At 35.6% G+C, this 142,280-nt stretch overlaps 12 protein-coding genes and 1 pseudogene across 21 annotated transcripts in view; 6 read left to right on the plus strand and 7 right to left on the minus strand.

The window, feature by feature from the left end:
- Positions 1 to 7,111: 7,111 nt before the first annotated feature.
- Positions 7,112 to 14,225, plus strand: LOC141387615 (cytochrome P450 6a9-like). Its single transcript, XM_073957529.1, has 2 exons — positions 7,112 to 8,364; positions 13,691 to 14,225. The coding sequence occupies exons 1-2, from the start codon at positions 7,263 to 7,265 to the stop codon at positions 14,107 to 14,109; spliced, it is 1,521 nt and encodes a 506-aa protein (XP_073813630.1). The 5' UTR covers positions 7,112 to 7,262; the 3' UTR covers positions 14,110 to 14,225.
- A 5,251-nt stretch (positions 14,226 to 19,476) lies between these two features.
- Positions 19,477 to 42,708, plus strand: LOC141386905 (uncharacterized). The gene is made up of 4 exons (XM_073955807.1): positions 19,477 to 20,642; positions 20,705 to 21,115; positions 41,033 to 42,190; positions 42,254 to 42,708. Exons 1-4 carry the CDS (start codon positions 19,538 to 19,540, stop codon positions 42,661 to 42,663), a joined length of 3,084 nt encoding a protein of 1,027 aa, XP_073811908.1. The 5' UTR covers positions 19,477 to 19,537; the 3' UTR covers positions 42,664 to 42,708.
- On the minus strand, positions 23,734 to 25,605 carry LOC141387616 (probable cytochrome P450 6a21). Its single transcript, XM_073957530.1, has 2 exons — positions 24,267 to 25,605; positions 23,734 to 24,198 (listed from the first exon to the last, which is right to left on the minus strand). The coding sequence occupies exons 1-2, from the start codon at positions 25,348 to 25,350 to the stop codon at positions 23,783 to 23,785; spliced, it is 1,500 nt and encodes a 499-aa protein (XP_073813631.1). The 5' UTR covers positions 25,351 to 25,605; the 3' UTR covers positions 23,734 to 23,782.
- On the minus strand, positions 30,086 to 32,790 carry LOC141387613 (probable cytochrome P450 6a13). The gene is made up of 2 exons (XM_073957527.1): positions 31,588 to 32,790; positions 30,086 to 31,520 (listed from the first exon to the last, which is right to left on the minus strand). Exons 1-2 carry the CDS (start codon positions 32,699 to 32,701, stop codon positions 31,105 to 31,107), a joined length of 1,530 nt encoding a protein of 509 aa, XP_073813628.1. The 5' UTR covers positions 32,702 to 32,790; the 3' UTR covers positions 30,086 to 31,104.
- A 3,429-nt stretch (positions 42,709 to 46,137) lies between the features above and the next one.
- Positions 46,138 to 47,717, minus strand: LOC141404756 (probable cytochrome P450 6a14). The gene is made up of 2 exons (XM_073988462.1): positions 46,610 to 47,717; positions 46,138 to 46,553 (listed from the first exon to the last, which is right to left on the minus strand). The coding sequence occupies exons 1-2, from the start codon at positions 47,715 to 47,717 to the stop codon at positions 46,138 to 46,140; spliced, it is 1,524 nt and encodes a 507-aa protein (XP_073844563.1).
- A 9,758-nt stretch (positions 47,718 to 57,475) lies between these two features.
- LOC141386906 (uncharacterized) lies at positions 57,476 to 65,010 on the plus strand. Its single transcript, XM_073955808.1, has 4 exons — positions 57,476 to 58,639; positions 58,698 to 59,109; positions 63,226 to 64,421; positions 64,476 to 65,010. The coding sequence occupies exons 1-4, from the start codon at positions 57,532 to 57,534 to the stop codon at positions 64,889 to 64,891; spliced, it is 3,132 nt and encodes a 1,043-aa protein (XP_073811909.1). The 5' UTR covers positions 57,476 to 57,531; the 3' UTR covers positions 64,892 to 65,010.
- Positions 65,011 to 68,864: 3,854 nt separating this feature from the next.
- Positions 68,865 to 70,482, plus strand: LOC141387618 (probable cytochrome P450 6a18). Its single transcript, XM_073957532.1, has 2 exons — positions 68,865 to 69,963; positions 70,015 to 70,482. The coding sequence occupies exons 1-2, from the start codon at positions 68,892 to 68,894 to the stop codon at positions 70,428 to 70,430; spliced, it is 1,488 nt and encodes a 495-aa protein (XP_073813633.1). The 5' UTR covers positions 68,865 to 68,891; the 3' UTR covers positions 70,431 to 70,482.
- Positions 70,483 to 74,808: 4,326 nt separating this feature from the next.
- Positions 74,809 to 76,428, plus strand: LOC141387619 (cytochrome P450 6a22-like). Its single transcript, XM_073957534.1, has 2 exons — positions 74,809 to 75,879; positions 75,936 to 76,428. Exons 1-2 carry the CDS (start codon positions 74,811 to 74,813, stop codon positions 76,349 to 76,351), a joined length of 1,485 nt encoding a protein of 494 aa, XP_073813635.1. The 5' UTR covers positions 74,809 to 74,810; the 3' UTR covers positions 76,352 to 76,428.
- Positions 76,429 to 80,705: 4,277 nt separating this feature from the next.
- Positions 80,706 to 95,426, minus strand: LOC141387611 (cytochrome P450 6a8-like). 5 transcript variants are annotated; one of them, XM_073957522.1, is made up of 3 exons: positions 95,021 to 95,426; positions 81,224 to 82,355; positions 80,706 to 81,170 (listed from the first exon to the last, which is right to left on the minus strand). In XM_073957522.1, exons 1-3 carry the CDS (start codon positions 95,099 to 95,101, stop codon positions 80,743 to 80,745), a joined length of 1,641 nt encoding a protein of 546 aa, XP_073813623.1. In that variant the 5' UTR covers positions 95,102 to 95,426; the 3' UTR covers positions 80,706 to 80,742. The 5 variants fall into 5 exon arrangements, 4 of the variants coding, with proteins under 4 accessions (XP_073813623.1, XP_073813622.1, XP_073813625.1 ...); XM_073957521.1 differs by having other exon boundaries at positions 94,986 to 95,426; XM_073957524.1 differs by having other exon boundaries at positions 94,901 to 95,426.
- Positions 87,027 to 88,701, minus strand: LOC141387617 (cytochrome P450 6a8-like). Its single transcript, XM_073957531.1, has 2 exons — positions 87,540 to 88,701; positions 87,027 to 87,477 (listed from the first exon to the last, which is right to left on the minus strand). The coding sequence occupies exons 1-2, from the start codon at positions 88,603 to 88,605 to the stop codon at positions 87,056 to 87,058; spliced, it is 1,488 nt and encodes a 495-aa protein (XP_073813632.1). The 5' UTR covers positions 88,606 to 88,701; the 3' UTR covers positions 87,027 to 87,055.
- Positions 90,945 to 93,878, minus strand: LOC141406058 (cytochrome P450 6a8-like; annotated as a pseudogene).
- Positions 94,068 to 108,014, plus strand: Cyp317a1 (Cytochrome P450 317a1). Its single transcript, XM_073957525.1, has 3 exons — positions 94,068 to 94,314; positions 102,300 to 104,006; positions 107,345 to 108,014. Exons 2-3 carry the CDS (start codon positions 102,845 to 102,847, stop codon positions 107,785 to 107,787), a joined length of 1,605 nt encoding a protein of 534 aa, XP_073813626.1. The 5' UTR covers positions 94,068 to 94,314; positions 102,300 to 102,844; the 3' UTR covers positions 107,788 to 108,014.
- Positions 108,015 to 120,026: 12,012 nt separating this feature from the next.
- The window catches only part of Kank (KN motif and ankyrin repeat domain-containing protein 2 kank), a 190,253-nt gene continuing 167,999 nt past the window's right edge, over positions 120,027 to 142,280 (minus strand). For all 6 annotated transcript variants that reach the window (XM_073957540.1, XM_073957538.1, XM_073957539.1 and 3 more), the window contains 7 exons: positions 139,893 to 140,425; positions 133,486 to 134,975; positions 127,259 to 127,873; positions 126,953 to 127,199; positions 120,662 to 120,874; positions 120,395 to 120,595; positions 120,027 to 120,326 (listed from right to left, as the gene is read on the minus strand). In XM_073957540.1, the coding sequence (XP_073813641.1) occupies positions 120,144 to 120,326; positions 120,395 to 120,595; positions 120,662 to 120,874; positions 126,953 to 127,199; positions 127,259 to 127,873; positions 133,486 to 134,975; positions 139,893 to 140,425 (3,482 nt within the window). In that variant the 3' untranslated portion in view covers positions 120,027 to 120,143. The remainder of the gene's footprint in view (positions 120,327 to 120,394; positions 120,596 to 120,661; positions 120,875 to 126,952; positions 127,200 to 127,258; positions 127,874 to 133,485; positions 134,976 to 139,892; positions 140,426 to 142,280) is intronic.

Below are 142,280 nucleotides of genomic sequence, written 5' to 3' on the forward strand. Positions count from 1 at the left end.
ACTGATTTTCAAAGTAAATTTGGATAATTTCGTAGCGTTGTTCAAGCGTGAGTCTATTCATGATGATTTGTCAGAGTATACTGAAACAAATAAAAAAAAAAAATTTCATCAACAATTTTTGTGTTATTTTTACAATTTAAAGTTCTATCTAGCTTAAAAAAAAACACCCTTTACAAATACACTATTCAACACTGAAAATGCAAACAACTTCTAGTATGCATTTTTCGAAAGTACATATTTAGATTATAAAATCCCTAGTGGGGTTTTGTCCCGTCAGATCCCGTTCGGATTTTATGGCCTCATCTAAACCGGGCTAAATCTACACTTTATGCATTTATCAGGCCTTTACCTCAGAAACGTATAGAAATTTGGCCTTGCTCTCTTTAGCAATATTGTATCCCTAAACTGGTAGAACTTGTCTTTTAAAAAATTTATAGAAAATTTTACATAATTGCTGAAATTCTGCTCCGTATCCGCTAAACTATTGGGAGTTGAACCAAGTAACCTTTTACAAAAATCTTCCAAGGAAAGTTCTCATTAATTCCTTAGAACATTCTGAAACTCTAAAATGCTTACTTCATGTTTTTTCAGCGGTATTTTGCATCATATCTTTTACAACAAGTATTTTAAACACAGTTCACACCAACAGTTTATTCTCGCATTTCGGATTTCACTACTTTATTGACATTTTTATTAATTCGTCGTTGGAAATATTCAGGAAATATTCAGAAAAAATTAACGGTTTTGGAGATACGGTGCGAAATGTATAAAAATTGTGGCATTTTTGCATATGTTTTGAAATTTGAGACAATAAATGTAGTTTTTCGAGTTCATTATTTCTCCAAATATTTTATTCTTGTCCTAACCTACAAATTTGCTTCAGAGGTAGAGCTGGCAAACCATCGATATTCCCAACATTAGATATTTTCGATATAATAGTTTAAAATATCGATTACTATCGATATTATCGGTAAGCTGTCAACACCATTAATTTGGAGATGAAAATGGCGGAAATGTCAATGCTTTTCTTGACATTTTGCACAAGTAGTTCACAGAAATGCAAAGGAGAATAAAAAATTGCTTTCATCTTATAAAAATATTAAAAAAAATACATTTTGCCTTTCCGAAAAATATGTACGTGTGACTACGGGCTTATTTTCTCACACACACAAAACCGAAAAGCAGCGAAATTTCTATTTATTTTAATGACTTTTGGGTTGGGGTTTTTGTTCCGATAATATCGATAGGCAAAACTATCTATCGATATTTAATTTTTAAAAAACAATCGATTTTATCGATAGTGCCATCGATTTTTTTCCAGCTCTATTCAGAGGTCAGAAGAAGAGTCGCATTGGTTTCAGAGATATAGCCCCGAATTCCTTTAAAAACTCAATATTTAACCATGTTTAGATGGTGCCATAAAATCCGAACTGGATCTGACACAACAAAACCCAACTAGGGTTTCTTGTCGTTTGGGTCTGTACTTTCAAAAAATCCTCAGTTCGAATTGTTTGCACAAGATCACCTTAAAAATGTTGCACAGTGATATTAGAGCATACCCTCAGCCTTTAGGATAAAGGGAATATATACAAAATACCACCAAAGATGTACCTCATCGAAATAATGGTTTTAGACCCCAAGTATGGTTGGACAAAATTCGTTTCAGACAATTTGAAGTCGATTTAGCCCTGTCCGTTCATCTGTCTCTCTTACTGACAAATATCAGAGATATGGCAAATTGCATTGTATATATCGTCACCAAAAATGCCCGATGTCGAAACCCACACGCAAATCGACTATCGTTTTTTTGATAGGATCTGATACATAAAGTTTAAAAATACATGTTCTGGCAAAATTTCAAGCTTCTACGTTCAAAAACAACGATCCTATTCAAGTAATGGCATTTCGGAAAATGGGATAATATTGCAGATTTTATTGTAATGACGAATACCAAAACCAAGCGTTTCCACTGTTTTGGTTTCATTTATTACTCCCATTCGTATAGGATTGATAATATCCCGAATACTCGCCCTCATAAGAATTATATTCCATAAAACAGTTTTTCATTTTATAACGTTTTTTGCTTCTCCTGTAAACTTTTGATTTTGTGGGTTACGTCTTCGGGCATTTATGGTGACGATATATTTATTTATATTAAGTATAGTTGTTGGCGTTTTTTATTGTTGGACTGCAGAATTTTACATCTTTGTGTTTATTTCAGCTTTAGTCCATATTTTGTTGTATTCAAGTATTTGAATAACAACAAAATGTTTTACAGTGGATATGAAATTGATTAGTTGCGGGCGGAGGGTCGGGAATACTATAGTTTCAGTTGTCACCAAACAACTTCATCAGTTCCCTTTTCCGCCGACTCTGTATCGATAAACAGGTCAATAAGCCCATCCAGCAAATTAAACAAAATGAGAAATTTGCTATATGGCCCTAAAACTGATTACCCTACAATTTGAGTCGAACTAAAGAAAATACAGAGTCGGCGGAAAAGGGAACTGATGAAGTTGTTTGGTGACAACTGAAACTATAGTATTCCCGACCCTCCGCCCGCAACTAATCAATTTCATATCCACTGTAAAACATTTTGTTGTTATTCAAATACTTGAATACAACAAAATATGGACTAAAGCTGAAATAAACACAAAGATGTATATTAAGTATATTCCAAAAAGGAACCAGATATTTAAAGACAATTTAAAGATATAGCAGGAGTTTCTAATAAAAGTGAATTTTCCAATTTTGGCATATGTTTTAGAAATGTATAATTTATATAATTGTTCCACAAACATCCCAGTAATGACAATGGGGGCTTCTCTTATATCAATGGATTTATATTAGATCATTGATATGTGACCTAGTTTTTATTGCCGAATCCGAAAGGCGTGCCCTAAGTTGCCACTTGTAGAGAAGTTTTTCATGGCTGAAATACTCAGGAAATATCGCCAACATCACAAAGGGGTATTTCGCAACCGTTGAAAATTGTATGTGGCCAGGCCTGGGAATCGAAACCGGGCATTCAGCGTGCAAGGCGTTTGCACATAGCTAATTCCTAGTGGTTGTGGTGTAGGGTATCACATGGTCCGCCCCGTCCGACTATAGCCTTTACTTACTTGTTTTAATTATATATAACAAAAAATGTTATATATAGAGTTTTATAAAAATTTGTACCACATACATATTGTCATATTTTCTACTAAAGTTCTCAAATTTTAATTTTAAGTACATAGATATAAAATGCTCATCTTAATTTGTATTTATTAATTTTTACTTATCCCAAAAGCCATCAAATATTTAATTTTCCTCACAAATCATAATAAACAGATGATTACCTAAACGTCGAACAGTACAATTTTTACTGCTCCATTGTCCAAAAACCAGTCAGATGTTTTTCACATTTCCTACTAATTTTTATTTCTTAATTTGTATTTATTAAAAAAAAAAAAACATAAAATATTAAACTTTCCTCACGAATCATAATAAACCCATGTATGGTACATTACCTTATTGTTTTGCACGTGGTACACTACGATTTTTAGTTTTAGGCAGTCGGAACACTACGATTTTTAATGCTCCGGCAGTCGAACACTACGATTATTAGTGCTTCATTGTCCAAAAACCAAATCAGATGTTTTTCACATTTTCTTTTAATTTTTATTTATTGAAAAATATATATAATATATTTAATTTCCTTAGAAATCATAATAAATGCATGTATGGTGCATTACCGACAGTCGAAACACGACAAGAACTAACCAGTAAGGAAAGGATCAAAGTCGGGCGGGGCCGACTATATGATACCTTACACCACTGTGAATATGTAAAATATTTATGGGAGCTATATCCAAATCTTAACCGATTTCGATATTAATTGGCACATTTATTTCCAGACCGAATTCAGTCACACATTCCAAATATCATTGAAATCGGACTTATGTAGCGTGTTTGGTGCAGCAAATACGCGAAATCGGCCGAAAATATATATGGGAGCAATATCCAAATCTGAACCGATTTCGATATAATTTGGCACATAATTTGGAACGAATTCAGTCACACATTCCACATTTCATTGAAATCGGACATATATAGCGTGTTTGGTATATAAAATACGTGAAATCGGCCGAAAATATATATGGGAGCTATATACAAATCGGGACCGATTTCGATATTATTTGGTACACTTATTTCTAGAGCGAATTCAGTCACACATTCCAAATGTCATTGAAATCGGAAATATATAGCGTGTTTGGTACAGAAAATACGTGAAATCGGCCGAAAATATATATGGGAGCTATATACTAATCTGAACCGATTTTCACCAAAATCAATAGCGTTCTTTCTATGGCTAAAAAAATGTAGTCCCCAATTTTCAGCTGAATCGGACAAAAAATGCGACCTGTACGTTGCGAACAAAAATACATGGACAGACGGACGGACGGACAGGCATAAATCGACTCAGAAAATTATTATATGTATATCCCCAATAGGCTAACCACAGTGTGGTGTAGGGTATAAATATGGCTTCTTTCATATTTCTGACCAAATTTCGCAACGTGTCCGGCATGCGGTACACTACGATTATCGTTGTGTTCCGGTACAGTATCACTAAAATATTTTTTAGTGTTTGTGTTCCGGAGCGGTACACTATCGAGTGTATCTATCCACCTTTGTACGGTACGATACAATAGTGTTTTTTTCGAACCCTATTTTTTTAGACTTTTTTTAGCCCTCTATGAGCTTCTAAGTCTTCTTTAGATTCTAATTGGGCCTCCTATGGGCTCTTAAGACTTCTTTAGAATTTTTTAAAGCCCTCCAGAATTTTGGAGCCCCCTATGAGCTTTAAAGATTTATTTAGAATTTGTTTGGAGCCTTTTATAAGCTCTCAATATTTTTTTAGAGTTTTTTTTTAGCTCTTTACCTCCAATATAGATTTCTTTAGCATTTTTTGGACCTCTCTATGGGCTCTAAAGATTTCTTCAGTATTGTTTGGGCCCTCTATGAGCCCGAAAGGTTTCTTTAGATTTTTTGAAGCTCTCCATTGACTTCCAAAGAATTGTTTGAGTCTTATGGCTCTAAATATTTCTTTATAATTTTCTGAAGTCCTCTATGCGCTCTTAAGACTTTTTAAGATATTTTGTTAAATTTCTTTAGAATTTTTTGGACCCTTCTATGGGCTCTTAAGACTTCTTTAGAAATATTTTGAGCCTTCCATGGGCTCTAAATATTTCTTTTGGATTTTTTGGAACCCTTTATGGCCTTTAAAAATGTATTTAAAATTTTGGAAGTTCTCTTTGGGTTCTTTCGTTAGAATTTTTAAAGCCCTCTTAGAGCTCTAAAAATTTCTTAAGACTTTTTTGGAGCCCGAAGTGGGCTCTAAATGTCGCTTTAGCATTTTTTGGAGCCTTCTATGGGCTTTCAAGATTTTTTTGGAACTTTTTGTATCCCTCTAGAGGCTTTGAAGATTTCTTTAGAATTGTTGGTGTTTCTGGAGCCATCTATGAGCTCTAAAGATCTCTTTAGAATTTCTTCGAGCCCGCTGTGGGTCATACAAATTTCTTTAGAATTTTTTCGGAACTTTCAACGAGCTCTTAAAATTTCTTTAGAATTATTGTAGCCCTTTATGGTCTCTAAATATTTTATTGAGCCATCTATGGACTCTAAAGATTTCTAAAGAAATTTTTTTGTGCCATGTATAGCCTCTAAGGATTCCTGTAGACCCACTATGGGGTCTAAAAATTTCTGTAGAAACTTTTTGAGACCTCAATGGGCATTTAAGATTTCTGCAGATAGTTTTGAGCCCTACTTTGGCTCTTACAATATCTATAGAAATTTCTACAGACTTTGTTTGAGTCTTCTAGGGGCTCTAAAGATTTCTATAGAGAATTGTTTAGTCTTCTATGTACTCTAAAGATTTCCATAAAAATTTTATGAGCCCTGTATAGGCTCTAATATTTTCTATAGAATTTGTTTTCTAGGGGTCTCTGTGGAGTTTTAAGATTCCTACAGAAAATGTTTGAGCCTTCGTTTGGGTCTGAAGATTTCTAAAGTTCTCTATAAAATTGTTTGAGCCCTCTAAGGGCTCTTATTATTTCTAAAGATTTTTTTAAGCTCTCTAAGGGTCTCAAGATTTTTATAGAATTTTATTCGGCCCGCTGAGCCTTTCAAGATTTCTTTAGAAATGTCATGAGCCTTCTATGAGCCCTCTTTTGGCCTCTAACGACTTCCATAGGAATTTGTTAAGACCTTCGTGGTCTCTTAAGATTTCTATAGAAATTTGTAGAGCACTCAATAGGCTCTACGGATTTCTATAGACATGTTTGAGCTTTACTATAGAACTTTTTTAGCCAACCAAGGGCTCTCAATGTGTCTATATTCATTTTTTGAGCCCTCTATGAAGTCTCAAGATTCCAATAGCAATTTGTTGTTTTCTTTGGGCTATATAGATTTGTATAAAAAATGTTTGTGTCCTTTATGGCTTTAAAGATTTGTATACACATTTTTGTGAGCCCTCTATGGGCTCTAAAAAGTCTATAGAAATGTTTGAGCCCTTTGTGGGATCCACCGATTTCAAGAGGAATTTCAAAGTTTCTATAGAAAAAATTTTGGGCCCTCCATGGGCTCCCAAGATTTCTATAGAAATTTGTTGAATACTCTATGGGCTCCAAATATGTCTATAGACATTTTTGGGGTTCTATGGGTTCCAAAGATTCCCATAGAAATTGTACAAGACCCCTACAGGCCTTACAAATTTCTATAAAAATTATTTTAGCCCTCTATAGGCTCAAACATTTTCTATAGATTTTTTTGGGACTTCTATGGCTTCCAACATTTTTTTTGAAATGTTAAAAGTCCTCTATCGGCTATAAATGTAAACATACATTTATATGAATTTTTTGTGAACCCAAAGATTTCTACAGGTCTATTGTGTCCTCTATGGGCTCCTAGGTTCCCATAGAAAATGTTTGAGTCCTGTATTTCTACAGGAATTTGTCTCTTTAGTTCGCCAAAGTATGTCAAAAATATTCCAGTTTCTGACAATACCAACACTGTCACTGAACCACAATTAGCGAAATAAGTTTTCATAGTTACTCTCAACATTTGTGTGTTCCGGTAAGCTTTAGCATGTCTGAGAGCTGATAGTTTGACTAACAAAGATCCATATCACCATTACAGATCAGTCGGGCGGTGAGTGTTGTCGTGAATCTTTGCTGAACGGTTGTCGCTATCTTCGTCGTTGTCGCTAAAACAACGCAATGTCTTTGTCGTTTATTTTATTTACGATCGTGTGTGGCCTACTGGCCTATCTGTTCAGTGTTTTAAATAAGAAACGTTCCTATTGGCAATCATTGGATATCCCTTGTGAGGAGCCACATTTCCTATTCGGTAGTTTGTGGGGTTTGCAAACAAAGCGAGGCTTTTGGGAAATTTGGGAACAATATTACAACCGCTTCAAGGGTTCTGGACCCTTTGCTGGATTCTACTGGTTCTTTAGGCCTGCGGTGTTTGCACTGGACCCGGAATTGATAAAAAATATCCTAATTAAAGATTTTACCAAATTCACGGATCGCGGTTTTTATCACAACGAAAAAGACGACCCCTTGTCGGGGCAATTGTTTCTACTCGATGGTACGAAATGGAAAAATATGCGCAGCAAACTGTCGCCCACATTCACTTCGGGAAAAATGAAATTTATGTTTCCCACTGTCACCAAAGTGGGCAATGAGTTCATAGAAGTTCTGGACAAAATGGTGGAAAAGGATGGTAGCGTGCTGGAGGTTAAAGATCTCTTGGCCCGCTTCACCACAGATGTCATTGGAACCTGTGCATTTGGCATTGAGTGCAGTAGCCTGAAAGATCCCAATGTCGAATTCCGTGTGATGGGTAAGAAGTCATTGGTACAACAACGGCACAATCGTTTGGTGATTGCCTTTATGGCCAGTTTTGTCGACTTGGCAAGGAAATTACATTTGAAGCAGACCCCCGATGACATTGAGGCTTTCTTTATGCGTATTGTCAGAGAAACGGTGGAATATCGTGAAAAGAATAACATCAGACGTAACGATTTCATGGACATGTTAATCGATTTGAAAAATAAGAAGTTGATGAAATCGGAACATGGTGATGAGTTGAGAAATTTATCGCTAGAAGAAATTGCAGCTCAGGCTGTTGTTTTCTTTAATGCTGGCTTTGAAACGTCATCGACCACCTTGGGATTTACTCTGTATGAATTGGCTCAAAATCAAGAGATACAAGACAGAGCCAGGAAAGAGGTGTTGGAGAAATTGGAGAAATATCAAGGGGAACTAAGCTATGAGTGTATGAAAGAGATGAGCTATTTGGAGCAAATATTGTCGGGTAAGATATTGAATACATGTTTTCCACTGCAAAGAGTGTTGACAGTTCCAAAAGAATTTCTCTGGATCCCTCATATCCTAGAATCTTTGAGGCAGAATATGGACTCTAATGACTTAGATTTTTGTTGAAACTAAATTCAAAGATTTTTTAGAATTTTGATTCAGCCTTCTATGGACTCTCAAGATTTCTTTAGATTTTTTAAGCTCTCTATGGGCTCCAAATTTTTTAGAATTTTTAAGAGCCCTCTATGAACTCTTAAGATTTTTTTTAGAATTTATTTATGGACTCTAAAGATTTTTTTAGAATTCCTTGGAGCCCTCTCTAAAGATATTTTAAGAATTTCTTGAAGCCATCTATGGGATCTTAAGATTTATTTCTTTAGAATTTTTGGGATTTCTCTACGGGCTACAAAAATGTTTTCAGATTTTTTTGGAACCTTCTTTGGGCTCTAAAGATTTCATTTGATTTCTTTAGAATATTTTGGAGCTCACTAAAGGCTCTAAATATTTATTTAGACATTTTAAACCCTTTATGAGCTCTAAAAATTTACTTAGATTTTTTAAGCCCTGAATGAGCTTAAAGGATTTCTTTAGAATTTTTTTACGATTTCTTTAGATTTTGTTTTGTGAAGCTCTCCTTTGACTCTAAAGACTTCTTTATAATTTTTTGGAGCCTTCTAGGGGCCCTTATGATTTCTTTAAAATTTTTTATGGACTCTAAAGATTTCTTTAGAGTTTGTGGAACCCTCTATGGGCTCAAAAGATTTTTTAGACATTTTTGGAGCCCTCTATGAGCTTTTAAGATTTCTTTAGAATTTGTTTGGAGCCTTTTATGAGCTCTCAATATTTCTTTCGAATTTTTGTAGCTCTCTACTGCCAATTAAAGATTTCTTTAGAATTTTTTAAAGCTCTCTATGGGCTCTAAGGATTTGGTAAGAATTTCTTGGAGCCCTCTTAAGATTTATTTAAAATTTTTTAAAGACTCTTTACCCTAAACAACTTTCGAATTTTTAGAGCATTCAATAGTTTGTTTGGAATATTCTCAGGGCTCTTAAGATTATTTTAGAATTTTTTATGGCCCTGTATGGGGCTTAGATTTTTTAGCATTTTTTGGAGCCCTCTATTGGCTCTTAAGAATTGAACCATATGGGCTCTAAATATTTCTTTAGAATTTGTTTGAGCCTGCTATGGGCACTAAAGGTTTTTTCGAATATTTTGGAGCCCTCAATGGCCTCTTAATCTTAACACTTCTTTAGAATTATTTGAGCCTTCAATGGGCTCTACAGATGTTTTAGAATTTTTTGGAGCCATTTATGGTATTTAAGATATATTTGGAATTTTTGGAAGTTCTCTCTGGGTTTTACAGATTTCGTTAGATTTTTTATTTTTAAGTAAGCCCAGCTTGAACACAGATTTGTTGTTTTCAAATTTTAAAAATTTTTTAAAGTGGGTATAGTTAAAATTGATTTATTTTAGGGAAGTAGAATATTTTAAATCGCTCTTAGAGCTCTAAAAATGCCTTTAGATTTTTTGGAACCAGACGTGGGCAATAAATATTGCTTAAGAATTTTTTTGGGGTCCTATATGTGTTCTTAAGACTTCTTTAGAATTTCCGTAAAATTGATTTATTTTAGGGAAGTGGAATATTTTAATGTCCTCTTAGAATTCTAAAAAAGTCCTTTAGATTTTTTTGGAACCCGACCTGGGCTATAAATATAGCTTTAGAATTTTTTTGGGGTCCTATATGTGTTCTTAAGACTTCTTTAGAATTTCTGTAGAATTTCTTTAAAATTTTTTGGATCCCTCTATGGGCTCTTAAGACTTCTTTAGAATTATTTTGAGCCTTCCATGGGCTCTAAATATTTCTTTTGAGTTTTTTGGAGCCCTTTATGGCCTTTAAAAATTTATTTGTAATTTTGGGTTCTAAAGGTTTCGTTAGAATTTTTAAAGCCCCCTTAGAGCTCTAAAAATGTCTTAAGACTTTTTTGGAGCCCGAAGTGTGCTCTAAATATCGCTTAAGCATTTTTGGGAGCCTTCTATGGACTTTTAAGATTTTTTTTTGAATTGTTTGGAGCCCTCTATAGGCTTTGAAGATTTCTTTAGAATTTTTGGAGCCCTTTGGATTCCACACAGATTTCTTTTTAGAATTTTTCGGAATCTTCTATAGGCTCTAAATATTTCTTTAGAATTTTTGGTGTTTCTGGAGCCATCTACGAGCTCTAAAGATCTATTTAGAATTTCTTCGAGCCCGCTGTGGGCCATAAAATGTCTTAGATTTTTTTCGGAACTTTCTACGAGCTCTTAAAATTTCTTTAGAATTACTGTAGCCCTCTATGGTCTCTAAAGATTTCTTTAGAATTTTTTGAAGCCCTTTATGGGATCTAAAGATATCTTTAGAACTGTTTTAGAGTTTTTTGGAGCCTTCTATGGGCTTTTAAGATTTTTTTTCTGGAATTTTTTTGAGCCCTCTGTAGGCTTTGAAGATTTCATTAGAATTTTTGGTGCCCTTTTCGGGATCTAAAGATATCTTTAGAATTGTTTTAGAGTTTTTTTGGAGCCCTCAATGGCCTCTTAACAATTCTTCAGAATCTGTTGAGCCTTCTATGGCCTCTTAAGATTTTTTAGAATTTCTTGGAGGCCTTTAATATGTATTTGGAATTTTTGGAAGTTTTCTCTGGGTTCTAAAGATTACGTTAGAATATTTTAAAGTCCTCTTAGAGCTCAAAAAATGTCTTTAGATTTTTTGGAGCCGACATGGGCTCTAAATATTGCTTTAGTCATTTTTGGAGCCTTCTATGGGCTTTTAAGATTTCTTTGGAATTTTTTGGAACCCTCTATAGGCTCTAAAAATTTCGTTAGAATCTTTGGAGCCCTCTATGGCCTCAAAAGATTTATTTTGAATATTTGGAAGTTATATTTGGGTTCTAAAGATTTCTTTAGAATTGTTTAAGCCCTCTATAGATTCCTCTAGAAGTTTTGGAGCCCTCTATGGGCTCGTAATATTGTTTTGGATTTTCGGAGCTCTCTATGGACTCTAAAATGTTTAAAGATTTCTTTAATTTTGATGGAGGCCTATATTGGCTCTAAAAATTTCTTTGTACTCTTAACACTTCTTTAGAATTTGTTTGAGCCTTCTATGGGCTCTAAAGATTTCTTTAAAATTTTTGAGCTAATGTTTTTTTCGAATATTTTTGAGCTTTCTATGGACTCTTAAAACTTCTGTAGAATTGTTTGGGGGCCTCTATGGACTCTTAAAACTTCTGCAAAAATTTTTGGGGCCCTCTATGCGCTCTTAAAATTTCATTTTTTAGAGCCTTCAATGGGTTACCAACATTTCTTTAAAGATTTTTTAGAGTTTTTTTTTGGAGTTTTTTTCGAGATTTGTGTAGACATGTTTTTAAGCTTTTCATGGACTCTAAATATTTCTATAGAAATGTTATGAGCCCTCTATGGACTCACAATATTTTTTTGAATTTTTGTGGGAGGCCTCTATGACTCTAAAGACTCACACGATTTCCATCGAAATTTGTTTAGTCCTCTATGGGCTCAAAAGATTTAGTTTGAATATTTGGAAGTTATATTTGGGTTCTAGGGATTTCTTTATAATTTTTAAAACCCTCTATACACTCCAAAAATTTCGCTTCTATGGGCTTTTAATATTTTTTTGAATTTTCGGAACCCATTATGGACTCCAAAATTTCTTAAGAAGTTTCTGAAGGCCTCTAAGGGCTCCAAAGATTTTTTTAGTTTTTATAGAGGCCTCTATGGGCTCTAAAGATGTCATAAGAATTTTTTGGAGACCTCTATGGGACTTCAAAAACTCTAAAGATTTTTTTAGAATATTTTTGAGCCTTCTATGGGCTCTAAAGTTTTCTTTAAAATTTTTTGAAGCTCTCTATGGATTCTTAAAACTTCTGTAAATTTTTTGGGGCCCTTTATGGGCTCTTAAAACTTCTGAATAATTTTTTAAAGCCTTCAATGGGTTAAAAGAATTTGTTTAAAGATATTTTAGAGTTTTTTTTTTGAGATTTTTTGAGACCTATGGGATCCAAAGATTTGTGTAGACTTGTTTTTAAACTTTCCATGGACTCTTAAATATATCTAAAGAAATTTCATGAGCCCTTTATGGACTCACAATATTTTTTTGAATTTTTATGAGAGGCCTCTATGGCTCTAAAAACTCACACGATTTCCATAGAATTTTTTTAGTGCTCTATGGGCTCACATGATTTCTAAAGAAATTTTTGAGCCCTCTATAAAAGTAAAAAATGGGTTCACAAGATCTCAATATAAATTTTTTGAGTCCCCATGGTCTCAATAGACTTTTTCAGAATTTTTGGAGCCCTTTTTGGGCTATAAAAATTTCTTTAGAATTTTCCAATTTTTGTGAATTTTTTTTCTTTGTGCGACCTCCATAGGCTCCAAAAATTTCTTTAGAATTGTTGAAGCCCCCTTGAGCTCTGAATATTTCTTAAGTATTTTTGAAATGTTCCTCTTTTGGAGAAATACGTTGAGCCCACTATGGGATCAAATATTTCTAAAGGGATAGATTGACCCCTCTATCGACTCTAAAGATTTCTGGGCTATCTGGATTTCCATAGAATTTGTTTGTGCCTTCTTGGGTTCTAAACATATCTTATGAATTGTTGTTGATCCTTCCGTGGGCTCTGCAGATTTCTATAGAAGAGCTCTTTGCCTTCTATGGGCTTAATAAATTTAAATAGAATTTTTTGAGCCTCTTTGAGGCTATACACATTTCTATAAAATATTGTTGACAACGCCATAGGCTATATAGATTTCTATACAATTGTTTTGAGCCCTCTATAGGCCCTAATATTCCGTTAAAAAATTTATTGATTTGTTGATTACTCTATGTGCTCCAAGGATTACCACAGAAACTTGTTGGACCTTCTATGTGCCCTATAGATTTCCAAAGATTTTTACAGAATATTTTAGAACATCTATAAGGTCTAAAATGTCTATAAAACTGACTGAGCCGTTTATGGGTTGTAACGATTTTTTTAGAAATTGTTTGAGTCCTCTATCGGCTTTATATATTCTCAAAATTTTTAGACCTCTATGGGCTCTTAGGATTTGTACAGAAAATGCCTTATTCCTATATGGGCTATAAATATTTCTATAGATTTTTTTTTTGAGTCCTCTCTCTAGAAATGTCTATAAAGATTATTTGTGCACCTTATGGTCACTGTAGATTTCTTTAGAACATTTTTTATATTTCTACTAGCTCAAGGGATTCCACACACATTTCTTAACCGTTTACATGTTCTGGCCCTTTGATATTTTATTATTTTTTATTTTCCTTTCAGAAACCCTCCGCTTGTACACAGTCCTGCCCATCCTAAATCGCATGGCCCTGGAAGATTATGTTGTGCCTGGCAATCCGAAATATGTAATCAAAAAAGGTATGCAAATTTTAATTCCCGCTGGAGCCATACATCGCGATGAACGTTACTATCCCAATCCCAATACCTTCAATCCGGATAACTTTTCCCATGATAAAGTTGCCGAACGTGATTCCATATTGTTTTTACCCTTCGGTGAAGGACCACGCAATTGTATTGGCTTGCGTTTTGGTAAAATGCAAGCAATGGTGGGCTTGGCATTACTTCTGAAGAATTTCCGTTTCTCTGTTTGCAAGGAAACCCAAATACCTCTCACCTATAGTAAACAATCGTTTCTAATAAGCACCGATAAGGGTATTTATCTAAAGGTGGAAAAAATATAAAACGTAATTCAAAATAAATATGTATTTACGAAGAAATAATAACAAAAACAAATAAATAAAATGTAATTATATTGTGAAATAAAAAATTCAATACAAAACAAAAATTTGCCTTGTAATGTAGTGATCGTTTTATTTAACGCTTGATAGATAGCTATTAGAAATTTAAGTGGTTTTATTTAATAATTACTCACTAATTTTTGTTGGGTAGATAAAGTTGTCAAGGGTAGTGGTTTGGGTTTGTGAGGGGTTTATGATATGTGTATAAAGAAAATTAGTTTGGTTAATAATAAAAAGACTCCTTGTGATCTTTCTGAAGGACATTCTTAATGAAACATTTAAAATAAGTTAAAAGTCATTTGATGGCGAACCTACTGTTGGTAGGAAAGGTCCTATGTGAAAATAGCTATACGAATTTTGCTGTTAGTTGGAATAGCCCAAAACATAAACTGTCAAAATAAAGATAAACAATAATTAATCGAAATTACTTAGAGTTACTAAAAAATGTTTGTATATACATTCATATGTATGTATGTATAAAATATAATGACAATAGAATTTGCTTTCAGAATTTTATTTTGTGATTAGATAGCAACGTTTAGTGAATTTTAAACACTGTAGAAATATCGTTAATTGATATATGGAAACAACGATTTGTTATGTATTGCAACGCTAAACGAAAACATATATATATATGTGTGTATCTATATATATGTGTATATATTTGAATGTATTACTAACTATTAACAAATAGGAGAGTTCATATAGATTTCTCATACATGACCTACACCATAGAATTTATGCACACTCATCATCTAAGAATCAGTCGGTCTTGCCGACAGCTAAATACCAAGAGCCAAAAAATTCTAAGAAATCTTCAGGCCCATATAAGGACATTAGAGGGCTCAACACATTTCCTTAGGAAGGTTTAAAATGCCCAAGGAGGGTTCAAGAAATTTCTATAGAAATCTTTAGAGCCCAGGGAGGGCTCAAAAAATTTCTATAGAAATCTTTAGAGCCCAGGGTGGGCTCAACAAATTTCTATAGCAATCTTTAGAGCCCAGGGAGCTCTCAAAAAATTTCTATAGAAATCTTTAGAGCCCAGAGAGGGCTCAAAAATTTTTTATAGAGATCTTTAGAGACCTGGCAGGGCTCAAAAATTTCTATAGAAATCTTTAGAGCCAGGGAGGGCCCAAAAAATGTCTATAGAAATCTTTAGAGCCCAGGGAGGGCTCAAAACATGCCTCAACAAATTTGTATAATATCTTTCGAGCCAAGGTAGGGCTAAAAAATTTGTATAGAAATCTTTAGAGCCCACAAAGTGCTCAAAAAATTTCTATGGACCATCTACTTTACAGTAGACGACCCTGTGGGCCACCTACTCTACAGTAGCGACCCTGTGAACCAATTTACTGTGCAGTATACGACACAGTGGGCCATTTACTGTGCAGTATACGACACAGTGGGCCATCTACTCTACAGTAGAAGACCCTGTGATCCATCTACTCTACAGTAGGCGACCCTGTGGGTCATCTGCTCTACAGTAGACGACATTGTGGGCCATCTACTCTACAGTAGACGACCTTGTGGGCCATCTAATATACAGTAGACGACCCTGTGGGCCATCTACTATACAGTAGACGACCCTGTGGGCCATCTACTATACAGTAGACGACCCTGTGGGCCATCTAATATACAGTAGACGACCCTGTGGGCCATCTACTATACAGTAGACGACCCTGTGGGCCATCTACTATACAGTAGACGACCCTGTGGGCCATCTACTATACAGTAGACGACCCTGTGGGCCATCTACTATACAGTAGACGACCCTGTGGGCCATCTACTATACAGTAGACGACCCTGTGGGCCATCTACTATACAGTAGACGACCCTGTGGGCCATCTACTCCACAGTAGACGACCCTATGAGCCATCTACTCTACAGTAGACGACCCTGTGGGCCATCAACTTTAAAGTAGACGACCCTGTGGGCCATCTACTCTACAGTAGACGACCCTGTGGCCATCTACGCTACAGTAGACGACCCTGTGGACCATCAACTTTAAAGTAGACGACCCTGTGGGCCATCTACCCTACAGTAGAGGACCCTGTGGGCCATCTACCCTACAGTAGACGACCCTGTGGGCCATCTACCTTACAGTAGACGACCCTGTCGGTCATCTACTCCACAGTAGACGACCCTGTTGGCCATCTACTCTACTGTAGACGAGTCTGTGGGCCATCGACTCTTCAGTAGACGACCCTGTGGGCCATCTACTCTTCTGTAGACGACCCTGTGAGCCATCTACTCTACAGTAGACGACCCTGTCTCTACAGTAGACGACCCTGTGGGCCATCTACTCTACAGTACACGACCATGTGGGCCGTCTAAAGTAGACGACCCTGTGGGCCATCTACTATACAGCAGACGACCCTGTGGGCCATCTACTCTACAGTAGACGACCCTGTGGGTCATCTACTCTAAAGTAGACGACCCTGTGGGTTATCTACTCTAAAGTAGACGACCCTGTGGGTTATCTACTCTACGGTAGACGACCCTGTGGGTTATCTACTATAAAGTAGACGACCCTGTGGGTTATCTACTCTACGGTAGACGACCCTGTGGGTTATCTACTCTAAAGTAGACGACCCTGTGGACCATCAACTTTAAAGAAGACGACCCTGTGGGCCATCTACTTTACAGTAGACGACCCTGTGGACCATCAACTTTAAAGTAGACGACCCTGCGGGCCATCTAACCTACAGTAGACATCCCTGTGGGCCATCTACTCTAGAGTAGACGAGCCTGTGGGCCATCTAAAGTAGACGACTCTGTGGGCCATCTACTATACAGTAGACGACCCTGTGACCATCTACTATACAGTAGACGACCCTGTGGGTTATCTACTCTAAAGTAGACGACCCTGTGGACCATCAACTCTAAGGTAGACGACCCTGTGGACCATCTACTCTATAGTAGGCGACACTGTGGGCCATCTACCCTACAGTAGACGACCCTGTGGGCCATCTACTATACAGTAGACGACCCTGTGGGTCATCTACTCCACAGTAGACGACCCTATGGGCCATCTACTATACAGTAGACGACCCTGTGGGTCATCTACTATACAGTAGACGACCCTGTGGGTCATCTACTCCACAGTAGACGACCCTATGGGCCATCTACTCTACAATAGGCGACCCTGTGGGCCATCTACTCTACAGTAGACGACCCTGTGGGCCATCTACTCTACAGTAGACGACCCTGTGGGCCATCTACTCTACAGTACACGACCCTGTGGACCATCTACTCTACAGTACACGACCATGTGGGCCGTCTAAAGTAGACGACCCTGTGGACCATCTACTATACAGTAGACGACCCTGTGGGTTATCTACTCTAAAGTAGAGGACCCTGTGGGTTATCTACTCTAAAGTAGACGACCCTGTGTGTTATCTACTCTAAAGTAGACGACCCTGTGGACCACCAACTCTAAAGTAGACGACCCTGTGGACAATCTACTCTATAGTAGGCGACCCTGTGGGCCATCTACACTACAGTAGACGACCCTGTGGGCCATCTACTATACCGTAGACGACCCTGTGGGCCATCTACTATACCGTAGACGACCCTGTGGGCCATCTACTATACCGTAGACGACCCTGTGGGCCATCTACTATACAGTAGACGACCCTGTGGGCCATCTACTATACAGTAGACGACCCTATGGGCCTACAGTAGACGACCCTGTGGGCCATCAACTTTAAAGTAGACGACACTGTGGGCCATCTACTATACAGCAGACGACCCTGTGGACCATCAACTTTAAAGTAGACGACCCTGTGGGCCATCTACCCTGCAGTAGACGACCCTGTGGGCCATCTACTCTACAGTAGACGACCCTGTGGGCCATCTACTATCTAGACACCCTGTGGGCCATCTACTATACAGTAGACGACCCTGTGGGCCATCTACTATACAGTAGACGACCCTGTGGGTTATCTACTCTGAAGTAGACGACCCTGTGGACCATCAACTCTAAAGTAAACGACCCTGTGGACCATCTACTATATAGTAGGCGACCCTGTGGGCCATCTACCCTACAGTAGACGACCCTGTGGGCCATCTACTATACAGTAGACGACCCTGTGGGTCATCGACTCTTCTGTAGACGACCCTGTGGGCCATCTACTCTTCTGCATACGACCCTGTGAGCCATCTACTCCACAGTAGACGACCCTGTGGGCCATCTACTCTTCTGTATACGACCCTGTGAGCCATCTACTCCACAGTAGACGACCCTGTGGGCCATCTACTCTACAGTAGACGAGCCTGTGGGCCATCGACTCTTCTGTAGACGACCCTGTGGGCCATCTACTCTCCTGTAGACGACCCTGTGAGCCATCTACTCTACAGTAGACGACCCTGTGGGCCATCTACTATACAGTAGACGACCCTGTGGGCCATCTACTATACAGAAGACGACCCTGTGGGCCATTTACTATACAGTAGACGACTCTGTGGGCCATCTACTATACAGTAGACGACCCTGTGGGCCATCTACTATACAGTAGACGACCCTGTGGGCCATCTACTATACAGTAGACGACCCTGTGGGCCATCTACTATACAGTAGACGACCCTGTGGGCCATCTACTATACAGTAGACGACCCTGTGGGTTATCTACTCTGAAGTAGACGACCCTGTGGACCATCAACTCTAAAGTAAACGACCCTGTGGACCATCTACTATATAGTAGGCGACCCTGTGGGCCATCTACCCTACAGTAGACGACCCTGTGGGCCATCTACTCCACAGTAGACGACCCTATGGGCCATCTACTCTACAGTTGACGACACTGTGGGCCATCTACTCTACAGTAGACGACCCTGTGGGCCATCTTCTCTGCCATGTGTGTCATCTACTCTACAGTAGTCGACCCTGTGGGCCATCTACTCTTCAGTAAATGAGCCTGTGGGCCATCTAATCTTTAGTAGACGAGCCTGTGGGCCATCTACTCTACAGTAGACGACCGTGTGGGGCAAAATGTCTATAGAGATCATCATATAAAGGGCCCAGCAAAATTCTATAGAAATCTTTGGAACATGTGCAGTTCTAAAAAATGCCTATAATAATCCTTAGACTCCATAGAGTGTTTACGAAATTTCTACAGAAACCTTTGACTCAAAAAACCGCAACAGAGACAGACGTTTTCTATAGAAATCTTTAGTGCAGGTTAAAAAGTTCGACCAGGCCAAACGCAGTATTTTTTTGTTTTCTCTCAGTATTTCTCTCCACCAATGCTCTCCACGGAAAGCTCACTTATTTTGCATTAAAATATTTATTATACAAAAAAAACTTGCATTTTCAGTGTATAACTATAGCTCTTGGGGATAAGATCGCTGTCGCCTCCATGGCAAAGACAACATGTTGGTGTTCGGCATTCTGTTGGGCGTCATTGTCTGCCTGGTAAGCTATTTGATTTTGTTCATGCAGAAACGCCTCAACTACTGGCATTTTCGTGGCGTTGCGTGCGAAAAACCTAACTGGCTTCAGGGAAATTTCCAAGGGATGAGAACAACATACTCCTTTCCCGAAATATGGATGAATTACTATAAGAAATTTAAAGGTACTGGACCATTTGCTGGATTTTTTTGGTTCTCGCATCCAGCCGTGTTTGTTATGGATTTAGAACTTATTAAAAATATTCTCATTCGAGATTTTAATAAATTTACGGATCGTGGGTTCTTCCACAACGAGGAAAATGACCCATTGACGGGACACTTATTTTTCTTGGATGGTTTGAAGTGGAAATCGTTGAGACAGAAGTTGACGCCTACCTTTAGTTCGGGGAAAATTGCCAAAATGTTTTCCATGGTGAACAACCTAAGCGGACGTTTGATACAGACCATGGAAAAGAAGCTGGCTGAGGAGGATTCTGACAATGTTTTGGAAATGAAAGATTTATTAGCACGATTTGGCACCGATGTTATTGGTTGTTGTGCCTTTGGCATTGACTGCAATAGCCTGTCCGATCCGGAGGCCAAATTCCACATAATGGGTCAACGTTTGTTTAGTGAACCACGCAATGGTCAGCTGGGTAATGCCTTGGCCTTTAATTTCCCGGAATTGGTGAAAAAGTTACACATGAAAGTTATACCTGATGAAATCAGTGAATTTTTCATGGATTTGGTCACCAAGACCATTGAAGCTAGAGAAGCAAATCCCACCAACAGGGAGGATTTTCTGGCCTTGCTTATGCAACTAAAAGAGAGCAAGGAAAAAACTGAAGATGGGCAGAATAGAACATCCTTGACTTTGGAAGAAATTGCCGCCCAAATTGTGTTATTTTTCTTGGCTGGTTATGAGACCTCTTCAACAACGGTGGGCTTTGCTCTCTACGAACTGGCCAGACATCAGGATATACAAAATCGTGTGCGTCAAGAGGTCATGGAGAAATGGGAAAAATATGGCCAGGAATTTACTTATGAAAGTGTAAAGGAAATGTCCTATCTGCATCAGGTTATACAGGGTAAGTAGTACAACAATTTTCTTACAAATAAAACCATTCAATTCCCAAATATTTTCCCTTAGAAACCCTTCGCCTCTACATACCCGTACCCGTTTTAAATCGCAAATGTTTGGAAGACTATCAGGTACCAGGATATGATGAAAAATATCTCATCAAAAAAGGCATGAATGTTCTCATACCCGTTTTGGCCTTACACAGAGATGAAGAATACTTCCCCCAACCAAATGAATTTAATCCCGATAATTTCCTACCCTCCAAGTGCAAGGAACGTGATGCAGTGGTTTACATGCCTTTCGGAGAGGGGCCACGCAATTGCATTGGCAAACGATTTGGAGAAATGCAAACCTCTTTGGCCCTCGCCAACCTGGTGAAACATTTCAAATTCTCCACATGCCCCCAAACACAAATACCAATCATTTTCAATAAAGAAACTTATTTCTTGGGCGCTGGACATGGCATTAATTTGAGGGTGGAGAAGATTTGAAAAACAAACTGTGAATTTTATTTTTATTTATTGTGTAAACGTATGTGTGAATGTATGTATGTTTATGTTTGAAAATTTCCATGTGCCTAAAGACGAACTAAATACAAACGAGATGAGATCATAAATGTACAACAAAAATCTTTCAATACTTATATTGAAGTGTGGTAAGCCTCAAAAAAAAAAAAAAAATACTGTACTCTACAGTGGGTGACCCATCTACTACACTCTAAACGACCAAAAAGGGCATTTACACGACCCCGAGGGCAATCACTTTACAGTAGACGACCCAATGGGCCATCAACTCTACAGTAGACGACCCAATGGGCCATCTAGTCTGCAATAGACGACCCAAGGGGCCATCTACTCTACGGTAGAAGGGGCATATACTCGACAGTAGTGCACCCAAAGGGCCGTCTACTCAACTGTATAATATATGGCCCCTTGGGTCGTCTACTGTAAAGTAGATGACCCCTTGGGTCGTCTATGGTAGAGTAGATGGCCCCTTGGGTCGTCTACCGTAGAGTAGATGGCCCCTTGGGTCGTCTACTGTAGAGTATATGGCTCCTTTGGTCGTCCACTGTAGAGTATATGGCCCCTTGGGTCGTCTATTGTAGAGTAGATGACCCCTTGGGTCGTCTACTGTAGAGTAAATGGCCCTATGGGTCGTCTATTGTAGAAAAGATGGCCCCTTGTGTCATCTACTGTAGAGTAGATGGCCCCTGGGGTCGTCTACTGTAGAGTAGATGACCCCTTGGGTCGTATACTGTAGAATAAATGGCCCATTGGGTGGTCTACTGAAGAGTAGAAGCCCATTGGGTCATCTACTGTAGAGAAGATGGTCCATTGGGTCTTCTACTGTAGAGTAGATGACCTCTTGGGTCGTCTACTGTAGAGTAGATGGCCCCTTGGGTCGTCTACTGTAGAGTAGATGGCCTCTTGGGCCGTCTACAGTAGAGTAGATGGCCCCATGGGTCGTCTACTGTATAGTACACGGCCCCTTGGGTCGTCTACTGTAGAATAGATGGGACCTTGGGTCGTCTGGTGTAGAGTAGATGACCCCTTGGGTAGTCTACTGTAGAGTAAATGGCTCCATGGGTCGTCTATTGTAGAGCAGATGGCCCCTTAGGTCGTCTACTGTAGAGTAGATGGCCCCTTGGGTCGTCTACTGTAGAGTAGATGACCCCTTGGGTCGTATACTGTAGGATAAATGACCCATTGGGTGGTCTACTGAAGAGTAGATGCCCATTGGGTCATCTACTGTAGAGTAGATGGTCCATTGGGTCTTCTACTGTAGAGTAGATGGCCTATTGGGTCTTCTACTGTAGTGCAGATGGCTCCTTGGGTCGTCTAATTTAGAATAGATGGCCCCTTGGGTCGCCTAACGTAGAGTAGATGGCCCCTTGGGTCGTCTACTGTAGAGTAGATGGCCCCTTGGGTCGTCTACTGTAGAGTAGATGGCCCCTTGGGTCGTCTTCTGTAGAATAGATGGCCCCTTGTATCGTCTACTGTAGAGTAGATAGCCCCTTGTGTCGTCTACTGTAGAGTAGAAGGCCCCTTGGGTCGTCTACTGTAGAGTAGATGACGCCTTGGTTCGTCTACTGTAGAGTAGATGGCCCCTTGGGTCGTCTACTGTAGAGTAGATGACCCTTTGGGTCGTCTACTGTATAGTAGATGACCTCTTGGGTCGTCTACTGTAGAGTAGATGGCCCCTTGGGTCGTCTACTGTAGAGTAGATGGCCCCTTGGGTCGTCTACTGTAGAGTAGATGGCCCATTGGGTCGTCTACTGTAGAGTAGAAGGCACCTTGGGTCGTCCTCTACAGAGTAGGTGGCCCCTTAGGTCGTCTACTGTAGAATAGATGGCCCCTTGTGTCGTCTACTGTAGAGTAGATGGCCCCTTGGGTCGTCTACTGTAGACTAAATGACCCCTTGGGTCGTCTACTGTAGAGTAGATGGCCCCTTGGGTCGTCTACTGTAGAATAGATGGCCCCTTGTGTCGTCTACTGTACAGTAGATGACCCCTTGGGTCGTCTACTGTAGAGTAGATGACCCCTTGGGTCGTCTACTGTAGAGTAGATGACCCCTTGGGTCGTCTACTATAGAGTAGATGACCCCTTGGGTCGTCTACTATAGAGAAGATGGCCCCTTGGGTCGTCTACTATAGAGTACATGGCCCCTTGGGTCGTCTACTATAGAGTAGATGGCCCCTTGTGTCGTCTACTGTACAGTAGATGGTCCCTTGAGTCGTAGATGTAGTAGATGACCCCTTGGGTCGTCTACTGTAGAGTAGATGACCCCTTGGGTCGTCTACTGTAGAGTAGATGACCCCTTGGGTCGTCTACTGTAGAGTAGATGATGTCCATCGGGGTCGTCTACTGTAGAGTAGATGGCCCCTTGGGTCGTCTACTGCAGAGTAGATGGCCCCTTGTGTCGTCTAGTGTAGAGTAGATGGCGCCTTGGGTCGTCTACTGCAGAGTAGATGGCGCCTTGGGTCGTCTACTGTAGAGTAGATGGCCCCTTGGGTCGTCTACTGTAGAGTAGATGGCCCCGATCGGTGGGAAAATCTTCAAAGTTGATTTCCTACAATTAAAAACCACAACAAGAAATAAAACTTAATTTTTCTTTCTACAATTTAATAAATACAACAACAGACTTCCTCTAACACTTTTCAACATTAAGAACAACTTCTTTTTCGGGTGTAATCAGAGGCAGGATAACATTGATGCCCAATGGAACTGGAGTGTTCTTGGTCAAGGTAAAACGATAATCTCTCAATAGGGAAATTAACAAAACACGAACTTGCATTTTGCCAAAACGCATGCCAATGCAGTTGCGTGGCCCATCACCAAACGGGATCCAGGCCATGGAATGGCGTTTTTGTACTTCCTCAGGGTCATAACGTTCGGGTATGAATTTTTCAGGTTCAGGATATATTTCAGGATCATTTTGTATGGCATCAACTGGTATATATACCATGGTACCCTTGGGTATGACATAGCCGGGGACATCGGTGGGATAATCGACAGCAGCCTTGCGCTGCAATTGGGGCAAGACGGAGTATTTACGCAGAGTTTCTGAAAGGAGAGAGAATTTGTATTTTTTGTGGTTCCAATTATTTTCTTGTTCTTCTTTTTGTTCTTACCCATTATAACCTGTTCCAAGTATCTCATTTCCTGTGTACATTCATAGGTAATTTCCCCATCATATTTTTCCAAGGTTTCGCGGATTTCCTTCCTCAACTTCTCTTGAACCTTTTGATTTCTGGCCAATTCATAGAGAGCAAAAGCCAGCGTGGTGGAAGATGTTTCAAAACCAGCAACAAAGAAGAGGAAAGCATTTGCCGTTATTTCTTTCATATTCAAACGTTCGCTATCATTTTTCGAATTCTTCATTTCAATCATCATGTTCATGAAATCATTGCGCTTCACATTGTTCTTTTCACGATATTCCACAGTTTCCCGGACAATACGGAAATAGAATTTATTGGTTTCATCCAGCATTTCCTGCATACGCAAACGTTTGGCTAGCTTGGGGAAGGAATGCATAAAGGCATGGACTAATTTGGGGTGGCGGAATTTGGTGAACATTTGCTTGTTCATAACTCGAAATTCAGCCTCGGGATCCTTGAGGCTATTGCACTCCAAACCAAAGGCGCAGGAACCAATAACATCGGTGGTGTAACGGGCCAGCAATTCCTTGACATCCACTTCCTTAGACTGCTTTAGCATATCCTGCAATACCTCACGACAATCATTCGACACCTTTACCACCAACGGAAACATTTGTTTCATTTTACCCGAGGTGAAGGTGGGCGATAGTTTGGTACGTAAATTCTTCCACACCGAATCTTCCAAATTGAAAAGATTGCCACTCAAAGGATCATCGACTGGATTGTGGAAAACACCACGATTTTCAAAATTCTGAAAATCTTTAATTAAAATATTTTTAGCCAAATCCAAATCCAACACCAAGGCCACCGGTTGTACTAGCATATAGAAGCCACAAAATGGGCCAGAACCCTTGAATTTTTCATACACCTGACGTAATGGTTCATAGAAATGCTTCTTCTCGCCCACATCTTTGAGATTACCCACCAGAAATTCAGGTTCTTCATAGGGTATGCCGCGACGACGCCAAAACAGCATGCGGGATTTCATCCAGCCATAAATTAAAGTACACAAGCCAATTACGGCATACAACACAGCAGCTACCTCCAGTTCCCCCATACTTTCCACAACCAATCAGCAACACCTCCAAACGACAACTGAGAGTTAACACCGTGATCTTTCCTAACGTGTTAAGTAATTCTCTAAGAACAACAACTCTGGTAGAATCGAAAAGCTTCTTAAAGCTTTTTGTTACTATTTTTAACTTAACAGCTGACAACAGATCGGCAAAAACAAGAAATTGTTGTGGGTTTGAATCTCGCTATTGATAATACCAAATATCGGAGTATGAGTAACGCACGCCATGACTGGACAAATAACTTGAAAAAAGAACAAAAGTCTCACTAGGTTATAATCTTTATTTACTTATTGATAAAAGAATTTGGTTGGCATGGTCTAGTTTTATGTTGACTTCCAATTAATGGGTCTTTTTATCAAACAACACGATTTGTTATGTCAAACAAATCAAATGTAGACACACCTGGAACGCAACACTCCAGAGTATCTAAAAAAATAATCCAATAATTATTTTCCTTGAAATTGTGAAAAATTTTATAAATATATAAGATTCTATAGGAAATTTGTCATCAATTGGTTATAAATTTCATCTACGCCCCTGTGGGCCATCTGCTCTACAGTAGACGACCCTAAGGGCCATCTACTCTACAGTAGACGACCCTAAGGGCCATCTACTCTACAGTAGACGACCCTAAGGGCCATCTACTCTACAGTAGACGACCCTAAGGGCCATCTACTCTACAGTAGACGACCCTAAGGGCCATCTACTCTACAGTAGACGACCCTAAGGGCCATCTACTCTACAGTAGACAACCCTAAGGGCCATCTACTCTACAGTAGACGACCCTAAGGGCCATCTACTCTACAGTAGACGACCCTAAGGGCCATCTACTCTACAGTAGACGACCCTAAGGGCCATCTACTCTACAGTAGACGTCCCTAAGGGCCATCTACTCTACAGTAGACGACCCTAAGGGCCATCTACTCTACAGTAGACGACCCTAAGGGCCATCTACTCTACAGTAGACGACCCTAAGGGCCATCTACTCTACAGTAGACGACCCTAAGGGCCATCTATTCTACAGTAGACGACCCTAAGGGCCATCTACTCTACAGTAGACGACCCTAAGGGCCATATACTCTACAATAGACGACCCTAAGGGCCATCTACTCTACAGTAGACGACCCTAAGGGCCATCCACTCTACAGTAGACGACCCTAAGGGCCATCTAATCTACAGTAGACGACCCTAAGGGCCATCTAATCTACAGTAGACGACCCTAAGGGCCATCTACTCTACAGTAGACAACCCTAAGGGCCATCTACTCTACAGTTGACGACACTAAAGGCCATCTACTCTACAGTTGACGACACTAAAGGCCATCTACTCTACAGTAGACGACCCTAAAGGCCATCTACTCTACAGTTGACGACACTAAAGGCCATCTACTCTACAGTAGACGACCCTAAAGGCCATCTACTCTACAGTAGACGACACTAAAGGCCATCTACTCTACAGTAGATGACCCTAAGGGCCATCGACTCTACAGTAGACGACCCTAAGGGCCTTTAGACGACCCTAAAGGCCATCTACTCTACAGTAGACGACCCTAAGGGCCATCTATTCTACAGTAGACGACCCTTAGGGCCATCTATTCTACAGTAGACGACCCTTAGGGCCATCTACTCTACAGTAGACGACCCTAAGGGCCATCTACTCTACAGTGGACGACCCTAAGGGCCATCTACTCTACAGTAGACGACCCTAAGGGCCATCTACACTACAGTTGACGACCCTAAGGGCCATCTACTCCATAGTTGACGACCCTAAGGGCCATCTTCTCTACAGTAGACCTCCCTAAGAGTCATCTACTCTACAGTTGACGACCCTAAGGGCCACCTACTCTACAGTAGACGACCCTAAGGGCCATCTACTCTACAGTAGACGACCCTAAGGGCCATCTACTCTACAGTAGACGACCCTAAGGGCCATCGACTCTACAGTAGACGATCCTAAGGGCCTTTAGACGACCCTAAAGGCCATCTACTCTACAGTAGACGATCCTAAGGGCCATCTATTCTACAGTAGACAACCCTTAGGGCCATCTACTCTACAGTAGACGAACCTAAGGGCCATCTACTCTACAGTGGACGACCCTAAGGGCCATCTACTCTACAGTAGACGACCCTAAGGGCCATCTACTCTACAGTTGACGACCCTAAGGGCCACCTACTCTACAGTAGACGACCCTAAAGGCCATCTACTCTACAGTAGACGACCCTAAGGGCAATATACTCTAAATTAGACGACCCTAAGGGCCATCTACTCTACAGTAGACGACCCTAAGGGCTATATACTCTACAGTAGACGACCCTAAGGGCCATCTACTCAAGAGTAGACGACCCTAAGGGCCATCTACTCAAGAGTAGACGACCCTAAGGGCCATCTACTCAATAGTAGACGACCCTAAAGGCCATCTGCTCTGCAGTAGACAACCCTAAGGGCCATCTACTCTGCAGTAGACGACCCTAAAGGCCATATACTCTACAGTTGACGACACTAATGGCCATCTACTCTACAGTAGACGACCCTAAGGGCCATCTACTCTACAGTTGACGACCCTAATGGCCATCGACTCTACAGTAGACGACCCTAAGGGCCATCTACTCTACAGTAGACGACCCTAAGGGCCATCGACGCTACAGTAGACGACCCTAAGAGCCATCTATTCTACAGTAGACGACCCTAAGGGCCACCTACTCTACAGTAGACGACCCTAAGGGCCATCTACTCAATAGTAGACGACCCTAAAGGCCATGCACTCTACAGTTGACGACCCTAAGGGCCATCTACTCTACAGTAGACGACCGTAAGGGCCATCTACTCTACAGTAGACGACCCTAAGGGCCATCTACTCTACAATAGACGACACTAAGGGCCATCTACTCTACAGTAGACGACCGTAAGGGCCATCTACTCTACAGTAGACGATCGTAAGGGCCATCAACTCTACAGTTGAGTACCCTAAGGGCCATTTACTCTACAGTAGACGACCGTAAGGGCCATCTACTCTACAGTAGACGACCCTAAGGGCCATCTACTCTACAGTAGCCGACCCTAAGGGCCATCTACTCCACAGTAGACGGCCCTAAGGGCCATCTACTCTACAGTAGACGACCCTAAGGGCCATCTACTCTACAGTAGACGACCGTAAGGGCCATCTACTCTACAGTAGACGACCCTAAGGGCCATCTACTCTACAGTAGCCGACCCTAAGGGCCATCTACTCTACAGTAGACGACCCTAAGGGCCATCTACTCTACAGTAGACGACCCTAAGGGCCATCTACTCTACAGTAGACGACCCTAAGGGCCATCTACTCTACAGTAGACGACCCTAAGGGCCATCTACTCTACAGTAGACGACCCTAAGGGCCATCTACTCCCCTGTCGGTCATCTACTCTACAGTAGACGCCCCTGTGGACCATCTACTCTACAGTAGAAGCCCCTGTGGGCCATCTACTCTACAGTAGACGCCCCTGTGGGCCATCTACTCTACAGTAGACGCCCCATCTACTCTACAGTAGAAGCCCCTGTGGGCCATCTACTCTACAGTAGAAGCCCCTGTGGGCCATCTACTCTACAGTAGACGCCCCTGTTGGCCATCTACTCTACAGTAGACGCCCCTGTGGGCCATCTACTCTACAGTAGACGCCCCTGTGGGCCATCTACTCTACAGTAGAAGCCCCTGTGGGCCATCTACTCTACAGTAGACTCCCCTGTCGGTCATCTACTCTACAGTAGACGCCCCTGTGGACCATCTACTCTACAGTAGACGCCCCTGTGGGCCATCTACTATACTGTAGACGCCCCTGTGGGCCATCTACTATACTGTAGACGCCCCTGTGGGCCATCTACTATACTGTAGACGCCCCTGTGGGCCATCTACTATACTGTAGACGCCCCTGTGGGCCATCTACTCTACAGTAGACGCCCCTGTGGGCCATCTATTCTACAGTAGACGCCCCTGTGGGCCATCTATTCTACAGTAGACGCCCCATTGGGCCATCTACTCTACAGTAGACGCTCCTGTGGGCCATCTACTCTACAGTAGACGCCCCTGTAGTCCATCTACTCTACAGTAGACGCCCCTGTGGGCCATCTACTCTACAGTATACGCCCCTGTGGGACATCTACTCTACAGTATACGCCCCTGTGGGCCATCTACTCTACAGTAGACGACCCTAAGGGCCATCTACTCCACAGAAGACGACCCTAAGGGTCATCCACTCTACAGTAGACGACCCTAAGGGCCATCTACTCTACAGTAGACGACCCTAAGGGCCATCTAATCTACAGTAGACGCCCCTTTGGGCCATCTACTCTACAGTAGACGCCCCTGTGGCTCATCAACTCTACAGTAGACGCCCCTGTGGGCCATCAACTCTACAGTAGACGCCCCTGTGGGCCATCTACTCTACAGTAGACGCCCCTGTGGCCATCTACTCTACAGTAGACGCCCCTGTGGGCCATCTAGTCTACAGTAGACGCCTCTGTGGGCCATCTACTCTACAGTAGACGCCCCAGTGGGCCATCCACTCTACAGTAGACGCCCCAGTGGCCATCTACTCTACAGTAAACGACCCTGTGGGCCACCTTCTCTATAGTAGACAGCTTTTTTCCTCATAGGAATTTATCTAGCTACGAAATTTTACATTTTTTTAAAAAAAATTGTGGCCTCAGTGCCTCATGAGGAGATTGAGAACAATTCAATGAAAATAAGGAGAGACAAGCTTTAATTGATAATTTCTCTTACCTAGAGAGAAGTCGTCACGGAGGGCAGAGTCAAATATTTATAATGAGACTGATAATAAATGCCCCGTATAAAAGTGATTCATACGACTTCAATTTGTAAACAAATCCCAGTTCATATCTATCTTATTAATTCCGAATATTGATAATATTTTCTATAGGGTTGCCAATATGGTTTTCATGTTTGTACCAAAATATTATTTACAAATTGACCATCAACGAAACATGGAAATTACCATCAACTATGAAAATTTGAGGCTATAAAATTGGACTTTGATAGCATTTTAAAAAATTAACAAAATTCAAAAGTAACGAAAAGTTATTACAATTTTTAGTCAGAAAATCCAAGGCCATTGAAAAAAACTGTTTTATATGTATGTGAGTAATTTTGTATGTATCTATAATTACAAATCGATAATCAGAAAAAAATAGTCAGGAAAAGCAATCAATCTTAAACAAATACCGCTCCCTACAAATTAAATAAAAACCACACAAAAAAATAAAAGATAATGGTGGAAATGTACTTCAAAGTTAAGCCCTTTTGTGTGGGGACTACTTTGGAGGGTTTTGTTTGTTATTGGAATCGAAGTCTACTGTGTTGAAACAAATGCTTCAATCGCAGAAAAATGTATATGTGAACATATCTGCTTGAGACACTCTAAAGCGGTATTTGGAACAAGAGAACCGGATTTTACTTCGTTATGATTTCAGAAGGCATGGACTCCAATTGAAGAATTCGATAAAGTACCGCAAATTGAAGTTAAAGCATGGCAAACATTTTCTACAATACTTTTTTTATAATAATTTAGATTTTGGCCATAAAATTCATGCGATTAGTTACATCATTTAAAGAATTTCCAATTGATTTTAATAATGGTTTTTTTCATTATTTTTTAGTTACAAACTATATTTTATTTATAAATATTATTTGTTCGTTTCTAACCTCAAAACTCCTAACTTTTCTCTATAATTTTTCCATTATATCACAGTTTCTCCACCTTCAAATAAACCCCTCCCTCAGAACCCAATAGAAAACTTTGTGTACTGTAACGCATTGGAATCTGGGTTTGAGGGCAACGATCGAAACGGAATTTGCTGAGCAAACAAACCAGTCCAATTTGGGCTTGCATTTTACCAAAACGCATACCAATACAATTGCGCGGTCCATCACCAAATGGTATAAATGAGAAGGGATGACGTTTGGCAGCCTCTTCGGGTAGGAAACGATCAGGATTGAATTTTTCCGGTTCAGGGAAATATTCAGCATCTCTGTGTATAGAATCCAGGGGTATAATGACACGTAGACCCTTTTCCAAAACAATATCCGTGTTTGGCAGTTGATAGTCCTTGATGCAGGTGCGCACCAAATGGGGAGTGACAGAGTATTTGCGTAAAGTTTCTAAAACAAAAATAAACAAAATTATAAATATTTTTTGTAATCTATTAAAAGATTTTAAGTGACCTACCTGATATAACCATATCCAAATATTTCATCTCCTTCAAGCACTCATAGCTCAGTTCATTATTATTCTCTTGCAACACCTTACAAATTTCCTGACGCACCTTGGTCTGTACCTCTTGATTTAGGGCCAATTCATAGAGACAAAATGAAATTGTGGTGGAGGAGGTATCAAAACCTGCCAAAAAGAACACCATTGCCTGGGCAGCCAATTGTTCCAATGTCAGGCCACCACTCATATCTTCATCATCCACCTGTTTCCCCTGGGCCAAAAGCTTATCACGTTGCTCCTTCATTTCAATTAACATATCCATAAAATCATTACGATGTATGTTATTTTTCTGGCGATATTCCACCGTTTCCCGAACGGCATTCATAAAGAATTCGGCAACATCATCGCTGAAGGTTTTCATGCGTAACTTTTGGGCCAATTTGGGATTGGTAAACATTAAACCTTGTACCACCCCACTGTGACGTGGCTTTTCAAATATGGATCTACCCATTTTTCTAAATTCCGCCTGGGGATCTATCAAACTATTGCACTCAATGCCAAAGGCACAGGTTCCAATGACATCTGTGGTATAGCGGGCACACAAGTCTTTGGCCTCAATTATGCCACTTCCCTCATCGCCATTTATGAATTTCTTGCAAGCCGGTTCCAAACGCTCACCCACTTGCACCACTGTGGGAAACATAAACTTCATTTTACCCGTGGTAAACACCGGCGACACCTTATGTCTCAAAACCCGCCACCTCTCACCATCCAAAAATAACAAATTTGCCGTCAAAGGATCGTCACGTTCATTGTGAAACAAACCACGATCACTGAAACTTGTAAACTGTTTTATCATAATATCCTTGATGATGTCCAGATCCATGACAAAGGCAGCCCTCGTTGTAAAGGTGTAAAATCCCGCAATGGGTGTGATGTTTTTAAATTTCTTATAAATCCTATCATTGATATCCTTCCAGTGATATTTGCGACCCAAACCCCGCATATTGCCGATAAACGGCAATGGCTTCTCATGTGGTACATTGCGTTTCTCCCAATACGAATAATGCTCCTTTAGCCAAACGCACAAGGCTATCACAGATAGCACCAATAGGGATAAAAATATCATATTTTTGGATTTTTTTGTAATTAGCACCGAGTTCACTTCGCAGACACAACGTTACAACTGTTTCCAGAAATCAAAACTGAATGAATAGAAACCCCATTCTTTGAAACAAAATGATTCAACCAACAAAGAAAGAGAATATCCAATATTATACGAATTTTACGACTTTTGTGGATATATTTTTTTCATTACTCTCCCCATCTCTTCTCCAATAAACCCCCTACGGTTTGTTTACTTGACGAAAATTATAATAACAACAACACATCGATTTTTAGTTGATCAAAATAAATTCTCTCAATTGCTCCCTCACAAATTATTTTGCTCTCCCCTAATAAGACAAATAAAATAAAAAATTCTCAAAATTCCCATTTGCGTTAAATTTGCTCTCTCTCGTGTGTTCGGCTCCATTAAACAAAAACAATTAAACAATAGTGTTCTCATCTTTCCGTAACCACAACAATACACAACAACAGTATCCCCAATGATTGGGGCCCAATCATTGGGGCCCAATGAGGGCAACATTGACTCTCTCTCCGCACTTCTCCACTATACGAAAACAAATAGAGACAATAACATCAATCAATTCTCAATAAACAAAACATTCTAAGAGTGACCCCCGCAATAAAGCAAACTATATTCTGTCTCTCTCTCCCCCATTTCTCAAATATTAAGTCATGTAAAATTGCTCCACCATTTGGATGTGGGAGCAGTATAGCCAGCAATAATGCTCTTGCCACAAACTAGTTTGGAGCTCCCCACCACTAGTGTCGGCACATTTCTTATTGGAATCTAACAACAGTAAACACATGCGGTACATTGACTGTAGAAATAAAAACTTTTAATGATTTCTATGAATATGAAAAGTTTGGTTAAATTCCGTATCATCAGTTGTTTGTGTTGTTTAAACTTCGTCAAAATATTTCAGTTGCACACATTGTTGCTCGAAAATGCAACTAAATGATTAAGAAATAAAAATGAATGATGCTTGCTTTTTACCTGCGTTAAAAATGCGCATTTTTGACGTTTTGAAACACGTAGGTTCGCAGTTGTTAAGTACAACGGCGTTAAGAATCATACTACTTCACAAATTTGCAGTTATTTGCTAAGCAACTGACGATACAGAAGTCAGCTTGTTTCCTATAGCAGGCAAATAAGCAAGATGGATTTTAGATGTATGTGTGTATGTTATTTCCATACAGAAGAATATACATATATTTTTATTAATCTTGGTTACTATCGTGGATTTTTTTAACAATAAGAATTGTGAATTTTTTTAAAACTACTTTTTTCAATAATCGTTGTATTTTAATTTTTTTTTTAAATTGCGGGTTTTTTCAAAAAAATATTTTTTTTCAATAATCGTGTGTTTTTTAAAAACTTTTTTTCAATAATCGTGGATTTTTAAATTATTTTTTCAAAATTGTTGGATTTTTACAAAATATCTTTTCAAAATTTTGGATTTAAAGAATGTCTTTTCAAAATTTTGGATTTAAAAAAAACCTTTCAAAAGGTTTTTTTCAATAATCGTGGATTTTTTTTTTAAATATACTTTTTCAAAATTTTTGGATTTTTAAAAAATATCTTTTCAAAATTTTGGATTTAAAAACAACCTTTCAATTATGGTGGATATTTTTAAATTATAATTTTTCAAAATTTTTGGATTTTTAAAAAATTCTTTTTCAAAAATCGTGGATTTAAAAAAAATATTTGTACAAATCGTGAATTTTTTAAAAATATTTTTTAATAGCGGATTTTTTAAAAAATATTTTTTTATAAGCGTGGCTTTTTTAAACAAAATTTTTTCTAAAAGCGTCGATGTTTTAAACAAAATTTTTTATAAGCGTGGATTTTTTCAATAAAGTGGATTTTTTAAACAATATTTTTGAATAATCGTGGATTTTTTTAAACAATATTTTTGAATAATCGTGGATTTTTTTAAACAATATTTTTCAATTATCGTGGATTTTTTTAAACAATATTTTATCAATAATCGTGGATTTTTTAAACAATATTTCTGAATAATCGTGAATTTTTTAAACAATATTTTTGAATAGTCGTGGATTTTTTTAAACAATATTTTTGAATAATCGTGAATTTTTTTAAACAATATTTTTTAATAGTCTTGGATTTTTTTAAACAATATTTTTTAATAGTCTTGGATTTTTTTAAACAATATTTTTGAATAATCGTGGATTCCATTTTTTGAATAATCGTGGATTTTTTAAACAATATTTTTGAAAAATCGTGGATTTTTTTAAACAATATTTTTGAAAAATCGTGGATTTTTTTAAACAATATTTTATGAAAAATCGTGGATTTTTTTAAAAAAAATTTTCCCACAATATATTAAACAATATTTTTTCCAATAATCGTGGATTTTTCAAACAATACTTTTTCAATAATCGTGGATTTTTTAACAATATTTTTTTTAATAATCGTTGACTTTTTTAACAATATTGTTTTCATTAATAACATTAAAGAATATTATTTCAATAATCGGAAAATTTTTAAAAATATTTTTCAATAATCGGAGAATTACATCTTTGTGTTTATTTCAGCTTTAGTCCATATTTTGTTGTAATTCAATTGTTTGAATAACAACAAAATATTTTAAAGTGGATATGAAATTGATTAGTTGCGGGCGAAGGGTAGGGAATACTATAGTTTCAGTTGTCACCAAACAACTTCATCAGTTCCCTTTTTAAAAATATTTTTCAATAATCAGACAGTTTTTTAAAAATAATTTTTTTTAATAACCGTGTTTTTTTAAATATTTTTCCAAAATCGTGGATTTTTTAAAAAATATTTTTCCATAATCTTGGATTTTTTTAAAAAATTGTTTTCAATAACAGTGGATTTTTAAACAATATTTTTTCAATAATCGTGGATTTTTCAAAAAATATTTTTCAATAAACGATATTTTTGAATAATCGTGAATTTGTTTAAACAATATTTTTGAATAGTCGTGGATTTTTTTAAACAATATTTTATCAATAATCGTGGATTTTTTAAACAATATTTTTGAATAATCGTGAATTTTTTTAAACAATATTTTTGAATAGTTGTGGATTTTTTTAAACAATAATCGTGATAATCGTGAATTTTTTAAATCGTGAATTTTTTAAACGATATTTTTGAATAATCGTGAATTTGTTTAAACAATATTTTTGAATAGTCGTGGATTTTTTTAAACAATATTTTTGAATAATCGTGAATTTTTTTAAACAATATTTTTTAATAGTCTTGGATTTTTTTAAACAATATTTTTTAATAGTCTTGGATTTTTTTAAACAATATTTTTGAATAATCGTGGATTCCATTTTTTGAATAATCGTGGATTTTTTAAACAATATTTTTGAAAAATAGTGGATTTTTTTAAACAATATTTTTGAATAATCGTGGATTTTTTAAACAATATTTTTGAAAAATCGTGGATTTTTTTAAACAATATTTTTGAAAAATCGTGGATTTTTTTAAACAATATTTTATGAAAAATCGTGGATTTTTTTAAAAAAAATTGTCCCACAATATATTAAACAATATTTTTTCCAATAATCGTGGATTTTTCAAACAATACTTTTTCAATAATCGTGGATTTTTTAACAATATTTTTTTTAATAATCGTTGACTTTTTTAACAATATTGTTTTCATTAATAACATTAAAGAATATTATTTCAATAATCGGAAAATTTTTAAAAATATTTTTCAATAATCGGAGAATTACATCTTTGTGTTTATTTCAGCTTTAGTCCATATTTTGTTGTAATTCAATTGTTTGAATAACAACAAAATATTTTAAAGTGGATATGAAATTGATTAGTTGCGGGCGAAGGGTAGGGAATACTATAGTTTCAGTTGTCACCAAACAACTTCATCAGTTCCCTTTTTAAAAATATTTTTCAATAATCAGACAGTTTTTTAAAAATAATTTTTTTTAATAACCGTGTTTTTTTAAATATTTTTCCAAAATCGTGGATTTTTTAAAAAATATTTTTCCATAATCTTGGATTTTTTTAAAAAATTGTTTTCAATAACAGTGGATTTTTAAACAATATTTTTTCAATAATCGTGGATTTTTCAAAAAATATTTTTCAATAAACGATATTTTTGAATAATCGTGAATTTGTTTAAACAATATTTTTGAATAGTCGTGGATTTTTTTAAACAATATTTTATCAATAATCGTGGATTTTTTAAACAATATTTTTGAATAATCGTGAATTTTTTTAAACAATATTTTTGAATAGTTGTGGATTTTTTTTAAACAATAATCGTGATAATCGTGAATTTTTTAAATCGTGAATTTTTTAAACGATATTTTTGAATAATCGTGAATTTGTTTAAACAATATTTTTGAATAGTCGTGGATTTTTTTAAACAATATTTTATCAATAATCGTGGATTTTTTAAACAATATTTTTGAATAATCGTGAATTTTTTTAAACAATATTTTTGAATAGTTGTGGATTTTTTTAAACAATATTTTTGAATAATCGTGGATTCCATTTTTTGAATAATCGTGGATTTTTTAAACAATATTTTTGAAAAATCGTGAATTTTTTTAAACAATATTTTTTGAAAAATCGTGGATTTTTTTAAACAATTTTTTCCCACAATATATATTTTTTCCAATAATCGTGGATTTTTCAAACAATATTTTTTCAATAATCGTGGATTTTTTAACAATATTCTTTTAATAATCGTTGACTTTTTTAACAATATTGTTTTCATTAATCGCGGATTTTTTAAAGAATATTATTTCAATAATCGGAAAATTTTTTAAAGAATATTATTTCAATAATCGGAAAATTTTTAAAAATATTTTTCAATAATCGGACAGTTTTTTAAAAATAATTTTTTTAAAAACCGTGTTTTTTTTTTAAATATTTTTCCAAAGTCGTGGATTTTTTAAAAAATATTTTTCCATAATCTTGGATTTTTTTAAAAAATTGTTTTCAATAACAGTGGATTTTTTAAACAATATTTTTTCAATAATCGTGGATTTTTCAAAAAATATTTTCCAATAACCGTGGATTTTTTAAAAACTATTTGTTTCTTTAAGAGTGGATGTTTTAAACAATATTTTTATAAGCGTGGGTTTTTCAAACAACATTGTTTCAATAATCGCAAATTTTTATAAAATATTTTTTAAAAATATTTTAAATACTCGTGGATTTTTTCAAAATTATTTTTGCATATTCGTGAATTTAAAAAAAAAAAATATTTAATTAATTCTCTTTCGAGTTGAGCTGTTAGGCCTTTAGAGATACATTGAAAAATTAGGAGTCTACCGAAGTCCCACGCATCCAACCATTACACTACGTTTCACGGGTGGTAAAGCCGATCTTCAGGTGTATTAGGATGTTGTTTTTGTGGCAGACGAAGGCAAAGCTTGGAAACTAGTATATATATCGCACTTCATTAGATAAATGTATATGTGAAATTATGTCAGTTAATTGAAACTCGAAACTTTTCCTATAGTCCTGCTTGGTAATCCCATTTTTCAATGTTCACAAATACTATGGTAAGTTTTATTCCTACATTATTAGTAATTGCTCTTCTATATCAGAAGATTTTATTTTTGATTTGATCATCAATTATTGTCTACTAAAGTTTTGACAAGTTGATGGTGGCTTAGAACGCTAAGACGCCGGCAACCTTGACACTCAGTTGCCGGAGACCCAGGTTCGAATCCCAGCCTGGCTCATGCTGAAATTATTTTTTATTTTTGCCTTATTAAGGCGAAGGCTTTACCACCCGTGAAACGTAGTGTAATGGTTGGATGCGTGGGACTTCGGTAGACTCCTAATTTTTCAATGTATCTCTAAAGGGCTAACAGATCAACTCGAAAGAGAATTAATTAAATATCACTATAAATGGCCTTCGCCTTAATAAGGCAAAAATAAAAAATAAAAAAAAATAATTTTCATCACTCGTGTATTTTTTAAAAAAATATTTTTCTATACACGTGAATTTTTTAAAAAATATTTTACTATACTCGTGAATTTTTTAAAAAACCTTTTTCTATACTCGTGGATTTTTAAAATAATATTTTTCAATACTCGTGGATTTTTAAACAAATATTTTTCAATACTCGTGGATTTTTAAAAAAATATTTTTCAATACTGGTGGATTTTTAAAAAAATATTTTTCAATACTCGTGGATTTTTAAAAACATATTTTTCAATACTCGTGGATTTTTAAAAAAATATTTTTCAATACTCGTGGATTTTTTAAAAAATATTTTTGTATACTCGTGACATTTTTAAAAATATTTTTAAATACTCATGAATTTTTTAACAAATATTATTTAATACTCGTGAACTTTTTAAAACATATTTTGCTATACTCGTGAAATTTTAAAAAATATTTTTCTATACTCCTGAATGTTTTTAAAAAAATGTTTTTCAATACTCGTGAATTTGTTAAAATATATTTTTCTATACTGGTGAATTAAAAAATCTTTTTCAATGATCGTGAATTTTTTGTAGATTTTTTAAAAAATATTGTTTCAATAATCATTGATTTTTTAAAAAAACATTTTTCAATACTCGAGATTTTTTTTAAATATTTGTCTATATTCGTTATTTTTTAAAAATACTTGCTTCAATAATCGTGCATTATTTAAAAAACTTTTTCAATATTCGTGGATTTTTTTAAAAATATTTTTCAATACTCATTGGTTTTTTATTTTTCAATACACTTGGATTTTCAAAAAATATTTTGCAAAATTCAGGAATTTTTTAAACAATATTTGGCTTAAGACGGGTTTACACGCGCACGCCCGATTTTTTTGAAATTTTTACCACAGGTAGGTCTCGTTGCCCTGACCACAAAAATATATATATCGTCTAGATGTAGTCCATACTTCCCAAGATATAGGCCTTTAAAGTTCCAAAAATATGTAGCCGAAGGCCGGCTAATTAGAGAAAAATTAATAATATAAAAAAAGTTTTGCTTCCATTCCCTAGATTTGCACTTGTCCATAGGTGAAAGTCTTAAATCCCCGGCCGAAGGCCGTCTATTTAGAAAAAAAATTAATTTAAAAGAAAATTTTGTGCCCGTTCCCGAGACTTGTACCTGTCCATAGCAGAAAGTCTTAAATACCCGGCCGAAGGCCGGCTATTGCAAAAGAAAATTATAATTTAAAAGAAAATTTGGAACTTTAATGGCCTATATCTCGGGAAGTATGGACTACATCTAGACGATATATACATTTTTGTGATCAGGGCAACGAGACCTACCTGTGGTAAAAATTTCAAAAAAATCGGGCGTGCGCGTGTAAACCCGTCTTGTTCCAAATATTTTTCAACACTCGAGTGTTTTTTAACAAATATTTTTCTGCACACGTGAATTTTTTAAAAAAATATTTTGCTATACTCGTGAATTTTTTAAAAAATATTTTTTCTATACACGTGAATTTTTAAAAAAAATTATAGATATACTTGTGATTTTTTTAAGTATTTTTCAATACTCGTGAATTTTTTAAAAAATATTTTTCTATACTATTGAATTTAAAAAAATATTTATTTTTTAATGCCAGTGATTTTTTGCGGATTTTTTAAAAAATATTGTTTAAATAATCATGGATTTTTTTAAAAAAAATTAATACTCGTGTTTTTTTTTTTTTTAAATACAACTAAAATGTTTCGAATTACATCTGAAAAAGGTGTAGTGATTTTGTTAATATTCGTGTATTTTTTAAAAACATTTTTCAATACTCTTGCACCCTTAAAAAAAATATTTTTCAAAGCACGGGGATTTTTTACAAAAATATTTTCCTATACTCGTGAATTTAAAAAATAATTTGTTTCCATGCTCGTGAATTTTTTAAAAAATATTTTTCAATACTCGTGATTTTTTTAAATATATTTAAATACTGGCTAGACAACTTTGTTGTAAATGGTTTCAAACCACCAGAAGACCTAAAACTACCGCTCAAAATGCTGTAGGGTTTTGTTGAAGATCAAATAATCACTCTGACTATACAATTTTGACAACAAAGTGTGACTTGAATTAGAAATCGGCAAAATAATTTCGAAATTATGTTTGTGGTTAATAACCCATCCCCACCGATTCATCTCTCTCCATGAAGATGGATGACACACTTAATCATTGATTATCCAGAGAGAGAGAGAGAGAGAGAGAGAGACACGAGATAGATTCTATCTGATAGAACGTTGTTTTGTTTTGAGAATCTCGAAAGCACAGTGTTTGACAAGAGTTAGAGGAGCTTTGTCAAGTGATGTGACTGACGATCTAAACAGGTGGAGCTGGGTTGTGAGAGGTTTTTGAAAACATTGTCCACTAGTTTGCATTTGAGTGTTAAATAGACAAGTGTTTGCTTCTAAATCAGAAAATATATATAAAACAAATGTTCGGTGTGGTGGAAACCCTCCTGATTGTGGGAGTAGTGTGCCTTTTGTTCTATCTCTACAATCTCTACACATATTGGCAACGACATGGTATTCCCCAGGAAACCCCATTGCCACTTTTGGGTAATATGAAAGGTGTGGGAACTGAAAAACATTTCTGTGATGTTGTTCAACGTGTCTATCTGAAATTTAAAAACAAATCTCCAATTGGAGGCCTCTACGTGTTCATACGAAAATCTGCGGTGATACTTGACTTGGATTTGGTGAAACATATTTTGGTGAAGGATTTTTCAAACTTTCATGATCGTGGCGTGTTCAACAATGTCAAAGATGATCCTCTGACGGGTCACTTGGTGACACTGGAAGGTGAACAATGGCGGGCAATGAGAAATAAGTTAACCCCAGTATTTACCTCAGCTCGCATGAAATACATGTTTCCCACGGTGGTAAAAGTGTCAGAGAACTTGAGAGATGTGGTTGATGAAATGCTGAAAGAAGGGGGCGGCCGGGTGGATGGTATTTTGGAAATTAAAGATTTGTGTGCCCGCTACACCACCGATGTCATTGGAACCTGTGCCTTTGGCATTGATTGCTGCAGCCTGAAGGATCCCAAGGCTGAATTCAGGCAACGTGGACGAGCCATTTTCACAGATCGCCGCTACCATCCGTTGATACAACAATTTATGTTTAGCAATCCCAAATTGGCCAAACGTCTGCGCATGAAATTTTTCCCAGATCACATCACCAAATTCTTTTTCAATGTTATCAAAGAGACTGTGGAATATCGTGAGCAGAATAATGTAAAACGTAACGATTTCCTGGATTTGTTAATTGAGTTAAAAGCGAAAAATGAGGAGCTGGCCCGGGGATCTTTGGGTATTGATTTGTCACAGGGTCTAACCCTTGAGCAAATGGCTGCCCAGACATTTGTGTTCTTTTTGGCTGGATTTGAGACCTCCTCAACAACCATGACATTTTGCCTCTATGAATTGGCACGACATCCCCAGGTGCAGCAACGTCTGAGGCAGGAAATTGTGGAGAATTTAAAGAAACACAATAATGAAATAACCTATGAGGGTTTACATGAAATGCAATATTTGGATCAGGTGGTGGCAGGTGAGTCTTGCTTTGTTGTTCTTAACAATAACAAACTTTTAAAATTTGTTATTTTTCCCCTAGAAACCTTACGTTTATATCCTGTGCTCCCCACCCTGATACGCAGCACAAAACACGACTATCGTGTGCCAAACTCTCCACATATTATTGAAAAGGGTACTCAAATTGTTATACCAGTCCATGCAATACATCATGATCCGGAATATTATAATAACCCCGAGGAATTTGATCCCAACCACTTTGAGGCGAACACATGTGAAGAACGTCACTCCTGTGCCTATCTGCCATTTGGGGATGGTCCCCGCAACTGTATTGGCTTGAGGTTTGGTAAAATGCAAACTAAAATCGGATTAGTTGCCCTGCTAAGGCATTACAGCTTTGAATTGTGTGCCCAAACTGAACTTATAATGGATAAGAAAAACTTTATTTTAACCACTGAGGGTGGGTTAAATTTAAAAGCAACAATTTTGTAATAATAAATAAAAATTAAAAAAAAAAATAAAAATAATTAACCGATATTTTATGTTTTGTTTATTTAATTATATGTTCCCAGCACACGACCAATGACTATTAACTACCTTGAACTTGAGTAATTTTAAAATGTTTATATTTTTATGGCCCACTCGTGCTACTTAAACGTTAACTGGAAGGTAAACAAATAAATGCGTAGTTCTCCAACAAACAAACTTTCCATGGGAAGAGACTGAATTCGTAGACTCATGAATTTGCAAACAAGAAATGCTCTCGTCTAGAATACTCAATTTTAAATTCAAACGACCAATATCATAAAATTTTCAATAATTTAATTTGCTATCATTTTAATAGTCGCTGATTTTTTTCAACAATATTTTTTTTTCATCTTCGTGTTTATTTCAGCTTTAGTCCACATTTTGTTGTAATTCAATTGTTTGAATAACAACAAAATATTTTAAAGTGGATATGAAATTGATTAGTTGCGGGCGAAAGGTAGGGAATACTATAGTTTCAGTTGGCACCAAACAACTTCATCAGTTCCCTTTTTCGCCGACTCTGTATCGATAAACAGGTCAATAAAGCCATCTAGCAAATTAAATAAAATGAGAAATTTGCTACTCAAATTGTAGGGTAAACAGCTTTAGGGCCATACAGCAAATTTCTCATTTTATTTAATTTGCTAGATGGCTTTATTGACCTGTTTATCGATACAGAGTCGGCGAAAAAGGGAACTGAAGAAGTTGTTTGGTGACAACTGAAACTATAGTATTCCCTACCCTTCGCCCGCAACTAATCAATTTCATATCCACTTTAAAATATTTTGTTGTTATTCAAACAATTGAATTACAACAAAATATGGACTAAAGCTGAAATAAACACAAAGATGTAAAATTCTGCAGTCCAACAATAAAAAACGCTAACAATATTTTTTTAATAATATTGGATTTTTTAACAATATTTTTCAATAATCGTGGATTTTTTAAACAATATTTCGTTCGGGGACTTTTTAAACAATATTATTTTGGGTATTAAAAAAATATTTTTATAATAATCGTGGATTAAAAAAAATATTTTTATAATAATGTTGAATTTTTGAATAGAATATTTTTATAATAATCATGGATATGTTAAACAATATTTCAACAATAATCGTGGATTTTTTAAAAAATATTTTTTTAATAATCGTGGATTTTTTAAAAAATATTTTTTTTAATAATCGTGGATTTTTTAAAAAATATTTTTTTAATAATCGTGGATTTTAAATAAAATATATTTTTAATAATCGTGGATTTTTTAAAAAATATTTTTTTAATAATCGTGGATTTTAAATAAAATATATTTTTAATAATCGTGGATTTTTTAAAAAATATTTTTTTAATAATCGTGGATTTTAAATAAAATATATTTTTAATAATCGTGGATTTTAAAAAAATATTTTTTTAATAATCGTGGATTTTTTAAAAAATATTTTTTTAATAATCGTGGATTTTAAATAAAATATATTTTTAATAATCGTGGATTTTAAAAAAATATTTTTTTAATAATCGTGGATTTTAAATAAAATATATTTTTAATAATCGTGGATTTTTTAAAAAATATTTTTATAATAATGGTGGCTTTTTTAAAAAATATATTTATAATATTCGTGGATTTTTTAAAAAATATTTTTATAATAATCGTGGATTTTTTAAAAAATATTTTTATAATAACCGTGGATTTTTTAAAAAATATTTTTATAATAATCGGGGATTTTTTAAAAAAATATTTTTTCAATAATCGTGGATTTTTTAAAAAATATTTTTATAATAATCGTGGATTTTTTAAAAATTATTTTTATAATAGTCGTGGATTTTAAAAAAAAAAAAACAATATTTTTATAATAATCGTGGATTTTTTAAAAAATATTTTTTTAATAATCGTGGATTTTTTAAAAAATATTTTTATAATAACCGTGGTTTTTTTAAAAAATATTTTTATAATAATCGTGGATTTTTTAAAAAATATTTTTATAATAATCGTGGATTTTTTAAAAAATATTTTTATAATAATCGTGTATTTTTAAAAAATATTTTTATAAAAATCGTGGATTTTTTAAAAAATATTTTTATAAAAATCGTGGATTTTTTTAAAAATATTTTTGTAATAATCGTGGATTTTTTAAAAAATATTTTTATAATAATCGTGGATTTTTAAAAAGTATTTTAATAATAATCGTGGATTTTTTAAAAAATATTTTTATAATAATCGTGGATTTTTTTAAAAAATATTTTTATAATAATTTTGGATTTTTTAAAAAATATTTTTATAATAATCGTGGATATTTTTAAAAAATATTTTTATAATAATTTTGGATTTTTTTAAAAAATATTTTTTTTAGACCCATTTCGGAGATTTTTTTCTATAAAAAAAGTACTCAGACTTCTGGTCGGAGGTTTTTGTCTATAGAAAAAATTCTCAGACCCCAGGTCGGAGGTTTTTTCTATAGAAAAAAATTCTCAGATCCCAGGTCGGAGGATTTTTTCTATAGAAAAAAATTCTCAGACCCAAGGTCGGAGGTTTTTTTCTATAGAAAAAAATCGCAGACCCCAGGTCGGAGGTTTTTTATATAGACCCCAGGACGGAGGTTTTTTTCTATAGAAAAAAATTCTCAGACCCCAGGACGAAGGTTTTTTTCTATAGAAAAAAATTCTCAGACCCCAGGTCGGAGGTTTTTTCCTATAGAAAAAAATTCTCAGGCCCCAGGTCGGAGGTTTTTTCCTATAGAAAAAAATTCTCAGACACCAGGTCGGAGGTTTTTTTCTATAGAAAAAAATTCTCAGACCCCAGGTCGGAGGTTTTTTCCTATAGAAAAAAATTCTCAGACCCCAGGTCGGAGGTTTTTTTCTATAGAAAAAAATTCTCAGACCCCAGGTCGGAGGTTTTTTTCTATAGAAAAAAATTCTCAGACCCCAGGTCGGAGGTTTTTTTCTATAGAAAAAAATTCTCAGACCCCAGGTCGGAGGTTTTTTTCTATAGAAAAATATTCTCAGACCCCAGGTCGAAGTTTTTTTCTATAGAAAAAAATTCTCAGACCCCAGGTCGGAGGTTTTTTTCTATAGAAAAAAATTCTCAGACCCCAGGTCGGAGGTTTTTTTCTATAGAAAAAATTCTCAGACCACCGGTCGGATGTTTTTTTCTATAGAAAAAATTCTCAGACCACCGGTCGGATGTTTTTTTCTATAGAAAAAATTCTCAGACCACCGGTCGGATGTTTTTTTCTATAGAAAAAAATTGTCAGACACCAGGTAGGAGTTTTCTTCAATAAAAAAAATCTCAGACCCCAGGTCGGAGGTTTTTTTCAATAGAAAAAATCTCTGACCATTTGTTTCTCGTTTGTTTTATACAGACCTTAAAACTACAATAATTTTCTCATGTAATACAACAATTAAAGTTTGGTCGGAATACAGTTATATATTTATATTTTCAGTAAAAAATTACAAGGGTACAACTTTCAAATTTAGACCATTTTTGGGTGTAGCCAAGAAGTTCTTCTTATCCAATTCCAAAGGAATTTCAGTTAATGGAGAACATTCAAAACGATAATAACGTAATAAGGATACCAATCCAACTTTTGTTTGCATTTTACCAAAACGCATGCCAATGCAATTGCGGGGGCCATCGCCAAAGGGCAAATAGACAGAGGGGTGACGTTTCAAACATTCTTCGGGTGTAAAACGTGAAGGACGGAATTCGTTGGGATTTTCATAATATTCAGGATCATGATGTATCGAATGAACGGGTATAACGGTCATAATACCCTTTTCCAAAACATAATTCGTGTTCGGAACTTGATAATCATTTTTGGTTATACGTACAAGGTGTGCTAGTATAGGATATATACGCAGGGTTTCTGGAATAAAAACAATTGTTTACTATCAGGCAACGCTGATTTGTTGGTCTACTCACCCGCCATAACTTGTTCTAAATATTGCATATCATTAAGAGCCTCGTAAGTTAACTTTCCATTGGTTTTCTTCAAAGATTCCATGATTTCCTTCCTCAGTTTCTCCTGCACATCAGGATTACGTGCCAATTCATATATAGCAAAGGCCATTGTGGTTGAAGATGTTTCGAAACCAGCAAAGAAGAACACAAATGTCTGAGCAGCCATTTGTTCCATGGTCAGACCATGAGATAAATCAATTCCCTTCGTAGTTTTGGCTATCTCTTCATCTTTGGCTTTCATTTCAATCAGCAAATTCATAAAGTCATTACATTTCACATTATTTTTCACACGATATTCCACAGTTTGTTTTATGACACTCATGAAAAATTCAGTGATATCATCTGGAAATAGTTTCATATGTAACTTCTTAGCCATGGTACTATTAGTCATGGTGAATATTTGCACCAAGGAACTATGGCGTGGTTTTGTAAAGATTTCTCTACCTTTGCGACGGAATTCGGAATCAGGATTCTTCAGGCTATTACATTCAATGCCAAAGGCACAATTGCCTATGACATCTGTGGTGAAACGAGCACATAGATCCTTCATTTCTAATATTTGATCGGGACTCTCCTTAAGCATATCTCCCAAGCATGTGGTGAAATTTTCACCCACCTTAACGATGGTGGAGAACATATATTTCATGCGAGCAGAGCTAAATACCGGTGTCAATTTTGTTCTCATTGCTCGCCACTGTTCTCCCTCCAGCGCCGACAAGTGACCTGTCAGCGGATCATCTTCAACATTATTGAAAGACCCACGATCATGGAAATTTGCAAAATCCTTTATTAAAATATTTTTAATCAAGTCCAAGTCAGTTATTAGAGCTGATCTTCGTACAAACATATAGGTGCCCACAAAGGGGGATTGACCCTTAAATTTCTTGTACAAACGATTATTGATATCACGTAAATGATATTTACTACCAATTCCCGCGAAATTTCCAAACAATGGCCATGGAGTCTCGTATAGAACGCCTCGTCTCTTCCAATAAGTGTAGAGATTATACAAATAGCCAATTAGCAGGCAAACAAAGGTTATCAAGAATGATTCTAAAAACGAAAACATTTTCGAAAATCGATTTGTAACAGACGACAGATGAATTTGGACTAACCACTCACTGACTGGCAAAATATAATTTTATACAAAAAATAATACCTTTTACTGAGCCATATATGTAGATTAAGATATTTGAAACATTTTGAGATAACTAATCCCCTTTGTTCTTTCCCCAGTAGATAAAAAAATAAATATTAAATATTGGCATAATTTGAATCATAATTTCGACAAACAATAATTTCAAGGTGGTGTTCACCAAACAGAAAGAATTTCCTAAAGTAATTACATTTTTTGATCCCTTTAAGAACATCCGAATATAAGAATAATCTTTATTTTTTAAAATATTTTGTAAATCAAATATTTAAATCAAGATTTTTTTAGGTATGCATTCTTAATGATTGTGGAGTTTTTAAAGAATGTGTTTCAACAATCGTAGATTTTTTAAAGATTTTTTTTAACAATTGTAAAATTTGAAATAATATTTTTCCAATAATTGTGTATTTTTTAAAGTATATTTTTTAATTATTCTGGATATTTTTAGGAATATTGTTTTCAATAACCATGGTTTTTTATAGAATATTTTGTCCATAATTGTAAATTTTTTAAATAATACATTTTCAATAATAGTGGAGTTTTAACGAATTTTCAACATTCGTGGTTTATTAAAAAGATATTTTTCAGAAATCGTGAATTTTTAAAAGATATTTTTTTGAATACAAACAAACAATAATAGTTTTAAACAATTGTGGATTTTTTAAACAATAATTGTAAATTTTTTAACAATATTTTTCAATAATCGTGGATTTTTTAAAAATATTTTTTTTAATAATCATAGACTTTTTGAATAATTTTATTCAATAATCGTAAAAATAAAAAAAAATATTTTTCAATAATCTTGGATTTTTTTCAAACAAAATTTTGCCAATAATTTTGGAATTAAAAAAAATATTTTTCAGTAATCCTGGATTTTTAAAACAATATTTGCCAATAAATGAATTTTTTTTTTCAACAACATTTTTTTTAATAATCGGGCGTGTTAGCCTTCAGAGCCAAACTCATAACTTTCAAATCCTCATTGTTGTTGTAAAAAAACAAAGAAAGAAGAAAAGTTCGAGGACAGCGAAGCCGCTCCACATGTGATATGTCTGAAGAGCCTTTACCGAAGGCAAAACATGCATGTCACATAGTGGTGGGTGCGTAGGTTCGAATCGTCGGCTTTCCTTTTTCACTTGCTTTATAGATCATAACGCTGGATTAAAAAAATTAATACTAAAAATAATCTTCGCCTAAAAAGGCAAAATTTTCAAAATTGGGAATATTGTTAAAAATATTTTTTTCTATATTTCAATACTTTTCAATAATCATGGATTTTTCAAACAATATTTTTAAATAGTCGTGGAATTAAAACAACACTTTTTCAATAATAGTGAAATTAAAAAAATATTTATTTTTTTCAAATAGTAAAAAAAGGTAAAAAGTTTTGCGGAGGAGATACTACAAGGAATGGTCCGTTATGGAAGTGGATCTGTAGCCACAACATATGGTGCCCAAAGGAGGTTCTTACACTCTTCGGGCTGTTTGTTCAAGAAGTATGGACTTGCCCCTAAAAAAACTTTTACCATCGTAATTGAGTCAGCGAGTGCAAGTTGCTTCAACAAAAATCAAAGTGATTCGATAGCAGGTCTTAAAGTGAACTTATCTGAAATTTTGTGTGGGAGGTACCGGATGGAGTGGACAAATATAGTCCATATTTGAACCAGATCTATATCTGGTAGCTATTTGAGGATATATTAGGATAGACAAATGCGGCCACTCCCTTCAAGAGTTACCGTACGAACAATTTTTCCGAACATTTTTGAACTTTTGTGGGGAGGTACCTGAAGGAGGGGACCGATATGGCTTATCTTCAAACTTAATCTATGTTTGGACAAAATATTACTAAGGTCATATTTTGGACCGAATCGACAGATCCGTTCGAGAGTTATCTTGCGCTCCAACCACCTCACACGGTGTCATAGGGGTTGTTTGCAACTTTCCTGCTATTTTCTCAGGAAGTATGGACTTGCCCCTGATGAAACTTGTACCGTCGTATGGAGGGCAGTGAATACAAGTTGCTAAAACAAAAATCGAAGCGATTCGAGAGATGGCCCTAAACTGAACTTTTCTCAAATTTTGTGTGGGAGGTACCCGAAGGAGTGGACCTATTAAGACCATATTGAAACCCCATATTACTCTGGTAGAAAGTTTACGCTATACAATGTATGAACCAAATCGGTTAATCCCTTCAAGAGTTAGCGTGCGCACAAACTTTCCGAACATTTTCGAACTTTTGTGGGGGAGGTACCGGAAGGAGTGGACCGATGTAGCTCACCTTCGAACTTAAACTAAGTTTGGACAAAATATTACGAAAGCCAAAATTTGAAAAGAATCGGTTCATCCGTTCGAGAGTTATCGTGCGCTCCAGCCAGCAGGACAGACAGACAGACGGACGGACCTGGCAAGATCGACTCCAAATTGTCTGAAACACATTTCGTCCAAACACACTTGGGGTCTAAAACCATTATTTCGATGAGGCACATTTTCATCGTATCAAAGTGTATATACCCTCCTTAGCCTAAAGGCTAAGGGTATAAAAACTATTTATACCCTATACCACAATGTGGAAAAGGGTATAATAAGTTTGTTTTCCCAAAAATTCATGTAACGCCGCGAAATATTCGTCGTAGACCCCTCATGTGGTATACCAAACTTCATATCTCGACGAGATAAAGCGATTTAGCGATGTGTGTCCGTCCGTCCGTCCGTCCGTCTGTCCGTCCATTAAAAATTGTAATCAAGCTAGAGGCCGCAATTATGGACCGATTGTCACGAAATTTAGTATGGAGGTCGGGTTTGGACCAGAATAGAACTGATTAGTTTTTGGCGATGATCGTGAAATGTTAAAGGGATGAAATGGACCAAAAACAAAATTTTTGCTCGATTTTGTAGCCGCTCTGTAGGTCGCAATAATAGTCCGATCGGCGCGAAATTTTAAACGTAGTTTTGGTTTGAGATGAAGAAGTAGCGTGCAAGTCAACGGTATGATCGGATAATATTTAGCGGGTTAAATTGATCAAAACTTTTGTGTGAAAATTGGTAAAATTTCTAATGCACATCTTATAACAGCTAGCCCGGAAAGCTAGTGCACAGGGATAGTGGTATAGGGTATCACATGGTCGGCCCCGTCCGACTATAGTCTGTTCTTACTTGTTTTTATATTTATATGTATATATTTTCTAATAATCGTGGATTTTTCACACACTATTTGTTAATAATTTAAATTAAAAAAAAATTATATTTTTCAATTATTGTAGATTTTTCAAACAATATTTTTTTAATTATAATTGAAAATATATTTATAATAATTACTGAAAAAAACATATTTTTTTAATTATTATTAAAAAAAGATATTTTTAATTATTATTGAAAAAAATATTTTTTTTAAATATAATTGAAAAAATATTTTCTTTTTAAATTATATTGAAAAAAAACATATTTTTAATTATTATTGCAAAACTATTTTTTTAAAAAATCAACGGCATTGCAAAAAATTTTTTTAAAAAGTCTACGACATTGCAGAACTATTTTTTAAAAAATCAACGGCATTGCAAAACAATTTTTTAAAAAGTCCACGACATTGCAAAACTATTTTTTAAAAACTCCTATTTTTTAAAAAATCCACGACATGGCAAAACTTTTTTTAAACAATCCGCGATATTTCAAAATTTTTTTTACAAATTCACGACATTGCAAAACTATTTTTTTAAAAATCCACGACATTGCAAAATAATTTTTTTAAAAATCCACGACATTGCAAAACTATTTTTTAAACAAAATCATGACATTGCACAACTATTTTTAAAAAAAATCACGACATTGCACAACTATTTTTTAAAAAATCCACGATCTTCGATTAAAAAGTTCTTCATGGATTTAATTATTATTGAAAAAATATTTTTTAAAAATAAAATAAATTATTAATTAATTAATTGGATTAATCGAGCTAATATGGCCTAAGGAGTTTTGTATTGAAAAATGAATTCTAGCGAAATACCACACACTCAACCATTACGCTACGATCGTTTCGCCTGGTGGTTTAAGCCAGGCTCATCAGGCGTATTTGAATGCTAATGGCTAGAAGACAAAGGATGATTTTGATAACTTCTATTTATACAAACATTTTTACAATTTTGTAATTATGAAGTATTTATGGAAGTCTTTTTCTTTATCAAGTCACCCTAGTGTCTTGTCTAGGAATCATTTTCTCAATACATACACATATACAATCGAAGGGGGGTTTCCTTCATGAATTGTAATGCCTTCAGTTTTTGAAGTTTTGGATATCATGTCGACTAGATTTGTTGATATGATACATTGGCATCATGTCGACTAGTTTGTTGATATGATACATTGGCAGTGGCTTAGAACGCTGAGATCTCGACAACATTGTCTGTTTGTTGGAGAGAACCCAGGTTCAAACCTCAGCCGGGGCAGCCGGGCTCTGCTGTGAAGATTTTTATTTATTATTGTCTTTTTAGGACGAAGGCCATTATTTATGAAAGTTTTTAATTAATTAATTGGATTAATCGAGCTAATATGGCCTAAGGAGTTTTGTATTGAAAAATGAATTCTAGCGAAATACCACACACTCAACCATTACGCTACGATCGTTTCGCCTGGTGGTTTAAGCCAGGCTCATCAGGCGTATTTGAATGCTAATGGCTAGAAGACAAAGGATGATTTTGATAACTTCTATTTATACAAACATTTTTACAATTTTGTAATTATGAAGTATTTATGGAAGTCTTTTTCTTTATCAAGTCACCCTAGTGTCTTGTCTAGGAATCATTTTCTCAATACATACACATATACAATCGAAGGGGGGTTTCCTTCATGAATTGTAATGCCTTCAGTTTTTGAAGTTTTGGATATCATGTCGACTAGATTTGTTGATATGATACATTGGCATCATGTCGACTAGTTTGTTGATATGATACATTGGCAGTGGCTTAGAACGCTGAGATCTCGACAACATTGTCTGTTTGTTGGAGAGAACCCAGGTTCAAACCTCAGCCGGGGCAGCCGGGCTCTGCTGTGAAGATTTTTATTTATTATTGTCTTTTTAGGACGAAGGCCATTATTTATGAAAGTTTTTAATTAATTAATTGGATTAATCGAGCTAATATGGCCTAAGGAGTTTTGTATTGAAAAATGAATTCTAGCGAAATACCACACACTCAACCATTACGCTACGATCGTTTCGCCTGGTGGTTTAAGCCAGGCTCATCAGGCGTATTTGAATGCTAATGGCTAGAAGACAAAGGATGATTTTGATAACTTCTATTTATACAAACATTTTTACAATTTTGTAATTATGAAGTATTTATGGAAGTCTTTTTCTTTATCAAGTCACCCTAGTGTCTTGTCTAGGAATCATTTTCTCAATACATACACATATACAATCGAAGGGGGGTTTCCTTCATGAATTGTAATGCCTTCAGTTTTTGAAGTTTTGGATATCATGTCGACTAGATTTGTTGATATGATACATTGGCATCATGTCGACTAGTTTGTTGATATGATACATTGGCAGTGGCTTAGAACGCTGAGATCTCGACAACATTGTCTGTTTGTTGGAGAGAACCCAGGTTCAAACCTCAGCCGGGGCAGCCGGGCTCTGCTGTGAAGATTTTTATTTATTATTGTCTTTTTAGGACGAAGGCCATTATTTATGAAAGTTTTTAATTAATTAATTGGATTAATCGAGCTAATATGGCCTAAGGAGTTTTGTATTGAAAAATGAATTCTAGCGAAATACCACACACTCAACCATTACGCTACGATCGTTTCGCCTGGTGGTTTAAGCCAGGCTCATCAGGCGTATTTGAATGCTAATGGCTAGAAGACAAAGGATGATTTTGATAACTTCTATTTATACAAACATTTTTACAATTTTGTAATTATGAAGTATTTATGGAAGTCTTTTTCTTTATCAAGTCACCCTAGTGTCTTGTCTAGGAATCATTTTCTCAATACATACACATATACAATCGAAGGGGGGTTTCCTTCATGAATTGTAATGCCTTCAGTTTTTGAAGTTTTGGATATCATGTCGACTAGATTTGTTGATATGATACATTGGCATCATGTCGACTAGTTTGTTGATATGATACATTGGCAGTGGCTTAGAACGCTGAGATCTCGACAACATTGTCTGTTTGTTGGAGAGAACCCAGGTTCAAACCTCAGCCGGGGCAGCCGGGCTCTGCTGTGAAGATTTTTATTTATTATTGTCTTTTTAATCCAATTAATTAATTAAAAACTTTCATAAATAATGGCCTTCGTCCTAAAAAGACAATAATAAATAAAAATCTTCACAGCAGAGCCCGGCTGCCCCGGCTGAGGTTTGAACCTGGGTTCTCTCCAACAAACAGACAATGTTGTCGAGATCTCAGCGTTCTAAGCCACTGCCAATGTATCATATCAACAAACTAGTCGACATGATGCCAATGTATCATATCAACAAATCTAGTCGACATGATATCCAAAACTTCAAAAACTGAAGGCATTACAATTCATGAAGGAAACCCCCCTTCGATTGTATATGTGTATGTATTGAGAAAATGATTCCTAGACAAGACACTAGGGTGACTTGATAAAGAAAAAGACTTCCATAAATACTTCATAATTACAAAATTGTAAAAATGTTTGTATAAATAGAAGTTATCAAAATCATCCTTTGTCTTCTAGCCATTAGCATTCAAATACGCCTGATGAGCCTGGCTTAAACCACCAGGCGAAACGATCGTAGCGTAATGGTTGAGTGTGTGGTATTTCGCTAGAATTCATTTTTCAATACAAAACTCCTTAGGCCATATTAGCTCGATTAATCCAATTAATTAATTAAAAACTTTCATAAATAATGGCCTTCGTCCTAAAAAGACAATAATAAATAAAAATAAATTATTATTGAAAAATATTTTTTACAAAATCCACGACATTGAAAATCTATTTATTTGAAAAATCTATTTATTAAAAAATCCACGACATTGAAAATCTATTTATTAAACAATCCACGACATTGAAAATCTATTTATTTGAAAAATCTATTTATTAAAAAATCCACGACATTGAAAATCTATTTATTAAACAATCCACGACATTGAAAATCTATTTATTAAAAAATCCACGACATTGAAAATCTATTTATTAAACAATCCACGACATTGAAAATCTATTTATTAAAAAATCCACGACATTGAAAATCTATTTATTAAAAAATCCACGACATTGAAAATCTATTTATTAAACAATCCACGACATTGAAAATCTATTTATTAAAAAATCCACGACATTGAAAATCTATTTATTAAAAAATCCACGACACTGAATTTCTATTTATTAAAAAATCCACGATTATTGAAAAAGTATTTTTTAAAAAATCCACGATTATTGAAAAAGTATTTTTTAAAAAATCCACGATTACTGAAAAAATATTTTTTAAAAAATCCACGATTATTGAAAAAGTATTTTTTAAAAAATCCACGATTATTGAAAAAGTATTTTTTAAAAAATCCACGATTATTGAAAAAGTATTTTTTAAAAAATCCACGATTATTGAAAAAGTATTTTTTAAAAAATTCACGATTATTGAAAAGTATTTTTTAACAAATCCAAGATTATGGAAAAAGTATTTTTTTAAAAAAATCCACGATTATTGAAAAAGTATTTTTTAAAAAATCCACGATTATTGAAAAAGTATTTTTTAAAAAATCCACGATTATTGAAAAAGTATTTTTTAAAAAATCCACGATTATTGAAAAAGTATTTTTTAAAAAATCCACGATTATTGAAAAATTATTTTTTAAAAAATCCACGATTATTGAAAAAGTATTTTTTAAAAAATTCACGATTATTGAAAAAGTATTTTTTAAAAAATCCACGATTATTGAAAAAGTATTTTTTAAAAAATCCAAGATTATTGAAAAAGTATTTTTTTAAAAAAATCCACGATTATTGAAAAAGTATTTTTTAAAAAATCCACGATTATTGAAAAAGTATTTTTTAAAAAATCCACGATTATTGAAAAAGTATTTTTTAAAAAATCCACGATTATTGAAAAAGTATTTTTTAAAAAATCCACGATTATTGAAAAAGTATTTTTTAAAAAATCCACGATTATTGAAAAAGTATTTTTTAAAAAATCCACGATTATTGAAAAAGTATTTTTTAAAAAATCCACGATTATTGAAAAAGTATTTTTTTAAAAAATCCACGATTATTGAAAAAGTATTTTTTAAAAAATCCACGATTATTGAAAAAGTATTTTTTAAAAAATCCACGATTATTGAAAAAGTATTTTTTAAAAATCCACGATTATTGAAAAAGTATTTTTTAAAAAATCCACGATTATTGAAAAAGTATTTATTAAAAAATCCACGATTATTGCAAAAGTATTTTTTAAAAAATCCACGATTATTGAAAAAGTATTTTTTAAAAAATCCACGATTATTGAAAAAGTATTTTTTAAAAAATCCACGATTATTGAAAAAGTATTTTTTAAAAAATCCACGATTATTGAAAAAGTATTTTTTAAAAAATCCACGATTATTGAAAAAGTATTTTTTAAAAAATCCACGATTATTGAGAAAGTATTTTTTAAAAAATCCACGATTATTGAGAAAGTATTTTTTAAAAAATCCACGATTATTGAAAAAGTATTTTTTAAAAAATCCACGATTATTGAAAAAGTATTTTTTAAAAAATCCACGATTATTGAAAAAGTATTTTTTAAAAAATCCACGATTATTGAGAAAGTATTTTTTAAAAAATCCACGATTATTGAAAAAGTATTTTTTTAAAAATCCACGATTATTGAAAAAGTATTTTTTAAAAAATCCACGATTATTGAAAAAGTATTTTTTAAAAAATCCACGATTATTGAAAAAGTATTTTTTAAAAAATCCACGATTATTGAAAAAGTATTTTTTAAAAAATCCACGATTATTGAAAAAGTATTTTTTTAAAAATCCAAGATTATTGAAAAAGTATTTTTTTAAAAAAATCCACGATTATTGAAAAAGTATTTTTTAAAAAATCCACGATTATTGAAAAAGTATTTTTTAAAAAATCCACGATTATTGAAAAACTATTTTTTAAAAAATCCACGATTATTAAATAAGTATTTTTTAAAAAATCCATGATTATTGAAAATCTATTTATTAAAAAATCCATGATTATTGAAAATCTATTTATTAAAAAATCCAAGATTTTTAAAAAACTAATTTTTAAATTTTAAAATATTGCTAAAAATTACAGGATTATTTGAAAAAAATTTCATAAATTCTCGATTATTGAAAAAATATTGTTAAAAAACACTAGACTATTGAAAAAAATCTTTAAAAAATCTATAATTATTGAGAAATATTTTTGTTAAACAAACCACAATTATTGATTTTTTTCAATAATTACTACAAAATACTTTAATCCATAATGTTTCTTATTATACAATATTTTTAGAACTTGTTTAACAAATCCAATTTGCAGTTCTTGCTCTTCTCGTGGGACATTCGTTCACTTTATCGTTTGTCGAAATTATGATTCAAATCATGTCAACATTTAATATTTATTTGCACCAGCTACTGACGAGAGAGAGCAAATATCTTAATCAATATGGGAGAGTAGTTGGAATGTATTATTATTATTCTGTATAGAAGCGTAGATTGTGCTCGTCAAACGTTTAGTTTAAGTTTATCTGTCGTCAGCTACAATCCACATTTCGAAAATGCTTTCGCCTTTAGAAACGGTCTTGATAGCCTTTGTTTGCCTGCTAATCGGATATTTTTATAATCTCTACACCTACTGGAAGAGACGTGGCGTTCCACACGAGACACCATGGCCGTTATTTGGAAACTTCTTTGGAGTTGGTAGTAAATATCATATACGTGATATTAATCATCGTTTGTACAAGAAATTCAAGGGTCAATCCCCCTTCGTGGGTACCTATATATTTGTGCGAAGATCGACTCTAATAACTGACCTGGACTTGATTAAAAATATTTTAATAAAGGATTTTGCAAATTTCCATGACCGAGGGATTTTCAATAATGTTGAAGATGATCCGCTGACAGGTCACTTGGTGGCATTGGAGGGAGAACAGTGGCGGGCAATGAGAACAAAATTAACACCGGTGTTTACCTCAGCTCGCATGAAATATATGTTCTCTACCGTCGTGAAGGTGGGTGAAAATTTCACCACATGTTTGGAGGACATACTAAAGGAGAGTCCTGATCAAATATTAGAAATTAAAGATCTTTGTGCCCGTTTTACCACAGATGTCATAGGCAATTGTGCCTTTGGCATTGAATGTAATAGCCTTAAGAATCCCGATGCAGAATTTCGCCAAAAAGGCAGAGAAATCTTTACCAAACCACGTCATAGTCCTCTGGTGCAGATTTTCACCATAACCAATAGTAATTTGGCCAAAAAGTTACATATGAAACTATTTCCGGATGATATCTCCGAATTTTTCATGAGTGTCATAAAACAAACTGTGGAATATCGTGTGAAAAATAATGTGAAATGTAATGACTTTATGGATTTGCTGATTGAAATGAAAGCCGAAGATGAAGAAAAGGCCAAAACTACGAAGGGAATTGATTTGTCTCATGGTCTGACCTTGGAACAAATGGCTGCTCAGACATTTGTTTTCTTCTTGGCTGGGTTCGAGACATCTTCGACCACAATGTCCTTTGCTCTTTATGAATTGGCACGTAATCCTGATGTGCAGCAAAAGCTGAGGAAAGAAATCATGGAATCTTTGAAGAAAACAAATGGAAAGTTAACCTACGAGGCTATACATGAAATGCAATATTTGGAACAAGTTATAGCAGGTGAGTGAACAAGAAAATCAACGACCCAAAAACGTAAACCAATTATTTGTTATTCCAGAAACCCTGCGCCTGTATCCCGTACTACCGAACCTTTTACGGATAACTAAAAATGATTACCATGTTCCGAACACGAATTATGTTTTGAAAAAGGGTATTATGACCGTTATACCCGTTCATTCGATTCACCATGATCCTGAATACTATGAAAATCCCGAAGAATTCCGTCCTTCGCGTTTTACAGACGAAGAGTGTTTGAAACGTCATCCCTCTGCCTATTTGCCATTTGGCGATGGTCCCCGCAATTGCATTGGCATGCGTTTTGGTAAAATGCAAACAAAACTTGGATTGGTATCCCTATTGCGTCATTATCGCTTTGAATGTTCTCCACTAACAGAAATTCCCTTAGAATTGGATAAGAAGATTGTTTTGGCTTCACCCAAAAATGGTATCTCTTTAAAAGTTGTACCCTTGTAAAATTGTATTTAAAATATAATTGCAAAGTAACTCGATTCCGAGCAAATTTTAAATTGTGAATTATTTAGAAAATCAGTTTTAAGGTCTAAGATTTTTTTTTTTGCAATGAAAATAAATGCCTGGGATCTGAAAAATACTCCGAATTTGTGGGAAAAAGTCCATCTAAACTCTGAGATTAAAAAATTATTTTAAAAAATCCACGATTATTAAAAAAAATTAAAAAATCCACGTTTATTAAAAAAATTTAAAAATCCACGTTTATTAAAAAAATTTAAAAATCCACGTTTATTTTTAAAAAATCCACGTTTATTAAAAAAATTTAAAAATCCATGTTTATTTTTAAAAAATCCACGTTTATTAAAAAAATTTAAAAATCCACGTTTATTTTTAAAAAATCCACGTTTATTAAAAAAATTTAAAAATCCATGTTTATTTTTAAAAAATCCACGTTTATTAAAAAAATTTAAAAATCCACGTTTATTTTTAAAAAATCCACGTTTATTAAAAAAATTTAAAAATCCACGTTTATTAAAAAAAATTATTTTTAAAAAAATCAACGATTTAAAAAATAATAAATTTAAAAATCCACGATTATTAAAAATTAATTCAATTAATTAAAAAATCCACGATTATTGAAAAAAAATTAAAGATCCACAATTATTAAAAATATATTTTCATAAACAAAATAACGATTATTAAAAAAATCCACGATTATTTAAAAAATAATTTTTTAAAAATCCACTATTATTGAAAAAAATTAAAAATCCACTATTATTGAAAAAAAAAAATAAAAAATCCACGATTATTGAAAAACAAAATAAAAAAATCCACGATTATTGAAAAAATATTTTTTAACAAATCCACTATTATTAAAAAATATTTTTTAAATAATCCACGATTATTGAAAAATATTTTTTAAATAATCCACTATTAATGAAAAAATATTTTTTCAACAAATCCACTGTTATTGAAAAATTATTTTTTAACAAATCCACTATTATTGAAAAATATTTTTTAAATAATCCACGATTATTGAAAAAATATTTTTTTAAATAATCCACGATTATTGAAAAAATATTTTTTAAATAATCCACGATTATTGAAAAAATATTTTTTAAAAAATCTACGATTATTGAATATTTTTTTTAATCCACGATTATTGGAAAAATATTTTTTTTAATCCACGATTATTGGAAAAATATTTTTTTTTAATCCACGACTATTGGAAAAATATTTTTTATAAATCCACGATTATTAAAAAAATATTTTTTAACAAATCCACTATTATTGAAAAATATTTTTTAACAAATCCACTATTATTGAAAAATATTTTTTAACAAATCCACTATTATTGAAAAATATTTTTTAAATAATCCACTATTATTGAAAAATAGTTTTTAAATAATCCACTATTATTGAAAAAATATGTTTTAAATAATCCACGATTATTGAAAAAATATTTTTAAAAAATCCACGATTATTGAATATTTTTTTAATCCACGATTATTGGAAAAATATTTTTTTTTAATCCACGATTATTGGAAAAATATTTTTTTTAAATCCACGATTATTGGAAAAATATTTTTTTAAAAAATCGACGATTATTGAAAAAATATTTTTTAAAAAATCCACGATTATTGAAAAAATATTTTTTAAAAAATCGACGATTATTGAAAAAAATATTTTTTAAAAAATCCACGATTATTGGAAAAATATTTTTTAAAAAATCCACGATTATTAAAAAAATATTTTTAAAAAAATCCCCGATTATTGAAAAAATAATTTAAAAAGAAATCCACGATTATTGAAAAAATAATTTAAAAAGAAATCCACGATTATTGGAAAAATATTTTTTAAAAAATTAAAGATTATTGAAAATATATTTTTTAAAAAATCCACGACTATAAAAATATTTATTAAAAAATCCAGGATTTTTGAAAAAATATTTTTTGAAAATCCCACGACTGTTGAAAAAATATTTTTTAAAAAATCTACGATTATTGAAAAAATATTCTAAAAAATCCAGGATTTTTGAAAAAATATTTTTTGAAACTCCCACGACTGTTGAAAAAATATTTTTTAAAAAATCTACGATTATTTAAAAAATATTCTAAAAAATCCAGGATTATTGAAAAAATATTTTTTAACAAATCCACTATTATTGAAAAAATATTTTTTAACAAATCCACTATTATTGAAAAAATATTTTTTTAAAATCCACGATTATTGAAAAAATATTTTTTAAAAAATCCACGATTATTGAAAAAATATTTTTTAAATATCCACGATTATTGATTTTTTTTAATCCACGATTATTGAAGAAATGTTTTTTAAAAAATCCACGATTATTGGAAAAATATTTTTTTTTATCCACGATTATTGGAAAATTTTTTTTTTAAATCCACGATTTTTGGAAAAATATTTTTTTATAAATCCACGATTATTGAAAAAATATTTTTTAAAAGATCCACTATTATTGAAGAATTATTATTTAAAAAATTCACGATTATAGAAAAAATATTATTTAAAAAAATTCACGATTATAGAAAAAATATTATTTAAAAAATTCACGATTATAGAAAAAATATTATTTAAAAAATCCACGTTCATTGAAAAAATATTTTTTTTAAATCCACGACTATTGAAAAAATATTTTTTAAAAAATCCACGATTATTGGAAAAATATTTTTTAAAAAATCAACGATTATTGAAAAAATATTTTTTAAAAAATTAAAGATTATTGAAAATATATTTTTTAAAAAATTAAAGATTATTGAAAATATATTTTTTAAAAAATCCACGATTATTGAAAAAATATTTTTTAAAAAATCCACGACTATAAAAATATTTATTAAAAAATCCAGGATTTTTGAAAAAATATTTGTTGAAAATCCCACGACTGTTGAAAAAATATTTTTTAAAAAATCTACGATTATTGAAAAAATATTCTAAAAAATCCAGGATTTTTGAAAAAATATTTTTTGAAACTCCCACTACTGTTGAAAAAATATTTTTTAAAAAATCTACAATTATTTAAAAAATATTCTAAAAAATCCAGGATTATTGAAAAAATATTTTTTAAAACGATTATTGAAAAAATATTTTTTAACAAATCCACTATTATTGAAAAAATATTTTTTAACAAATCCACTATTATTGAAAAAATATTTTTTAACAAATCCACTTTATTGAAAAAATATTTTTTAACAAATCCACTATTATTGAAAAAATATTTTTTTAAAATCCACGATTATTGAAAAAATATTTTTTAAAAAATCCACGATTATTGAAAAAATATTTTTTAAATATCCACGATTATTGATTTTTTTTAATCCACGCTTATTGAAGAAATGTTTTTTTTATCCACGATTATTGGAAAAACTTTTTTTTAAATCCACGATTTTTGGAAAAATATTTTTTTATAAATCCACGATTATTGAAAAAATATTTTTTAAAAGATCCACTATTATTGAAGAATTATTATTTAAAAAATTCACGATTATAGAAAAAATATTATTTAAAAAAAATCACGATTATAGAAAAAATATTATTTAAAAAATTCACGATTATAGAAAAAATATTATTTAAAAAATCCACGTTTATTGAAAAAATATTTTTTTTAAATCCACGACGATTGAAAAAATAATTTTTAAAAAATCTACGATTATTGAAAAATATTATTTAAAAACTCCAAGCTTATTGAAAAACAAATAATTTAAAAAATTCACGTTTATTTAAAAAATATTATTTAAAAAATTCACGATTATTGAAAAAATATTATTTAAAAAATCCACGATTATTGAAAAAATATTTTTTAAAAAATCCACTATTTTTGAAAAAATACCCTTTAAATTTTTTTTTTAAATATTTTAAAATTTTGTTTAAAAATTCTACGATTTTTTTTTTCTATAGAAAAAAGATTCTTACCTTTGGTCTCGGGATTTTTTTCTAAAACAATTAAATTTCACGACTTGTTCTCAAAATTACGTCAGTTATTTTGTTCATTTGCAGATCAGTTAAAAATTTCAACGAATATGTGGTCTCTTGCATTCTCTGCTCTCTCTCTCTCTCTTTCGTTTCTTCTCTTGTCGTGTATCGTGAAAAATATTAAAATTCTTATCATTTTGTGGTTGCATTGAGAACGTTTGCTATCCAATGGCCAGTGGCCACAGTATTACTCGAACTCTTGCACAGACACGTCGTGATCAAATGTTTCTGTTGCTGCTACTATTCTGCCTTTGTTTGGTGGTTGGCTATCTCCTCAACCTCTACACTTACTGGGAGAGGCAGGGGGTACCACATGAAACACCAATACCTCTGCTGGGGAATTTTAAGGGAATTGGATCAACATATCATGTTCGTGATATAAATCATCGCTTGTATCGGAGATTTAAAGGCAAGGCTCCATTTGCCGGTGTCTATATGTTTGTGAGAAAAGCAGCCCTGATCACCGATTTGAATTTAATTAAAAATATTATGGTAAAAGATTTTGCAAATTTCCACGATCGTGGTGGCATTAGTAACGTTGAAGATGATCCCCTGACGGGCCACCTCGTGTCGTTGGAGGGCGAAGAGTGGCGTGCTATGAGAACAAAATTAACACCGGTATTTACATCAGCCCGTATGAAATATATGTTTACCACAGTGCTAAATGTGGGTGAGAATTTCCGCCAAGCAATAGCAGAAGTGCTGAAGGAGAAGGATGACCTAATATTGGAAGTCCATGATCTGTGTGCCCGTTTCACCACAGATGTCATTGGCAATTGTGCCTTTGGCATTGAGTGCAATAGTCTAAGGGATCCCAACTCAGAATTCCGCCAGAAGAGTAAAGAGATCTTCAGCAAGCCACGTCATGGTCCTTTGCTGCATCTATTTGCCATAACCAATGACAAATTGGCCAGTAAATTCCACATGAAAATTTTGCCGGATGATATAACGGAATTTTTTATGAATGTCGTACGCCAAACAGTGGAATATCGTTTGAAAAATAATGTAAAATGTAATGATTTTATGGATCTGCTAATTGAAATGAAAGCAAAAGATGAGGAATTGGCCAAAGCATCTAGGGGCATTGATTTGTCCCACGGCCTGACCCTGGAACAAATGGCGGCCCAAGCATTTGTATTCTTTTTTGCCGGGTTTGAAACCTCCTCGATTACCATGACTTTTGCGCTATACGAATTGGCGAGGCATCAGGAAATACAAGAGCGTCTGAGGAAAGAAATTTTGGATAGCCTAAAGGAATCACAGGGAGAGCTGAGTTATGAAGGCATACACAATATGGAATATTTGGATCGTGTGGTGGCAGGTAAGTGAAAATTATAAAATATAAAAAATAAGCTTTAATTCTTTTCTCTCACAGAAACCTTGCGTTTTTATCCACCCCTATCTACTGTGGTGCGTCTGACCAAAAACGATTATCAAGTACCCCATTCCCAGTATGTTATCAAAAAAGATATTATGACCATAATACCTATTCACTCAATACACCATGATCCTCAATATTATAAAAATCCAGAGGAATTCAATCCAGATCGCTTTACACCCGAAGAATGTTTGAAACGTCATCCCTCAGCCTATTTGCCATTTGGTGATGGTCCCCGTAACTGTATTGGCCTGCGTTTTGGTAAAATGCAGGCGAAAATTGGTTTAGTGTCACTGTTAAGGTATTATCATTTTGAATTCTGTCCCCTAACGGAACAACCGCTTCAATTCGATAAGCATCATATGTTGGCTGCTCCCAAAAATGGTGTATATCTTAAAGTTAGCCAACTTTAAAGACGAAACAAAAGTTGTAACGTGATGTTCCATATAAATATAGTTATATGTATGTATGAGTGTATTAGTGTAGTGTTTATCTAGTCTGTAAAAACTTTCGAAAATATAGGCTAAATTGATTCCAATATTGAATAAACAATGCAATTGTTTTTAATTTTATAGCTCGTCTTTAAGAGAGGCCTTAGAAGAAGACCTTCCTGAGGTCTTTTATACATAGAATACCTTCTAGAGTTTTTTCTATATATAGAAGACCTTCGAAAGAGAATAAAAGGCTTAGCGACCAGCCGAAACCCACTCTATCAGGGTGCCCCGGTCACATGGGACTGAAACTGGAAGTTAACTCGATTACGAGATCCAACCAGAGGTGACTTTTCTCATACCGTAGGTGGTGTAGTGAATTAAGGAATCTCAACTCGGGATTTTTCCTCATATCAGGATTTTCCTATAGACAAAATTCTCTGACTACAGGTCTTTCACACATTAATTGGTTGCTGTTCGGCAGCTCCAGAGGTGAGGGCTATGCCATACCAACCCAGATCCAAGTTATCTTCTGTACAGAAAAAAAATCTCTGATGCCAGGTCCATGTTTTTTCTAAAAAAATTCATAGACCCTGGTCGGGGTCGAAGTTTTAATATTAAGAAAAACTCAGAACATAGGACGGAGTTTTTTTCTTTAGAACAAAATTCTCACAACACAAGTTGGAGTTTTTCTCTATAGAAAAAAATTCTCAGACCTCAGGCTAGAGTTTTTTCTATAAAAAAATATTTTTTTTTATTATTTTTTCAATAATCTTGTATTTTTTAAGAATGTTTTTTTTTTTCAAATATCGTGGATTTTTAAAGGAAAATGTTTCCAAAAAATTTTACAAAAATCGTGGATTTTTAAAGGATTTTTTTTAACAATCCTCAATTTTTTAAAGAATATTTTTTCAAATTTTTTTTCTTAGATTTTTAAGAAATATTTTTTCAAAAATTGTGGATTTTTAAAAAAAATATTTTTTTCAAAAATCTTGGATTTTTTAAAGAATATTTTTTTCAAAAATCGTAGATTTTTAAGGAATATTTTTTGAAAAATTGTGGATTTATTAGATAATATTTTCTCAAAAATTTTCGATTTTTTTAAGAAGATATTTCAAGATTGGTGGATTTTTTAAAAGAATATTTTTCCAAAAACCGCGATGTTTTTAAAGAATATTTGTTCAAAGATAGTGGATTTTTAAAAAAATATTTTTCCAGAAATCGCGGGTTTTTTAAAGAATATTAAAAAAACGCGCATTTTTTTAAGAATATTTTTTTAACAAACGTGATTTTTTTAAAGTGTTTTTTTAAAAAAATCGGGGATTTTTTAAAATTATGTCGTGAATTGTTTAATGAATATTTTTTTTTAACCGGGGATTTTTTATGAATATATTTTAAAGAATATTTTTTAAAAAATCGTGGATTTTTTAAAGAATATTTATTTCTCAAAAAATCGTGGATTTTTCAATGAATATTTTTTCAAAAATCGTGAATTTTTTAAAGAAAATTTTTTTCAAAATCGTGGATTTTTTAAAGAACATTTTTCCAAAATTCATTGATTTTTAAAGAATATATTTTTTCGAAATCGTGGATTTTTTAGGTATTTATTTTTTTTTTAAATCATGGATTTGTAAAGAATATTTTTTTTAAGAATAAGAATATTTTTTTCAAAAATCGTGGATTTTTTAATGAATATTTTTTCAAAAATCTTAGATTTTAGAGGAATATTTTTTCAAAAATTGTGGATTTTTAAAAGAATATTTTTTTCAAAAATCGTAGATTTTTAAGGAATATTTTTTCAAAAATCGTGGGCTTTTTTAAGAATATTTTTTTTTCAAAAATTGTAAATTTTTAAGGAATATTTTTCAAAAATCATAGATTTTTTAAGGAATATTCTCTCAAAAAATCGTGAATTTATTAGGTAATATTTTCTCAAAAATTGTCGATTTTTTTAAGAAGATATTTCAAAATTCGTGGATTTATTAAAAGAATATTTTTCCAAAAATCGCAGGATTTTTTAGAAGAATATTTTTCCAAAAATCGCGGGATTTTTAAAGATAATTTTTCCAAAATTCATTGATTTTATTTTGTTTAAATCATGGATTTTTAAAGAATATTTTTTCAAGATTAAGTATATTTTTTTCAAAAATCGTGGACTTTTTAAAGAATATTTTTTCAAAAATCGTAGATTTTTTAAGGAATATTTTTTTCAAAAATCGTGGATTTTTTAAAGAAGGTAATTTCAAAAATCGTGGATTATAAAATATTATTACTTCAAAAATCGACGTTTTTTAACATCGTGGATTTTTTTGATAATATATTTTAAAAAATTGAGAATTTTTTTTTGTAATTTCAAAAATCGTGGATTATAAAAGGAGGTTATTTCAAAAATCGAGGATTTTTTTAACATCGTAGAATTTTTAGATAATATATTTTTAAAAATCGTTAATTTTTAAAGAAGATTGTGCCAAAAAGATTTTAGTGGAAAATACTCGAAATACCAGGTCGTATTTGTTTCTATAGAGTTTTTTTCTAAAGATAAACATTTGCGAGACCCCAGGTCGGATTTGTTTTTCCTATAGAAACAAATTAACGAAACCCCAGGTCGGAGTTTTTTCTACAGCAAAAAATTCGCGAGACACCAGGTCAAAGTATTTTCTATAGGAAAAAATCGCGAGCTCCAGGTCGGTGCTTTTGTCTATAGAAAAAAATCGGAGACCACAGGTTGGAGTTTTCCATAGAAAAAATTCGGAGACCACAGGTCGGAGTTACTTTTTTCCATAGAAAATAATTCGGAGATCACAGGAGTCTAGGTCGGTGCTTTACTCTATAGAAAAAAAATCGCTGTATCCCAGGTCGAATTTGTTTTCTATAGAAAAAAATTGCGAGACATCAGGTCCGGAGACCACAGGTCGGAGTTTTTTAAAAAAAAAATCGGGTACACAGGTCCGAGTTTTTTCTATAAAAAAATTCGGAGACCACAGGTCGGAGTTTTCTTAAAGAATATTTTTACAAAAATCTTGGATTTTTTTAAAGAAGATTTTTTTCAAAAATCCTTTATTTTTTTAAACAATATTTTTTCAAAAATCGTGGGTTTTTCGAAGAAGATTGTTTCAAAAACCGTGGATTTTTATGATTAATTCAAAAATGGTGGATTTTTTAAAGAAGATTTTTTTTCAAAAATCGTTTACTTTTTAAACAATATTTTTTCACCCTGGATTTTTTAAAGATGATTATTTCAAAATTGTGGATTTTTTAAAGAAGATTTTTCCAAAAATCTTGGATTTTTTAAAGAAGATTATTTCAAAAATCGTGGATTTAAAAAAAAAAGTTTTTTTTTTTTAAAGGCGTGTATTTGTTAAAGAAGATTATTTCAAAAATTGTGGATTTTTTATACAAGACTTTTTTCCAAAATCGTAATTTTTTAAAAAAAATATGTTTTAAAAAATCCTGGATTTTTAAAGAAGATTATTTCAAAAAAGGTTATAAGGAAAATTCGCGAAACCCCAGGTCGGATTTTTTTCTACAGAGTTTTTTCCTAAGTATTTTACTGGTCGGAGTTTTCTCTATAGAAAAAAATTCGAGAGACCCCAGGTCGGACTTTTTTATATAGCAAAATATTCGCGAGACGCCAGGTCGGAGTTTTTTTCTATAGAAAAAATTCGCGAGACCCCAGTTCGGAGTTTATTCTATAGAAAAAAAGAATCGCGACACCTCAGATCGGAGTTGTTTTCTATAGAAAAAAAATTTGCGAGGCACCAGATCGGATTTTTTCATAGAAAAAATTGCGAGACACCAGGTCGTAGTTTTTTATAGATAGGTAGAATCTTGTTATTATATGTCTCCCAATGACATTTGCCCAATGCATTTATAGAACTCGTTTGCAAAGAAGATACTGTTTGTGATAACATTCTATAGCAAATCATAATACCATTCTAAATATTTGTTTAGTCCGATTCTTTGTTTGATACCCGAAGCAATTATGGCTGTTACTCCGCTAATTATTTTGGTATTAATAATAATTTTGGCAGCTGCTTTTTTACGAGTTAGACTGAATTATTGGAGAAAACGCAATGCCCTCACCATACACACTTCAGACTTGCAAAAGTTCAGAGGTCGCGAGCATTTGGCATTTGTTTTTCAAAGAATCTACAACCAGCTGAAAGCAGAAAATAAACCCTATGCCGGTATATTTACCTTGTTAAGGCCATCTGTGGTTGTCGCTGATTTGGATATGTTGAAAATAGTTTATATCACTGAGTTTGAATCATTTCCTGATCGCGGTTTCTACGTCAATTATAAATCGGATCCTTTATCAAAAAATTTGGTTAGGCTACATTGGGATCTGTGGCATAAAATGAGGGCCAAATTAACACCTACTTTTACTGCCAATCGTATGCGTCAAATGTTTGCCAATGTTGAAGTTATTGGACGGCATTTCATAGAAGTTATGCAAGAGGAACAGTCGGTGGCCAAAGATCATGTGGTGGACGTACGAGATTTATGTGCCCGCTTCACCACCGATGTCATTGGAGATGTGGCCTTTGGTTTGCAATGTAATAGCTTGCAAGATCCTAACGCGGAATTTCGCCTCCAAGGCGACAAGGCATTTTATACCATCCACCCTTTAATGGAATTTCTGTCCTCTTTATATCCGAATTTTTTCCAAAAAATTGGTTATAAAGTTTTCCCCAAAGATATGATTGATTTCTATAGCACCATTGTCAAAGAGACGGTGGAATATCGCGTGAAGAATCGTGTGAAACGTAACGACTTTTTAGATCTGATCATTGAATTGAAAAATAAACCATCAAAAGAGGGGGAGGAATATCAGCTGGATATGAACGATTTGATAGCCCAGTCTTTTGTTTTCTTTATTGGTGGTTTTGAAACCTCATCAAGTACCATGTCATTTGCCTTATTTGAATTGGCTAAAAATCCTCTGGTACAAGAGAAGGCCAGAGAAAATGTAGACGAAATTTTGAGGCATCATCACGGGGTCTTTAGCCACGAAAGTCTTAATGAAATGGTGTACATAAGACAAGTGGTGCAGGGTAAGGATATGTGTATTTTTTTCCTCACATGTAGTTAACCTTCATTTTCAGAAACCCTGCGCAGACATCCCATTGCTCCAACAGGTAGACGCGTTTGTCGTCGCCGTTATACTTTTCCAAATGGCCTCACCGTTGAACCAGAAGTTGACATAGTTGCACCCATCTATGCCATTCACCATGATCCTGAGATTTATCCCCAACCTGAAATCTTTCGTCCAGAACGTTTCGCCGCCGAAGAACGCATTGGCCGTCATCCCATGTCATATCTGCCATTTGGTGCTGGACCTCGTGTCTGTATTGCTGAACGTTTTGGTATGATGCAAACAATGTTGGGTCTAGCCATGCTGCTGCACAATTTCAAATTTTCTCCATGCCAGCGAACGCCAGAACATTTACACTATGATCCCCATAATGTTCTGGCATTTAATTGTAAAGATGGTATTTATTTGAAAGTGGAAAAAGTATAGATTTCAATTTTTGTTTTTGAGGTGTAAAATAAATAAATTCCAGTCATAAGCATTACAGTAATTTTTTATATAACCGGATTTATCAAACCGACTGTGTTTCAAATGTCAATTCCATTGCTTAAGGCTATAATATAAATATGGCTTAGACAACTTTAAAGTTGGTGTCAATTTGTCATTGTTTATTGAAACATCAACAAATCAACGTTAATTAAATTTATTAATGTGGAATATTGATGATCGTGGATTCTTTAAAGAATATTTTTTCAAAAATAGTAGATTTTTTAATGAATATGTTTTCAAAAATCAAGAATTTTTTGAAGAAAAAATGGTGGATTTTTTAGAAGATTTTTTAATAATTAAAAAATTAAAAAAAATTTTTTTCAAAAATCGTGGATTTTTAAAAGAATTTTTTTCACAAATCGTGGATTTTTTAAGGAATATTTGTTTCAAACATGGTGGATTTGTTATAGAAGATTTTTTAAAAATCATAAATATTTTAAAGATTTTTTTTTTAAAAAATCGTGAATTTTTAAAAGATTTTTTTTCAAAAATCGTGAATTTTTAAAAGATTTTTTTTAATCGTGTATTTTTTAAAAAATATTTATTTCAAAAGTCGTGGAAATTTTTTGGAAAATCATGGATTTTTTAAAATATATATTGTTAAAAATAGTTGAATAGTGGATGATTTTTTTTTCAAAAATGTGAATTTTCTATAGAATATTTTTTTAAAAATCGTGGATTTTTTAAAGAATATTGTTTTTCAAAAACGTGGATTTTTTAAAGAATATTTTTTTCAAAAATTGTGGATTTTTTAAAGAATATTTTTTCAAAAATCGTGGATTTTAAAGAATATTTTTTTCAAAAATCGTGGATTTATAAAGAATTTTTTTTTTCAAAAATCGTGGATTTTTAAAGAATATTTTTTTCAAAAGTCGTGGATTTGTAAAGAAATTTTTTTCAAAAATTGTGGCTTTTTTAAAGAATATTTTTTCAAAAATCGTGGATTTTAAAGAATATTTTTTCAAAAATCATAGATTTTTTAAAGAAGATTATTTCAAAAAATCGTGGATTTTTTAAAGAAGATTTTTTTAAATATTGGATTTTTTAAAGAAAATTTCTTTCAAAAATCACAGATTTTTTTAAAAATGGTGGATTTTTTAAAGGCCATTTTGTTTCAAAAAACGTGGATTTTTTTGAAGAATATTTTTTTTCAAAAAACGTGGATTTTTATAGAATATTTTTTTTTCAAAAAACGTGGATTTATAAAGAATGTTTTTTTCAAAAATCGTGGATTTTTTAAAGAATTTTTTTTTCAAAAATCGTGGATTTTTTGAACAATATTTTTTTTCTAAAATCGTGGATGTTTAAAGATTTTTTTTCAAAAATCGTGGATGTTTAAAGATTATTTTTTTTTCAAAAATCGTGGATTTTTTGAATAATATTTTTTTTTTCAAAAATCGTGGATTTTTAAAGATTTTTTTTTTTCAAAAATCGTGGATGTTTAGAGATTATTTTTTTTTTTTCAAAAATCGTGGATTTTTAAAAGAATATTTTTTTCAAAAATCGTGGATTTTTTAAAGAATTTTTTTTTTTTTCAAAAATCGTGGATTTTTTAAAGAATTTTTTTTTTTTTCAAAAATCGTGGATTTTTTAAAGAATATTCTTTCAAAAATCGTGGATTTATTAAAGAATATTTTCTCAAAAATCGTGGATTTTTTAAAGAATATTTTTTTCAAAAATCGTGGATTCTTTAAAGAATATTTTTTCAAAAATTGTGGATTTTTTAAAGAATATTTTATTTAAAAATCGTGGATTTTTTAAAGAATATTTTTTCAAAAATCGTGGATTTTTAAAAGAATAATTTTTCAAAAATCGTGGATTTTTAAAAGAATATTTTCTCAAACATCTTGGATTTTTTAATGAATATTTTTTCAAAAATCGTGGATTTTTTAAAGAATATTTTTTCAAAAATCGTGGATTTTTTAAAGAATATTTTTTCAAAAATCGTGGATTTTTTAAAGAACGTTTTTTCAAAAATCGTGGATTTTTTAAAGAATATTTTTTTCAAAAATCGTGGATTTTTAAAAAATATTTTTTCAAAAATCGTGGATTTTTTAAAGAATATTTTTTTCAAAAATCGTGGATTTTTTAAAGAATATTTTTTCAAAAATCGTGGATTTTTTAAAGAATATTTTTTCAAAAATCGTGGATTTTTTAAAGAATATTTTTTCAAAAATCGTAGATTTTTTAAAGAATATTTTTTCAAAAATCGTAGATTTCGTGGATTTTTAAAAACCTTTTTTAAAAGTAGTGGATTTTTTAAATATTTTTTTAAATCGTGTATTTTTTTAAAGAATATTTTTTTCAAAAATCGTGGATTTTTTAAAGAATATTTTTTCAAAAATCGTGAATTTTTAAAAACCTTTTTTTAAAAATAGTGGATTTTTTAAGTATTTTTTTAAATCGTGGATTTTTTAAAGAATATTTTTTCAAAAATCGTGGATTTTTTTAAAGAATATTTTTTCAAAAATCGTGGATTTTTTAAAGAATGTTTTTTCAAAAACCGTGGATTTTTTAAAGAATATTTTTTCAAAAATCGTGTATTTTTTAAAGAATATTTTTTTCAAAAATCGTGGATTTTTAAAAAATATTTTTTCAAAAATCGTGGATTTTTTAAAGAATATTTTTTTCAAAAATCGTGGATTTTTTAAAGAATATTTTTTCAAAAATCGTGGATTTTTTAAAGAATATTTTTTCAAAAATTGTGGATTTTTTAAAGAATATTTTTTCAAAAATCGTGGATTTTTTAAAGAATATTTTTTCAAAAATCGTGGATTTTTTAAAGAATATTTTTTCAAAAATCGTGGATTTTTTAAAGATTATTTTTTTAAAAATCGTGGATTGTTTAAAGAATATTTTTTCAAAAATCGTGGATTTTTTAAAGAATATTTTTTCAAAAATCGTGGATTTTTTAAAGAATATTTTTTCAAAAATCGTGGATTTTTTAAAGAATGTTTTTTTCAAAAATCGTGATTTTTTAAAGAATGTTTTTTTCAAAAATCGTGGATTTTTTAAAGAATATTTTTTCAAAAATCATGGATTTTTTAAAGAATATTTTTTTTAAAATCGTGGATTTTTTAAAGAATATTTTTTTTAAAATCGTGGATTTTTTAAAGAATATTTTTTCAAAAATCGTGGATTTTTTAAAGAATATTTTTTCAAAAATCTTGGATTTGTTAAAGAATATTTTTTCAAAAATCGTGGATTTTTTTAAAGAATATTTTTTCAAAAATCGTGGATTTTTTAAAGAATATTTTTTCAAAAATCGTGGATTTTTTAAAAAAAAAAAATTTTTTTTGGATTTTTTAAAAAATATTTTTTTAAGAATATTTTTTTCAAAAATCGAGGAATTTTTAAAGACGATTTTTTTCAAAAATCGTAGATTTTTTAAGGAATATTTTTTCAAAAATCGTGGATTTTTTGACGAATATTTTTTTTAGAAATCGTGGATTTATTAAAAACCATTTTTTCAAAAATCGTGGATTTTTTAAAGACCATTTTTTCAAAAATCGTGGATTTTTTAAAGAATATTTTTTCAAAAATCGTGGATTTTTTAAAGAATATTTTTTCAAAAATCGTGGATTTTTTAAAGACCATTTTTTCAAAAATCTTGGATTTTTTAAAGACCATTTTTTCAAAAATCGTGGGTTTTTTAAAGACCATTTTTTCAAAAATCTTGGATTTTTTAAAGACCATTTTTTCAAAAAAAAGTGACTTCGACCTGGGGTCTCGCAAATTTTTTTCTATAGAAAAAAAGTGGCTTCGACCTGGGGTCTCGCAAATTTTTTTCTATAGAAAAAAAAAATCGGAGACCCCAGGTCGAAGTCACTTTTTTTTTATAGAAAAAAATTCGGAGACCCCAGGTCGAAGTCGCCTTTTTTCTATAGAAAAAAATTCGGAGACCCCAGGTCGAAGTCAGATTTTGTTCTATAGAAAAAAATTCGGAGACCCCAGGTCGAAGTCACTTTTTTCTATAGAAAAAAATTCGGAGACCCCAGGTCGAAGTCACTTTTTTCTATAGAAAAAAATTCGGAGACCCCAGGTCGAAGTCGCCTTTTTTCTATAGAAAAAAATTTGCCTTCTGTATACATAGAATAGTTTCTATAGGTCTTCTATAGACATAAAACACTTTGTACAGGTATTCTCTCGGTTAATAATACCTTGATTATTATATGTCTCCCAATGCTTTTTGCACTAATGCATTTATAGAATTGATTTCCATTGAAGATATTGTTGGTGATAAGATTCTATAGCAAAACACAACAGCATTCTTAATAATAAACTTTTAGTACGATTCTGTGTTCGGTACCCGAAGCAACTATGGTCTATATTCCGCTAATAATTTTGATATCAATAATAATTTTGGCAGCTGCTTGGTTAAGAGTTCGACTGAATTATTGGAGAAAACGCAATATCCTTACCTTACCCACTCCAGACTTTCAAAAATTCAGAGGTCGTGAGCATTTGGCATTTGTTTTTCAAAGATTGTACAACCAGCTGAAAGTCGAAAATAAACCCTATGCCGGTATATTTGTATTGTTAAGGCCAACTGTGGTCGTTGCCGATTTGGATATGTTGAAAATAATTTATATCACTGAATTTGAATCGTTTCCTGATCGCGGTTTCTATGTCAACTATAAGTCGGATCCTTTATCAGCAAATTTGGTTCGGGTGCATAGGGATATGTGGCATAAAATAAGAGCCAAATTAACACCAACTTTTACTGCGAATCGTATGCGTCAAATGTTTGCTAATGTCGCAGCCATTGGACGGCATTTCGTTGAAGTTATGGCAGAACACCAGGCCGAGGCCAAAGATCATGTGGTGGACGTACGAGATTTATGTGCCCGCTTCACCACCGATGTCATTGGAGATGTGGCCTTTGGTTTGCAATGTAATAGCTTGCAAGATCCTTACGTAGAGTTTCGCCTCCAAGGTGACAAGGCGTTTTATGACACACACCCTGTAATGGACTTCGTGGCGTCTTTATATCCGAATTTTTTCCAAAAGATTGGTTATAAAGTTTTCCCCAAAGATATGATTGATTTCTATAGCACCATTGTCAAAGATACGGTGGAATATCGCGAGAAAAATCAAGTGAAACGTAATGATTTTCTCGATCTCCTCATTGAATTGCGTAATAAACCCCCAAAAGAGGGGGACTATCAACTGGATATTAACGATTTGATAGCCCAGTCTTTTGCTTTCTTTGCTGCCGGTTTTGAAACATCATCGAGTACCATGTCATTTGCTTTATTTGAATTGGCCAGAAATCCTCTTGTACAAAATAAGGCCCGACAAAATGTGGAAGAAGTTTTGAGGCGGCATCAAGGTGTCTTTAGCTATGAAAGCCTTAATGAGATGGTGTACATAAAACAAGTGGTGCAGGGTAAGGATATGTGATTTGTTTTTCCTCACATGAAGTTAACCTTTCTTGGATTTCAGAAACACTGCGCAAACATCCCGTTTTTCCAGCTGGTAAACGCGTTTGTCGTCGCCTTTATACTTTTCCAAATGGCCTCACCATTGAACCAGATGTTGACATAATTGTACCCATCTATGCCATCCACCATGATCCAGAAATTTATACCCAACCTGAAACCTTTCGTCCAGAACGTTTCGCCGAAGACGAACGCAAGGGACGCCATCCCATGTCATATTTGCCCTTTGGTGCAGGGCCACGTGTCTGCATTGCTGAACGTTTTGGTATGATGCAAACAATGTTGGGTCTGGCCATGCTGCTGCATAATTTCAAATTTTCTCCATGCGACCGGACGCCAGAACGTTTAAAATATGATCCCAATATTGTCCTGGCATTCAATTGTAGAAATGGTATTTATTTGAAAGTTGAAAGGATATAGAATTCGATTTTTTGTTAATTAAGGGGTTACCTCTTCTTGTAGTATATGGCAAAATAAATGAAGACGATCGGGAAAAAATTTACAGAGATATGAACGTCAAAAAAGCAATAATCATTGAATATCTTTTCTTTTTTCAAAAACCTTGGATTTTTTTAAAAGAATATTTTTTCAAAAAACTTTGAATTTTTAAGGATTTTGATTTCAGAAATCTTCGACTTTTTATTTCGAAAAGATTTAAAGAAAATTTTGTAAAAAAACGTGTTTTTAAAATTTTTTAATGCTGGATTTTTTAAACAACATTTTTAAAAAATATTTAAAATATTTTTTTTTAATATTTTTTTCAAAAATCTTGGATTTCTTTAAATATTTTCTTTTCAAAAAATCTTGGATTTTTTATATATATTATATATCTTTTCAAAAATCGTGTAGTTTTTAAAGATCATATTTAAAAAAAAAAATCGTGGAGTTTTTAAAGAAAATGTTTCTAAAAAATCGTGCATTTTTAAACAAGATTTATTCTTAAATCGTAGATATTTTAAAGAAGATTTTTTTCAAGAATCGTTGTATTTTAAAGAAGATTTTTTTTCAAAAATCGTGATTTTTTAAAGGATTTTTTTTCAAAAATCTTGGATTTCTTAGAGAATATTTAAAAAAATTAATTTTTTTCAAAAATGAGATTATGTAAAGAATATTATTTTCAGAAATCGTGGATTTTTTTTAAAAAAATTTTTTTTTTCAAAAATCGTGGATTTTTAAAGAAGATTATTTCAAAAATCGTGGATTTTTAAAGAAGATTACCTCAAAAATAGAAAATTTTTTAAAAAATATCTTTTTACAAAATGAAATTTTTTCAAAAATTTTTTTTTTTCAGAAAAAAAAAACTTTTTTTGAAGAAGATAATTTCAAAAATCTTGGATGTTTAAAGAAGCTTATTTCAAAAAATCGAGGATTTTTTAAAGAATATTTTTGAAAAATTGTGGATTTTTTAGAGAATTTTTTTTTTCAACAATCGAGGATTTTTAAGGAAGATTATTTCAAAAAGAACCGTGAATTTTTAAAGAATATTTTTTTTAATCGTGAATTTTTTAAGGATAATTTTTTTAAAAAATCGTGCATTTGTTGAAAAATATTTTTTTAAAAATAGTGGATTTTCAAAAGATTTTTTTTCAAAAGTCTTGCAAAGTTTTAACACTTTTACGGACGTGAATGCTATAGCATTCATTTTCATGGGGAAGTAAGATGACATACAAAGTCAACCTTTAATCACTTACTTACACTTAATAAAAATTATAATATTAATTATTAATAAATTAATTAATTATTTAATTAAACTAATTATTAATTAATTACTTAATTAATTAATAAATGAATTAATTAAAAAATTAATTACTTAATTAATTAAAAAATTAATAAAAAAACTAATTTTGAAAAAAGGGACATTCTTTAAAAAATCGTGGATTTTTGAAAAAAAAAAAAAACTTTTTAAAAAATTGTGGAATTTTGAAAACTAAAAAAACTTGATTTTTGAAGAAATATTGTTTATAATATTTACTTATGAATATTTTCTGAAAAAATGTAAAAAAAACATTCTTAAAAAATCCACGATTTTGGAAAAAAATCTTAAAAAAAATCCCCGACTTTTGAAAATAATTATTAAAAAAATATTCTTTAGAAAATCCAAAATTTTTGAAAAAAAATCCAACGTTTTTGAAAAAAAAATTAAAAATTAATTCTTAAAAAAATGCACAATTTCAAAAAATCTTTAAAATCCACGATTTTTGAAAAGTTCTTTAAAATATCCACGAATCTAGAAAAAAATCTTTAAAAAAATTCAAGATTTTTGAAAAGTTCTTTAATTTTTTCAACGAATCTAGAAAAAAATCTTTAAAAAATTCACGATTTTTGAAAAGTTCTTTAATTTTTTCAACGAATCTAGAAAAAAAATCTTTAAAAAATCAATGATTTTTGAAACATTTTTGTTTTTTGTATATAAGAATTCACGTGTTTTCTAAAAATGTACGACTTTTGAAAATAATTCTTAAAAACAATTCACGATTTTTGAAAAAATTATTTAAAAAAACCACGATTTTTGAAAAAAAAAATTATATAATCCGCGATTTTTGAAAAAAAAAGATCCAGGATTTTTGGAACAAAAATATTTTAATCCATGATTATCGAAAAAATTTTGCTTAAAAAAAATCACGATTTCAGAAAAAAAAATTCTTAAAAGTTAAAAATGCCAGGATTTTTTAAAAAATATTCATAAAATCCACGATCTTTGAAAAAGTTCTTTAAAAAATTCCCAATTTTTGAAAAAAAAAAATATTCTTTAGTTTCTTTAAAACCACGATTTGTGAAACAAAATTCTTTAAAAATCCATGATTTTTGAAAAGAAATAAAACCCCGACTATTAAAAAAAAGATAAAAAAACAACAATTTTGAAACAATCTTCTAAAAAATTTACGATTTTTGAAAAAAAATCTTTAAAAATTCACTATTTTTGAAAATAATTCTTATAAAAATTCACGATTTTTAAAAAATTATCTTAGGAAAAATTTCATTAAACAAGTAAAAAAAGTATCAGTCGGCTTTGCCGACCGAGATATACCCTCAGCCTGTATATATTGAGACAATTTTTTCCCAAAAAAACATATGTATGTAGTTAGGCGTTTTTAAAAATGTTGGACATTTGAGCCGACAAAAATGTTCATTAGAATTAGAGATCAAAAGTTTTACGGAGGAGATACTAAAAGGAATGGATCTACATTGACCATTATGGAAGTGGATCTCCAGCCACTACATATGGTGCCACAAGGGGTTTTTACAGCCTTCGGGATTTTTGCTCAAGAAGTATGAACTTGTCCCTGAAAAAACATTTACCATCGTAATTGAGGCAGCGGATGCAAGTTGCTTCAACAAAAATCAAAGTGATTCGATAGCCGGTCTTAAAGTGAACTTATCCGAAATTTTGTGAGGGAGGTACCGGATGGAGTGGACAAATATAGTCCATATTGAACCTGATTCATATCTAGCAGATATATTAGGATGTGTACAGTATGGACCAATTCGGCCACTCCCTTCAAGAGTTACCGTATGAACAACTTTTTCGAACATGTTTGAACTTTTGTGGGGGAGGTACCTGAAGGAGTGGGCCGATATGGCTTATCTTCAAACTTAAACTATGTTTGGACAAAATATTACCAAGGCCAAATTTTGGACCGAATCGGCAGATCCGGTCGAGAGTTATCTTGCGCTCCAACCACCTCACACGGTGTCATAGGGGTTTTTCCAACTTTCAGGCTTTTTTCTAAGGAAGTATGGACTTGCCCCTAATGAAACTTGTACCGTCGTATGGAGGGCAGTGAATACTTGTTGCTAAAATAAAAATCAGAGCGATTCTAGAGCAGGTCCTAAACTGAACTTATCCCAAATTTTGTGTGGGAGGTACCCGAAGAAGTGAACCGATTAAGTCTATATTGAAACATTATCTATGTATGGTACACATTTTACGATAGGCAAAGTATGGACCAAATCGGTTACTCTCTTCAAGAGTTATCGTGCGCACAAATTTTCCGAACATTTTCGAACTTTTGTGGGGGAGGTACCGGAAGGAGTGGACCGATATAGCCCATCTTCGAACTTAAACTAAGTTTGGACAAAATATTACGAAAGCCAAATTTTGGACCGAATCGGTTGATCCGTTCGAGAGTTATCGTGCGCTCCAGCCAGCCAGACAGACGGACGGACATTGCTCAATCGACTCCAAATTGTCTGAAACACATTTCGTCCAAACATACTTGGGGTCTAAAACCATTATTTCGATGAGGCACATTTTGCCCGTATGAAAGTGTATATACCCTCGTTAGCATAAATGCTGAGGGTATTAAAATCTGTGGTATTTGAAAAAAAATTAAATCCAAGGCTTTTGAAAAAAATATTCTTTCTGAAAAATATTCTTTAAAAAATAGAAGGTCTTTGAAAACCAAAATCTGTTAAAAATTGCCCAATTTTTAAAAACATTCTTTAAAAAATACCCGAATTTTTGAAAAATATTCTTTAAAAATTAAAAAAATAATTTTTAAAAAAATATTCGTCAAAAAATCCACGAATGAATATTTTTTTAAACTCGTTAATTTTTTTGTTTCAATCGTCGTTGTTGCGAGCATTGTCAATACGAGCATTAAAATTCCCAAATTCATGATCTGAAGATAAGACCCTTACCAATGCATATTTCAAAACAAATAAACGAACATTGAGTTAATCGTTTTCATTCAAAACAATGCCATAATCTTATCATTCACCAAAAAAAACCCTCCAAAAAAAGAACAAAAACTATGTCAGGCCTAGCCAGATGTTTATTTTGATTACTTGCAGTATTTTCTTCTTCTTCTTTATTTCTGTACTTTCTCCACTTTCAAATGTATACCTCCCTGGATGCTGAATACAAAAACATTGAAGGGATCGAATTGCAATTGTTTCGGAGTTTGTTCGCAAGTGGAAAATTTAAAGTTTCGCAAAAGTAAAGCTAAGCCCACCATTGTTTCCATCATGCCAAAACGTTCGGCAATACAGATACGTGGTCCAGCACCAAATGGTAGATAGGACATGGGATGGCGTTTATTACGTTCTTCGGGGGCAAAACGTTCTGGACGAAATACCTCCGGTTGGGGATAATATTCTGGATCATGATGTATGGCATAGACGGGTATGATAACTTGAACATGTGGCTCTACCGTAAGGCCCACTTTATCGGGGAAGGTATAACGGCGTCGACAAATGCGTTTGCTGGAGGGTAGCGGTGGATGTTTGCGCAGGGTTTCTGAAAATACATACACATAAGAAAGGAACTGGAGAATTTTTATTTTGTCTTACCTAACACCACCTGCCTTAGATAGGTCATCTCATTAAGACAATCATAGGTAAACTCTCCCTCAAACTTTGCCAAAGCCTCCTCGATATCCAACCTTGCCTTTTCCTGGATCTGATGATTTTGCGCCATTTCATAGAGGGCAAATGCTGTGGTACTCGATGATGTCTCAAATCCCGCAGAGAAAAAAACAAACGACTGGGCAATCAAATCATCCATTTTCAATTGATATTCACCCTCCTGGTGAGGACGATTTTTCAATTCAATCATCAGATCCAAAAAGTCATTACGTTTCACGTTATTCTTTTCACGATATTCCACTGTGTCCTTGACAATTTTCGTATAGAATGCAATCACCTCGGGCGAGGAGACTTTATAATCGAGCCATGTAAAAAGTTTGGGAAAATGTGATGCCATCATATCCAAAAATGGGTTAACTTGGGCAAATGTCTTATCGCCCATAACACGGAACTCTGTTTTGGGATTCTTCAAACTGTTGCAATCCAAGCCAAAGGCCACATTGCCAACGATGTCGGTGATGAAACGGGCACATAAGTCTCGAACCTCCACCACATGATTTTGCTCCAGCATTTCTTCCTCCATCACCCTGATAAACTGCCTGCCAATCAGCTCGACATTCTCAAACATTTGACGCATTCGTGCCGCCGTAAAAGTTGGAGTAATTTTGGTCCTCAACTTACGCCACAGCTCTCCATATGCTCTTGCTATATTCCTTGACAGAGGATCTGATTTGAAATTCACAAAGAACCCCCTATCGGGAAATGCTTCGAATTCGGTGATCAATATCAATTTAATGATATCCAAATCGGCAATCAACAACGTTGGGGTTAGCAGCGTATAAATGCCAGCATATCCTTTATTTTCCGCCTTCATTCGATTATAGGCACGTTGATAGGAATAGGCAATGTGTTCACGATCACGTAGTTTGTATAATCCCGTTGTTGGAACGGTCGGTGCATTACGCCTTTTCCAATAATTGAACTGCAAACGTAGCCATATTAGGAGGGTACCGATTAATACACCGAAAATCGCTAGAGGAACGTGGATCATGTTTGTTGCTTTTAGAACGCTGCGAATTAAACTGAGCGATTTTTGCACAAGCACACCTGCGATAACCTGCATTTTTAAAATCTTATCAATTCATGTCGATGGCTATTGATTTGCATATCACTTGTTGAGAGTAAGAGAAACCTATTATTAAAAGCAGGTACTTTTATAAACAAATTTGGACCTCAAACAATCCCTGATGGGAAATTTTTGCTATATCATAAATATAACCTAGCTCTTCCTGAGGTCTCGAGGAAGAATTTTCAACATTTCCTCGTGTCCTGAAGAAGACTTTTTTTATAAAAAAAATCCTCATAACATGAAGAAGACAATTTTAAAAAGACAAAAATGCTCAGATCCTAAAGAAGACATTTTTCAATAGAAAAAATTTCATTAGGCTCTCACGATCAATAGAAAAAATGTTCTTCAGGTCCTCAGGATAATTTGTATTGAGAAAAAAAAATTCTGGAGGTCCTGAGGAAGGCTTTTTCTAAAGAAAAAAAAAATGCTTAAGGTCCTATACAAGACTTTTTCAATAGAAAAGAATTTCCTAGGGTACTGAGGAAGACTTTTCCAAAAATGTCCTCAGCTGCTGAGACTTTTCCCTATAGAAACACATTATTAGGTCCAGCGTAAGATTTTTTCTATTGAAAAGATTTCCACAGGTCCTTTTTCTATAAAAAATTTCCTCCCCCTAGGGAGACTTTTTGCTAATAGAAAAAAATTCCACAGGTCCTGAGGAGGACTTTTATATGAAAAAAATCCTAAAGTCCTATTTAAGGCTTTTTTAGGAAAAAAACCTGAGGTCCTGATTAAGGCTTTTTAGAAAAAAATTTCCTCAGATCGTCAGGAAGACTTTTTTCAATAGAAAAAATTTCAGCAGGTCGGGTGGAGACATTTTCAATAGAAAAGATTTTCTCAAATCCTGAGGAAGACTTTTCCAATAGAACCAGTTTCGTCAGGTCCTGAGGATGAATTCTATGAATAGAAAAAAAAATCTTCAGGTACTTAGGAAGAATTTTTTTCTATAGAAAAAAATTGTCCTCAGGTCCTGAGAAAGACCTTTTCAATAGAAACAATTCCTAAGGGGCAGAGGAACACTTTTCAGGTCCAGAAGATGAAATTTTGCTACAGAATAACATTTCCTTTGGTCCTGAGGAAGATTTTGTTCTATAAACAACCTCCTCAGGACTTGGGAAAGAATTTTTCTGCACAAAAAAATTTCCTCAGGTTCTAAGGAAGATTTTTTTCTATAGGAAAAATTTTCTCAGGTAGTATGAGAGAATCTTTTCTATAGAGAAAACATTTCTTCAGGTCCTCGGGTGATTTTTCTTATGGAAAAATTCCTCAGGTCATGAGGAAGAAGTTTTTCTATAATTTTTTTTCTATGAGGACATTTTTATACATAAATTCTTCTTCAGTTCCTGAGGAAGACCATTTTCTATAGGACAAAGTGTCCTCAAATGCTGAGAAAGATTTTTATGTAGTAAACAGTTTCCTGCGGTCCTGAGGAAGTCTTATTTCTATAGTTAAAAAATTGCCACAGGTGCTGAGAAAGTCTCAGGTCGTGAGAGAGATTTTTTTCTATAGAAAAAACATTTCTGAGGATGACTTTTATATGAAAAAAAAATCCTCAAGTCCTAATTAAGGCGTTTTTTTAGGAAAAAACCCTCAGGACCTGATTAAGGCTTTTTAGAAAAAAAATTCCTCAGGTCCTCAGGAAGATTTTTTTCAATAGAAACGATTTTCTCAAATCCTGAGGAAGACTTTTTCCATAGAACAAATTTCGCCAGGCCCTGAGTATGAATTTTATCAACAGAAAAAAATTCTTCAGGTACGTAGGAAGAATTTTTTTCTATAAACAAATTCCTCAGGTCCAGAGGAACACTTTTCAGGTCCAGAAGATGAAATTTTCCTGAGGAAGATTTTTTTCTATAAACAACTTCCTCAGGTCTTGGGAAGGAATTTTAATCCACAAAAAAATTTCCTCAGGTTCTAAGGAAGATTTTTTTCTATACGAAAAATGTTCTCAGGTCGTAGGAGAGAATCTTTTCTATAGAGAAAACATTTCTTCAGGTCCTCAGGATGATTTTTCTTATGGAAAAATTCCTCAGGTCATGAGGAAGAAGTTTTTCTATAATTTTTTTTTTTCTATGATGACATTTTTATACATAAATTCTTCTTCAGTTCCTGAGGAAGACCATTTTCTATAGGACAAAATGTCCCTAAATGCTGAGAAAGAGTTTTCTATAGTAAACAGTTTCCTGCGATCCTGAGGAAGTCTTATTTCTATAGTAAAAAAATTGCCAGAGGTGCTGAGAAAGTCTCAGGTCTTGAGGATGACTTTTCTCTGAAGAAAAACTTCCCTCAGGTCCTACAGAAATCTTGAGTTACAGAGGAAGACTTTTTCTATATACAAAATTCTTCAGATGTTAAGGAAGATTGTTTTCAATAGAAAAAAAAAATTCAGGTCCCATATTTTTGCTATAAAAAATATCCTCAGGTCCAGGAGAAAACTTTTTCTATAGAAAAAAATTATCAGGTTCAGTCTCTACAGACAAGTCTTCTTCAGGATTTGAGGAAAAAAATTCCTCAGGTTTTGTTTCTATAGAAAAAAAGTCTTCTTTAGGACTTTAGGAAACTTGTTTTTATAGAAAAAAACTCTTCTTTAGGACTTGAGGAAACTTGTTTCTGTAGAAAAAAATCTTTCCTCAGGTCCCGAGGAAGACTTTTTTAAAGAAAACTTTTCTACCCGTCCTGAGCAAGACTATTTTCAATAGAAAACAATTCTATCAGTTAGGGTCTGAAAATTTTTCTATAGAAAAAAAATTCCTCAGGTTGTGTTTCTATTGAAAAAAAACCTTTTTCTGGACTTGAGAAAACTTGTTTCTATAGAAAAAATCTTTTGTAAGGCCTGAAGAAATTTCTTCCATATAAAAAAAGACTATCCCACAATCTGAAAAATTTTTTTCAGTAAAAAAATATTCCTCAGGACCTGAGGATTTTTTTATAGAAAAAGTCTTCCTAAGGATCTGAGAATTATTTTGTAGAAAAGGTATCCCTCACCACCTGAGAAAACCTGACCTGAGTTTTTTTTTTCTTTGAAAAAGGTATTTCTCAGGACCTGAGCAAAAGTCTTTTTAAGACTTTTTTCTATAGGACAAAATTTCCTCAAATCCTGAGTAAATTATTTAATAGAAAAAGATTTGCTCAAGTCATGGGAAGACTCTCTATTTAAAAAAAATTAGCAGATCCTGAGGACGATTATGTTCTATCGAAAAAATTTCTGAAGTCCTGAAATAAAGTTTTTGCTATAGAAAAAAATCCTCAGTTCCTGAAGAAGAAATTTTGAGGAAGACTATTTTCAATAGAAAACAATTTTCTCAGGCCCTAAGCAAGATTTTTCTATAGAAAAAATGCCCTCTATAGAAAAAGTCTTCTTCAAGACTTGGGGAAAAATTTCCTCAGGTTTTGTTTCTATTGAAAAAAGTCTTCTTCTGGACTTGAGGAAATTTGTTTCTATAGAAAAAATCTTTTAAAAGGCCTGAATAAATTTCTTCCATAGAAAAAAGTATTCCTCAGGATCTGAGGATTTTTTTTAGAAAAAAAGTTTTCTTAAAGACTTGATGATTTTTTCTTTACAAAAGTCTCCCGCACGACCTGAGAAAACCTGACCTAAGGATTCTTTCTGTAAAAACAAGTATTTCTCAGGAACTGAGCAAAAGTCTTTGGAAGACTAGAAAAAATTCCTCAAATTCTGAGGAAGACTTTTTTCTATAGAAAAGCAATCCTCAGACTTTTGTTCTGTTATTCCCCAGAATCTGATGAATTTATTCCATAGAAAAAAGTATTCCTCAGGACCTGAGAATTTTTGTTATAGAAAAGTCTTCCTAAGGACCTGAGGATTATTTTGTAGAAAAAGTCTCCCTCACCACCTGAGAAAACCTGACCTGAGAATTTTTTTCTTTGAAGACTTTTTCTCTAGGAAAAAATTTCCTCAGATCCTGAGGAAATTATTAAATAGACAAAGATTTGCTCAAGTCCTGAGGAAGACTTTCTCTTAAGAAAAATTCCTAAGTTCTTAAAGAAGACATTTTTCCATAGAAAAAATCCTCAGGTCCTGAGGAAGACTTTTTCCTATAGGAAAGCATTACCCAGATTTTCTTCTATAGAAAAAAATTCCTCAGGTCCTGAGGAAGACTTTTTTCTATAGAAAAACATTTAATCGGGTCATTAAATTGAGTTTTTGCTACAAAAAATGTCCTCAGGTCCTGAGGAATACTTTTTCTATAAAAATGCTCAGGTCTTGAGGATGATATCTTCTGTAGATACTATGGAAAAATTCCTTAGCTCCTCAGGTCATGAGGACGACATTTTCTTCATAAATAATTCATTCTAATGATCAGCTGACGGTCTTTCAAAGACAAGCTGATAGCCTTTCACAGACTAGCTGATGGACATTCATATGCCATCTGATGATCATTCATAAAACAGCTGATGGCCTCTCAAAGAAAAGCTGGCGGTCTTTCATAAACCAATTTTTGATCTTTCATAGACCAGCTATTGGTTCTTCATAGACCGGCTGATGACCTTTCAAAGATCAGCTTAAGGTCTTCCAAAGAACAGCTGGTGATCTTTCATACACAAGATCATACTCTTTCACAGACCAGCTGATGGTCTTGCATAAACAAGCTGATGAACTGGTCCTTCAGAGACTCTGAAAATTATTCTCCAAATAAATATTTTCAAAATCCAACTTCAAACTTTATTTACACTTTTTCAACCTTCAAATATATACCCTCCTTACTATTGAACACCCGAACATTAAAAGGATCAAAACTCAGATGTTCCGATGTATGTTCGCATGTCGAAAATTTGAAATTCTTTAAAAGCAAAGCCAAACCCATCATTGTTTGCATCATGCCAAAACGTTCGGCAATACAGGTGCGGGGTCCAGCACCAAATGGTAGATATGCCATGGGATGGCGACGATTACGTTCTTCGACAGTGAAACGTTCTGGAAGAAAGATTTCAGGTTGGGGATAAATTTCAGGGTCATGATGTATGGCATACACCGGTATCATTATGTGTACCCCCGGTTCCACTGTAAGACCTTGGCTGTCGGGGAAAGTGAAGCGGCGACGACAAACACGTCTACCAGATGGAGCCACGGGATGTTTGCGTAAGGTTTCTGAAAGGAAGAAGAACTTTTTAAGAGATAAAAAAATACAATATTGTAGGCAATTTCCTTACCTTGCACCACCTGCCTAACATAGTTCATGTCATTAAGACTTTCATAGTTAAAAACTCCCTTGTATTTCTCCAAAACTTCCTCAATGTTTTGCCTGGCCTTCTCTTGTACCTGCGGATTTTTGGCCAACTCAAATAAGGCAAATGACATGGTACTCGATGAGGTTTCAAATCCACCAATAAAGAAAACAAATGCCTGGGCAATTAAGTCATCCATATCCAGTTGATACTCACCCTCCTCCAGAGGGCTATTCTTCAATTCAATCAGGAGATCCAAAAAATCATTACGTTTCACCTGATTCCGTTCACGATATGCCACTGTCTCCTTGACAATGCCCGAATAAAAGCTGATCAATTCATTGGTAAAGACCTTGTAGCCGAGTTTTTGAAAAACTTTCGGATATGTGGCAGCAATCATTTCCATAAACGGATGAATTGTATAAAAAGCCTTATCACCTTTAATACGAAACTCGGTATGGGGTTTGTGTAGACTATTGCATTCCAAACCAAAGGCCACATTGCCAATGACATCTGTGGTAAAACGAGCACACAAATCTCTTATTTCTACTTCATTATTAAGCTGCTCCACTTGTTCCCCCATAACCTGTATGAAATTCTGGCCTATGGCCTCAACGTTGTCAAACATTTGTCGCATGCGTCCCGAACTGAAGGTGGGTGTCAGTTTGGTTCTCACTTTACGCCACAGATCACCATGTAGTCTCACCATATTTTTCGACAATGGATCATCATCATAGTTGGTATAGAAACCTCTATCGGGAAAGGCATCAAATTCACTGATATACACCAGCTTCAAGAGATCCAAATCGGCCACCAGTAGAGATGGTGTAAGTAATGTCAAAAACCCGGCATAGGGTTTATTTTCGGCCTTTAATTTTTGATAAAATCGCTGGTAAACAAAGGCTACATGTTCCCGTTCCTTGATTTTAATCAGGCTTGAAGCATCTACAGTAAGAATGTCATATTTCTTCCAGTAATTTAGCTTTTTACGTAGCCATAGAAATATTATTACTGCGATTAGTGTAAATACTAAAAACGGAACAAAGATCATTGTAGTTGCTGCTACAAAGTCTAAAACGAAACTAAATGTTGGCGGAGAGCAAGAGAACCCGCTCGCTCAATCATAAACATTTTGTAGATGATTCAAAAGCTTATCGCATGTATTTTGACTGCATCATAAAAAATATAGGAGACTTTTCATAACAAGACGATACAATCTAATGGAGAATTTCATATAGAAAAATATATATAGAAGAAGCACCCTTTCTTTCCGAAAGGGACTATAGAAAAACAATTTCTTTCCCGTTGCTTCAGAAAGGGTCTTTAGGAGCACCATTTGCTTCAGAAAGGGTCTTTAGGAGCACCCTTTGCTTCAGAAAGGGTTTTTAGGAGCACCCTTTGCTTCATAAAGGGTCTATAGAAGCACCCTTTGCTTCAGAAAGGGTCTATAGAAGCACCCTTTGCTTCAGAAAGGGTCTATAGAAGCACCCTTTGCTTCAGAAAGGGTCTATAGAAGCACCCTTTGCTTCAGAAAGGGTCTATAGAAGCACCCTTTGCTTCAGAAAGGGTCTATAGAAGCACCCTTTGCTTCAGAAAGGGTCTATAGAAGCACCCTTTGCTTCAGAAAGGGTCTATAGAAGCACCCTTTGCTTCAGAAAGGGTCTATAGAAGCACCCTTTGCTTCAGAATGGGTCTATAGAAGCACCCTTTGCTTTAGACAGGGTCTATAGAAGCACCCTTAGCTTCAGAAAGGGTCTATAGAAGCACCCTTTGCTTTAGAAAGGGTCTATAGAAGCACCCTTTGCTTCAGAAAGGGTCTATAGAAGCACCCTTTGCTTCAGAAAGGGTCTATAGAAGCACCCTTTGCTTCAGAAAGGGTCTATAGAAGTACCATTTGCTTTAGAAAGGGTCTATAGAAGCAACCTTTGCTTCAGAAAGGGTCTATAGAAGTACCCTTTGCTTCAGAAAGGGTCTATAGAAGCAATTTTTCTAAAGAAGCACCCTTTGTTTCAGGTCCATAGGAGCACCTTTTCATTTCGAAAGGGTCCATAGAAGCACCTTTTCATTCAGAAAGGGTCTATATAGAAGCACCCTTTTTTGAAAGGGTCTATATAGAAGCACCCTTTTTTGAAAGGGTCTGTAGAAGCACCCTTTTTTGAAAGAGTCTATAGAAGCACCCTTTCATTCAGAAAGGTTCTATAAAAACGTTCTTTCATTCAGAAAGGGTCTATATAGAAGCACCCTTTTATTCGAGAAGGTCTATAGAAGCACCCTTTTTTTCACAAATGGAATATGAAAGCACCCCTTCATTCAGAAAGGGTTTATAGGAACTCCCTTTCATTCAGAAAGGCTCTATAGAAGCACTTTTCTTTCAGAAATTGGTTATAGAATGAAAGACCATCAGCTGATCTATTAGGGTTCATCCTCTGGCCAATGAAAGGCCAACAGCTGATCTATAAAAGACCATCAGCTGGATGATGAAAGACCATCCACTGGTCAATGAAAGAACATAAGCCGATCAGTGAAAGATAATCAGCTCGTCAAAAAGACAATCAGCTCTTCTAAGACCATCAACTGATCAATGAAACAACGTCAGCTGATTAATTAGAGATAATCAGCTGATCAATTAAAGACAATCAGCTGATCAATGAAAAGCCATCAGCTTATCTATGAAAGACGATCAGCTAGCTGGTCTATGAGACACAAGACTATCAGCTGTTCTATGAAAGACAATCAGCTGATCAATGAAAGGTCATCAGCTGATCAATGAAAGAACGTGAGCTTATTTATTAAAGATAATCAGGTGATCCATGAAAATCCATCAGCTGATCTATGAAAGAAGATCATCAGGCATTCTATAAAAGGCCATCAGTTGATCACTAAAAGGCAATCAGCTGATCAATGAAAGACAATCAAATGATCAATGAAAGACCATCAGCTGTTCTATAAAAGATCATCAGCTGTTCCATGAAAGACCATCAACTGATCAATGAAAGATAATCAGCTGATCAATGAAAGACAATCAGCTGATCAATGAAAAACCATCAGCTGGTCTATGAAAACCCATCCGCTGGACTATGATTGACCATCAACTGATCAATGAAAGACCATCATCTGATCAATGAAAGACCATCAGCTGATCAGTGAACACCATCAGCAGTTCTATGAAATACCATCAAGTGATCAATGAAAGAACGTCAGCTTATTAATTAAAGATAATCAGCTGGCCCATGAAAAACCATCAGCTGATATATTAAAGAAGATCAGCTGGTCTATGAGAGACCATCAGATGTTCTATAAAAGACCATCAGCTGATCTCTGAAAGACAATTAGCTGATCAATCAGATGATCAATGAAAGATCATCAGCTGTTCTATGAAAGACTATCAACTGATCAATGAAAGATAATCAGCTGATCAATGAAATACAATCGCTGATCAATGAAAAACCATCAGCTGGTCTATGAAAAACTATCAGCTGGACTATGAATGGTCTTCAGCAGATTAATGAAAGACCATCAGCTAGTCTATGAAAGTCCATCAGCTGGTCTATAAAATACCATCAGCTGATCAATGAAAGACTAACAACTGGTCTATGAGAGACTATCAGTGTGCCTGTGAAAAAATATCAGCTGGTCTATAAAAGACCATCAGCTGAACTATAAAGAGGTTATCTATGAAAGACCATCAGCAGTTCTATGAAAAATCATCAACTGATCAATGAAAAAATGTCAGCTTATTAATTAAAGATAATCAGCTGCTCCATGAAAGACCATCAGCTGATCTATGAAAGAAAATCAGCTGGTCTATGAGAGACCATCAGGTGTTATATAAAAGACCATCAGATCACTGAAAGACAATCAGCTGATCAAAAAAAGACCATCCGATGATTAATGAATGAATATCAGCTGTTCCATGAAAGATAATCAGCTGATCAATGAAACACAATCAGCTGATTAATGTAGAACCATCAGTTGGTCTATGAAAGACGATCAGTTGGATTATGAAAGACCATTTACTGGTCTCTGAAAGAGCATCAGCTGGTCTATGAAAAACCATCAGATGGACTATGAATCACCATCAGCTGATTGATGAAAGACCATCAGCTAGTCTATGAAAGTCCAGCAGCTGGTCTATGAATGACCATCAGCTGATTAAGAAATACCATCAGCATATCAATAAAAGACTAACAAGTAGTCTATGAGAGACTATCAGCTAACCTGTGAAAAGCTATCAACTGGTCTATAAAAGACCATCTGCTGATCTATGAAGACCATCAGCTGTTCTATGAATGACTATGAGCTGATTTATAAAAACATCAGCTGACCTATGAAAGACCGTCTGCTGGTGTATGACAGATCATCAAATGTTTGATGAGGACATGTGGTACTAGTGGAGCAGATTTCGGAACATTTTAAATTTTATTTAGGCCCTTTCCACCTTTAAATTAATTTTTTTCTTTGGTATTGAACATCTTAACATTAAAAGGATAAAAAAATCAAGACCTCGGGTGTACGGTCACATGTCGAAAATTCAAAATTCTTTAAAGCAAAGCCAATCCCATCATTGTTTGCATCATGCCAAACCGTTCAGCAATACAGGTGCGAGGTCCAGCACCAAATGGTAGATATGACATGGGATTGACGTCGATAAAACGTTCTGGGCGGAAGATTTCAGGTTGGGGATAAATTTCAGGATCAAGACGTATGGCATAAACTGGAATAACAATGTGAATGCCGACTACGATAAGGCCTTGAGCGTATGGGAAAGTAAAAAGGCGGCGGCAAGCACGTCTGTCATAAGGAGCCACAGGGTTTTTACACAGGATTTCAAGAAAAGAATGATAAGTGTTTTAAGAGAGAGAGAGAGAGAAGGAAAAGAGAATTTATTGTTGAGAATTTCCTTACCTTGCACCAGCTGCCTAATGTAGGCCATGTCATTAAGACTCTCATAGGTAAATACTCTCTGTTGCTGCTCCAACACCTCCAAAACATTTTGCCTGGCCTTTTCTTGTACCTTCGGATTTTTTTGCCAACTCAAATAAGTCAAATGACATGGTGTTCTATGAGGTTTCAAAACCTCTAATGAAGAAAAGAAAAGCCTGGGCAATTAAATTATCCATTTCCTGTTGATATTCTCCCTTTTGGAGGGGAGCGTTTTTCAGTTCAATGAGAAAATCCAAAAAAAAAAATCTTTTCTCCTGACCTGATTCTTTTCACGATAGGCCACTGTCTTCTTGACAACTTGCGAATAAAAGTTGATCAATTCATTGGTAAAGACTTTGTAGCCGAGTTTTTAAAAAACTTTGGTATATGCGGAGGCAATCATTTCCATAAATGGATGAATTGTTAAAAAAGCCTTGTCACCTTTGGCACGAAACTCATTGTGGAGGTTGAATAGGTTATGGCATTCCAAAACAAAGGCCACAATAACAATGACATGTGTGGTAAAACGAGCACAGAAATCTTTTATTTCCACTTCTTGATTTAGCTGTTCCACCTGATCATCCATGATCTTTTGAAAATCTGACCAATGACCTCAACAGAACCAAACATTAGTCGCGTGAGTCCCGAGCTAAAGGTAGGCGACGATTTGGTTTTTTACTTTGCGCCACAGATCACGATGTTACTTAAACATGTTCTTTTGCAAAGGATTGTCTTTGTAGTTCGTGTAGAAACGTCTATCGGGAAAGGCATCAAATTCACCCACATCCACTAACTTCAGCAGGTCCAAATCGGCCACCAGCAGTGATGGTGTAAACAATGTAAAAAAATCCGGCATATGGTTTATTGTCGGTCATTAATTGTTGATAGAATCGCTGGTAAATGTGGGCAACATATTCATGGTTCTTCAGTTTGTACAATTGCGAAGAGTCTACAGTCGTTATGTTGTTGCTCTTCCAGTAGCTATGTTTTCTGCGGACCTGCAGAAATGTAATGTGGGTGATAAAATTAACAAGGCAACGAGGATCATTGTTGCCTGGCCACCGAGAAGTTTCCTATGCAACTGAGCCAAAGAAAACTCAAAACAAATTTTATTGGTCCACCCGAGGAAGTCTGCATGACTAAAACTTTATGATCCTAATTAGGTCCTAATTTGATAATCCACGCGTTATTATCTCAAACACAAACAATTTGACGGCAGATTGTTGATGTCAAGATATGCTGCAGTAACTAAACCCCTCGAACACTCTCACACATTGCGTTGTTATCTTTTCAAACAGCATAACCCGAAGCTCATATCTTACTGGCGTACGCAGATTAACGGTCGTAGGTTTTTTTTGGTTTGAATTATGGCCTCACAAATTTTAGACGCTTGCTATTCATACCGCTGTTGTCAGTACATTTTTAATTTAGTTAAATTAATTAACTTTGCATCAATGCTAATCTTTTGAATAATACAAAAAGCCCAAGAGAGCCGAAGAGAGTGAGAGCAAAAAAACTAGTTGAGAGCAGTTCGTGTTAGAATCCAAAGAAAGTTAATATTTCCGCAGTTTGTTTGCATTGCTTTGTTGTATTTTGTGTTTGTTAGTGTCATTAACACTCATTCAAATCGGTTCGATGACGAATTTGTCAATATTTAACTACACGAAATACTCCTACAAATATGTGCGCGGAACAGTAAAGAGATTTTCAAATTCTCCAATATTCTATAGTATAGAAATATGGATCGTCTTTCTCCCCTTCAGAACATGGAGGAGTTTACAATTTGTCAAATCAATTGTCAAAAAAAAAAAACAAGTAAAGCCAACAACAACAACAAGTACAACAAGTGAGTATCAGTACGCTTTTTATGGCTTGATAAGAGAGCTGGCTGGCTGACTGACACTGGCACAATTGAAGCACTCAAAATTAAATAAGAATTTTTGGTTTTCAAAAAGGGAAAAGGCAAATTGTTGACGACTTTATGGGAGAGCTACACTTTCAAATCTGCATAAAAATTAGCATTGATGCAAAGTTAATTAATTTAACTAAGCCACAATTCAGACCAAAAATCTACGGCCGTTAATCTGTGAGCGCCAGTAAGTTAGGAACTTTAGGTTATAATGCTTGAAAAGACAACACCGCAATGTGTGCATGTTTGGAGGTTTATTTAAGTGCAGCTTATTTTCACAACTGGTATCTGATGGATAATAAATGAATTAATAGGACCTAATTAGGATCATATAGTTTTGGTCATGCAGACTTCAGGTGGTCCAAAAAAATTTCTTTTGAGTTACAACATTGTGGCCGTAGACTCTTCGGGATTGTACAAAATTGTATATTTTTTTACGGTTTTTCCCTTTGAAGCTGGGGTATGCTCAGCGGGAGGCCAGGGTCGTCACAAAAATTTATTTTGATTTAGAGACATTAGAGAGAGAAACACATCAGTTGATTTCCTTTTTTCATAACACGTTATAAACACACTTTATTAACTATTTTTATCACACTAACACTACACATATTTAACACTGAATCGTTGTTCTGACACTCAATATACTGGTACAGAGATGGTCGGGCAAGTTTATAATAAGACATTTTGGTACGAGCTGATATGCTGGACGAATCATGTTTGATGAGGCTTGTACACAACGACAGCGGTACACAACAAATAGGGGATCAGGCGGTAGGCACAGGCTTTAGCGGTAGGCACAGTTGTCGCAACGTCGATGTTCGTTTTCCAACCCCACTCGACGAGACACTATTTCTACGGCGCGTCGAGGTTCGTTTTACAACCCCACTCGACGAGACAAACACTAATTCTTTGGCGCGTCGAGGTTCGTTTGCACCCCACTCGACGAGACAGACACTATTTCTGCAATGCGTCGAGGTTCGTTTTACAACCCCACTCGACTACGTAGAAACGACTAGCTATTCTACTACCACACAAGCCAAGGATCGTTTGCACACCACTTGACTCAACACCCGTCAACAGTAGGGATACGTAAAATCGATTTCGGTTAATCGATTAATCGATTATTAGCCGCAAAATTTCTAAAAGTCGTAGTCGAATATTGACTGTGCGAAAACCGCATAATCGATTTTTCTTAATCGACTTTCGAAAGACGGAGTCAACTATTATTCGTACTCGACCATTAGTCGTAGTCTATTATTATTCGTAGTGGACTATTAATCGTGGACGACTATTAGTCGTAGTTGATTATTGAGTGTGCTAAAACCGCGTAGTTGGCGGTATTTTTTTATACATATACACATCATGGATCGCATCAACGAAGATGGTCGATTATATTCGATTATAATCGGTTTTGGGCGGTTAGCGAATAATCGAAAGTCGACTTTTAGTACACTCTCAAATAATCGACTAACCTAAAATCGAGTTTAAGGTTTTTCACGAAAACCGTATAATCGAAAAACCGATTATTACATTCCACTGCGTATCCCTAGTCAACAGACGACTGCCTCGATTGTCTCTGAAACACCTCCTGCAGGAGACGGCCTGCATATACATTGATGATGCCAGCTGACTGCTTGTTGACAGATTGTTTATGTTCGTCCGCATTGCCGCTAGGAGGACTCATTCATCAGGTCAATGCTCTTCGTCGCCGCTAGAGGGAATTTCGCACGTTAAATTTGAATTTAACATTTGAAATAAATACAGTTTAATATAGCATCACTATTTAATGTAATCAAAAACGAGTACCCACGGCTTTTGAGCGTTAAACAGTGGTCTGGTCTTTAGGCCCGAAAGAAGTACCTAGATTGTAGATTAATCCGTAAATGTTAAAACCGATACATGCGTAATTTTTGCAAATATAGATATACTCCGTCCCCTCTGGAATTCAACAAAATATGTAGTATCTTTTCGGGGCCATCCCGGTACATTCCCTGGCAATCTCCGGAAAATCGGTTCAGTATTTTTTGTAGAAAAAATTTAATTTGAATAAAGTGGGCGTGGTAAAATTTCCTTTTCATAAAAACCTAATTTGGACTATGACGGCATTTGGTTTTTATTCATAAAGATACGGCGTTTTTTTAATATGGCAGAGGGAAGTACCCCCCCGGCCCATTCGAAATTCAAGAAAATATGCATCCTTTTTTTCACCGGGTGCCATCGCTGTACATTTCCTGAAATTTTCAGGAAAATCGGTTCAGTAGTTTTGTAAATGTATTTTAAGAAGAATGGGCGTAAAAGTGGACTTGGACAAATTTTCTTTGCATAAAAACCTATGTCGGGTTATGGCGCACATTTTACAGAAAGAATTATCCAAATCGGTGCAGCAGTTCTCAACTGATGCCATTACCAACGAACGACATTTAATTTTTATATATATAGATATTTTATGTGTTATATTTTATATGTCCATATTTACATTAGGCAATTTTCCTTGCGGCAGTTATCAGTTTTTAGGTGAGAGAGGGTTTGAGAGGCAAAGGGTTACCATATGCCCCACCTCTCTCTCCATCAAACTGACAATTGCCGCAAGGAAAATTGCGTCCTACCAACTATGACGTTGATCCTTTGTGCAAGAATACGTTTATGTTTGACACCCAGCTTTAGCTCGGGACGCATGCGACAAATGTTTGGCACAGGCGAGGTCATTGGTCAGATTTTCATAAAGATCATGCACAGCGACCAGGTGCATCAGTTCGATCACGAAGTAGAAATAAAAAAATTGAGTGTTCGATTTACCACAGGTGTCATTGGTAATGTGGCCTTTGGTTTGGAATGCAATAGCCTACACAACCCGCACATTGAGTTTCATGTGACAAAGCTATTCTCACGATACATTCATTTATGGAAATGATTGCCTCCACATATCCCAAACTTTTTCAAAAACTCGGCTACAAGGTCATTACCAATGAATTGTTCAACTTCGATGGCAATGACCCATCGTGAACAAAATCAGCTCAACCGCAAAGATTTTTTTGATATTATCGTTGAACTGAAAAACGCTGCCCTGCAAGAGGGAGAATATCAACTGGAAATGGATGATTTAATTACCCAGGCTTTCGTTTGCTTTATTGGAGGTTTTGAAACCTCATCGAGCTCCATGCCTTATTTGGCCAAAAATCCGAAGGCACAAAAAAAGGCCAGGCAACATTTTGAGGAGGTGTTGGAACAGCATCAGAGAGTATTTACTTATGAGAGTCTTAATGCCATGACCTACATTAGGCAGCTGGTGCACCTACATTAGGCAGCTCTTAAAACACTTATCATTTCTTTTCCAGAAACTTACTTACTTACTTAGTTGGCCCATTACAGAACATTTGTTCCATAGACCGAACTAAGAAAAGATCTCCATTCCTCTCTGTTTTTCGCTTGACTTTTTGGAATACCGCGCCTTTCCATTTCTTCATCCACTTGTTTGCTCCATCGAAGCTTAGGCCTGCCGATTCTGCGTGCACCGCCATGTGGCATGTATTCATACGCCTTTTTAGCGGGTTCATCATCGCTCAATCTCATGATATGGCCTAGCCAACGCAATCGTTGCATCTCGATACGTTTAACAATATTCATGTCTTTGTATAGCTTATATAGCTCGTGGTTCATACGACGTCGATATTCACCGTCAACGCAAATCGGCCCGTAGATCTTTCGAAGAATTTTCCTCTCAAACACACCAAGCACTGCCTTATCTGCTTGCGCAAGTACCCATGCTTCGGAGCCATACATTAGCACGGGTAGTATCTTTTCCAGAAACCCTGCGTAAAAACGCAAAACGTTTTACTTTCCCAGACGCTCAAGTCCTTATCGTGAAACCCGGCATTCACATTGTCATCACAGTTTATGCCGCACATCATGATACCGAAATTTATCCTCAACTTGAAAATTTTCGTCCAGAACTTTTCGCTGTCGAAGAAAGTAATCAACGCCATGCCATGACATATCTGTCCTTTTGTGTCGGGTAATGTGCTTGTATTGCTGAACGTGTTGACATGATGCAAAGGTCATGATGGGATTGGCTTTGCTTTTAAAGAATATTGAATTTTCGTCATGTCAACGTACACCCGAGCGCTTAATTTTTGATCCTATTAATGGTAAGATGTTTAATACCAAAGAAGGAATTTATTTAAATATGGGAAGGGTCTAAATAAAATTTCTTCCGGACTCTGCTCCGGTAGTACCACATGGTCTTATCGAACATCTGATGGTCTGTCATACACCAGCAGAAGGTCTTTCATAGGTCAGCTGATGTTTTTAAAAATCAGCTGATGGTCATTCATAGAACAGCTGATGGTCTTTCATACATCATCTGATGGTCTGTTATAGATCAGCTGATGGTCTTTTATAGACCAGATGATAGTTTTTCACAGGCCAGCAGATAGTCTCACATAGACCAGTTGTTAGTCATTCATTGATCAGCTGATGGTATTTCAAAGACCAGATCAGCCGATGGTCTTTCATAGTCTAGCAAATAATATAATTTATCAGCTGATCATAGACCACCTGATGGACTTTCATAAACTAGCTGATGGTCTTTCATTAATCACCTGATGGCCATTCATAGTCCAGCTGATGATTTTTCATAGACCAGCTGATGGTGTTTCCTTCAGCTGATTGTATTTCATTGATCAGCTGATTATCTTTCATTGATCAGTTGATGGTCTTCAATAGAACAGCTGATGATCTTTCATTGATCATCTGATGGTCTTTCATTGATCAGCTGATTGTCTTTCAGTGATCAGCTGATGGTCTTTTATAGAACACCTGATGGTCTCTCATAGACCAGCTGATCTTCTTTCATAGATCAGCTGTTGGTTTTTCATGGATCAGCTGATAATCTTTTATTAATAAACTGATGTTCTTTCATTGATCACTTGATGGTCTTTTATAGAACAGGTGATGGTCTTTCATTGATCAGTTGATGGTCTTTCATAGAACAGCTGATGGTCTTTCGTAGACCCGCGGACGGTTTTGATAGACCAGCTGATGATCTTTCATAAATCAGCTGAAGGTCTTTAATAGATCAACTGGTATTTTTTAATTAGCTGATTGTCAATCATAGACCAGTTGTTGGACTTTCATAGATTAGCTGATGGTCTTTCATTAATCAGCTGATTGTCATTCATAGCCCAGCTGATGGTCATTCATAGACCAGCTGATAATTTTTCATTGATCTGCTGACTGTATTTCACTGATCATTTTTCATTGGTCAGTTGATGGTCTTTCATTTATCAGCTGATTGTCTTTCATTGATCATCTTTCATTGATCACCTAATGTTCTTTCATTGACCAGTGGTTGGTCTTTCATCATCCAGCTGATGGTCTTTCATTGATCATTGATGGTCTTTTATAGAACACTTGATGGTCTCTCATAGACCAGCTGATCGTCTTTCATAGATCAGCTGATGGTTTTTCATTGATCAGCTGATGGTCTTTCATAAACAATTTGATGGTCTTTCATAAATCAGATGATGGTCTCTAATAGATCAGCTGATAGACCAACTGTGGTCTTTCCGCCAGGCTGAATAAAGATTCCGATTGGAAATCCGCAATTCAGCCTGATATTTTTATTGGAAAAAAATATGTAAACGCATTTAAATTGTTTAATAAATTGTTTTTAAGTTTTTATTGCAAACGCCTCATTGTTGCTGTTGTAAAATTTCAATATCAACCGATAACCTAAGCCTTTGTTTGATCTCATATCAATTACCAGTAACTGCCGTATGCTGCTGGGGCTGCTGCGACTGCTAACATCTTAATTGTTTGTAAACTTTGTGCTTAAATTAATTATTGCAACTATTATTGTTATAACTTGGTCAATATTTGTTTACATTGGGGTATAGTGGTGGTAACGGGGTGAAGATACTTCTCATCTGTGTTAGTACATGCCCTCACTGGCATCACAACAAATTCGCTGTAGAACAGTTCATTGTTTAATTGAAGATCGTTTAATTACCACAGAACCTGTATTGATGATGCAATTAAAGCTTAGAGAGAGTATTCGAGAGAGAGGAAGAGATAGCGTTCAGTTTGCTAAAAAGCGATTGTATGCGAAATATTGGAATCAGTAAAAAAAGTAAGCAAAAAAGTAGTTTTTATGGGTTTATGCTTATTCACCCAGGCTGAATTGCAGTTTTACTATGGAAACACTTACTCAGCCAGGCTGAATTGCAGTTTTCTATGGAAACGCTTATTCAGTCAGGCTGAATTGCAGTTTTCCTATGGAAACCCTTTTTCAGCCAGGCTGAATTGCAGTTTTCCTATGGAAACCCTTTTTCAGCCAGGCTGAATTGCAGTTTCCCTATGGAAACCCTTATTCAGCCAGGCTGAATTGCAGTTTTCCTATGGAAACCCTTATTCAGCCAGGCTGAATTGCAGTTTTCCTATGGAAACCCTTATTCAGCCAGGCTGAATTGCAGTTTTCCTATGGAAACCCTTATTCAGCCAGGCTGAATTGCAGTTTTCCTATGGAAACCCTTATTCAGCCAGGCTGAATTGCAGTTTTCCTATGGAAACCCTTATTCAGCCAGGCTGAATTGCAGTTTTCCTATGGAAACCCTTATTCAGCCAGGCTGAATTGCAGTTTTCCTATGGAAACCCTTATTCAGCCAGGCTGAATTGCAGTTTTCCTATGGAAACCCTTATTCAGCCAGGCTGAATTGCAGTTTTCCTATGGAAACCCTTATTCAGCCAGGCTGAATTGCAGTTTTCCTATGGAAACCCTTATTCAGCCAGGCTGAATTGCAGTTTTCCTATGGAAACCCTTATTCAGCCAGGCTGAATTGCAGTTTTCCTATGGAAACCCTTATTCAGCCAGGCTGAATTGCAGTTTTCCTATGGAAACCCTTATTCAGCCAGGCTGAATTGCAGTTTTCCTATGGAAACCCTTACTCAGCCAGGCTGAATTGCAGTTTTCCTATGGAAACCCTTATTCAGCCAGGCTGAATTGCAGTTTTCCTATGGAAACCCTTATTCAGCCAGGCTGAATTGCAGTTTTCCTATGGAAACCCTTATTCAGCCAGGCTGAATTGCAGTTTTCCTATGGAAACCCTTATTCAGCCAGGCTGAATTGCAGTTTTCCTATGGAAACCCTTATTCAGCCAGGCTGAATTGCAGTTTTCCTATGGAAACCCTTATTCAGCCAGGCTGAATTGCAGTTTTCCTATGGAAACCCTTATTCAGCCAGGCTGAATTGCAGTTTTCCTATGGAAACCCTTATTCAGCCAGGCTGAATGGCAGTTTTGCTATGGAAACCCTTATTCAGCCAGGCTAAATTGCAGTTTTGCTATGGAAACCCTTATTCAGCCAGGCTGAATTGTAGTTTTCCTATGGAAACCCTTATTCAGCAAAGCTGAATTGCAGATTTTCTATTGGAACCCTTATTCAGCCAGGCTGAATTGCAAATTTCCTATCGGAAACCCTTATTCAGTTATGCCGAATTGCAGATTTCCTATGGAAACCCCTATTCAGCCAGGCTGAATTGCAGTTTTCCTATGGAAACCCTTATTTAGCCAGGCTGAATTGCAGTTTTCCTATGGAAACCCTTATTTAGCCAGGCTGAATTGCAGTTTTCCTATGAAAACCCTTATTCAGCCAGGCTGAATTGCAGATTTCCTATCGGAACCCTTATTCAGCCAGGCTGAATTGCAGATTTCTTATCGGAACCCTTATTCAGCCAGGCTGAATTGCAGATTTCCTATAGGAACCCTTATTCAGCCAGGTTGAATTGCAGATTTCCTATCGGAACCCTTATTCAGCCAGGCTGATTTGCAGATTTCCTATCGGAACCCTTATTCAGGCAGGCTGAATCTTTATTCTCTCCCTCTGGATTGGCGTTTTAACATAGAGAATTTTGTTTAAAGTTCTGCTTATTCCACAATACCTCTTGTAGCATACCCTACCGGCCAATAATACCACCATTTGTTGATAAACCAAAAACCAACAACAGCAGCAGAAGCGTTGCTGTAAAAAGTTTCCACCGACTGGTGAAGTGAGTGTCAGAAAATAGAAAATAACAACAATAAAAACAAAAAAAGAACAGCAAGTAACATCGCTCGGCTACGTAACGTAACACTGCTCCCTAACTCATTCACTCGCTCCCAAAAAGTTCAGCAATCAGTTAACAAATAAGCGTTTAATACAACTAGTCACAGGCCAGGCGTAACTCTAGAACGATTTTGATAAACAAAAAAAAACGCGAAACGCGATTATTTCGGAACAATAAAAATAAAAACACGAACGGGAGGGAAAACAAAACAAATCGAAAAGAAAACAAAATGAAAATTGCGAAATGAATCACAAAATCCCCCAAATCTGTCAACTTCAGTGAAATAAAAAAAGATATTCAAAATTTTTTTTTTTATATTGGAAATTACAAAAAAAATATTTAAATTAATTTTTAAGCAGCATGTGGGTCATTTATTTGTTGTTGGCTTTGGTGATATTCCTTATCTTAACGCTGATAGTTGTGGCCATAGTTTATATACGTGACTATTGGCATTTTGTGGGGGTACCACACGATCAACCTGGCTCGCTGAGGAAGGTGGTGAAGACGTTCAGTAAATACGGCACCAGTACCCAGGTGAAGGACCAAAATGAATACTTCAAAAAGCTGTATAAAAAATTCAAGGGCTCGGGACCCTTTGTGGGCTTTTATCACCTCTTCGAACCGCGTGTAATGGTGCTCAGTCCCGAGCTAACGCAACAAATACTCGTTAAGAATTTTTCAAATTTCAATGATCGCGGCCATTACCACAATCGTAAAACAGATCCCCTCTCCGCGGATCTGTACAGCACCAGCGGCGATCAGTGGAAAGAAATGCGTTTGAAACTGGAACCGGTTTTCCAGAAGGCGTACATGTTGCATTTTTTCGAGAGTATACGTGAGGAATGTGAAAAAACCTTTCTGCTCTTTGAACTGGCCAGGCAAGAATATCAGAAAGTGTCACCGCAGAGCGATGTGGCCTTGGATGTAAAGCCGTTTATGCACCGCTACGTTTTGGGTAATATTGCCAAATGTGTTTTTGGCCTAAACAAGGCGATGAATCAAAAATATCCCCTAGAGGAATTCGATGCCATGACCCAATTTGGCCTGCACACAAATCGCCATGGTAGCTTCTTAACCTCAATCATGGATCGTTATCCGAATGTGTTTCGTTCGTTTAACTACTCCACAACCAAAGAAAAGGTCCACACCTATTTTATGACCCTCTTGAATGATGTCATAATGCACCGGACCAAAAGCGATAACCGTGAGGATGACTATCTGCAATTGCTGATTGACTTAATGAATCAGGAATTTAATACCCATGAATCGGAGGTACACAACGAAGGTATAGGCCTTAAAGAACATTTGGTAAACGAACTGGCAGCCCATGCATTTACATTCCTGAGGGCAGGTTTGGAACCAACGGAAGACACCCTGACTTTTGTTTTATATGAATTGGCCAGAGATCCAGTTATGCAGCAAAGGGTGAGAGAAGAAGTTAGCAAGGCCTATGAACAGCATGGGGACAATTTTACCTATGAGGGAATACAGTCGCTGAAATTTATGGGGCAATTTATATCGGGTGAGTAAGAGAAACAAAATAAGAATTAAAGATTTCCCATGGAAACTCCAATTCAGCCGGACTGAATTAAATATTTCCCATGGAAACTCTAATTCAGCCAGGCTGAATCGAAGATTTCCCATAGAAACTTAATTCAGCCAGGCTAAATCAAATATTTCCTATGGAAACTCTAATTGAGCCGAGATGAATTAAAGATTTCCTACGGAAACTCTAATTCAGCCGGGCTGAATTAAAGATTTCCCATGGAAACTCTAATTCAGCCGGGCTGAATTAAAGATTTCCCATGGAAACTCTAATTCAGCCGTGCTGAATTAAAGATTTCCCATGGAAACTCTAACTCTGCCGTCATGAATTAAAGATTTCCTATGGCAACTCCAATTCAGCCGGGCTGAATTAAGGATTTTCTATGGCAACTCTAATTCAGCCGGGCTGAATTAAAGATTTTCTATGGAAACTCTCATGCAGCCGGGCTGAGTTAAAGATTTCCTATGGAAACTCTAATTCAGCCGGGCTGAATTAAAGATTTCCTATGGCAACTCCAATTCAGCCGGGCTGAATTAAAGATTTCCTATGGAAACTCCAATTCAGCCGGGCTGAATTAAAGATTTTCTATGGAAACTCTCATGCAGCCGGGCTGAGTTAAAGATTTCCTATGGAAACTCTAATTCAGCCGGGCTGAATTAAAGATTTCCTATGGAAACTCTAATTCAGCCAGGCTGAATTAAAGATTTCCTATGGAAACTCTCATTCAGCCAGGCTGAATTAAAGATTTCCTATGGAAACTCTAATTCAGCCAGGCTGAATTAAAGATTTCCTATGGAAACTCTAATTCAGCCAGGCTGAATTAAAGATTTCCTATGGAAACTCTAATTCAGCCAGGCTAAATTATAGATTTCCTATGGAAACTCTAATTAAAGATTTCCTGTGGAAACTCTAATTCAACCAGGCTGAATTAAAGATTTCCTATGGAAACTCTAATTCAGCCAGGCTGAATTAAAGATTTCCTATGGAAACTCTAATTCAGCCAGGCTGAATTGCAGATTTCCTATGGAAACTCTAATTCAGCCAGGCTGAATTGCAGATTTCCTATGGAAACTCTAATTCAGCCAGGCTGAATTGCAGATTTCCTATGGAAACTCTAATTCAGCCGGGCTGAATTAAAGATTTCCTATGGAAACTCTAATTCAGCCGTGCTGAATTAAAGATTTCCTATGGAAACTCCAATTCAGCCGGGCTGAATTAAAGATTTTCTATGGAAACTCTAATTCAGCCAGGCTGAATTAAAGATTTCCTATGGAAACTCTAATTCAGCCAGGCTGAATTAAAGATTTCCTATGGAAACTCTAATTCAGCCAGGCTGAATTAAAGATTTCCTATGGAAACTCTAATTCAGCCAGGCTGAATTAAAGATTTCCTATGGAAACTCTAATTCAGCCAGGCTGAATTAAAGATTTCCTATGGAAACTCTAATTCAGCCAGGCTGAATTAAAGATTTCCTATGGAAACTCTAATTCAGCCAGGCTGAATTAAAGATTTCCTATGGAAACTCTAATTCAGCCAGGCTGAATTAAAGATTTCCTATGGAAACTCTAATTCAGCCAGGCTGAATTAAAGATTTCCTATGGAAACTCTAATTCAGCCAGGCTGAATTAAAGATTTCCTATGGAAACTCTAATTCAGCCAGGCTGAATTGCAGATTTCCTATGGAAACTCTAATTCAGCCGTGCTGAATTAAAGATTTCCTATGGAAACTCTAATTTAGCCGGGCTGAATTAAAGATTTCCTATGGAAACTCTAATTCAGCCGGGCTGAATTAAAGATTTCCTATGGAAACTCTAATTCAGCCGTGCTGAATTAAAGATTTCCTATGGAAACTCTAGTTCAGCCGGGCTGAATTAAAGATTTCCTATGGAAACTCTAGTTCAGCCGGGCTGAATTAAAGATTTCCTATGGAAACTCTAATTCAGCCAGGCTAAATTATAGATTTCCTATGGAAACTCTAATTAAAGATTTCCTATGGAAACTCTAATTCAGCCGGGCTGAATTAAAGATTTCCTATGGAAACTCTAATTCAGCCGGGCTGAATTAAAGATTTCCTATGGAAACTCTAATTCAGCCGGGCTGAATTAAAGATTTCCTATGGAAACTCTAATTCAGCCGGGCTGAATTAAAGATTTCCTATGGAAACTCTAAGTCAGCCGGGCTGAATTAAAGATTTCCTATGGAAACTCTAATTCAGCCGGGCTGAATTAAAGATTTCCTATGGAAACTCTAATTCAGCCGGGCTGAATTAAAGATTTCCCATGAAAACTAACTCAGCCGGGCTGAATTAAAGATTTCCTATGGGAACTCTAATTCAGCCGGGCTGAATTAAAGATTTCCTATGGGAACTCTAATTCAGCCGGGCTGAATTAAAGATTTCCTATGGAAACTCTAATTCAGACGGGCTGAATTAAAGATGTCCTATGGAAACTCTAATTCGTCCGGGCTGAATTAAAGATTTCCTATGGAAACTCTAATTCAGACGGGCTGAATTAAAGATTTCCTATGGAAATTCTAATTCGTCCGGGCTGAATTAAAGATTTCCTATGGAAACTCTAATTCAGACGGGCTGAATTAAAGATTTCCTATGGAAACTCTAATTCAACCGGGCTGAATTAAAGATTTCCTATGGAAACTCTAATTCAGCATGGCTGAATTAAAGATTTCCCATGGAAACTCCAATTCAGCCGGGCTGAATTAAAGATTTCCTATGGAAACTCCAATTCAGCCGGGCTGAATTAAAGATTTCCTATGGAAACTCTAATTCAGCCGGGCTGAATTAAAGATTTCCTATGGAAACTCTAATTCAACCGGGCTGAATTAAAGATTTCCTATGGAAACTCTAATTCAACCGGGCTGAATTAAAGATTTCCTATGGAAACTCTAATTCAACCGGGCTGAATTAAAGATTTCCTATGGAAACTCTAATTCAACCGGGCTGAATTAAAGATTTCCTATGGAAACTCTAATTCAGCATGGCTGAATTAAAGATTTCCTATGGAAACTCTAATTCAGCCGGGCTGAATTAAAGATTTCCTATGGAAACTCTAATTCAGCCGGGCTGAATTAAAGATTTCCTATGGAAACTCTAATTCAGCCAGATTCAGAATTAAAGATTTCCCATGGAAACTCCAATTCAGCCGGGCTGAATTAAAGATTTCCTATGGAAACTCTAATTCAGCCGGGCTGAATTAAAGAAACTCTAATTCAACCGGGCTGAATTAAAGATTTCCTATGGAAACTCTCATTGAGCCTATCTAATTAATTAATATTTAAAACTTTCTCTTATTTTTCAGAAACAATACGAATGCACCCAGTGGTTCCATATATTCGGCGTCGCACTCTCAACGATTATTTGGTCCAAAAAGATTCCAACTTCTTGATACGAAAGGACATTAACATTATCATACCCCTGAATGCAATGCACAATGACCCTGAGTATTATCCACAGCCACACATTTTCAATCCTGATCGTTTTGCTGGTGAACCAAATCGGCTGCGACAGTCATGCGTTTGGCTGGGCTTTGGTGAAGGACCTCGTAACTGCCTTGGCTTACATTTTGCCCAATTACAAATGCGTACCCTACTCGCCATACTTTTAATGCGTTATGAATTCTCGTTGGATACCCAAAATCTAATCGTCTGCTGTCTAGAGGGGGTGGCGTTAAGAATTAGACCGCTAAATGAGCGTTCGGAATATGTGGAGAGTGAGGGTCGAGAATCAGCAGTTGTGATATAGAATTTGTTTCTAATTGTGTTAATTTAGTCAATGAGTATTATTTGTTATTTATTTCCTGTTTCCCTTTTTTGTTGTTAGTAAATTTAGTAAGGAATTGTTTATAATTTGTTTAAATTTTAAATTAATTCATAATTTGTTAATACATTTGTTTTTATGTTAACATTAAATTTAACATAGCTATGTACCTTTACAGAATGACTGTTTTACAATTAAAGTGCCTAAAACTATGCTGCATTTTATTTGATATTTAATTTGACAATAAAAGACAAACGATGCGATCCTCAATGAGGAATTCTGCAACAAACGAAGAGAGCGAAATAAAAAGAATTTTAAAGGAAGAATTCCTTTAGTGGGTGTGGGATATATGTATATGGAATATGGTTTTAAGATTTCTATAGGAAACATTCAAATCAGCATGGCAGAATTGAGATTTCTATAAACCTTTTGAGATCATTTCTTAACAACAGACAACAACTTGTGTTTTAAGAAAGACAACAATAGACCGTTTCAGTCTTCTATGGACACCGGAAAGGCTCTTCAGATTATCTAAAGAAACATACATATTTATTGCGGTCTTCTATAGATAGCAAAAGATAGCAGAAGTTCCACTGATTCCTTATATAGACAAAAGAAGACAGAAAAAATCTTGAGATATTTCTTTCTTTCTATAGCCAACAGAAGACTTTTCGAGGTCTTCTATAAACAGAGAAAGACCTCTTGAGGCCTTCTATAGACAAAGGAAAATTTGAAAATTTAACATAGCTGAAGCCAAGGTTTACCCTTTTAGAACACGCGACTTGTGATTATATATTATACAAATTAAATATTTTTGGATAAAATGAAATGTTTTTGGACGTTGCAAAAAATATTGGCCTTAAAAAATAATTTGCGTGGAAGCTGTGACTACATTTATGTTAAAAAATGGGTTGAAGCCAACATATCTTTTTTTGTTTTCTCTCGATTTTTGAGTAAACCACACTTCTCTCGATTTTCCTGTCAAAGTAAACGTTGAAGCAAACTAAATATAGATCATCTCACTAATGTATTATTTTTCAAAATTTGAACTGCTTCTACCATTAAATGATGCTGACATTTTGAAGCCAAATTTACAGTGTTTTTTGAAATTTTGTTCTAATTTCATTCCGCAAACAGGTTTTTCAAAAAATCATATATAGGATTGTAGTACTTGCGATTCTGAGTAATTTGATACGTATATTGTGAATGTAGTCTGCACATCTTCATAGAAATCTGCATCCAAATGCGGACATTTTGTGCGAATATTTTTCTAAAAATCAAATTTTTCGGGTCTAATATTTGCAATTGTCTCTAGAATACCTCGTACTCCATTGCACATTTTAGTTTTTTACGTTCCGGATCCAATAAATCATTCCTCGTGAAAATCCATCTACTAAAACGCGAGTTACGAGAAATTCCAAAGTAGTTTTTGAAAATATCGCGTATTTTATCGCGTTTTCTGCGGATCGTTTCCACTGCAATGAAAAAATACCTGCAGCATCTCCGTTTTAGCGGAAACAGAGATTTGAAAATTTTACGGATATGGAAGCTACATTCATTTTATCCCAAAAAATAGTGTGTGATGCTACATCCACGGTTCTTGATTGATCGCCTTGAAATAGATATATATCGTTGTAGATTTTCATGGTGGACACTGAAATCGGATGCGGACAAAAATTGTATGCACTTTGCGCAAATTAGCGATATTTTATAGGTTTTTTAGTGCTAAGATGCAGCCGATACTACATCTTAGCCTCCAAATTAAATTTCGAAAAATATATACAAATTAACAGATATGGTCTTGCTGTACATGAAAATCACATGCGGACAGAATGATTTTGATAATTACGAGATTTACACGTATTTTAAAATGCATATGAATTAAAATGGGTTATTTGACCTCTATTTCCATTTCAGAAGCTTCGAGGTATATCCTCATCAACCCAATTACCTTCCCTATTTTCTACTACATAAGGCATGTGAAAAAATATTTTTCAAACAAAAACTTATTTTTTTGACCAAAATATGTGCTTATTTTGGCTGTAACATCGAAACTATAACACCAATCTGTATGATTGTAGTCTCATTTGATTCGCCGTGAAGTTTTGATCCACAAAAAATTTTATGTTATTTTATGACCACTAACTGGGCCTTCATTTTGAAAAAAGTTGATTTATATTCAATAATTTATCAGTTTTATGTACATTCCGCGAATTCTGTGTAACATTTTGCAATTGTGCTCATTAAAATAATTTGCATTTTTATAATATTTTCTTTCATAAAAACGCCATAACTTTAGTCCGCAACAACCAAAAATTGGCTCGCGACCAGATTCGTACTGGGAATTTTTTTCTTAACCTACGTATCAAAAATCGTTGATGTAGCGCGAAAAAAATTATCCCGTTTTTCTGAAATGGAATATGAAATAATTGACAATATTCGTGATATACACTTTGATACGAAAAATGTCTGTCTGACTGGCTTGTGCGCACGATAACTCTCGAAAAGTTCAACCGATTCGAACCAAATTTGGGTATCGTAATATTTTGTCCAAACTTAGTTTAAGTTCGAAGATGGGCGATATTTGTCCACTCCTTCTGGTACCTCCCCCACAAAAGTTCAAAATTTGTCTGTAAAATGGTCTGTACGATAACTCTCGAAGGTAGCAATCGATTTGGTCAAAACTTTGCACATATACAGATCTGGCTCCAATATTAACTATATCTGTCCACTCCTACAGGTACCTCCAACACAAAACTCGGATAAAGTGAAGTTTAAGGGCTCCTCTCGGATGGTTTTGCACTTTTTTCAGTAAGTTTTTTCGTGGCTTGCTTTACGACGGTACAATTTTTTGACGGAGTAAGTCAATAATTCCTGAGATATTGGCCTAAAAGCTCCAAGAAACTCTGACGGCACCAAAAAAATGGCAAATCCGCAAGATAATCCTTCCTGATTGGTGCAGGCTTTGCACATCGTATTATTTCATCCAGTCATGTATCAGGTTGGAATATGGATTGTATGGGTCCACTCCTTCGAGTACCTCCAACACAAAATTCGGATAAAGTGAAGTTTAAGAGCTCCTCACGGATCGTTTTGAATTTTTTTTCAGTAAGTTTTTTTTGTGGCTCGCTTTACGACGGTACAATTTTTTGCCGGAGTAAGTCAATAATTCCTGAGATATAGGCCTAAAAGCTCCAAGAAACCCTGACGGCACCAACCAAAATGGCAAATCCGCAAGATAATCCTCGCAGGGAGTTTTTGATTGATGCAGGCTTTGCGCATCGTATTATTTCATCCAGTCTAGTATGGAATTGAAATATAGACTATATCGGTCCACTTCTTCGGGTACCTCCCACACAAAATTCGGATAAAGTGAAGTTTAGGAGCTCCTCTCGCATCGTTTTGACTCTTTCTCATTAGATTGTTGGAGCGGCCTCATTTACAATGGTACATTTTGTTCCGGAGTAAGTCAATACTTCCTAAGATAATGGCCCAAAAGCTTCAAAACCCTGTCGGATATTGTGCAAGATAACTCTAAAACTTTTTCAAAAATTTCCCTCAAACTTATTTTAACATAATTTAATATTGTGAGTCCTTTATGAGGAAGTTTGGTTGCCAAAAAAGTTTGGTATATGTCAATGATTTGGTACAAGCCCACGTTACGGTACCTACAGATTTTAAAGCAAACTCGTGATATAAAATCAATATATTTTATATACGGCATAATTATTGTGTTTGGTTTTTTTTTTTTTTTTTGATCAATGGCTGAGGGTATTTCTCCGTCAGCACAGCTGACTGATACGTACTTACTTGTTTTAGACAACACGAGACCGTTTAAGGTCTTTCATAGGCCTTTTGAGGTCTACTATAGACAACCAAAGACCCCTTGAGGTCTTCTTTGACAACAAAAGGTATTCTATAGACAAAAGAAGACCTCGTAAGGTCCTTTATAGACAAAGAAAGACCTCTTGAGGACCTCTATAGACAACAGAATATTTGTTGAGGTCTTAAATAGACAACAGAAGACCTCTTGAGGTCTTCTATGGACAACAGAAGAATTTCTTTGGACACAAGAACAACTTATGAGGTCGTGTATGGACAACAGAAGAACTCTTGAGGTCTTGTTTGGACAACAGAAGACGTCTTGCGATATTCTATAGACAATAAAAGATCTCAAGACGGCTTCTATAGTCCCTTTCTGAAAGAAAGGGTGCGTCTATATTCCCTTTCTAAAAGACCCTTTCCATACGTAAGGCTGTTTCGTAAGATAATTACCATAGGAAAGGGTGCTTCGTAAGACCCTTTCTAAAAGAAAGAGTGCTTCGTAAGATCCTTTCTAAAAGAAAGGGTGCTTCGTAAGACCCTTTCTAAAAGAAAGAGTGCTTCGTAAGACCCTTTCTAAAAGAAAGAGTTCTTCGTAAGACCCTTTCTAAAAGGAAGAGTGCTTCGTAAGACCCTTTCTAAAAGAAAGGGTGCTTCTAAAAGAAAGGGTGCTTCGTAAGACCCTTTCTAAATGAAAGGGTGCTTCGTAAGACCCTTTCTAAATGAAAGGGTGCTTCGTAAGACCCTTTCTAAATGAAAGGGTGCTTCGTAAGACCCTTTCTAAAAGAAAGGGTGCTTCGTAAGACCCTTTCTAAAAGAAAGGGTGCTTCGTAAGACCCTTTCTAAAAGAAAGGGTGCTTCGTAAGACCCTTTCTAAAAGAAAGGGTGCTTCGTAAGACCCTTTCTAAAAGAAAGGGTGCTTCGTAAGATTCTTTCTAAAAGAAAGGGTGCTTCGTAAGACCCTTTCTAAAAGAAAGGGTGCTTCGTAAGACCCTTTCTAAAAGAAAGGGTGCTTCGTAAGACCCTTTCTAAAAGAAAGGGTGCTTCGTAAGACCCTTTCTAAAAGAAAGGGTGCTTCGTAAGACCCTTTCTAAAAGAAAGGGTGCTTCGTAAGACCCTTTCTAAAAGAAAGGGTGCTTCGTAAGACCCTTTCTAAAAGAAAGGGTGCTTCGTAAGACCCTTTCTAAAAGAAAGGGTGCTTCGTAAGACCCTTTCTAAAAGAAAGGGTGCTTCGTAAGACCCTTTCTAAAAGAAAGGGTGCTTCGTAAGACCCTTTCTAAAAGAAAGGGTGCTTCGTAAGACCCTTTCTAAAAGAAAGGGTGCTTCGTAAGACCCTTTCTAAAAGAAAGGGTGCTTCGTAAGACCCTTTCTAAAAGAAAGGGTGCTTCGTAAGACCCTTTCTAAAAGAAAGGGTGCTTCGTAAGACCCTTTCTAAAAGAAAGGGTGCTTCGTAAGACCCTTTCTAAAAGAAAGGGTGCTTCGTAAGACCCTTTCTAAAAGAAAGGGTGCTTCGTAAGACCCTTTCTAAAAGAAAGGGTGCTTCGTAAGACCCTTTCTAAAAGAAAGGGTGCTTCGTAAGACCCTTTCTAAAAGAAAGGGTGCTTCGTAAGACCCTTTCTAAAAGAAAGGGTGCTTCGTAAGACCCTTTCTAAAAGAAAGGGTGCTTCGTAAGACCCTTTCTAAAAGAAAGGGTGCTTCGTAAGACCCTTTCTAAAAGAAAGGGTGCTTCGTAAGACCCTTTCTAAAAGAAAGGGTGCTTCGTAAGACCCTTTCTAAAAGAAAGGGTGCTTCGTAAGACCCTTTCTAAAAGAAAGGGTGCTTCGTAAGACCCTTTCTAAAGGAAAGGGTGCTTCGTAAGACCCTTTCTAAAAGAAAGGGTGCTTCGTAAGGGTGCTTCGTAAGACCCTTTCTAAAAGAAAGGGTGCTTCGTAAGACCCTTTCTAAAAGAAAGGGTGCTTCGTAAGACCCTTTCTAAAAGAAAGGGTGCTTCGTAAGACCCTTTCTAAAAGAAAGGGTGCTTCGTAAGACCCTTTCTAAAATAAAGGGTGCTTCGTGAGACCCTTTCTAAAAGAAAGGGTGCTTCGTAAGACCCTTTCTAAAAGAAAGGGTGCTTCGTAAGACCCTTTCTAAAAGAAAGGGTGCTTCGTAAGACCCTTTCTAAAAGAAAGGGTGCTTCGTAAGACCCTTTCTAAAAGAAAGGGTGCTTCGTAAGACCCTTTCTAAAAGAAAGGGTGCTTCGTAAGACCCTTTCTAAAAGAAAGGGTGCTTCGTAAGACCCTTTCTAAAAGAAAGGGTGCTTCGTAAGACCCTTTCTAAAAGAAAGGGTGCTTCGTAAGACCCTTTCTAAAAGAAAGGGTGCTTCGTAAGACCCTTTCTAAAAGAAAGGGTGCTTCGTAAGACCCTTTCTAAAAGAAAGGGTGCTTCGTAAGACCCTTTCTAAAAGAAAGGGTGCTTCGTAAGACCCTTTCTAAAAGAAAGGGTGCTTCATAAGACCCTTTCTAAAAGAAAGGGTGCTTCGTAAGACCCTTTCTAAAAGAAAGGGTGCTTCGTAAGACCCTTTCTAAAAGAAAGGGTGCTTCGTAAGACCCTTTCGTAAGACCCTTTCTAAAAGAAAGGGTGCTTCGTAAGACCCTTTCGTAAGACCCTTTCTAAAAGAAAGGGTGCTTCGTAAGACCCTTTCTAAAAGAAAGGGTGCTTCGTAAGACCCTTTCTAAAAGAAAGGGTGCTTTGTAAGACCCTTTCTAAAAGAAAGGGTGCTTTGTAAGACCCTTTCTAAAAGAAAGGGTGCTTTGTAAGACCCTTTCTAAAAGAAAGGGTGCTTTGTAAGACCCTTTCTAAAAGAAAGGGTGCTTTGTAAGACCCTTTCTAAAAGAAAGGGTGCTTTGTAAGACCCTTTCTAAAAGAAAGGGTGCTTTGTAAGACCCTTTCTAAAAGAAAGGGTGCTTTGTAAGACCCTTTCTAAAAGAAAGGGTGCTTTGTAAGACCCTTTCTAAAAGAAAGGGTGCTTTGTAAGACCCTTTCTAAAAGAAAGGGTGCTTTGTAAGACCCTTTCTAAAAGAAAGGGTGCTTTGTAAGACCCTTTCTAAAAGAAAGGGTGCTTTGTAAGACCCTTTCTAAAAGAAAGGGTGCTTTGTAAGACCCTTCGTAAGACCCTTTCTAAAAGAAAGGGTGCTTCGTAAGACCCTTCGTAAGACCCTTTCTAAAAGAAAGGGTGCTTCGTAAGACCCTTTCTAAAAGAAAGGGTGCTTCGTAAGACCCTTTCTAAAAGAAAGGGTGCTTCGTAAGACCCTTTCTAAAAGAAAGGGTGCTTCGTAAGACCCTTTCCAAAAGAAAGGGTGCTTCGTAAGACCCTTTCCAAAAGAAAGGGTGCTTCATAAGACCCTTTCCAAAAGAAAGGGTGCTTCGTAAGACCCTTTCTAAAAGAAAGGGTGCTTCGTAAGACCCTTTCTAAAAGAAAGGGTGCTTCGTAAGACCCTTTCTAAAAGAAAGGGTGCTTCGTAAGACCCTTTCTAAAAGAAAGGGTGCTTCGTAAGACCCTTTCTAAAAGAAAGGGTGCTTCGTACGACCCTTTCTAAAAGAAAGGGTGCTTCGTACGACCCTTTCTAAAAGAAAGGGTGCTTCGTAAGACCCTTTCTAAAAGAAAGGGTGCTTTGTAAGACCCTTTCTTAAAGAAAGGGTGCTTCCTAAGACCCTTTCTAAAAGAAAGGGTGCTTCCTAAGACCCTTTCTAAATGAAAGGGTGCTTCCTAAGACCCTTTCTAAAAGAAAGGGTGCTTCCTAAGACCCTTTCTAAAAGAAAAGGTACTTCCTAAGACCCTTTCTAAAAGAAAGGGTGCTTCGTAAGACCCTTTCTAAAAGAAAGGGTGCTTCGTAAGACCCTTTCTAAAAGAAAGGGTGCTTCGTAAGACCCTTTCTAAAAGAAAGGGTGCTTCGTAAGACCCTTTCTAAAAGAAAGGGTGCTTCGTAAGACCCTTTCTAAAAGAAAGGGTGCTTCGTAAGACCCTTTCTAAAAGAAAGGGTGCTTCGTAAGACCCTTTCTAAAAGAAAGGGTGCTTCGTAAGACCCTTTCTAAAAGAAAGGGTGCTTCGTAAGACCCTTTCTAAAAGAAAGGGTGCTTCGTAAGACCCTTTCTAAAAGAAAGGGTGCTTTGTAAGACCCTTTCTAAAAGAAAGGGTGCTTCGTAAGACCCTTTCTAAAAGAAAGGGTGCTTCGTAAGACCCTTTCTAAAAGAAAGGGTGCTTCGTAAGACCCTTACTTAAAGAAAGGGAGCTTTGTAAGACCCTTACTTAAAGAAAGGGAGCTTTGTAAGACCCTTTCTAAAAGAAAGGGTGCTTCGTAAGACCCTTTCTAAAAGAAAGGGTGCTTCGTAAGACCGTTTCTAAAGAAAGGGTGCTTCGTTAGACCCTTTTCATGGGAAAAGGTGCTTCGTAAGACCGTTTCTAAAGAAAGGGTGCTTCGTTAGACCCTTTTCATGGGAAAAGGTGCTTCGTAAGACCGTTTCTAAAGAAAGGGTGCTTCGTTAGACCCTTTTCATGGGAAAAGGTGATTTGTTAGACCCTTTTCATGGGAAAGGGTGCTTTGTGGGCTTCATCGAGAGGAATATGGAGGGATCAAACTATACGATAGCAGCCTTTCTCGATATAGAAGGTGCCTTCAATAATGTAAAGCTTGAATCTATCCATAACACACTCTCTAACCTTGGTATTTATTTTACATTGATCAATTGGATTGACGGAATGCTTAGCAGCAGGATAATCAATTCAAATATCGGTGAGACTTCCATTCGGAAGTCTGTCAAAAGGGGCACACCACAAGGTGGCGTTTTATCGCCACTACTGTGGCTTCTGGTGATTAACGAAATACTTAAGGAATATGATGAACTACGAATAAAAACGATTGCCTATGCCGACGACGTGGTCATAATGATCAGCGGTAAGTTCCCACAAACATTATCGGAACTCGTGCAAGGAGCTCTAGTCAAGTTATCAAGATGGGCGCTACAACAATGGACTTGGGGTGAATCCGTCTAAGACTGAGCTGGTCCTGTTTACCAAAAAGAGGAAAGTCAAACCATTCACACTACCAATGCTTGATGGGGTTGTTTTGGAGCTGTCTCTAGAAGCCAAGTACCTCGGCATCATCCTGGACCATCAATTAACATGGAAAAGGAATGTCGAAGAACGTGCCAAGAGAGGTCTAATAGCACTCTATTCTTGCAAGATCTCTATAGGTAAGAGCTGGGCCCAATCCTTACCTATGGTTCTCTGGTATGGTGGAATGCTTTGAACAAGACGACGCTTCTTCATAAGTTAAACACTGTTCAAAGAGCGGCATCACTATTAATTACCGGTACTATGAAAATCACTCCACAGGCAGCACTCAACGTCCACTTGATCTTCACCCGTTGAATCTTGTAGTTCAAGAGTTGGCAGCCAAGAGTGCTCTCCGTCTCAAAGAGACAAACTCATGGCGCAACACTGATTATGGTTATGCCTCTATCCTACGAAGATCCGGATTTCAACTGGGATCGGAGGTAATCAGTGATTACATATCACCACAGTTACACTTCGACAAGATTGATGTACGAATACCCCACAGGGAGGCCTGGACCCACAATTCCCCACCTCTACTCGGTATTGAGGTTTATACCGACGGTTCCAAGATGGAAACGGGAACAGGAGCAGGTGTCTACAGTGATACCCTCAATATACGGCTCTCATACAGGTTGAACGAGCATTCTAGTGTCTTCCAGGCCGAAATCTTTGCAGTTAAGAATGCAGCAGAGCTGATAAGCAATAAAAAAGGGGACATAACTGGACCGGTGACTATCTACGTGGATAGTCAGGCGGCCCTTAAATCACTTAAATCCCACTCAATCAAGTCTGCTGCGGTCTTGGACTGCAGGAAAGCTCTGGAAGACATAAAATCAATCGTTACCTTATGCTGGGTCCCTGCAATATCGAAGGCAATGAGATAGCGGATGAGTTGGCACGTAGCGGATCGGAGTCAACCGAAATTGAAATCGACAACTCTATCAAGCCACCCTTGTGTCATTTTATGCGGCAGCTAGAACAAGTTTACCGGGACAAGGCTGGTCAGATTTGGAACAATGAACCCGGTTGCAAGGTATCAAAGGCAATCTGGCCCAACCTATCTCAGCGAAGAACTATATCCCTTCTCTCCATGAAAGAAGACACTGCAGGATAAGATCTCTAACCTACATATGGGATAGAGACGACACAACCGACTACTGCAGATTATGCGAAGATGAAGAAGAGACAGAGACGATTGAGCACTTATTTTGTCGTTGTCCAGTGCTCATGACCATGAGACTTCGAACGGTGGGTGAACACACCACAACATCTCTGACAACGTTCTGCCAAGTCGAGCCGACGAAACTGCTTCTTTTGGCCAAAGGTTTAAAATGACTTCAACGAGATCCAACCAATGCGCCTTAGCGTGGCAAACTCTCCTCTCTCGCTCATATATCTAAAACATCCTTTTCAATGACTTCTCTACCATTAACACTATTTTACTCCATTACCTTGTTTAACTCTTTCTTTGATATCTATTCTTCTTTTCCATGTAATATACATTTCTTCTCTTTCAAACCCCCTACAGTATGAACACAATGGACCATAAGGTCTCCGAGTGAAGTGGCTGTCCAATATGACAGCTACGCTTCCTTTAACCTAACCTAACCTAAGAAATGGTGTTTCTATATTTCTTTTCTGAAAGAAAGGGTGATTCTATAGTCTCTTCCTGAAAGAAAGGGTGCTACTATAGTCCTTTCCTGAAAGAAAAGATGTTTCTATAGAACCTACCTGAAGGAAAGACTGCTTATATAGACCCTTTCTGAAAGGAGAAGTGCTTCTATAGACACTTCCTGAAAGAAATATTGCTTCTATAGTCCCTTCCTGAAAGAAAGGTTGCTTCTATAGTCCCTTCCTGAAAGAAGGGCTGCTTCTATAGTCCCTTCCTGAATGAAAGGTTGCTTCTATAGTCCCTTCCTGAAAGAAGGGCTGCTTCTATAGTCCCTTCCTGAAAGAAAGGGTGCTTCTATAGTCCCTTCCTGAAAGAAGGGCTGCGTCTATAGTCCCTTTCTGATAGAAAATTATCCACTCTTAATAATAATCCATTTAATTTTTTTTTTAATTTTCGAATGAAAAGTTCCACTTTATTTTTGTTTATGTTTAAAACACTACTATAAATATTATTTAAAAATACATAGTTATAGTAATTAAAATAATAAGCATTTTTGTTTATATATATGTATGTACTACATACGTAAATGTATATTAAAATGTTAACAATTATTTTCAAAACTACTTTATTATTTGTTATATTTAAGTAAAATATTTGTAAGTTTTTGCTTTTAAGTTTACTGAAAATAGTCTACACTCTACTTAAAATGTCATTGAGAAGAAAAATACAAAAGTAACAATATTCAACTATAATTGTGATATGAATGCATAACATATTTGCTCTGTTCCAGAACCTGTAAGAGGCTACTAATTTTTACTACGATAACATTTTTTTCCTTTATGTTATCGAAAAAAGGTACAAATTATTAGATTCTTGCAGTACTGGAACAGACTAATTGATTGATATAAGAAAACATTTTTATTGGGAAGGATGGAAGGTTTAAAGTTTTCCCGTTCAATTAAGCACATTTAAGGAAATATTTATTTGACCAAATATTTTGTTAAAATATATCCATAATTCATTCCACCCTTAGATTGTTTTAATTAATTTTTTTCTGATATGATTTTATCTTTGTTTTGGTATTGTAAATTCTACTTTAACGATTTTTTAAAATTTGTATAATTTATTTCTGATTATCAATTTGTATATTGAAATTGAAAAAAATAATTTTTGGAATCTGTGTTTCCTGGAGGGACTTGCTTTGATTGTTTTCAAGTGTTGCAATTTGTTGTGCCTTCTTTATAGAAAATTTGATTATCGTTTACCGCATAGAGTAAAAATTGTGCTTTTATAAAATTTGTTATTAAAATTGAGTGTCTTTTTTATATAACCCTCAGCTGTAAAGCAGAGGAAAAATATTTTGATTTGAAAAATCTTCTTAAAATTTCTTTACTTTATTGCTAATGATATTTAATATTTGTAATTAAAAGATTAGTGTCTTCGTTGATTGCTTATTTCCAAAAATTGTTTGCAATTGACTTGTGTTTTGGGGGGAGGGGTGCATTTCAACTTTTTGTGTATCTACCCCATGGAATGTTCTTAACATTATTTTATTATAAAAATTAAACATTAAAACTTAACAATTAAAATAAGTAACTGTTTTCTAAACAAATATTTTTAAAAATGCCAGCTTTTGTTTCTTTTTTTCTCTTCACTTAAGTTGTAACAAAACTAAATTAATTTTTGTTCTTCTAAAAAAACTAAATAAGCATTTAAAATGCCCAACTGTTTTGTGGGTGTGTGCGTAAGCGCAGTAGAAATAAATATATAACTTGTTCACTGGCCTCCTAAAATACAAAACTAAAAACTTATTATTTATTTCGAGGGTTGGCGTTTATGGGTAAAACGTGGTGATGTTGGAGGCGGACTATGTTTCACTGGGGCTGTGTCGGGACGATTGGGCATTTTACTGCGCAACATTTGTTCATGGACATAGAGGAAAACACCAATATCACGATGGCCCGCCTGCCAGGCAATTTTAAAGGCTGTGCTGCCATCCTAAAAAAAATTAGCCAAACATTATTATTATTTTTTTGTAAATTAAATAAAAAACCAAATCCTCTTACCGCATCCTGTATCAATGAATCACAATCAGGATGTGTCAACAAGTGCTTAACAATATCACTGCGTCCATGTTCGGCGGCACACATCAAGGCCGTACTGCCATCCTCATCTTGTATATTAATATCGGCCCCATTGGCCAATAAAAGTTGTACCATTTCCAGGTTACCATGCGACACAGCCAGCATTAAAGCTGTCTGGCAATGCTATGGAAATAAAAAATAAAATTATCAAAAAAATACTTTATAAAATTGTTCTCCTCTATGACTTACCTTTTTTGCCCGTATATTGACATCAGCCATCTGAAACAATCGTTCAACGACCGTACGATGTTCTGGATTTTTCAATTTAGCCAATGACACAAGCATTACACTGGTATATCCGGCATTATTCATTTGATTTACATTGCAAACCTTTGAATCTAAAAGAATGGACACAACATCAAAGTTACAATGCGAGACGGCATAGTGCATGGCGGTGTTGCCCTGGAAGAGAAAGAGGAAAAAAGACACAATTAATTTTTGTTCTCAATAAATTTAGCGGTAAACAAGAAATCTGTTAGGAAATTATGATGAAATATAATAACCTAATAGACCTAATAATACATAAAACTATGACCGATAGACGTCTTCTGCTGTCGATAAAAGTGCTCAAGAAGTCTTATTTTACCTGAAGAGGTTTATGTTACCTATAGAAGACTTCAAGCGGTTTTTGGTTGTGTAATGAAGGGGTATTCTGTTATCTATAGAAAATACCCAACAAACAATTTTTCGGATTTTTTTTTGGATTTTTAAAATTTATTTTGGGATTTTTAAAAATATTTTTTTCGATTTAAAAAAAAAATAGTTTTTGATTTTTAAAACATTTTTTGGATTTCTAAAAATGTATTTTTGGATTTTTTTAAAATAAAAATATACGTTACTAACGTGGACTTTAAAAATACATTTTTGCATTTTTAATTTTTGTTTTTATACCCTCCACCATAGTATGGAGGGTATATTAAGTTTGTCATTCCGTTTGTAACACATCGAACTAATCATTTGCGACCCTATAAAGTATATATATTCTTGATCAGGATAAAATTCTAAGACGATCTAGCCATGTCCGTCTGTCCGACTGTTGTAATCACTCTAGCGTCCGTAATAATTGAGATAGAGTGCTGAAATTTTGCACACGAGGGTCTTTTTTCCATAGGCAGGTCAAGTTCGAAGATGGGCTATATCGGTCCACTCTTTGGTATAGCCGCCATATAACGGTACCTCGGGATTTGAGGTATTTTGACGGTATTCGCCACATTTGCAGACCGAACTAGCTATAATTTGGCACTTAGGGTTCCTAGTGATCAACAAACTTATATCCCAAAGGATATGGGCATAGGTCCATGTTTTGGTATGGTCCCCATATAACGGTACCTCCCCATTTTCGGTATTTTGAGAATTTTAGCCACAATTTTTAACCGAACTATATGCAATTTAACATTTGAGGTTCTCAGTGGTCATGAAATATCTCCACCAAACATCGTCATCATAGGTCCATGTTTTGTTATAGCCCCCATATAACGGTACCTCCCGATTTTCGGTATTTTGAGAATTTTAGCCACAATTTTTAACCGAACTATCTGCAATTTGACATTTGAGGTTCTCAGTGGTCATGAAATATCTCCACCAAACATCGTCAACATAGGTCCACGTTTTGGTATAGCCCCATATATCGGTACCTCCCGATTTTCGGTATTTTTAGAATTTTAGCTACAATTTTTAACCGAGCTAGCTGTAATTTGCCATTTGAGGTTCTCAGTGGTCATGAAATATCACCACCAAACATCGTCAACATAGGTCTATGTTTTGGTATAGCCCCCATATAACGGTACCTCCCGATTTTCGGTATTTTGAGAATTATAGCCACAATTTGTAACCGAACTATCTGCAAGTTGACATTTGAGGTTCTCAGTGGTCACGAAACATCTCTACCAAACATCGTCAACATAGGTCCATGTTTTGGTATGGCCCCCTTATAACCGTACCTCCCGATTTTCCGTATTTTGAGCATTTTAGTTACAATTTTTAACCGAACTAGCTGTAATTTGACATTTGAGGTTCTCAGTGGTCATGAAACATCTCCACGAAACATCGTCAACATAGGTCCATGTTTTGGTATAGCCCCCCCGGTATTTTAGCTACAATTTTGTCTCTTCAAAAATAATCGTCAATATACATAGGTCCATGTTTTGGTATATCCCCCATATAACTATACCTCCCAACTTTCGGGAATTTTCAGTGGTCACGAAATTTCTTCACTAAAATTCGTCAACATGGGTCCATTTTTGAGGGTCTACATTGTTTTGATGAAACTACCCTCAATTTGACTCTTGAAGTTGCCTGCAGCTATAAAACTTTTCCGCCAAAAATTTTAAAGGTCGGTTTTGCATTTTTAAAAATGTTTTAATGACTTTTACTTACCAGAAGACCTCAAGATGCCTTTAGTTATCTATAGTGGTATTTTATTTTCTACAGAAGATCTAAAGAGGATTGAAGAGGTTTACTGTTGTCTATAAAGGACTTCTAGATGTCGTTTCATATATATAGAAGGCCTGTAGAGGTCTTTTGTTCTCTAAAGAAGACTTCAAGCAGTATACTGTTGTCTATAGAATACATCAAGAGGTCTTATGTTGTATATAGAACACCTCAAGAGGTATTGTGTTGTCTATAAAAGGCTTGAAGAGGTGTCTGTTGAAGACCTCGAGTGGTATTTTGTTGAGTATAAAAGACTTCAAGAAGTCTTCTGCTCTCTTAAGCAAATCTGAAGAAGTTTTCTCATGTCTATAGAATACCTCTAGAGCTTTTCTATTGCCTATAGAACACCTCAAGAGGTATTGTGTTGTCTATAAAAGGCCTCAAGAGGTCTTTTGTTGCCTGTTGTAGACCTCGAGTGGTATTTTGTTGTCTATAAAAGACTTCAAGAGGTCTTCTGATCTCTTTAGCAAATCTCTAGAGTTTTGCTACTGTCTACAGAACATCTTAAGAGGTAGTTTGATGCCTCTAGAAGACCTCAAGAGTTCTTGTGGTACCTGTTGTAGACCTCAAGTGGTATTTTATTGCCAATAAAAGACTTCAAGATGTGTTCTGTTCTCTTTAGAAACTCCGAAGAAGATTACTGCTGTCTGCAGAAGACCTCTAGATGTCGTTTGTTGTCTAAAGCAGACCTCAAGAAGTCAACTGTTGTCTATAAAATATCTCAAGAGTTCTTATGTTCCCCCCTCAAGAAGTCTTGTGTTGTCTGTTGTAGACCTAAAGTAATATTTTGTTGCCTATAAAAGACTTCAAGAGATCTTCTGATCTCTTTAGCCAATCTGAAGAGGTTTTCTGAAGTCTATATAAGACCACTAGAGGTCGCTTGTTATCTATAGAAGACCTCTATAGGTCTTTTGTTGTCTAAAGAAAATCTCAAGAGGCCTACTGTTGTCTATAAAATATATAACAAGAGGTCTAACTTTGTTTATAGAAGACCTCAAGAGGACATATGTCGTCTCTAGAAGATCTCAAGAGGTCTTCCGTTGTCTAAAGAAGACCTCAAGATGTCTACTATAGTCTCAGGAGGTCTTCTGGTGTCTAAAGAAGACCTGAAGAGGTCTTCTGTTGTCTAAAGAAGACCTCAAGAGGTCTACTGCAGTCTCAGGAGGTCTTCTGTTGTCTATAGAAGACCTCAAGAGGTTTTTTTATTGTCTACAGAAGAACTCCAAAGGTTTTCCCTTGTCTATAGAAAACCTAAAGAGGTCTTTTGATTCTTCTAGAAGACCTGAAGAGGTCTAATGGTGTCTCTTGAGAACCTCATGTGATATTTTATTACCTATAAAAGAAATTCAAGAGGCTTTCTGTTCTCTTAAGAAGATCTGCTGTCTATAGAAGACCTCTAAATGTCCTTTTTACAGTTTGTTGTCAAAAGAAGACCTCAAGAGGCCAACAGTTGTCTATAGAATATATCAAGAGGTCTAACTTTGTCTATAGAAGATCTCAAGAGGACATATGTCGTATCTAGAAGACCTCAAGAATTCTTGTAAACCTCAAGTGGTATTTTGTTGCCTATAAAAGACTTCAATAAGTCTTCGGATCTCTTTAGGAAATCAGAATAGGTTTTCTGCTGCCTACAGAAGTCCTCTAGAGGTCGTTTGTGATCTATAGAAGACCTCTAGCGGTCTTTTTTTGTCTAAAGAAGAGGACTTTTGTTGTCTAACGAAAGTCCCAAGAAATCTTCTGTTATTTATACCTCAAGAGGTCTTATTTTGTCCATAGAAGACCTCAGGTGGTCTTTTGTGGTATAAAGAAGACCTCAAGAGGTCTTTGTCCCTTGTTGTGTAAAGAAGACCCGAAGGGGTTTTTTGTTGTCTAAATCTAAATCTTCTGTTATCCACAGAAGATCCCAAGATATTTTTTGGTGTTCTATGACAGACCTTTAAAGATCTTTTGTTGTCTATGGAAGATCTCTGGAGGTCTCTTGTTGTTTAAAGAAAACCTATATCTGTTTCGTGAGGTTTTATGTTGTCAACAGAAGACCTCAGAGATGTTTTGTTGCCCATAGAAGATCCTCGAACAGCTTAGCATGACTAACCGTGTTAAATGCTTTAGTCAGGACCAAAGCTACTATCACCGTTCTGTGGCACGACCTGTTCTGTTTGAGACCTCGACTAATATGTGTGGAAATGGCGCAGAGTGGTCTTGTGATATAATGCTGCTTTCAACGCTGGGGAGCACAAACGCCTCAAGTATCTTTATGGCGAGGGGCTGCAGCAGTGATGATGTCTCGGATATTCTCTCGGCTACCCGAATATCTCTAAAGTGTTTGTTTGGTGAATTATCAGAATCCTTCTCAATTTTCTTTCCCATAGTTAGGAAAAGTGCGACATTCAGAGGTTTACGTCGGTTGGTTATGATGATAGGGAGATGATCCGACCCAAGGTAAATGATGGCTAGCCAAGTCACGTCATTCGTCAGACACGATGAATGTGTCAGTCGGACTATGGCAGTCTCATCTAAACCTGGTGGAAGCTTCCACGTTTACTGTGTAAAATGTAGAGGCACCTATTTGCTCAACCAGCGCTATGTCTCTCTAGTCATTTCCCTTAACTATAGATGCGAATTAAATCTTCTAAGACCTTTCGATAATTGTCTTGCAACAGTGGCCCGATATCAGGCGAAAAACGTGGAACACAGCTCCTAATCGCCGGGATATTCACATTCCGCCATAAACTCGAATTATGGGTCATTAGAGTCAAACTCATGCGAAATGGGCAGACTGGTGCAATAGGATTGGAAGTACAACACCTCCACTTCTCGTACGATCCAAGCAGACTACGTTATATCCATTTCAACTCCGCAGTTGCTGTTCAGTTTTGTTAATAGATCGCTGCGACCATTATCCCACCCCGGATTACTAAATCCACAATCTCATTGGTGTTCACACGAAGACCATCGCGGTTAAACGGTTGGCAGGAACTGGAACAGATTTCGGGGAAGTTTCATAATCTGATGACGATGACAAAGGTTCACTGGGGTTCAAGTTGGCTCAGCACGATACAACATATCCCTATCGCTAGCTCCCCCAGGATTGGTCAGGCCTGTACAATTCTCGAAATGTATCCATTAATGGCATTGATTGCATGTCACTGACACCGACCTATGGTATAGGAGACGGTGACAACGGGAGCAACACCATGATCCGAAGATACTCTCCACCCCGGCATAGATCAAAAGAATTCGGAGCAGACATTCTAGGACATTCCGCTCCCAAAATAAAAACGAACATGTATGTGCCAGGTGACGCCCCCTGGCCGCAATAATGTTTCCTAGGGTCCGGCCATGGCGGGATTGCTCATCAGTCATTTTATTTGTTGCCTGCAGTGTTTTTTAGGCCTTTTGGTCAATATGGACTTGACCACGAAATGGTTATATGGTTGTAATCAGAACTACAAGTATTACCTTGAATACTTTTGTGGATCAGGTTCACGAATGAGTGGAAAAATATGGCCCATCTTCGCAGTTGATCTAGGCTTAGACCAAATCGATTCGTTGCTGCGAGAGTTATCGTGTTAAAGAAGCGGAAAGACAGAGGGGTCTGAGACGGGGAACAAATGTCCTTTAGCGGCACCTGACACAACACTCATCCTTAGACTAAGGTCTCCAATAACTAGCCGGTCTTCGATCGAAAATTAAGACTTTTTACTATAGATAGATGCCAAACTTGGCGCTGAAACTAGAACTTCTAGAAATGGGGTTTAAGGCTTTCTAGTGAACTTGGACGGCTCATAAGTACGTACGAAAAGTACGTATTTCCGCAAAAAGTCATATACCATTCGAATCAGAATAAAAAAGGACTATCTTTGTTTAAAATATGGTTCCGTATTGTGTCGCTAAAAGATAGATAGGCAATACCCTCTGTAGCTATAAGGCTAGGAGCTTAAAAATTACTCAATATTACCTCAGACCTATAAAATTGTATATGAAATATGTTATCAACTTTTGTTCCCAATAAAAATCCTCCACCATCAGAAACATTTTCTGCATACTTACATTCGAATCCACCATATTGACACAATATTCCAACAATGGCACAGATAATTCCTCAAAACAATCCAAATAATCTTCCACTTCATGGGGATTGGCCTTTTCCGAACTGGAAATACGGAACCATTCTTGTTGGATGATTTGCTTCGAAGTTTTCAAGCTCAACGAGGAGATGGGTTTTGCACCCATTTTCTTTAGCAACGAATTATTAATGGACTTGCAGGCAACCAACATGTTTGTGGGTGGTACATACCTAAAACGGAAAAACATCATATAACTTCAAATCTTTCCAAATCTAAATTTAATACTCACTTTTTCCTAGGTTCTGCCTCACGAGTGGCAATTTTCTGCAGCAAAGCCTTGGATGGTGGGGCTTTGGGTTCTTCCTTTGGCGTTTCCTCTTCCGGTTTGGGAATTGTTTTCGCCTGACTAGATTTAATGGGTGAGGGCAAAAGTGAAGTTTTCTTGCGAGCTCCCTGAGATATTTCTTGTTTTGTTGGTTGCTGAGTAGTTTCCGGCTGTTGCTGTTGCACTTCATTGGGCTTTTCATCATCAGCTTTTGGTTTCTCTGTAGCAACAGTTTCTTCGACTTCAGGTAGGTCTTGATCATTACCATTCATTGAAGTGGATAAAGTAACTGTTGGTGCCGGAGAATTATCACGCGACCAACTTATACTAACACGTGTCTCTTCTCGCACAATGAGCTCATTATCATCGAAATGACTGAGGTCATATAATGATTTGCGTTTTGGTGATGTCTCAGGGGATCCGCTGTTGTTGCCATTGCTATCCGTTTCCTCCTCATTCAACTTTTCTTCAATGGCTTTCTTGGAGCCGCTGCTGCTGGCCACTGGTTCAGTTATGAAACTTTGAGATTCTCCAGCACTGTCCAATTGATGAAAGGCTGAGGGTTTCTCCTGCAGTGAACTGTAAAGAAGAGTTAAATTGTTATTTTGTTTGCTTATGTATAGTATAGTAAGTTGCGGAATTACGTTAATAGCAATGCGGAACAGCCACTTACTATCAAAGGATAGCAAGTGAAACTGCCAAGACTCCAAAACATGGGAAACGGAATGATGGCCTCGTTATGCAAAAATCAGTTAATAATTTAGCTAATGTTAATAAAATTGTTTTTTTTTTTTTTTTTTTTTTGTTTCCTCTTGCAAATAAAAACACACGCACACACAAAAACAAGCTGCTACAAAGCTTCCCAAACTTAACTAAATATTTACTGCGAAGGTCATTGCTATTGTTTGCATCTTCTTCTTGCGGGTGTGGTGAATTTAGCTATCTCTGGGCTCAAGATGTATGTTGAATTCCCAGCAAGGAGCATGCGCAGGATATAAGGGTTATCGCTGTAAAGTTATAGGGGAGTTTGATAAGGAAAAAGAAGCACACGAAGGGAATCGTTAGAATACAGAATGTTCCAGCTTCTTGCAGCTACAAACTGGGAATTCGCAGTTTCTCGTTATATAATGTCTCGATACATCCTTCCTTCCACCTCCTTTTTAACATCGAAAGAATCTTCGTCTAGCAGCCGTCGTGTTTGTGTATTTTGTTTAATTGGAAGCGGCAATATATTCCGGAATGCCGGCAATATGAAGCACCCTTTCCTTCAGAAAGCGTACATAGATTCACCCTTCTTTCAGAGGGGTCCAAAGAAGCACCCTTTATTTCAGGAAATATCTTCTATGGACCCTAGAAACACCCTTTTTCAGGAAGGGGCTATAGAGGAGCCTTTTATTTTAGGAAGGGGCTATAGAGGAGCCTTTTATTTCAGGAAGGGGGTATAGAGGAGCCTTTTATTTCAGGAAGGGGCTATAGAGGAGCCTTTTATTTCAGGAAGGGGTTATAGAGGAGCCTTTTATTTCAAGAAGGGGCTATAGAGGAGCCTTTTAATTCAGGAAGGGGCTATAGAGGAGCCTTTTATTTCAGGAAGGGGCTATAGAGGAGCCTTTTATTTCAGGAAGGGGCTATAGAGGAGCCTTTTATTTCAGGAAGAGGCTATAGAGGAGCCTTTTATTTCAGGAAGGCTCTATAGAAGCACCATTTCTTTCAGAAAGAGACTATAGAAGCACCCTTTCTTTCAGAAAGGGACTATAGAAGCACCCATTCTTTCAGAAAGGGACTATAGAAGCACCCATTCTTTCAGAAAGGGACTATAGAAGCACCCTTTCTTTCAGAAAGGGACTATAGAAGCACCCTTTCTTTCAGAAAGGGACTATAGAAGCACCCTTTCTTTCAGAAAGGGACTATAGAAGCACCCTTCCTTTCAGAAAGGGACTATAGAAGCACCCTTTCTTTCAGAAAGGTACTATAGAAGCACCCTTTCTTTCAGAATGGGTCTATAGAAGCACCATTTCTTCCAGGAGGAACTATAGAAGCACCCTTTCTTTCACGAAGGGTCTATAGAAGCACCCTTTCCTTCTATAGAAGCACCCATTCTTTCAGGAAAGGTTTATAGGAGCACGCTTTCTTTCAGGAAAGGTTTATAGGAACACGCTTTCTTTCAGGAAAGGTTTATAGGAGCACGCTTTCTTTCAGGAAAGGTTTATAGGAGCACGCTTTCTTTCAGGAAAGGTTTATAGGAGCACGCTTTCTTTCAGAAAGGTTCTATAGAAGCACCCTTTCTTTCAGTAAGAGTCTATAGAGGCACCCTGCCCTGTCTATAGAAGTACCCTTTCTTTCAGAAAGGGACTATAGAAGCACCATTTCTTCCAGGAAGGGAATATAGAAGCACCCTTTCTTTAACGAAGGGTCTGTAGAAGCACCCTTTCCTTCAGAACGGGTCTATAGAAGCACCATTTCATTCCGAAAGGGTCTATAGAAGCACCATTTCTTTCAGGAACGGTTTATTTCTTTCAGGAAGGGTCTATAAAAGGACCCTTTCTTTCACGAAGGGACTATAGAAGCACCCTTTCGTTCAGAAATGTTCTATAAAAGCACCGTTTCTTTCAGGAAGGGTTTATAGAAGCAGGAAGGGTCTATAGAAGCAAGCTTTCTTTCAGAATGGGTCTATAGAATCACCCTTTCTTTTAGAATGGGTCTATAGAATCAACCTTTCTTTCAGGAAGGGTCTATAGAAGCATCCTTTCATACCAGAAGGGACTATAGAAGCGCCCCTTCCTTCAGATAGCGTCTATAGAAGCACCTATTCTTTCAGGGAAGGTCTATTGAAGCACCCTTTCAATCACGAAGTGTCTATAGAGGCATCTTTTCTTTCCGGAAGGGTCTATAGAAGCATATTTTCTTTCCGGAAGGGTCTATAGAAGCAACTTTTCTTTCCGGAAGGGTCTATAGAAGCACCCTTCACTTCACGAAGGGTCTATAGAAGCACCCTTTATTTAACGAAGGGTCTATAGAAGCACCCTTTCTATCAGAAAATTCTATAGAAGCACCCTTTCTTTCAGGAAGGGTTTATAGAAGCACCCTTTAATCAGGAATGCTCTACAGAAGCATCGTTTCTTTCCGGAAGGGTTATAGAAGCATCTTTTCTTTCCGGAAGGGTCTATAGAAGCATCTTTTCTTTCCGGAAGGGTCTATAGAAGCACCCTTTATTTCACGAATGGTCTATAGAAGCACTCTTTATTTCACGAAGGGTCTATAGAAGCACCCTTTATTTCACGAAGGGTCTATAGAAGCACTCTTTATTTCACGAAGGGTCTATAGAAGCACCCTTTATTTCACGAAGGGTATATAGTAGCACCCTGTCTTTCAGGAAGGGTTTATAGAAGCACGTTTTCATCCAGGGAGGGTCTATAGAAGCATCCCTTTCTCGGGAAGGGTCTATAGAATCACCCTTTATTTCACGAAGGGTCTATAGAAGCACCCTTTATATCACGAAGGGTATATAGAAGCACCCTGTCTTTCAGGAAGGGTTTATAGAAGCACGTTTTCATTCAGGAAGGGTCTATAGAAGCATCCTTTTTTTCCGGAAGGGTCTATAGAAGCAACCTTTCTTTCCGAACGGGTCTATAGAAGCACCCTTTCTTTTAGAAAGGGTCTATAGAAGCAACCTTTCTTTCCGAACGGGTCTATAGAAGCCCCCTTTCTTTCAGAACGAGTCTATAGAAGCACCCTGTCTTTCAGAAAGGGTCTATTGCAGCACCCTTTTTTAACGAACAGTTTATAGAAGCACCCTTACTTTCAGAAAAGGTCCATAAAAGCACTCTTTACATCAGAAAGGGTCTATTAAAGTACCCTTTATATAAAAAATGGTCAATAAAACACCCTTTATATAAGAAATGTTCAATAAAACACCCTTTATATAAGAAATGGTCAATAAAACACCCGTTATATCGGAAAGGGTCTATAAAAGCACCCTCTATATCAGAAAGGGTCTATAAAAGCACCCCTTATTTATCAGAAAGGGTCCGTAAAAATACCCTTTATATCAGAAAGGGTCTATAAAAGCACCGTTTATATCAGAAAGGGTCTATAAAAGCAACCTTTATATCAGAGAGGGTCTACAAAAGCACCCTCTGTATCAGAAAGGGTCTATAAAAGCACCCTTTATGTCAGAATAGGTTTATAAAATCACCATTTATATCAGAAAAGGTCTATAAAAGCACCCTTTATATTTGAAAGGGTTAATAAAAGCACCCTTTATATCAGGAAGGGTCTATAAATGCACACTTTATATCAGAAAGGGTTTATAAAAGCACCCTTTATATCAGAAAGTTTCTATAAAACCACCCTTTATATCCGAAAGAATATATAAAAGCACACTTTTTTTAGAAATTGGCTATAGAATCACCTTTTCTTTCAGGAGGGGTCTATAGAAACACCCTTCCTTTAAAGAAGGGTCTATAGAAGCACGCTTTCATTCAGTAAGCAACCTTTATTTCAGCAGCAGTCGGTTCTATGCACAGGATTGACCGGATGGACCGGAGGAATCTTCGTCCAGGGGAGGTCACCTCAACAAGTATATGTTCTGTGTCAGTTTTTTTTTCACCATGGGAGCGACAATATGTCTCGGAATGCCTGACCCGAGCACTTTTGGTACGTGCAGGGATAAAGAAGAACCCCCGGGCTGTGAATTTGTTCTGTTTCGCAGATTCGCATACATCAAATGTCAATATCTGTGAGATGTAATGGTTATAGAGATTGGGGTGCACTTCGGAGGCTGCACTGGCCTTAGTCGCATCCAGGACAATTACGCGATAGAAGTTATGTTTGGCGCTCCAACTTCGTCGTCGTTGTAGGGATACGAGCAACAAACGCAACATCTTACTCCCATCATTTCTGCAATACAATTGCAACACTCTCCGCAAAAAAGTTAGTGAGACTGTAAACTTTATGAGTTGGAGGAAGTAAGACTTTATGAGTCAGATGGGTACATCGCTGGCCGAGCAAATTGATAGCTCCACATTTTGCACAGTGAACGAACATGCTCCTATGAGGACAAGAGAAAATTGTCACAGCTCGCCAGACATCACCATTGTGGCAGCCAGTCTAATAAATGACGTGTCCTGACAACCTCTCATCTTCTCGTCCTGAAGAAACCAACCGACTTTATAACCTCTGATCGGCAAGGCAGTACTTGGTTTGCTGACGAAGAAACCCTATTGACCGCTTATAAAGCAGTAGACTGGTCTTTGTAAGGTTTGCGCCGCTCTTGTGGTATGCAAAGGTTTGCGCTACGCAGTAGTAGAATATTCAAACATGCCAGAATGCTACCCTGAGGACTGTAACAGGGTGCCTCATTATGACACCAGTGGACCATTTTATGGGAAGACAACGATTTTACCGGTGCATCAGCACAAGAAGAAGTTATCGCCGTGAACATCCCTTTTACAATATTGTGGATGGGCTTCCCCCAGCCCACAGATAGGTCAGGAGTGATTTTCATGATCTAGAGAGAGGTCCAAAGTTACAAACGGAGACGCTCCACACAACGAACGAAGGACTATCAGATAATTAGAAACTAGTTTTTCTCTTTGCTAAGAGAAAAATATTCAACGCTGCTTTAGGAAATCCGATTGAAGTAACTTCAAAAGAAGCAATCAATTTTTATTCTCAATAAGTTTGGAAAATGAAACCTACAGCTGTCTATAGAATAAATTCTTGTTCTCAATAAATTTTCTGCCAAACAAATAATTTATAAAAACTATCCACTGAAATTTTTTTTAAAATATACAGCCTTATTCTGAAGGTAAATTGTCCATGAGTTGTGTCTCTCTGCAGTCTTAAAAATGGGTAAACTCACTAGGAATTTACGTTCAGAATAAGGCTGAGTAATTTTTTGGGACAGGCCATTTGCTTCTTACAAATAATTCTCCACAAACTAAGTTAAAAAATCCCCGCAAACACCATTTAGGAACATTTTCCTTTATTGCCTGGCAACCCTACCAACCGCTCCATGGTACAACGAATTTATTATTGTTTTGTTTCATTTCCACCCACCACCATACTCTTTGCATTGGATTAGGTCAGTGAGTTATTGGGTTACCTTTCACACAACAAAAACTTCACCACAAATTCACCTCACTTACCTTTGCAGGTTTGTGTCTGCGATAAATAAAATTTATTGAACTTACCTTGCCACATTTTTCCTTTCCGCCACCGGACTGGATGGGGGTGATGGTGTAACGGTATAAGTATTTTGCCTTTGAAATACCCGACGCTGTGGCGTGGGACTGGGTAATGCCTTGGGACGAGGTATCTTCGATTCTGCTGCCCGCGAGGGCAAAGGACTTGCCAAGACTTTGGAGAAATCTTTAGCTAAATTTTTAATGGCATCTTTACAGGAATCACAGTAATTATCGGCACAAGCAATTGAAATGTGAGGCTTGACAACATCTCCACAGCCAATGTCACGTTTGTGTATGGCTTCAGTGTTGGAGGCACAATTGCTGGTTGCAGCCAAGGGGGCAGTGTTGACACCGTTGTCCTTGAAATTCTTCACTTCCGTGTTGGAGGCTTTACTGAAGAGTACAGGTTTGGGAGCTGGTAGCCGGGTTTCCTTGGCAGCAGGTAGTGGAGTGGGTGGTGCAATTTCCTCGGTATTGGTTTGAGAGGTATTTAGGCGTATCAAATCACGGGTATCTGTCTGCTTGGCACTCGTATCGATTGCCGATTGGGTGCCACTGCTTTGCATTTCGGGTGAGAATTGCAAACCCACCGAATGTACCGTGGCCAAGGAGGTTTGACAACCTGACGAATGTACCGCCACAGGAGTATACTGGGTCCATTGGGTTTTCTTTTGTATGTTGAGTTTTTCATTTTCGCCCAAGGTAAAGGTGTTACTGCGTCCAGGCATTTCCAATAGCTTCAAGGAGACCGATTTATTAGTTTCCACATTTGGTTCTTCAGGGCCACAGGCCACATGATGCTTGGTTACCAAACATTTGGGACAGAGAATATCATTAACAGTGTGATTGGAACAGCCAACATGCCTCACATCCGGCTTGCAGTTGGTATAACTTTCCCTAGTTGCCGGTTGAACCATTATGCCGACATTATATTTTGTAACACGCTTCTCCGCCTTTGTTTGGACACCATAATCCCTCAGATCCTTTTTGGGTGTATACATTTGAGTACCAACCGATATTAAATCCTTGAGACGTTCCAATTTCTTTTGTTCCTCATGTTGACGTATGGACATTGCAATGCGTTTCTCAACCTCAATTTTGGTGTAGAGATTTTCATTGATATTCGCTGTGACGGCAGCATTACAAGCTACATCTCGAGTGGTCTTGAGTATGGGCGGAGGACTGCCGACGGCAATATCCCGTGTGGTTTGTTTGCTACACATTGTGCCAACATCTCGTTTCAGGGTGGTCGGGGTGGTTTTTGTCAATTTCTCTGATGATGTTGATGAAGTTCGCAGGCGAGCTCCCATGCTTTCCAGAGATATGGGCGATATTCGATGTGGTTGGAATTGAACTGGTGACGAGGTTACTTTCGGACTTGGACTAGGTGAGGAGGAAAAACGATTTGCTTCCTTGGCTTTTTGCAGTTCTTCCTCCTTGCGCTGGACGGTTTGTTGCAAGCGTTGCTTTTCATCGCGCAGTTGATTTAATTCGCTCTGAAAAGAGGGGGAAATAGGAAGATGCGTTAAAGAAACTATAAAAGATGTATGATGCTTCCAAAAACCCTTTCTGAAAGAAAGGGTGCTTACAAAGACACTTTCTGAAAGAAAGGGTGCTTCCAACGAGCCTTTTAGAAAGAAAATGTGCTTGCAAAGACCCTTTCGGAAAGAAAGGGTGCTTCAAGAGACCCCTTCGAAAAAAAATGCTTCTAGACACCCTTTCGAAAAGAAAGAGTGCTCTTAGAGACCACTTCAAAAAGAAAGGGCGCTTCTAGCACAGAAAGGGTACTTCTAGAGACCCTTTTGAAAAGAATGGGTGCTTCTATAGACCCTTTCGAAAGGAAAGGGTGCTTCTACAGAGACCCTTTCTAAAGGAAAGTGTGCTTCTAGAGACCCTTTCTAAAAGAAAGGGTGCTTCTTAAGACATTTTCTAAAGGAAAGTGAAAGCAAGGGTGCTTCTACAGAGAACCTTTCTAAAGGAAAGGGTGCTTCTAGAGAACCTTTCTAAAAGAAAGGGTGCTTCTTAAGACATTTTCTGAAGGAAAGTGAAAGCAAGGGTGCTTCTTCAGACATTTTCTAAAGGAAAGTGAAAGCAAGGGTGCTTCTTCAGACATTTCTAAAGGAAAGTGAAAGCAAGGGTGCTTCTTCAGACATTTCTAAAGGAAAGTGAAAGCAAGGGTGCTTCTTCAGACCTTTTTTGAAAAATGTTTCCTGCCCTGCCCTTTCTGAATGATAAGGTGTTTCCTCAGACCCTTTCTTAAAGATGGGGTGCTTCCTTAGACACCTTCTGAAAGACTGGGAGCTTCTTTAGACCCCTTATGAAAGATATAGTCTTTAGACCTTTTCTGAAAGATAGGGTGCTTCTTTAGCCCCTTCCTGACAGATATGGAACTTTCTTAGACCTTTTCTGGAAGATATGGTGCTTCTTTGGACCCTTTCTGAAAACAAGGGTGCTTCTATAGACCCTTTCTGAAAGCAAGTGTGCTTCTATAGACCCTTTCTGAAAGATGGGGTGCTTTTTTAGACCCTTTCTGAAAGATAGGGTGCTTCCTTAGACCCCTTCTGAAAGATAGGATGCTTCCTTAGACCCATTCTGAAAGATAGGGTGCTTCCTTAGACCCTTTCTGAAAGATAGGGTGCTTCCTTAGACCCTTTCTGAAAGATAGGGTGCTTCCTTAGACCCTTTCTTAAAGGCCCTTTCTGAAGTACAGGGAGCTTCTTTAGACCCTTTCTGAAAGACCCTTTCTGAAGTACAGGGAGCTTCTTTAGACACTTTCCGCAAGCAAGGGTGCTTCTATAGACACTTTCCGCAAGCAAGGGTGCTTCTATAGACCCTTTAAGAAAGCAAGGGTGCTTCTATAGACCCTTTCTGAAAGATAGGGTGCATTCCTAGACCCTTTCTGAAGGACAGGAAAGTTCCTTAGACCCTTTTTGAAAGATAGGGTACCTCTTTACACCCTTTTTGAAAGAAAGGGTGCTTCTTTAGGCGTTTTCTGAATGATAGGGGGCGTCTTTAGACCCTTTCTGAAAGACAGGGTGCTTCTTTAGACCCTTTCTGGAAAACAGGTTCTTCTTGAGACCCTTTCTGAGACATAGGTTTCTTCTTTAGACCCTTTTTAAAAGATAGTGTGCTTCTTTAGAGCATTTCTGAAATACAGGGTTCATCTGGAGACCTTTTCTGAGATATAGGTTGGTTTTTTGGCCCTTTCTGATAGATTGGGTGCTTCGTTAGATCCTTTATGAAAGCAAGGGTGCTTCTGTAGACCCTTTCTAAAAGTAGGGTGCTTCTTTAGACCCTTTCTGAAAAACAAGGTTCTTCTTGAAACCCCTTCTGAGAGATAGGTTGATTATTTAGACCCTTTCTGAAAGATAGGTTGCTTCCTTAGACCCTTTCTGAATGATAGGGCGCTTCTTTAGATTTTTTCTGAAAGATAGGGTGCTTCTAGAAACCCTTTCTGAAAGATAGGGTGTTTTTTTTGGACCCTTTCTGAAAGATATGGTGCCTCTTCAGACTTTTTCTAAAAGAAAGGGTGCTTCTATGAACCCTTCCTAAAAAAAGGGTGCTTCTATGAACCCTTTCTAAAAGAAAGGGTGCTTCTATGAACCCTTCCTAAAAGAAAGGGTGCTTCTATGAACCCTTCCTAAAAGAAAGGGTGCTTCTATGAACCCTTCCTAAAAGAAAGGGTGCTTCTATGAACCCTTCCTAAAAGAAAGGGTGCTTCTATGAACCCTTCCTAAAAGAAAGGGTGCTTCTATGAACCCTTCCTTAAAGAAAGGGTGCTTCTATTAACCCTTCCTAAAAGACAGGGTGCTTCTCTGAAACCTTTCTAAAAGAAAGGGTGCTTCTCTGAACCCTTTTTTAAAAGAAAGGGTGCTTCTCTGAACCCTTTTTTAAAAGAAAGGGTGCTTCTCTGAACCCTTTTTTAAAAGAAAGGGTGCTTCTATGAACCCTTGTTATAAGAAAGGGTGCTTCTATGAACCCTTGCTATAAGAAAGGGTGCTTCTATGAACCCTTGCTATAAGAAAGGGTGCTTCTATGAACCCTTGCTATAAGAAAGGGTGCTTCTATGAACCCTTGCTATAAGAAAGGGTGCTTCTATGAACCTTTTCTATAAAAATAGGTGTGCTTCTATGAACCCTTGCTATAAGAAAGGGTGCTTCTATGAACCTTTTCTATAAAAATAGGTGTGCTTCTATGAACCCTTGCTAAAAGAAAGAGCGCTTCAATGAACCCTTGCTAAAAGAAAGGGTGCTTCTATAAACCCTTGCTAAAAGAAAGGGTGCTTCTCTGAACCCTTCCTAAAAGAAAGGGTGCTTCTATGAACCCTTTCTAAAAGAAAGGGTGCTTCTATGAACCCTTTCCAAAAGAAAGGGTGCTTCTATAAACCCTTGCTAAAAGAAAGGGTGCTTCTATGAACCCTTTCTAAAAGAAAGGGTGCTTCTATGAACCCTTGTTATAAGAAAGGGTGCTTCTATGAACCCTTGTTATAAGAAAGGATGCTTCTATGAACCCTTGCTATAAGAAAGGGTGCTTCTATGAACCTTTTCTATAAAAATAGGTGTGCTTCTATGAACCCTTGCTAAAAGAAAGAGCGCTTCAATGAACCCTTGCTAAAAGAAAGGGTGCTTCTATAAACCCTTGCTAAAAGAAAGAGCGCTTCAATGAACCCTTGCTAAAAGAAAGGGTGCTTCTATAAACCCTTGCTAAAAGAAAGGGTGCTTCTCTGAACCCTTTTTAAAAGAAAGGGAGCTTTTCTGAACCTTTTTTAAAAGAAAGGGAGCTTCTCTGAACCCTTTCCAAAAGATAGGGTGCTTCTATAAACCCTTGCTAAAAGAAAGGGTGCTTCTATGAACCCTTGTTATAAGAAAGGGTGCTTCTATGAACCCTTGTTATAATAAAGGGTGCTTCTATGAACCCTTGTTATAAGAAAGGGTGCTTCTATGAACCCTTGCTATAAGAAATGGTGCTTCTATGAACCTTTTCTATAAAAATAGGTGTGCTTCTATGAACCCTTGCTAAAAGAAAGAGCGCTTCAATGAACCCTTGCTAAAAGAAAGGGTGCTTCTATAAACCCTTGCTAAAAGAAAGGGTGCTTCTCTGAAAGCTTTTTAAAAGAAAGGGAGCTTTTCTGAACGCTTTTTAAAAGAAAGGGAGCTTTTCTGAACCTTTTTTAAAAGAAAGGGAGCTTCTCTGAACCCTTTCCAAAAGAAAGGGTGCTTTTACAAACCCTTGCTGAAAGAAAGGGTGCTTCTCTGAACCCTTTTGAAAAGAAAGGGAGCTTTTCTGAACCTTTTTTAAAAGAAAGGGAGCTTCTCTGAACCCTTTCCAAAAGAAAGGGTGCTTCTATAAACCCTTGCTAAAAGAAAGGGTGCTTCTATGAACCCTTGTTATAAGAAAGGGTGCTTCTATGAACCCTTGTTATAAGAAAGGGTGCTTCTATGAACCCTTGCTATAAGAAAGGGTGCTTCTATGAACCTTTTCTATAAAAATAGGTGTGCTTCTATGAACCCTTGCTATAAGAAAGGGTGCTTCTATGAACCTTTTCTATAAAAATAGGTGTGCTTCTATGAACCCTTGCTAAAAGAAAGAGCGCTTCAATGAACCCTTGCTAAAAGAAAGGGTGCTTCTATAAACCCTTGCTAAAAGAAAGGGTGCTTCTATAAACCCTTGCTAAAAGAAAGGGTGCTTCTCTGAACCCTTTTTAAAAGAAAGGGAGCTTTTCTGAACCTTTTTTAAAAGAAAGGGAGCTTCTCTGAACCCTTTCCAAAAGAAAGGGTGCTTCTATAAACCCTTGCTAAAAGAAAGGGTGCTTCTCTGAACCCTTTTTAAAAGAAAGGGTGCTTCTCTGAACCCTTTTTAAAAGAAAGGGTGTTTCTCTGAACCCTTTTTAAAAGAAAGGGTGCTTCTCTGAACCCTTTTTAAAAGAAAGGGCGCTTCTCTGAACCCTTTTTAAAAGAAAGGGTGCTTCTCTGAACCCTTATTAAAAGAAAGGGTGCTTCTCTGAGCCATTTTTAAAAGAAAGGGAGCTTCTCTGAACCCTTTCTAAAAGAAAGCGTGCTTCTATAAACCCTTGCTAAAAGAAAGCGTGCTTCTATAAACCCTTGCTAAAAGAAAGCGTGCTTCTATAAACCCTTGCTAAAAGAAAGCGTGCTTCTATAAACCCTTGCTAACAGAAAGGGTTTTTTATGAACCCTTTTTAAAAGAAAGGGTGCTTCTGTGAACCCTTTCTAAAAGAAATGGTGCTTCTATGAACCCTTTCTGAAAGAAAGGATGCTTCTACGAACCCTTTCTAAAAGAAAGAGTGCTCCCAAAGACCCTTTCTAAAGAAAAGGATGCCTCTATATGCTCTTTCATAGCTCCTTAAAACTGTAACTGTATCGCCCTAAAGAATATAATCTCAAATCTTCTCTTACCTGCAAATCCGGTATTGTCTTAACTTGTTCCTCCAAATCTTTCATGCGTTTCAAACTCAAGGCCATTTGCTGGCGAATATTGAAGAGTGTTTGGGCATCAGCAGCTGGGGTGGTGGGAGTTGTTGTTGTTGCAGCAGTTGTGCCGGGTGAGACATTGTGATCCACCGTTGTTACCGTCACAGAACTGAATTTCTCCGTTGTTATGGAGTCTTGACTCGCTTCATGAACAGCAGTGCTTACAATTGCTGAAGATGCTGCTGGTAACGGTGATATGGGACTAGTTAAAGAAGATTTCACCAATGACTGTTTTCGAGGTGGTGGGGCCGGTGGTGTGGACGGTTGTGCTGAAGGGCTAGCGAGGCTTGCATTGCTAACCAACAACTCCTCCACCGGTGACTTGGCATTGGCTGCAACTGTGGCCTTAACATACGATTCATATTGCTGCTCGGCTGGGGAGAGTTTTTGTTGGAAGGCCAATGGTTTGGAGTAAATGCGTGATGATCTGGGTGATTTGTTGCCAGCTATACAGGAATCTGCAAGAGAAGAAAGGAAAATTAATGCAAATCCGCATTACATTAGCTTTATAGTCTCCCCGAACTTTTACAATTTTCTTGAACATTGACTCGCTGTATCAAAACTATTCGTATATTAAGTCTATCCATGGACACTGCTGGCGGCAAACTATTCCAGTTACTTCACACCAAAATGTTACCTAGCCGCATTTCTCTCTGTCTAACTCTCAAATTTTGAAAGTGGTTTATTTCGGAATAACTTATACACAGACAGACATACATACATAGTGCCGGAGATTTACTATGCCAAATTATTCATTAATGCAAAATTTATTCAAATTTTGCCATTCAAACTCTCAAAGTTGAACTTGTCTACCAAAGCAGAGCATAGTCTGGATTATAGTTTGGAATTGTTTCATTGTGGGCAAAGTTTATAGGGCGGAAATGTGTGTCACCGCCACCACATAAAATTCCAACTTATTTTGCCAAACTTTGCAAATGCTCTGCTGATAACACATTTTTTTATTAAATTGTTGTGGTCTTGGCCATGTTCGAAGTTTGTTTATTTTGTTTGGTTTCCAAGTTGCTACACTTGACAACTTGTCGTTGTTGCTATTATTTTTATGTTATAAAGAGATGTATTTGAACTCTCAATAAAAATTTATAACTGAATGAGATGATGAGATTTAAAGCCACTTGACAAGACTCTATCGAAAATTGGAGAGGAAATAAGATTTTTGTATAAGGTAAGCTTAAAGTGTTTGCAAAAATACGAGGAAAGGTTAATAAGGCTAGATAAGCAGAACATTTACAGCATGAGAATACCTACAGGTCTTCTATGGAAAGATTTTCAGGTCTACTATCAGAAAACCTACACGTCTTCCATAAGAAGATCTAAAAAAAAAGTAAAGAACTTCATCTGGTATTCTATGGACGGATCTGCAGGTTTTCTATCAGAAGACCTACATGTCTTTTATGGAAAAATATTCACGTTTTCTATCAGAAGACCAACAGGTACTCTATAAAAGATCTTCTGCGAGTAAAACTACTGGTCATCTATGGAAAAAACTTCAGGTATTCTATGGAAAGACCTTCAGGAGTTCTATGATAATATCTTTAGCTTTTCTATGAGAAGCCCTACATGTTTTCTAGGGGAAGATCTTCACGTCTTATATCAGAAGACCTATAGGTTTTCTTAAGAAGATCTTAAGATCTTCTATGGAAAGACCTACAGATCTTCTATGAGAAGACCCTCAGATCTTCTACGAGAAAATCCTGCGGTCATTTATGAGAAGACCCAGAGGTTTCTATGAGGTTTTCTATAAGAATCACCAAGGTATTCAAGGAGAAGACCTCCGGGTCTTCTAAGAGAACTCCCCCATCATCTTTAGGGCTGCTACAGACAAAAGAAGACATCATGAGGTCATCAATAAAGAATACAAAACCTATTGAGATCTTCCATAGAGAGCACAAAACCTGTTGAGGTATTCTATAGACAACGGAAGACTCCTTGGGGTGTTCTATAGACAACAACAACCTATTGACAACGCAAAACCACTTGAGGACTGTTATACATAAGAGAAGACCTCCTAATGTCATATATTGACATCAGAAGACCTCCTGAAGACTTCTATTGATAACAGAGGAGGACCTCTTTAAACAACAGAAGACCTCTTGAGGTCTTCTACAGAAAGCAGTGGATGATAAATGCCTCTTGAATTCCTCTATAAACGTCACAAAACCTCTTGAGGTCCTCTTTATACAACAGAAGACCTCTCCTGTGGACAGCAGAATATTTCTTGAGGTCTTCCATAGACAGCACAAAACCTCTTGAGGTCTTCTATATACAACAGAAGGCCTCTGGAGATCTTCTAAA

This window comes from Musca autumnalis, unplaced genomic scaffold (genome assembly GCF_047663935.1).
Source record: "Musca autumnalis isolate F117 unplaced genomic scaffold, ASM4766393v1 scaffold_5, whole genome shotgun sequence".
In the NCBI taxonomy this organism is placed as follows: domain Eukaryota; kingdom Metazoa; phylum Arthropoda; class Insecta; order Diptera; family Muscidae; genus Musca; species Musca autumnalis.

What these genes read in the sequence shown, in the direction of transcription:
- LOC141387615 (XM_073957529.1), top strand. Translation starts at nt 7,263, where the DNA reads ATGTCTTTGTCGTTTATTTTATTTACGATCGTGTGTGGCCTACTGGCC. An exon ending in TTTGGAGCAAATATTGTCGG is followed by an intron (nt 8,365 to 13,690) that starts GTAAGATATTGA and finishes TTTTCCTTTCAG; the next exon opens with AAACCCTCCGCTTGTACACA.
- LOC141386905 (XM_073955807.1), top strand. Translation starts at nt 19,538, where the DNA reads ATGTTGGTGTTCGGCATTCTGTTGGGCGTCATTGTCTGCCTGGTAAGC. An exon ending in TGGCATTAATTTGAGGGTGG is followed by an intron (nt 21,116 to 41,032) that starts AGAAGATTTGAA and finishes AGTGTTAAATAG; the next exon opens with ACAAGTGTTTGCTTCTAAAT. An exon ending in TTTGGATCAGGTGGTGGCAG is followed by an intron (nt 42,191 to 42,253) that starts GTGAGTCTTGCT and finishes TTTTTCCCCTAG; the next exon opens with AAACCTTACGTTTATATCCT.
- LOC141387616 (XM_073957530.1), bottom strand. Translation starts at nt 25,350, where the DNA reads ATGGGGGAACTGGAGGTAGCTGCTGTGTTGTATGCCGTAATTGGCTTG. An exon ending in CTTGGAACAGGTTATAATGG is followed by an intron (nt 24,199 to 24,266) that starts GTAAGAACAAAA and finishes CTCTCCTTTCAG; the next exon opens with AAACTCTGCGTAAATACTCC.
- LOC141387613 (XM_073957527.1), bottom strand. Translation starts at nt 32,701, where the DNA reads ATGATATTTTTATCCCTATTGGTGCTATCTGTGATAGCCTTGTGCGTT. An exon ending in TTTGGATATGGTTATATCAG is followed by an intron (nt 31,521 to 31,587) that starts GTAGGTCACTTA and finishes TTTTTGTTTTAG; the next exon opens with AAACTTTACGCAAATACTCT.
- LOC141404756 (XM_073988462.1), bottom strand. Translation starts at nt 47,717, where the DNA reads ATGTTTTCGTTTTTAGAATCATTCTTGATAACCTTTGTTTGCCTGCTA. An exon ending in TTTAGAACAAGTTATGGCGG is followed by an intron (nt 46,554 to 46,609) that starts GTGAGTAGACCA and finishes TTTTTATTCCAG; the next exon opens with AAACCCTGCGTATATATCCT.
- LOC141386906 (XM_073955808.1), top strand. Translation starts at nt 57,532, where the DNA reads ATGCTTTCGCCTTTAGAAACGGTCTTGATAGCCTTTGTTTGCCTGCTA. An exon ending in TTTGGAACAAGTTATAGCAG is followed by an intron (nt 58,640 to 58,697) that starts GTGAGTGAACAA and finishes TTGTTATTCCAG; the next exon opens with AAACCCTGCGCCTGTATCCC. An exon ending in TTTGGATCGTGTGGTGGCAG is followed by an intron (nt 64,422 to 64,475) that starts GTAAGTGAAAAT and finishes TTTCTCTCACAG; the next exon opens with AAACCTTGCGTTTTTATCCA.
- LOC141387618 (XM_073957532.1), top strand. Translation starts at nt 68,892, where the DNA reads ATGGCTGTTACTCCGCTAATTATTTTGGTATTAATAATAATTTTGGCA. An exon ending in CATAAGACAAGTGGTGCAGG is followed by an intron (nt 69,964 to 70,014) that starts GTAAGGATATGT and finishes CTTCATTTTCAG; the next exon opens with AAACCCTGCGCAGACATCCC.
- LOC141387619 (XM_073957534.1), top strand. Translation starts at nt 74,811, where the DNA reads ATGGTCTATATTCCGCTAATAATTTTGATATCAATAATAATTTTGGCA. An exon ending in CATAAAACAAGTGGTGCAGG is followed by an intron (nt 75,880 to 75,935) that starts GTAAGGATATGT and finishes CTTGGATTTCAG; the next exon opens with AAACACTGCGCAAACATCCC.
- LOC141387617 (XM_073957531.1), bottom strand. Translation starts at nt 88,605, where the DNA reads ATGATCTTTGTTCCGTTTTTAGTATTTACACTAATCGCAGTAATAATA. An exon ending in TGTTAGGCAGGTGGTGCAAG is followed by an intron (nt 87,478 to 87,539) that starts GTAAGGAAATTG and finishes TCTTCCTTTCAG; the next exon opens with AAACCTTACGCAAACATCCC.
- LOC141387611 (XM_073957521.1), bottom strand. Translation starts at nt 95,069, where the DNA reads ATGTCTTATTATAAACTTGCCCGACCATCTCTGTACCAGTATATTGAG. An exon ending in CAGTGTTAAATATGTGTAGT is followed by an intron (nt 82,356 to 94,985) that starts GTTAGTGTGATA and finishes TTAAAAATGCAG; the next exon opens with GTTATCGCAGGTGTGCTTGT. An exon ending in TCTAAGGCAGGTGGTGTTAG is followed by an intron (nt 81,171 to 81,223) that starts GTAAGACAAAAT and finishes ATGTATTTTCAG; the next exon opens with AAACCCTGCGCAAACATCCA.
- Cyp317a1 (XM_073957525.1), top strand. Translation starts at nt 102,845, where the DNA reads ATGTGGGTCATTTATTTGTTGTTGGCTTTGGTGATATTCCTTATCTTA. An exon ending in TATGGGGCAATTTATATCGG is followed by an intron (nt 104,007 to 107,344) that starts GTGAGTAAGAGA and finishes CTTATTTTTCAG; the next exon opens with AAACAATACGAATGCACCCA.